The sequence below is a fragment of the Erinaceus europaeus genome, chromosome 14 (assembly GCF_950295315.1).
Source record: "Erinaceus europaeus chromosome 14, mEriEur2.1, whole genome shotgun sequence".
Classification (NCBI taxonomy): Eukaryota; Metazoa; Chordata; class Mammalia; order Eulipotyphla; family Erinaceidae; genus Erinaceus; species Erinaceus europaeus.
In genome coordinates this window covers 85,153,586-85,297,764 of record NC_080175.1, presented here as the reverse complement: position 1 = coordinate 85,297,764, position 144,179 = coordinate 85,153,586, and the positions used below count along the sequence as shown (strand labels likewise).

The 144,179-nt window shown below is 37.0% G+C and overlaps 1 protein-coding gene across 3 annotated transcripts; it reads left to right on the top strand.

The window, feature by feature from the left end:
- The first annotated feature begins 38,320 nt into the window (after window positions 1–38,320).
- CSNKA2IP (casein kinase 2 subunit alpha' interacting protein) lies at window positions 38,321–135,093 on the top strand. Of its 3 annotated transcripts, XM_060170994.1 has the most exons (5): window positions 38,321–38,518; window positions 94,232–94,384; window positions 95,941–96,090; window positions 108,469–108,608; window positions 132,629–135,093. In XM_060170994.1, exon 5 carries the CDS (start codon window positions 132,900–132,902, stop codon window positions 135,069–135,071), a length of 2,172 nt encoding a protein of 723 aa, XP_060026977.1. In that variant the 5' UTR covers window positions 38,321–38,518; window positions 94,232–94,384; window positions 95,941–96,090; window positions 108,469–108,608; window positions 132,629–132,899; the 3' UTR covers window positions 135,072–135,093. The 3 variants fall into 3 exon arrangements, with proteins under 3 accessions (XP_060026977.1, XP_060026976.1, XP_060026978.1); XM_060170993.1 differs by lacking the exons at window positions 94,232–94,384; window positions 95,941–96,090; XM_060170995.1 differs by lacking the exons at window positions 94,232–94,384; window positions 95,941–96,090; window positions 108,469–108,608.
- Window positions 135,094–144,179: the final 9,086 nt, after the last annotated feature.

Genomic DNA, 144,179 nt, shown 5'->3' with positions numbered 1-144,179 from the left:
GCCCACTCCAAATAGGAGTTCCCTGGCGCATAGGGAAGCTCTGGGCTATGTTCTCTCTCCCTCTCTTGGTCTCTCTATCTGAATGGGAAATTCATTTTGGGAGTAATAGAATTATAAACGTGTGATGCCCTAGCTCCATACTTAATAAATAAATAAATAAATAAATAAATAAATAAATAAATAAGTAAATAATAAATGAATGACTAGGGAGGTCTGGCGGTGGCGCGGTGGGTTAAGCACATGTGGCACAGAGCGCAAGGACCAGCACAAGGATCCCGGTTGGAGCCCCCGGCTCCCCATTTGCAGGGGAGTCACTTCACAGGAGGTGAAGCAGGTCTGCAGGTGTCTATCTTTCTTTCCCCCTCTCTGTCTTCCCCTCTTCTCTCCATTTCTCTCTGTCCTATCCATCAACGAACAACATCAACAATGGCAATAAAAATAACCACAACGAGGCTACAACAACAAGGGCAACAAAAGGGAAAAATGGCCTCCAAGAGCGGTGGATTCATGGTGCAGGCACCGAGCCCAGCAATAACCCTGGAAGAAAAAAAAAATAAATGAATGATTAAATTATTGAATATATATGCAATCACTTTTGTCAGAATAAAAATGAGAACTTCTAACTAGGTCAAGATTTTTATTTTTGACTTAGGAAAGCATTGTTAGAATATAGTCTAGGGGCCAGATGGTGGCCCACCTGGTTGAGCACACTTGTTACATTGTACAAGGACCCAGGTTCAAGACCTGGTCCCCATCTGCAGGGGGAAAGCTTTACAAGTGGTGAAGCAGTGCTGCAGGTGTCTTTCAGTCTCTCTCCCTCTTTGTTATCCCTCCCCTCTTTATTTCTGGCTGTCTATTCAATAAATAAAGATAATTAAAAAATTAAAAATAAAGAAAAATTTGTACAAGAAAGAATATAGTCTAATATTTTATTGTTAACTATAAATTTTTACTAGGTTCACAAAAAATTGCTAAAATGATTATAGGCTACAATTATTTATTTGTAAATAGAATTTTTATATCTGATATATTCTAGACTTAGGACCTATTTACTATGGAGAGGGAAATGTTGTTATATCCCTATTCCTTCCATAAATATAGGCATTCCTATAAATAAATACCAGTCTCATTCTAACTGATTTACTTTCTCTCTTAGTTTGTAAGCAAATAGTACTTCTATAAATGGGTATATTTGGAATATGTATTATGTTTAAGACATTGTAAAGTAAGGATATCCTACAAGACAAAGTTCAGTTCCTCATGATGTAATAAAACACTGTTTTTGGGAGTCGGGCGGTAGCCTAGCGAGCTAAGCGCATGTGGCGCAAAGCACAAGGACAGGCGTAAGAATTCCGGTTCGAGTCCCCAGCTCCCCACCTGCAGGGGAGTCGCTTCACAGGTGGTGAAGCAGGTCTGCAGGTGTCTGTCTTTCTCTCCCCTCCTCTCTCCATTTCTCTCTGTCCTATCCAACAATGACAACAACAATGACATCAATAACAACAATAATTAACTACAACAATAAAACAACAAGGGCAACAAAAGGAAATAAATAAATATTAAAAAAATACTGTTTTTACTTACTTATTTACCATTAAATTTTTATAAAATTTTGTATCTCTGTTACTGTAAGTGTTAAACTTTATATTTATAGAAGCTAGTGCAGGTGGTTATGCAAACCTACATAGATTTTTGTATTTTACTTGTTGGTAGGACAAAAATATTCTTTCTAGGAATAATTCTGTCTTAATACTGCTGAGTATAAAGATCATCCTCTTAGGTCCATAAAACATTTAATTTTCTCCCCCTCCCCCCAGGGCTTCACTACTTTAAGTTGACTAAAATGTTCTTTCTAAGAATGATTCTGTCTTAATATTGATGGATATAAAGACCATCCTTTCAGGTCCATAAAGCACTTAATACTCTCTCTCTTTCTCTCTCTGTCTCTTGATTTTTTTTTCCTCAGGGCTTCACTAATCCAACCTGACTAAAATATTCTTTCTAGGAATAATTCTGTCTTAATATGCACAGATATAAAGACTATCCTTTCAGGTCTATAAAGTACTTATACTCACACCCATCCACCCACCCACTGCCACCATCGCCAGCACCACTGAAAGATAAAGACAGAGATAGACAGAGATCATGTCACTGAAGACTTCCCCTCCACCCTTCCTATATGATGGGACCTGGGGGCTCAAATCAGGAGCATGTGCACGGTTAATGAGGTACCATCCTTGGTAAGCTATGTCATCAGTCCTACGTGGAGTTTTTAATCCTGAGACTATTCCAAAAGTTTACGATCACTGAAGAAGAAAGATTAATGAAAACCAATCAAAGGATTGTTTTTGGTGAATTCATTTACAGTGTGCTCTGATATTTAGTGAGGAACTGGCATACCATAAAAAATTACTTTAAAACACAAACAAAAGAAAATGAACATTTTTGCTTCCGTGATATTTTACTAAGTGTATTTTCTGCATTCCCACAATCAGTTTTGCTAACCTACTGATTCCTTTGACTGTAAGAATCCTTTCTTTGAACTTGTCCTTCCAAATATGATAAATACGGTCATGGTTATGGTTTGTAGAGGGTAGAGGACAGCCAACATGGGGATACTCAGTCGATACTAAGTGTAATATTTGGTGAAGAAGAGGAAACAAGTCAAGAATTTCCTGTACTTTTCAAAGCTCTCAGAACTATTAAGTTTGCTTCTAATGTACAAAAAGTATGCAAAGTAGAAAAAATTTTTTTGAAAAAATTTACTCTCAACGTGAGAATCATGAAAACAATATGTATGTTATGATATATAAGGCGAAAATTGATATTGCATATCTCTCATATTTTCCCTACATGAGGGCATTTCTAGAGTCTTGGTAATTAAAACTACCCCCAAATACTGGCAAAATGGGTATAGGTTGAAATATTCTACTACATAAATATTGTCTAAGTTTTATTGCCTGAGAAAAAAGCGTGCTTTTTCATTAGTCAGGTTTTCTATATTGCTGTGTGCCAGTTCTAACATTTATTTTTGTTTTATACGAGTTTTGATTTTTCCTCATATAATTAAATTCATATTGTTGTTGGCTAGAGTTAGTTTCTTGGAAATTTTTGTCTTCAATTTGATTTCTGCAAATAACTTCTGAGTAGTCATGTTTTTGCATAAAAGTGACAGGATTTAAATGGAGAAGAAAGATGAGAAATGATTAATGAATATCACCTTCATCTTGCTGTTACTATAATTAAAACTAACTCGAACTCAAAAGATAGAGAATCATTTACACAGCTCTGGGGTTCTTTCATCACCAGAGACTTTATGAGACTACTTCTAGTCACGTCCTAGTATCAGTAATATCTTCTTATAAATACTTACTGAGATTTATCTGTTTTTTCTTTCCTTTTTCTATTTTTTACCAGAGCACTTCTCAGTTCTGACTTAAGTGCTGCAGGAGACTGAACCTGAGACCTTGGAGCCTCAGGCATGAAAGCTATTTGCATAACCATTATATTACCTCAGCCTCCTTTATCTACTTTTTCCCCTCTGGTAATTTTTATATGATATTCTGCCCATTTAAAAAGGCTTTTCTTTTTTTTGCCTTCCTTCCTTCCTCCCTTCCTTTCTTCCATTCTTCTCTTCTTCTTCTTCTTCTTCTTTTTCTTTTCTTCTCCTTCTTCATCTTCCTCCTCCTCCTTTCATCTTCATCTTCTTCCTCCTCCTTCTATATCCCTCTTCCTCCTTCTTCTTCATCTTCTTCTACCACCTCTCCCTCCTCCTTCTCCTTCTTCTCTTTTCTTTTGAAACCATTGTGTTCTTCAACACCTTTTCCAAACAGAAATCTTGGATGAAATTTGTTATAAATAAACCTTGAGCGAGACTTGTTATGTAGCTCCTCATGGGGCGCGAGCGCTTCCACACTGCGATCATCCTCTCTGGCATTATGCTATTCCACTGCAGAATACTGTGCCCCAGGATGGTTCCGTAGCCCCCATGTCCACTTGGTCGATTCCAAATTATATTCCTCCATGAAGATCATTTCTGGAACCATCCGTTCCACCCCGGTTCCATGGCTGCCAGTTCTTAGCAACATCGCCCCGCCAGATATTCGTCGGGATGCGGCATCATCTAAGTTCATTTCCCACGTCTACGCTCGACCGGACCTGCCAATATACGCGAATATCTTCGCCCACCCCGTCCAACGCTTGACGTCTCGTCACCCAATCTGGTCCCCTACGCCTACACTGAACTTCTCTGTTCCAGTCTCTTGGAAACAGAGTTGGCAGTCAGCCGAGGTAAAGAACAAACACCTCATCACAGACCCCTGCAAGCGTCAACCCGGCTTTGACCTAGCACGTTATGATTGGGCCCTCCTCAATCGCTATCGAACAGGCCATGGCCGGTGCGCCGCTATGTTCCATCGCTGGGGAGCCAGAGACGACCCGAACTGCCCCTGTGGCTCCAGACAGACTATGACCCACATAGTCAATGACTGCCACCTCTCCAGATTCAAAGGAGGTCTCGAAACTTTACATCAGGCTCAACCTGATGCTGTTGACTGGCTACAGAAGAAGGGCAAACGCTAGAAGAAGAAGAATTAAATTAAATGCCTTTAACCACATGCTTGTAACATGTACCTGTCTATATTTCCTCTGTCAACATATCGTCAATTCAGCCATATCTATCTTGGTGGAAAATAGCTAGGTTTTAGAGTTTAATTGCCTAGATTAATTAGTATTTGAGAGCTTTGTGACCCTTCAAGATATATATGCCTGGATACCAACACTAACTAATATTATAGGAGAAATTTATGTATAAATTTAGAGGGGTCGGGTTAGTCAATTTATTATATTAGCCTCAAACTTTAATTTGATATTTTTCTTGAGGAAATCTTTGACTGTGGAGTGAAACTTGAACTACCTAGAGCCTTGATGTCTGGTTGTATATGTGAAGAAGGGAGTATTCTAAGTGGAGAGTAACACAAGGAGTTGTGGAAACAAGAAAGAACAAGTAGCATCTTATTAAAACAAGAACAAGTAAGGAATCCTTATTGAATATATCAGTCATATCAAGTTCATTTGGTGCTATTAATATTTTTTATTGATTTAATGATGATCAACAAGACCATAGGATAAAAGGTGCTATTAATAATTAAGAAAGATAATCAATCTATGAATCTAGATATGATAGTTAACCTGTGTCTGCAGCTTTGGAGAACTCTAGTGGTTTCCAGTGGAGGGACTGGGGATTCAGAATTCTGGTGGAATTTTTCCCCCGTTGACATGTAATTTTGTAAATCAACATTAAATCACTAATAATATATATAAAAAAATCACTCTATGAATCAGTAGAAATGGAAGGTAGCTCCTTGCCAATAATAATTTTTACTCTCCAGTGCCTTAACTGCTCTCTGAGTAGGAGCGTCGAATATGTTATTGTCACATATGCAGAGTATTACTGAGTAAGTTACTAGTTTAATATACCAAGTGGTATATTTTTGGTCTGAAAAGCTTCCAGTATTCGTATGTGTATTTACAGGCCTTTTGCTAATTATTCCCCAAACCATCACATGCTCTTTTTACTGTATTTAATTTGTCTTCATATTAGTTGGTTCATAAAGGATAACACTGACCTAAAACACTGTTCATCTGAAATGATGACAGTTAATAAATGGTTCATTTATTCATTCATTTAAAAAAAATTAATCACTTACTCATTCATTAGATCTTTTTATGTTACTATATTAAACATCATCAAGGAAGTAGAAGATTGACTTCTGGCCAAGATAGTAGTAGACCAATAGCTTCTGTCCTGCTGCCACCACCATAGCAAAAATTACAATATACATGGTAGACCTAGCAGAAAAGAAAATGGAATTCAGTATAAAATAACAAGAAATGAAAATATCCGAGAATCCAGAATATGAGGACAGATTTTTGTAAAAGCAATCAGATTTCCTAGGAGATAGAGCATGATCCATCTTTTGCAATGTTAACTTTTATTTTATTCATTTAAAAAAAAGGTTTAAAAAAACTATTTATTTAGTGTAGGCAATTGTGAGGATACGGTAGAGCTTGGTAGGACCCCCCATTGAAAGATGGGTGCCTGAGGAGCACAGCAAATCCTATCAGTCTCTCTCTACTAAGAGGTCAAGCAAGGAAGGACATAGCCTCCAGGATCTGCCTCTCCTATCAGTCTCCCTGCCTCACAATAGCCCACTCCCTTATTATCTACATAATCATTGTTTTGCCTGAAAGCCCCCTCCCTATTCCCTCACCCATTCCATTCCTTTGATCATATATGATCTATCTTCTCTCTGCCCTCAGGAACCCCCTCTGGCTGCTGGTTACTGATAACCTTGCTTCCTTGTTCCTTTAAGATTAAACTTCTTGCTCAACAATTACTGGAAAAATCCTGACCCTCCCCAGACCCTTTGCCTCCCTACTATATATGGTATACACATGTCACTTCTTCCTGTGACCCCTTATAAACCCTGCTTTGCTGTTCAGTAAACGGATTGTTCATGAAGCATTCTCCTGGTGATCTCTGATTGCATCTCTAGCTACAAACACAGGGAAAGATCCAGTCGGCTCACTCCTACTGCCCCGGAACATTCCTTCTGGACCCCTGCATCTGGTGCACAACGGAGGGGTTAAGCCAGGAGTTTGTGCCCGGGAAGAGGCCTCCCCACAAAGAGACTGACAATTTAGGGTAGAGACAGAAATTGAGGGGAATGGGGAATACAGAGAGGGAGAGGGACAGAGAGACACCTGCAGCACTGCTTCACCTCTACTGAAGCTTCCCCCCTGCAAGTGGAGGTGGGGGGCTTGAACCCACCTTGTACACTGTAATGTGTGCACTCAACCACATGGCCCCTAATGTAATATTTTATAGTTAGACTATTCTATGCCATTTTTGAACAACACATGCTTCAGTTAGGAAATGAGATGCAAAGTGAAAAATTCATCATATATTTAAAAAAACTTAATCTTTGAGCAGTATCTCTCAACTTTTGAAGCTGATGGAAATTTTTCTCTTTTTTTTTTTGTACACAAATAAGCAGTAATTGAACTGTTAATTTTCTTTCTTTTCTTTTTTCTACTTTTTAAAATTTAATTTTGCTGATTGGAGAAGAAAAAAAAACATCATGAGTAAAACATACACAGTGAAAACCACTTTATCAGGATACACAGTCCATGTGGCCTTAGAAATGAGTATGGAAAGGAAGAAACTGGTCTATATAAAAGTGTCTCTGAATCTTGGGTGGCTTATGGTTAGAATTATTGTTTTAAAAAACCACTTTTGGCTTCTGTGGTACATTGACCTGTGTATGGAACCCCAAAGTAAATGTTTTCCACCCCATGGAAAACAGGGTCAAAGAAAAAAGGTTTTGTTCCTTTTCCAGTAACAGTCTTTCCCCCTCTGTAGTCACATGATGATTCAAGGCCTCTCTCTTTATTTGAGGCAAACCCTCTTTCATAGGACAAGCATTTCATAATTTGGGAAGCCAGCTTTCAAACCTGAAGTTTATTGTAACACAGAGTGAAGCAATCATCAATTTTGTCTAAATTCCTTCATAGTGTAGAGAGTTTGCTTTCCATTGCAAGAGACTGCTTTTTACAGTATTAACCCTTAACATTCACACGCCGATTAGCCAAAGTCTCTCCACAGTGCAGCTAGTTACTATCACTCTAATTTGAACCAGTATTAACTTGAATACAGGATGTATCAGCTGTCTTCTGCTACCATTGATTAGCTTTATCATCAAGGAACTGAATTCAATAAAATTTGGGGCTTCCCTAAACCAAATCCCTCTCTGTGAAGGACTTTTGGTGTCTCTCACTGGGACTGAGATTACTTTCTGCCAAGTGGCAATATGATTTACTCCCCTAGTTGCTCATGATGCTTATGTGACACTTCCCACACTCACCTCTCTTTCCAGTGTAATCATATTATAAGAATCTTCTACGACTTTGCGTTCTCTTTCCCTCTTGTCAAAACTGAGCTGGACTTTCTAAGACTAAGGGAAAAAAAACCAACAAATAAACAGACACAGAAAGAGACACTGATAAGAAGCGTTTTGTTTGGATAATGGCAAAAACCCCGTGACGAAGACAACTACATTATTACATTCTTTAGATTTTTTTTTTTTTTAATACTAGAGAACTGCTTAGTTTTGGTAATCTGTAGAGTTAAGATCGGAAGCTGGAATTTCTTAAATGAAAATCTTGTGTGCTGTGCTATCTCCACTGTCATCCAACAACATTGTTACATTTTTAAATGACTACTGGACCTGGACAGAATCTTACAAAGATCTTGGTATTGCTAAGGACCCCACCAGATCGAACTGGTCAATGGAGGCTGCACACCGGGAATCTCTACTGAGTTATTCATTAACATACTAGAAACTTGCCTCATGACATTTCTCCACTGAGCATGCTCACCCTGCCCCCTTATAAATATGCATAATCTTTCTTGGGAAACTCCTAAATATGTATGAAATGCTACATCACTCTAATTTTATTTGGCATAAAGCCAGGTTGATTCCCTTTTCTGTTCTGGAAGCCTGTTACACAGTTTATGCTGGTCAGATTTGCTTCCCAAGTTACAGATTGTTTTCATGTCACTACTGCCCTTCCTTTTCTATTTGCTTTTGTGGCTTTTGGATTATAGAACGTTAGCTGACCTCTCTTGTACTTTTTCCGTAATTAGATTTCAAGCACTGACTGAACTACTCAGTCTTTTCATCTATACACTTATCACAGCGTTGAATTAATTTATTCTTCTGTTTACATTTGGTCTATTACCTGTATCTCCGCATTCTTCTTGAGTTGACAGACTCAACAATATTTTTCATTTTTATGTATTGAAATTATGGTATCACCCCTGACACAGTAACTACTTAAGTAGTTGAAATACAAATGACCAAGGACAAAGTTTCTTGACGATTGCCACGGGTTCTGATAAAGTCTACATCACTGCTAACTAAGGACAGTTCATCAAAACATGCTTCTCACTACACGAGCATCCAGCAAAGATTAAATATGCATCTGAATGAATTGGACTGAGAATTCAGTAGTTTTTGGACTCTAGTCATTTCCCTCTAAATAAACTTTTCAATAAGATTTTTTTTTTTTGCCTTAAGTCTAAGGAATTATCATCACCAGAATTGTAGGTTTTAAAATGAACTGGTTAAAGTTATGCATGCACTGCATTTATAGTTTCCCTAGGCAAATCACGCATGCCAGAAACCTTCTGAGATTTTACTTAAAAGACTGCTTTCCTAACCAGGTACCTCTTTTCTGTTTTCCTACCTCTTCTCATAGCTTATCTGTCTAATCGCAAAAAGCTCACAGATGGAATAGCATTGAAACATCAGAATAAACTATTCTTTTGAAGTCAAACTGATTTTATAACTATAGTTATTAGCACCAAAGTATATCTGACCCAGTGGCATTCAGGGGCACATATCTTATTACTACGCTGAACAAAAGATTTGACTCCCATTTCAGAGCTTAAACTTTGTTCACTGTACATTCATTTTTCAGTAATGTTAATTAGCTAATTTGTGAGACACAAATAAGGTATAATTAGCATGGTGCTTTGATATTTTATTTCTAACAACAGGAAGATGATTACCTTCTAAAATAATAAAAGATTTAAATCTAAGTAAGGATCTAAATTACAGTCGTTGAGTTGTGAAGAAAAGTGAATTTAGTTAATCCCCATTTGCATGTGCCAATTAGTTAAGTATTAATCAATTTTCTATATAAATGGAAATGAGGATACCAGGATTCTTTGGTAAGATAATGTTTCTCATTAACACAAACATAACCTCCTGACATTTTCAGAAAAAAAAACCACAACTTTCTCTTTTATATATATTTTTTTCAAAATATCTATAGATTTATTTTTCAACAGTTATGGGACATGTATGTCATAACAGACTTATAGCAAAAATTTCAGAATATCACTTAAATACAATAGTAAAATGTAGCTATTGAGTTAATTTTATCCAGTTGAATTCTTTAAGATGTAGGAAAGCAAAGTAAGAAGTTGAAAAATTTCAGATGATCTATGTTTCGATAAATTTATTTTCTCTTTCTCCTTCTAGATTTGTAGAATGCACAGTCATACATGTTTAAGGTACTTACATTTAAACTAGATATTGGAGCTTGAAAAATTATTCAGGAAGCCAAAATGTTTGGTGTTTTAAAAGACACTTTGCACTTGGAAAAACAAAGGGACAGGAATTTCAATGTGGTTATTAAATGATTTAAAAATTCATATATTTAACTTGGACTTCTTTATGTGCAATTTAGAACTGATATAGGAAATTTACTGAAGCAAGAATATGTCAAAAATCTCTGCCTTGTAAGCTTAGTTCTCTGGGGACTGTTTGCTCCATGGCAACCTGGCACTATATCATCATATAATAAAATGACCCTAAAATTCAATTAAAAATTATTGTTGCAGGAGTTGAGAAATTAAAACCAAGCTGGACCTTTGCAAGATGAATAGATTAGTGTGCTTTCCATTGTAGTACAAATTTTAAGTATCAGCATGAATTCCCACATTACACTTTTTTTTTTTTTTGATTAACTGTCAAATTCTTCCCCTATGACTATAAAAGACAGCTGTCTCCACCTCCATAACATCACACTGCTTAGGTCTGGTTTATGGTAGTACAGGCCATTGGACCTGGTGCCTCAGAACCTCAGGTGTAAAAACCGTTTGCATAACCACTATGCTATCTCCTGGTCCCAGTGCAAAAGGCAGTTTTAATCAGTGTGGTATTTAGTAACTTTTGACCCATTTACAAATTTGTAAAGATAATTACGCAGACTATAGGAATATCTGCTTTTCCTAGGCAGTTTCCCCCTTTTAAAATTTATTTACCAGGAGTCGGGCTGTAGTGCAGCAAGTTAAATGCAGGTGGCGCAAAGCTCAAGGACCGGCATAAGGTTTGAGCCCTGGCTCTCCACTTGCAGGGGAGTCGCTTCACAAGCGGTGAAGCAGGTCTGCAGGTGTCTATCTTTCTCTCCTCCTTTCTGTCTTCCCCCATCTCTCTCCATTTCTCTCTGTCCTATCCAACAACGACGACAACAATAATAACTACAAAAACAAGGGCAACAAAAGGGAATAAATAAAAAAATTATTTACCAAAATAAACCAGAAATTATTCACAATCCTAAGATTTAATACTCAATGGAGTAATAAGAGAGTAGTCTCTTCCATTCATGCTAGGTTTTAAATTACAAATTCCTAGAAGTAACTATAGTTAGCATTTTAGTGTCTATCTTTTAATTTTCACTCAAAGATATTCATGTATATATATAGTTAAACATATGCTTTTCACAAATGAAGTGATGTCAATAAGTATAGATGAAACATATTTAAGGATTTCATTACTGATAGATAGATAATTTTTTTGTATTTTTTGTTTGTTTGTTTTGTCTGTTTGTTTTTCTATTTTTTCATTATAAATAGTGCTCTATAAGGGCCGGGTGGTGGCGCACCTGGCTGAGCACACACATTACAGTGCAAAAGGATCTGGGTTGGAGCCCCCAGCCCCCACCTACAGGGGGAAATCTTCACTAGTGGTGAAGCAGTGCTGCAGGTGTCTCTCTGTTTCTCTCCCTCTCTATCTTCCTCTTCCCTCCTGATTTCTGGCTGTCTCTATCCAGTAAATAAAGATAATTAAAATAAATATTTTTTGTGGCCCAGGAGGTGGCACAGTAGATAAAGCATTAGACTTTCAAGCATGAGGTCCTGAGTTCAATCCCTGGCAGCACATGTACCAGAGTAATGTCTGATTCTTTCTCTCTCTCCTCCTATCTTTCTCATAAATAAAAAATATTAAAAATAATAAACAATAAATAAATAAATAGTGCTTTAGTGGGGATCCTAAAACACACACACACACACACACACACACACACACACACACACACACACTTATATGATGTTGGCTTCCTTCCTTTCGCTCTTTTTTCTTTTTCCCTTCTTCTTTCCCTTCGGAATTATGAGAATATATATTTTGTAGTGGCATTAATGGTCTCTCTTCAGGTCCATCCAGATGAGATCCTGAGACAACAGTTCCCTTAATGCCTACAAGTTAGAACTGTTTAAAGACTGAACAAGAAGACTCAAATAAGTTGCACCTAAAAAAAAAATACATATTTTTTCCTAATTCTTCTTTTACTGCTTTATTAGGGAAACAATGATTTAAAAATTTTTTTATTATCTTTATTTTATTTGTTGCATAGAGACAGCCAGAAATCTAGACACAAGGGGGTGATAGAGAGGGAGAGACAGAGAGACACTTGCAATACTGCTTCACCACTTGCAAAGCTTTCCCCCTGCAGGTGTAGACCGGGGACTCGAACCTGGGTCCTTGTGTATTGGAACATGTGCACTCAATCAGGTGCGCCACCACCTAGCCCCTGGAAACAGTGATTTGCAAGACAGTCATTGTTGAGTGGGGAGAAGGTCAGTTTATTTATTTTTGAGTAAAATGAGGAAGAGAGAGAACCAGAGTAACATTGGCACATGTGGTGCTGGGGTTTGAGATCTAAACCTCATGCTTGAGTGTCCAACAGTCTGGTTTTTAATCATTTTATTGAGAAGTTAATGGTTCATAGTACAGTACAGTTGTGGACACATGGGTACATTCCTCATCTTGCCATGATAAGTTATATGCAGAACACTTTCACCCCCATCTCCTTTTCTACCATCATGAGCCAGGACCTCAATTCCCCTTCTACCCCTTATTCCACACCAAACCCTTTGCTTTGGGACAAATACACCAAACCCAGTCCAAGTTTTTTTTAATACTTTTTCTTTTCCTTTTCTGTTCTTGTTCTTACTTCTTAAGTTCTATCTATGAGTGAGATCATTCCATGTTCATCTTTCTCTTTTTGACTCAACTTAATGAATATGATTTCTTCAAGCTTTATCCAAGATTAGGTGAAGAGGGTGACTTCATTATTTTTAACATCTGTATAATTTTCATATATATATATATATATATATATATATATATATATATATATGTCACAACTTTCTCAGCCACTCTTCTAGTGTAACATGTACTTAACTAGGTGCACCACCACCCAGCCCTGGAAATATAACCTCTGGTCTGTTGTTGAGTATCCATGTTGCTTCCTAGTTTGAGCAATTAAAAATTGAGCTGCTGTTAACACAGGTGTACACAGATCTCTTTGGATGGGTGTGTTTTATTCCTTATGATATATTCCTAAGTGAGTAATTGCTGGATCATATGGTAGGGCCATTTCTAGCCTTGTGAGAGTTCTCCAAACTGCTCTCCACAGGGTTGGGAGAGTCGAACACTTTATCCACTGTATCACTTCCCAGATCACGGGTCAAGATTTGAAGATCCATTTGTCAGTCTGTCTTTTCAAATTGTTTTCTTGAGAAATAATGGTTTAAAGGCAGTTGGTAATACACAAGTACAGTTTCTCTTCCTGTGATAAGCACATTATTCCCACCACTACTCCGAATCTCTCTTCATCTCTGAAAACATTTTAATTATGACTGTAGTACTAAAATGGGCAACAACAATTATCCTGTAAGCCAACATTTCTTCAATAAAGAGACTCAAGAGTTGGAAAAGAAATTCCATTAAATAAATGCTGATGCACTGAACTTAACTAAAGGACTTAATAGTTTCCACCTATCTTAAGACCTCTATTCTCATCTGCTTTTTGGTTCCTGTTCCTACTTTTTGGTTCCTGTTCATGAATTGTTTTGTCCTGCTTTATATCTTGCTGCCTATAGCTTGTGAAACTAAAGCAGTTAGAGAATAAATAAAAAGGTAAGCTCAACTATAGAAATTGAACTGTTTTTTTTTGTGTATTGTGGAAAATGTCTAACTCTTGAAGAGGCATTTCACAAAAGAGATGATCCAAATGTTTAGTCAAGATAATAAATGATGTTTTAATGTGGGAATTGATGAATTGCTGTTGTGAAGAGCCAGGCAGTAAACATTTGTGAATTATGGTAGGCTGAACCCCAACCCTCCCAAACAAAAAATAAACAAACAAACCCCACCAAACCAAATAAATATCCATGTCAAATTTCTGGGACCTGTAAATATTATCTTATGTGGAAAAGAGGTCTTTTCAGCTGTGACCATGAACTGCATGCACAGACCTACTGGAACTCAGAGATGACATAGGCTCCTGTGCTGAATATATATAATATAGGCCATGGGTCAGGTGGATGGGGTAAACAGTTAATTTTATTCATAGATTTTTTTTCAAGAATGGGAGATACACTTGGCCCTAACCCCATTTTCTAGACCCTTTCTCTACTCTGACACTATCTTCTCAGACAATAGTTTTATCCAACTCAGTGTTAGCTATCAACCCAAGCAAATGCTATGATAGTTGTGGGCCTCTAGGAACATGCCTAAAATGGATTTTCTAGTTTCCACCTATCTTAAGACCTCTATTCTCATCTGCTTTTTGGTTCCTGTTCCTACTTTTTTGGTTCCTGTTCCTACTTTTTGGTTCCTGTTCATGAATCGTTTTGTCTTGCTTTGTATCTTGCTGCCTATAGCCACCAAGTTGCAGATGTTATCATGACTCCAACCTGACTTCCCTGGGCAGATGACCTCACCATTGTGTCCTGGAACCACACCTCTCCAGAGCTCTACCCTACTAGGGAAAGATAGAAACAGGCTGGGGGTATGGATCAATCTGAAAACAACCATGTCCATCAGAGAAGCAATTACATAAGCTAGAACTCCCACCTTCTGTATTCCAAGAAGAATCTTGATCCATACTCCCAGTAAGGAAAAAGTGACCAGGGGAAGATAACCAGAGGACTCAGAACTGCAACTCCACCAGAGAGAGAAGAGAAAAAAATGGAGGGGCATTTGGATGTAGTAATAGGTTTATATGTGACTTGGAGGGGAAGAGAAGATGGGATCTTAAAAAAATGGGCTAATATATACAAATATAGAGAGTTGTAGAAATAATAGTTAACCCATATCTGCAACCTTAGGAGAACTGCTATAGTATTCAGTAGAGGGAATGGAGATTTAGAACTCTGGTGGTAGGAATGGTATGGACTTGTGTCGTTTTTGCCGGGTTGGCTTCACGGGCAGGTAACAGGTGACCAGAGACACACGGCTGAGCTGAGAACGCAGTTTTATCTTTATTCAAGAGCAGGCAAACAGTCCAACACCTAATCACCACACAGATCTCTCCTGAATCTTTCTCCTCTGGCGGCAGAAAGGAACTCAGGAAGTACGTAGGATAGGGAGCGGGGAGAAGGGAGAAGGCCAAAACTAGCAAAGGCTAAACCAAATCTCCCAGAGGCGGCAGGGGAGTGAGACCAAACCAATGTAACAGAAAAGACCATGTAAATAGATCACAATGTCAAGCAATGTAATAGAAGCAGAACTAGATCCCAGAAGCAGAACTAGAACCATACCAACAGACTTGTACTCATTATCTTGTGATTTTGTAAATCAATATTAAATCACTAATAAAAAGTAAAAACACTGAAGAGAAAAGAAAGGAAAGAGGTCTTTTCAGATGTGATTAACTTAAGGCTCTCAAAATGAGATCATACTAAATCACCCAGGTGGACTTAAATACACAAAGGGTCCTTATAAGAAACACAAGAAAAAACAAAAACACAGAGAAGAACATATGAAGTAGCAGTAGAGACTGGAGTGTTGTAATCACAAACTAAAGAAGCCCAAGAATACCAAAGTTACAGCTGCAAGGGTCAAGGAAGTTCACCCCTGGAACCTTGAGAGTGAATGTTGCCCTGTCAGCACATAGATGTCAGACTTCCGTTTTCCAGAACTACAGAAGAACACATTTCTGTTCTTTTAAGTCATTCTGTCTGTGGAAGTTTGTCATGAAAGCCCAAGGATAATAATAACGCTTAGGCCATAAGATCTTTGCTAATTGTTCCTCTCCATGGTTGTGGCATGAAACCAATAGGAGACAATAGTAAACTAATGAGAGACAGGGTAGCAATGGAATGCTCAGGCATATGGATCTGAAGAGAACGGTGCAAAACTGACATCCCCTTTGATCTAAAAAGTCTACTCCTCGAAATAGAAATTTTGACATTTGTTCATCAAAATACATTCACAAAAATGTTCATCGTCGCATTTTAATTTTCAATAGTTTGAAAGTGGATTGCGTCAAATAGCTATCAGTAGTGGAACCAGTCAATAAGTTATGGTAAGTTTCCAGAGACACAGGTACATATACTTATATAGTTATGCAATGCTGTAATATGATGATAATCAATAAATAACGCTCCCCATAGTTATATTCCACAACTATATGTGCCTACAAGTTCAAAAGCAAGCAAAGTACAAATGGTTATAGGAGTCAGGGTAGAGATACCTTTGGAAATCAATGATGAGTGGGGGAAATAGGAAACATGCTTTGAGTTTTATTTATTGACTAATCTGGTGTTTAATAGTTGTACTTTGTAAAACTTTGTTGAGCTGTATGATTTGTGTTACTTCCTATATCTACTACACTTCAACCAAGCTTTTATATATGTTTGTGAAATAATCCATTATTCAATATAGCTTCTATCATGTCTCATTCAATACAGTTTCCTTATAAATTTGATGAGGAAAATAAAAAACATCTTAGTTAAATGTTGAACAAAACAGTATTAGTCTAAGATCTGCTTGTACTATAAGTGATTTTGCTTAAAGTTACAGTTTTTAAAAAATATTTATTTATTTATTCCCTTTTGTTGCCCTTGTTGTTTTATTGTTGTAGTTATTATTGATGTCGTCATTATTGGACAGGACAGAGAGAAATGGAGAGAGAAGGGGAAGACAGAGAGAAGGAGAGAAAGACAGACACCTGTAGACCTGCTTCACTCTCCTGCAGATGGGGAGACAGGGCCTTGAACTGGGATCCTTGTGCCGGTCCTTGCACTTTGTGCCACCTGCGCCTAACCTGCTGCACTACAGCCCGACTCCCTAACGTTACAGTTTTGATGGACTTGTCAAGGGTGTCAGGTGAAGATTTATTCTTATTTTGAATCAGTATAGTATGATGTTTTTAAAAAATTACTTTCTATTTAATTTGATAGGACAGAGAGAAGTTGAGAGGGGAGGGGGAAGACAGACACAAGCAGAACGGCTTTACTGCTTGTGAAGTGTCCTACCTGCAGGTGGGAAATGTATAGTAAGTCAGATCAGTAGTACTGTACCAGATGACAGAAATTTTCAGTAATGTTTAATAGTGTGACTGTTTGAATAGTGTTTCTTTAGGAATCTGTAAAACTGTGAAGTTGTCTTTACAATCAATATTTAGAAATAGCCACTCTAGATGATAATTTTGGCTCCATAGACTTGACTGTCTGCCCATCTTACTTGGATCACTTCCCCTTCAGCAGGAGGACCCAACTGGAGACAGTCCTTACTCACTGTATCTTTAGGACAGATTGACATTGAAGGACTCATCATCAAGGTTGACTTCATAGAGGGTCTCTGTGGTGAGTGTGGCCACATCACAGTGATACAAGTGTCGGTTCTTATGCTTGCCAATCACCTTCTGGCCCATGTTGATGCTCTGTAAGACTCCTTGGCAGGCTCCAAATCCTGTGTCTGAAGCAGTAATTAAGGTGACAGAAGGCCAATCATCTGGTTGCATCCTTACTCCTTAGGCAGTGAGATCACTGCTCAGAGCGGCCAGCATTACTTTTCTTCCATTTCTTGGGGATGGCTCACAGCTTATTGTTATGAGACATTGTGTACACAACTGAATGAAGAGCTTCGCAAGAGTGTCAAGTCAAGGCTGTCCGTACCTTCAGACTTGTACTTGAAAGAGATTTTCACAGAGAAAGAGGCTAGGCAGAAAAAGAAATGGCAGCAAGTGATCAACTCAAGATACTGGGAAGTTTACATGGAGTGTGCATTGTATCAAGCCATCAAATAGGTACTTTCAAGGGTTGTTGATTCCTTGACAAAAAGGCTAGTTTCCTCAGGTTCCACAGCATAGCAAGCACTTGGGATGCTGACATCTCTAATAGCGATGCTGTAAAAAAAGAAAAAGAATGAAATAACTGGTGCTATCATCTTCTAATCCGCACCTCATTACATTCCACTTCTTCTTCTTCTAGCGTTTGCCCTTCTTCCGTAGCCAGTCAACAGCGTCAGATTGAAAGCTGTCAGGAGCTGCTTGTTGCTGGCTTTGAAAGTGACTGGGATCCATGTGGATTCAGTCGGCTAGGAAGGATCGTCAGTTTCCCCAATGAATGGGTACTCACGGGATGCACCACGAGAAGGTCGATCCAATGCATCCCATTATATTCCACTGACATGAAAAGACAAGCATGTGGGCATGTGACTTTACCCACTGAACTCCCAGCTGAGAATTTGAGCACTGGAATTTTGCGGCAGCACTGATGACAGTTTACAATAGGTTTGACTGTCAGCAGGACTGGTTGCCTTATTTCTGGCCTAGGGCTTAACTTCCTAACAACTGCCTGCACCAGCTAGGCAGAGGTACTGGTGCCTTGCATCTCTCTCTCTCTCTCTCTCTCTCTCTCTCTCTCTCTGTTTGGTCTAGACCAGCTTCTATCTGCTCCTGGACTGTATTTTTCACCCTTTCCTATCCAGAGCAAACAAAAAAGTGAAATTTACCCTCAGGGCCCCTGAAGTTTGGCACTGCTCTTGTCCTTTACTTGAGCCTTTTCTGAGGTATTGATATCTAGACATTCTCCAAATCCTTCATTGTCATAAGCCACTTTATTTAATTCTTTCATCTCAGAAATGGGAATTCTACCACCTCCTTGACATCATAGTGGCATGATGATTTATTAGTTAATGTTAGTGAAGTGCATCTAGGATGTAAAGTACTAAATAAGTGTTAAGCACTGTTAAGTATCATAATCAATCAACATAATGTCTTACTGTACAGAATCTAATGTGTTACTTCAGACACAGTGTACTAATTTAGCTAATGTGAGAGCTTTTATGAATTTAGAACTGCATCACAAAATTAGCAGAACTTTTATAAATTATGAAGATGCAGCAGGAATAAGATAATTATATGTAGTTTTTAGTTGTTTGCTATTAATTTTCATTTTTTAATAAAAACCAAGTAGAATATATCATTTTGGCTTTCCAGTTTAATTTTATATATTGTGATGCTTATAAAACAAGCTATGCTGGAGTTTTCTTAGCCATCCTTAGTTCTAAGTACATTATTTCATTTCCAAAAGTACTATTGGTCTTTTAAAAACAGCATCTGTGGCGGAAGCTACCATTAATTTATCCTTGTATCTTTACAAAATTGAATAAAGTACTAGTATTAATAAAAATTAAATGGTAAGAATTTTTGTAGCACTGATTTTAGTTAATATAAGGCAACTTTCTATCTTTCTGCTTAGTAGGGTTAGTCTAATAATAGTGGTTGAAAGCACTTGATTTAGTTCAGCTATATTGATTCTAAGCTCAGATGGATAGAACAATGAAGTAAGCTATAAATCATTTGCTTCATTTTTGAAAATTCCAGTGAATACTCATATTTTTGTGTAGGGGTAAAGATAAATCAAATACATTTATAAATATGTAATATAGAAATGAATGGATGAGTGATTTGGGAGGTGGCGCAGTGGATAGGGCACTGGACTCTCAAGCACGAGGTCCTGAGTTTGATCCCCGGCTGCACATGTACCAGAGTGATGTCTTGTTCTTTCTCTCTCTCCGCCGATTTTTCTCATTAATAAATATATAAAATATTAAAAAAAGAAATGAACAGATTTTAGCTGAAATTTTTTTCTTTTGTATAATTTTATTTATTTATTATTGGGTAGAGACAGAAAAATTGAGAGGGGCGGCATAGACAGAGAAAGAGAAAGAAAAAGAGAGAGAGAGAGAGAGAGAGAGACCTGCAGACCTGCTTCACCACTTGTGAAGCCACCCTCCCTGCAGTTGGGGACCAGGGGTTTGAATCTGTTTGATTGTGCATTGTGTGTGTGTGTTTAATTAGGTGAGCCACAGCTTGGCCCCCTGAGTTCTTTCTTTCAACTAAGGATAGTTAATAAACCATTATTTAGAAATACCCTCACTATACAATGTAAGTACTTGAAAATATAGTGCATTCTTTTTTTTTAAATTAGAGCTTATGATGATACAGGGAATTGAACCTGGGGCTTTGGAGCATCAGGCCTGAAAGTCCTTTTTGCATAATCATTATGCTATCTCCACTACATACTTCACAAATTGCACACTTTTTTGCACCATTAAACTTCATTTCTTCAGAAAAAAGTTTAAAGCATACAACAGAATGAGAGCAGACACAGTTGATGTCTGCTAGGCAGCTTGCTCCTACCTTTATAGACCTAAGGGACATTAGTATTTTTCTGTTTATGTTAGTACTTATGAGAGATTAATATGAGAATATCAAACGTTTTAATTAGGTAACTGAATTTGAAGAAAACAAACCACACTTTAAAAAATCACACAGATCCTAGAATCTTCACGTCTGAAAAATTTCTGGGAAATTGCTTTCCTAGTTTCCCAAAAATCATCCTTGTATAATCTTATGGATGAGAAAAAAGGACCTTGAACACATTCCATGGACATGACTGGGGAAGAGGCCTTTTGGCTGTTGGCTTCGAAGGCAGGGATTTTTGCTCAGTTCTCTGTCTTGATGCATAAAGGGCTGGGCAAGGTCTTGAACTGAGCAGCCTAGGCGGGGGTCCAGTGTCAGGCTTTGTAACTTTCTGTGTCCAACTTTGAGCACATCTCTTCTGTGAAGGTGAGCTTCAAGACTTTGTAAAATAAAGAAATGCTGTGGCAGGATTTGTAGGATTGTTGGAGGTTTACATATATCAGTGTAACCACTGAGGTGCCTGACACAATCAGAAGCGCAATCACTGAGGACCAAATATTATCACTCACCTATTCTCTGTTGTGGGGGGAGGGTTCAGGTCCTGGGACATGATGTCAGAGGAAGACCTAGAGGGTTATAGCGTTATGTGGAAAACTTGGAAATGTTATGCAGGCATAAACTATTGTATTTTACTGCCAATTGTAAACTATTAATCACCCAATAAAGAAAAACAATAAAAGTCACTAATCTATAGACCTTTTATAAATATTATTTTTTAAAAATTTTATTTATAAAATTGAAATATTGACAAGACCATATGATAAGAGGGATACAATTCCACACAATTCCCACCACCAGAACTCAGTATCCAATCCCCTCCCTTGATAGCTTTCCTATTTTTTCTCTTTCATACTTTTAAAACAATTTTATTTATAAAAAGAAAACACTGACAAAACCATAGGACAAGAGGGGTACAACTCCACACAATTCCCACCACTGAAACTCCATATCCCATCCCCTCCCTTGATAGCTTTCCTATTCTTTAACCTTCTGTCTTAGGGCTTAAGAAGGCAATAGATAGTTATTGCTGTAACCAAATTATTTGGCAATTGGGTTAATTTTGAAAATCCCATTGTTAGGATTTGATGTATCATACAAGACCTCACCATAATTTATGTCCTATATGTTATTTACATATAGCTGTATCTTATAAAGTAACACCACCAGTTGCTTCTGTTTTCCCTGGTCTAAGCTTTTAGGAGATTTAATATTTCAAATAACAAGTCATTATTAGATATGTATTAAACAATTTGAGCCCACCGTTAAAATTCAATCTGATTACCAATTTGAAGACTTAAGTGCATAGATTGAAGGAACATATACTCAGAGCTGTGGTCTATGCATCAAAAAGTTTGAGACATTCGACCCATTTCCCCCCTCTCATATTAATTAGTGATTTGTGAGACTATAAGTTAATAGGAGTGTATATTAACACCATTCCCACCACCAAATGACTGTTCTACCCACCCCAGTGAAGCTAAACATCTACCCTATGGATATTATCTTAACTAGAAAGTGATCATTATTATAATACTAAATTACATTAATATAGTATCATACACTCAACAATTCTCTACAATTATTCATTCTATTTCACAACAACCATTAGGTAGTGTTTTATTTCCATTTCACAAGTGAGAAAGCTGAAACTTGGAGAGTAGTGTGGCATGTTTAACACAGTCAAGACTCATGGAAATTAAGTAACCAACCCTAGGAAGGCCACCCAGCTTGTGCCCAGAGAGCTAGATCTCTGTCAAATGGACCCATCTTCCATTCTTTATACTATAACTGCCTGCCCTAATGACTCATTAGTGTAGCCCTGTAACAGTGATTCTGAATATAAACAGGAGAAATTTCTTTAAGAATGGGGGGGGGGGGTGAGGGCAGAAAAGTAAGACATAGATAAGAGTTGAAAAATGCAAAAAATGGTCTGCATGTTTCTTCCTTGACCACTGCCACTACTATGTTCTTTTACATTAATTAGGGCCTTAAAAATCCTCCCTATTTTGTTTCTCTGGTATAAAGTTAATTCCATAAGAATTTGCACTTTTTTCCTCAGTTCTCTTGTGCTCTCAATTAGACAAGATCAGTTTATATAGTATCCTCTTTTTGCCACCAATTTTACTGACTAAAATAAACTCAGCGTAGTATCTGTTACTGACAGAAGACTCATTTGTCACTGGTGAATTCACATTATGGCCTCTATCGTGGCAGTGACTTTATCCATGGTTCCTTGGGGAACCAGAGTATATCACTTACAGTGCTCGGTGAGCTCATAAAGCTATTTATAATGTGTAACACAGCCATTAATAGTTTAAATATTTATAACCATATTTAATAGCTATAGATCACTGATTCAACAACACAAAATATACATGAAAAGAAAATGGATTTTTTCCCCCCTCAGGCAAACTGGTATCTTGCCTCTAGATGCAGTTATGAAGAAAGCTAGAGAAGCATTAACTCAGAACTGGAAATGACCCCTAGGGAGAATATTGTCCTGGACTGGGCAAACCCGAATGGCTTCATTGCAGAGAATCTGTCGCATCCTCTTATAAGCACTGTCATTTTCCCAAATGCCAAATTTTCGTTTTGTTTTCCAATCTCTCTTTCTCTCTCTCTTTTTTTTCCACTTCTCACCCTAGACCCATGGTATTTTGTGGGATGCAAAGATTCCCTGGCAAGGCTGGGTCCATGCCATCCCCTTGGTGGTGCCTGTGCTCAAACCTGGCCAGGTGAGTGCAGAGCCCACACCTGATGAGCTAACCCTCCAGCTTTGCCCCAGTTTCACGTTATGTTCATATAAACCTCTACCGAGTCAGTTCAACTTGACTGAGTTTATCTGAAAGAGATCACTAATATACCGTCATCCAAAAGTGAATATGTGACCCCATCCTCCCACTTCTACTTAAACTCCCAGCTCCTTGTTCAAGTTTCCCTTTCCAGACAATGGTATATAGCACATTTTTTTCTTTTGTTCATCCACAGACATTTGAGTTTATCCTCTCCCCTCCCCTCCCTTCCCCTCCCCTCCCCTTCCCTCCCCTCCTCTCCTCTCCTCTCCCCTCCCTTCCCCTCCCCTCCCTTCCCCTCTCCTCTCCTCCTTTTCCCTCCCCTCTAATATTTCTAACACTTTTTAGGAAGCCTAATAAGTTACCATGAATATAAAATTCCAAGTAGTCTACTTCTGGAAAAACCACTGAATAATATTATTTAAGAATATTTAAAGATTAGGGTACAAGTAGATATCTCTTTATTGTTCAATGTACCAGTCTGCCCATGATAAATGAAGATATACTTTTCTACATTATTACTGATGTAATTTTAAAGTTCTCTCCAAAAGATCAATATTATGTTAAAGAGAATTCAAGAATAAATAGCATGCATATCTTCATTGTAATATGCTTTGCTTTTCTTGACTTGTGGCATAAAAGACTTTCAGAAACTCATGTTAAACTCTTAAAACAGACCACATTATCTTCAGCCACAGTATCTATTCCCACATGTCATAAAATGAAGAAGAAGTTTCTACCAGAATACCAGGAAATATACAGAGTCTGTGAGTGGTAGTGTATTTCTAATGCCTTCTTAGAAGGATATCAAATTTTATACTGTTATTTTAATGCAATTTACTAAAATAGAAGAGGAAGCATAGTTTAACTGTTAATATCATCATAAGGTAGGGTGTATGACACATTGTCTCTGTGTTTAAACATATAAATATATCTATAAATATAAATATCTATACATAGCCATACATTGACATTTTTTTTTTTTTTTGTTTTGTTTAGTAGGTACTCAAAAACTTTGCTTGACAGGGGCCAAGGAGAGGACACCTGATTTTCAGTGCATGCGAACCATGCTCAAGCCCCTCACACACCACATGGAAATACTACAGAATGAGGACATTCTAATGCTGCAGTATGTCTCTCCCTTTCCATGTCTCTTTCTCTCTTTCGATATGAAAAAGACCACACAGAGCAGTGATGTTCTAGCAATGACAAAAAAAAGTTGTTCAATGTATGGAGATGTAAGATATTTATATTTATATGTTGGAACACAAAGAAAATGTGTAAAATATCCTACCTTATGATGATACTAACAGTTAAGCTATGTTTCCTTTTCTATTTTAGTTAAGCAGCTAATGGCCAGTCTCTCAAAAAGTTATTTAGTACACTACAATATTTCATTTTTTTTTCCTTAGAGAACTTAATCTAAAACACAAGATTGATTATTTGGGGGTGCTAGGCTTTTGTATTGCCACAACAGTAAAGAAAATGCGGGAGTCGGGCTGTAGCGCAGCGGGTTAAGCGCAGGTGGCGCAAAGCATAAGGACCGGCAGAAGGATCCCGGTTCGAGCCCCGGCTCCCCACCTGCAGGGGAGTCGCTTCACAGGCGGTGAAGCAGGTCTGCAGGTGTCTGTCTTTCTCTCCTCCTCTCTGTCTTCCCCTCCTCTCTCCATTTCTCTCTGTCCTATCCAACAACAACGACAACAACAATAATAATAACTACAACAATAAAACAACAAGGGCAACAAAAGGGAATAAATAAAATAAAATAAATAAAAATTAAAAAAGAAAATGCATTCTTTAATTTTAAATTCTACTTTACTCATAGATATCATGTGTGCCAGTGTCTGTATTTTCAGTTATTTTGAAAAAATATAAAGTTAATGGTGCTGTGGTGAAAGTTTTATTTATTTTTTTTACTAATGTGAATGTAATACTTTATAACTGGAAAAACAGTTTTCCTTTCTTAGGTTACTTTTTGAAGTAGACAAGCAAAATTAGTTTTATTAATTGTATACTACCTACTTATTGCAAAACTAATACATTCTTTTAAATCTTTATTCCCTTTTGTTGCCCTTGTTTTATTGTTGTAGTTATTATTGTTGTTATTGATGTCATCATTGTTGGATAGGACAGAGAGAAATAGAGAGAGGAGGGGAAGACAAAGAGGGGGAAAGAAAGACACCTGCAGACCTGCTTCACCTCTTGTGAAGCGACTCCCCCTGCAGGTGGGGAGCTGGGGCTCGAACTGGGATCCTCACGCAGATCCTTGCGCTTTGTGCCACGTGTGCTTAACCCACTATGCTACCCCCCGACTCCCAACTAATACAATTTTATGCTGCAATATAAATTATATTTAATGGACACTGGGAAAAAGAAAGTTTTGTCTTTTTAGATTACTTCCTTTTTTGTACTTATTTATTCCCTTTTGTTGCCTTTTTTGCTGTTGTAGTTATTATTGATGTTGTTATTGATGTCGTCATTAGATAAGACAGAGAGAAATGGAGAGAGGAGGGGAAGACAGAGAGGGGAGAGAAAGATAGACACCTGCAGACCTGCTTCACCGCCTGTGAAGAGACTCCCCTACAGGTAGGGAGCCGGGGCCTCCAACCGGGATCCTTATGCTGGTCCTTGTGCTTTGTGCCACTTGGCTTAACCTGTTGTGCTACCGCCCAACTCGCGATTACTTCCCTCTTAATTGTTTTTTATTATTTTTATTTATTGGATAGAGACAGTCAGAAATCGAGAGGGAAGGAAAGATAGGAAAAGAGACAGAGAGACACCTGCAGCACTGTTTCACCACTCATGAAGCCTTCTCCCTGCAGGTGGGGACCAGGGGCTCTAACCTGCGTCCTTGTGCTTTGTAACATGTGTGCTCAACCAGGTGCGCCACAACCTCTACCCTTGGGTTATTTTCTTACATATATCTTTAGACAAACTAGCTTGGTTCTATTAACTGTATACTAGCTGCTGAATTATTACAAAACTGAGATACTTATATTACAAAGTGGAGCATAAGGGCATAATTATTCCATCATGAGAGGTCTGCATTTTACGTGTATATGTAATAGAATCAACAAAGTAAGAATAGCTTGAAATCTTATTATATGAGAATTTGTTTCATGGAGAGTTTGAAGAAGATTAGTTGCTGTTAAATATTTTAAATTACTTGATACAAGTTTCTCTTATGGCTTTGGAATTGATTTTTAAGAATAATATGAGTGGGAGTCAGGTGGTGGCACACCTGTTTGAATGCACATGTTACAGTGTGCAAGGACCTGGGTTCAAGCCCCTGGTCCCTACTTGCAGGGAGGAAAAGCTTTGTGAGTGGTGGAGCAGTGCTGCAGGTGTCTGTCTTCCTGTATATCACCTCCTGCCCCCTCAATTTCTGGCTCTCTCCATTCCAATAAATAAATTAAGATAATAATAAATTATCTAGTGGGGCAGGGCTCTGGGGAGGCGGAGCTCCAAGGCACATTGGTGGGGTCCTCTGCCCAGGGAAGTCCTGTTGGCATCGTGGTAGCATCTGGAACCTGGTGGCTAATAAAGAATTAACATATAAAGCCAAACAAATTGTTGACTAATGATGAACTTAAAGGCTGGAATAGTTCAGATGAAGATTTAGGGGTCTCTGTTTTGTAGATATTAGGCTTATTTTAGTTATATTCCAAAGAGCACATGATTATACTAGTTTTTTTTTTTTCCCTGAGCCTGAGATCTGATATGTAGGTGGATCCAAGTTATTGTCTGGGGAGATGATGTCATGGCTGCAAAAAGGACCAGAAAGCCCGGTCAGGGAAGAGAGTAACTCGCAGATATGGGAAAGGTGTGCAAATATTCTTTTTTTAAAAAAAATATTTATTTATTCCCTTTTGTTGCTTTTGTTGTTTTATTGTTATAGTTATTATTGTTGCTGTCGTTGCTGGATAGGACTGAGAGAAATGGAGAGAGGAGGGGAAAGCAGAGAGGGAGGAGAGAAAGACGCCTGTAGACCTGCTTCACTACCTGTGAAGTGACTCCCCTGCAGGTAGGGATCCAGGGACTGGAACCTGGATCCTTAACACTGGTCCTTGCTTTTTGTGCCACCTGTGCTTAACCCACTGTGCTACCATCCAACTCCTAATATTCTTGACTGTAAACCTCATCGATTTGATGTGATCTGGGGCCATATTCAGCTTAGGGGTCTGTGTGACCTCTGCATCCCTGTAGGTTTGAGCTTACATTCTATGGTTATGAGTAGGAACATTCCAAGCTGCCCCAATTTCAGGACCCATCTCCTCAGGTGGAACATAAAATATATTGTCCAGCCTCCCTTCGGAGGATGGAACATTCTCTGCTGTTGTTGATCCATGTTGAGGACAAGGTCCTATGGGGGCCCACAAAGGTGTCTATTGTGTTGTTCCTGGTAGAGATGACTGGTAGCATTGGGGAGAGGGATTTATTTGAGGTCTAGGCCCATCATGTCTGTTTGGGAATCTCAGGACTCCCAACTAGGGCCCCAGCTGATAGGGTGGCCTGATAGTGACTAAAGAGTCATCTTTAAAGTCTGCCAGTCTCTTGCCCTTATTCAGCTTTCACAGTCTTTACTTTGATAAGATTAGCTTTGGAGTGAGTGAGGGAAGTGTAATAGGAAGTAGGTGAGGATACCTAAGTCTAAGTAGACACTATTCTTTTTTTTTAATTTATTTTTTGGGGAATTAATGTTTTACATTTGACAGTAAATATAGTAGATTGTACATGCATAACATTTCTCAGTTTTCCATATAACAATACAACCCCCACTAGGTCCTCTGTCATCCTTCTTGGATCTGTATTCTCCCCCCCCCCCCAAATCTTTTACTTTGGTGCAATATGCCAATTCCAGTTCAGGTTCTTCTTCTTCTTCTTCTTCTTCTTCTTCTTCTTCTTTTTCTTCTTCTTCTTCTTCTTCTTCTTCTTCTTCTTCTTCTTCTTCTTCTTCTTCTTCTTCTTCTTCTTCTTTTTTTTTTTTAACTTTTTTACGTTTATCTATTTTCCCTTTTGTTGCCCCTGTTGTATTTCATTATTGTAGTTACTGATGTTGTTGTTGTTTGGATAGGACATAGAGAAATGGAGAGAGGAGGGGAAGACAGAGAAGGGGAGAGAAAGATAGACACCTGAAGACCTGCTTCACTGCTTGTGAAGCAACTACCCTGCAGGTGGGGAGCCGGAGGCTCAAACTGGGATCCTTACGCTGGTCCTTGCGCTTTGAGCCCTGTGCACCTAACTCGCTGCGCTACTTCCCGACCCCCCCAGTTCAGGTTCTCAAGTAGACACTATTTCATTATGAACTTCATGGTGTCTTTTTAGGTCTTTCTACTTGCTTAATGCATGTTCTGACTCACTGCAGACTATTGTGTACTTTTGCTTTCAGGTATATATTTTGCCCTAATTTATGGATACATGTGAACATATGCCCTAACTCATGGGACCTGGTCTATATCTAGGTTTTGGGACTTTATTAGAAAGTGAAGCACCTGGAATGGAATTAGAGAATCCTATGAAAGGAAAGGTCTCACCTGAGTAATGAGGCTGGTTATAAGTAATTTTATGAAGATAACTAACTGTAGGGGCCCACAAAGGGGTCCATTATGTTGTTCCTGATGGAGATGACCAGTGACATTGGCGAGAGGGATCTATTAGAGGTCTAGGCCCATCATGTCTGTGTGGGAGTCCTAGGACTCCCTGACTAGAGCCCCAGCTGATGGGGTGGACTGCTAGTGACCAAAGAGCCATCATTAAAGTCTGCTAGTCTCTTGCCTTTATCCAGAAAAGCTAATATTTAAGGCTTAATCTAACAATGAGAACTAACAATTTCATAACATTCAGATGGACAAAGAATATCTATCTTATGAACTTAATTAATATTTATGCCTTTAATTAAATTTCACTAAATATATAATTGATTTTAATGCTATAAATTTTGATAATTATTCATTACTATAATTTTTATGATTCAGAAATTGTATACATAGTATGCTTCTGATAGAAAAGCTAAATACTTGTGTATTTGTATAATAGCAATTACTCATAGTATTTTGAGAATTGTTCATGAGGATATTAATTTTTTTAAATTTAAGTTTAAAAAATGTTTAAGTTATATATATATATATTTATTGGATAGAGACAGAGAGAAATTGAGAGGGGAGGAGGAGGTAGAAAGGGAGAGAGACAGAGAGACACCTGCAGCTCTGCTTCAGCACTTGTGAAATTTCCCCCTTCCCCCTCAGGTGGGTTCTAGGGGCTTGAACCTGGGTCCTTGCACATTGTAATGTGTACTTAACCAGGTGTGCCACCGAGGATATTATTATTTTTTTAAGAGACAGCTTACTGAATTTACATAGGGAAAAAATTCAGTACTACGCAGTCCTATTTTATTAATGGGAAAGCCCATAGCATGTATTTTAATTTAGAGATGCCAGTTAAGTAATGTCTTTAGTGTTTGTCACAAGATTTTTTTTATATGCTTTGCTTTCTATGTAAGAATAATTGATTAATAGATTAAATTTAGTCTCAAATCACTATTAATTTTTAAACATGCTCAATTTCCTTTTCTGGAGCATATGATTATTAAAACTAAACATTCCTCCTCCTTTTTTTTTTTGCTTCATGCAAAAATATAGAGCTGAGAACCATTGTATTTAATTGCTTGGCAGCTATATGTCATTACCAAAATTTGTCCTCCAAACCCTTAAAAAATATCAGTGTATTTCTAATAAAAGTGTAGGTGAAGTTATTTAATTTCAGTATATAAGTATTTAACTTGAGCCTAGAGGATTTTCTTTTTTATGTTATATATTTATTAACAATCTGAAATTAAACAAAAAAAATCTTATGCAGTCGGGTATTTGTATGCACCTGCACACATTCTCCCTTTAGTGGTCTCAAGGTTACTTCTAATCTCTAATACAAGTGCACATAGCCACTCAAATGTATTGTTTAGAAAATTACAAGAACAATTTGTGTGTGTACAGAGACACCCATCATAGGCCTAACTATGTAGTTCATATTTTCAGGCTATAGTTGTTTTAATTTCTGGCTATAAAACATGTAAGTATGAAGGGTCTACTACACTTTTTATTCAGAAGTTAGCTTGTTAAATATTTGACAAGGCATTGAGCAGGACTTTCAGAAGCAATAGAATCTTGGAAAATGATGAAAACAGAATAAAAATTATATCTAATATGTTTCAGTGTACCTGTCATAAAAATATAGTTCAAAAAATTTCATAGCAATTAACTGCATACTTTCTTTCATTTTGTCTTTTAAAACAAAAATTTAATTTCAACCTGCCTTGTAATAAGTTTTATAAATGATGGTTATACATTTAATAACTAAATGATTATAAAGCTTGCATTGTGGGATGTAGATTATAAGAAATAAATACACATATCCACATGTAATTACAGAATTATGTAAGCAAAGTATACAGCTAGTGAATAATAGAAATGAAATGGGGTTGATCTACTTGAACAGGACATCGAGGAAGGTCTTTGCTATTTCAGCTGAGGCAGCTTGGGGCTGGTGCAACTGGGTCTGGCAAAGAGAAAGGCCCTGTACAAATATCCTGAGGTGTTGTTATACTTTCTTTTCTTTCTTTCTTTTTTTTTAAAGAGTGCTCCCATGTATTAAAAAGGTAATCAGGTTCAACTGCTTTAATTGTAAAAGAAACTGATTTTAAAAACTATTATATTACATGGGGTAGAGGTAGTTATTTGCTTCTAAAAACCTCAAAGTTAATCATGTGGAAGTTAATTTCCCATGTTTCCTTTTAAAACAAGTGTGGAATTCTCTGAGTGTTTACATATGACCTTCATTAAGACTAAGAATTTCTTCATTTAGGTTTTGGCTTTGACGCTAATATGATACGTCAGGTTATTTCCCAGCACTTTCTGTCAAAGAAGGAAGATTATTTTTTTTTGTGTGTTCCTGAATCCATATACCATATTGAGATGGAGGCAAGGAGGCATTCATACTTTTACCAGCTTGTATTTTTGATTCTCTAGAACTTTGGAAGTGTCATTTGACTTGCCCTTTGGCTTCATAAAGTCACCGAATAAGTTCAGCATTACTGTAAAGATGTACCTTGTGAGAAAAGATTTATTAGGGCTTATCTTTCGATACTGGATTTTTCTTTAACAAATTTTTTCTTCATTGTACTTTAAGTCAAGTATAATAAGTTTCTCAAGGGATAAAAATTTGAGGTAATCATTGTGAATATTTTGAAGTGCTGACTAAAATATCCCTGCTAAACTTATTCTCTCATGTTTAAACTTCTTTCATTTTCTTGAGTTTTAATGTACTTCTCCTCAGTATAAATACTCAGATATTAGTCATTGAATACTAACTGTAGAGTTATGGGGGGGGAAGGGAAGAAGACCTCCTCCTCCTTGTCCTCCTATTCCTTCTTCTTCCTCATCTCCTCCTCCTCCTACTTCTTGTTCTTCTTCTACTTCTCTTTTTTATTAGTGATTTAATATTGATGTATAAAATTACATGTAAAAAGGGGTATGATTGCACACCATTCCCACCAACAGAGTTCTAAATCCCCAATTCCACCATTGCAAACCACTGCCATTCTCCCAAGGTTTCAGACATGGGTTAACTATCATCTCTACAACTATCTGTCTACATATGTACATAGTTGCCCCCTTGTTCTTCCAGGTCCAGTCCTCTGTTCCCCTCCAAGCCACACATAACCCCTTTACTACATCTAACTGTCCTTACCTTTCTCCTCTTCTCTCTGTGGGTCCTGAGGGAGCTGGAGTTCAGAGCCCTCTTATCTTCTTCCTCCTGTCATTTCTCCCCCACTGGGAATATGGATCAAAGTGGTTTTTTGGGGTGTAGGAGGTAGAAGTTCTGAGAAGCCCTTTCTTTTTAAGCTCAAAAGCTTTCCTAATTATACAATAAGGAACTATTTAGGAAGAATAAATTTGTTTTACTCATTTTTTTTTTTAATATCACATGGGTTAACACCAACCAGACTTCCCTGGGCAGATGACTTCACCAGTGTGTCCTGGGACCCCCACCTCTCCAGAGCCCTACCCCACAAGGGAAAGATAGAAACACGCTGGGAGTATGGATCAACCTGTCAGTGCCCAGGTCCAGCAGAGAAACAGTTATAGAAGCCTGACCTTCCACCTTCTGCACCCCATGAAGATCTTTGGTCCATACTCCTAGAAGGATAAAGAGTAGGGAAGCTTCCAATGGAAGGAGTGGAATATGGAATTCTGGTGGTGGGAACTATGTGAATTGTACCCCTCTTATCACTATCTTGTTGGTCATTACTAAATCACCAGTAATAAAAAAGAAGATTTAAAAAAAATAAGAAAACATAAAGCAGAACTTGGACTGGGTTTGGTGTATTGCACCAAAGTAAAGGACTCTGGGGGTGGGGGTGGGGGTTTAGATCCTAGAACATGATGTCAGAGGACCTAGAGGGGGTTGAATTACTAAATGGCAAATTGAGAAATGTTATACATGTACAAACTACTGTGTTTTATTTATTGATACTGTATTTTATTGTTGACTGTAAACCACTAATCCCCCTAAAAAACTAAACAAACAATCAAACACACACACACACACACACACACACACACACACACACACACACACACACACACACACCCCGGACTATCTCCTGGTAGAGTGCCTTGGGTCTGGAAGCACATAAAGCTGATCTGCGACACTTGGGGAACACAACTTGGTCTGAAGCAGAACTCTTGGTTCCCAGGCAGTGTAGAACAAGGCTTAGTGATTGCAGGAGGGTGGACAGTGTCTTCTGGTGTCTCTGCATTGGAGGGACAGGGGCCAACTGTCTCTGACAATGAAGCTCAAGCACAGGGTGAGATCCCACCACCAGGGGGTTTGTGGCAGTGTGGACAGGGCGGTGGATCCCTTCCCTAGGAGTCACTTGCACTTGGGCCTCCAGAACCAAGGCGCTCAGATGACCAGTTCTCACCCTCTATCTATGGAGCCCCCCCCGCCCACTTCTGGGTGTCTTTCCTTTTTTCCTCTTCTCTCTCAGGTAAGAGTAATAGTGCCTGGCTCCCTTGGCTGTTCACCAGATTCACTTCCCTTTTGTTGCTGGTGTGAAAACAAGATTCTTGGTAATAAATACTTAGGGTCTTTGTAGAACAGGGGTACAAGCTCTCTGGTTTATTTAAAATTCTACTTTCTATCATTAATTAGAATGGGTTTACTCATTAATTAAGTATGTGTTTTAAATGTATTATTAAGTAATTTTTATATATTTATTTGATGAAAGAGAACCATTGTTGCATAGGCCACTCTGGGACTTGATTGAACCCAGGGCAGCATCTATTCAAACACTGTATTTTTATCTTTTGCACTAACTACCTCACCGCCTGTCAACATATATTTATTGTACAGTTGTTAGGTCATTGCCAGTGTTCTAAATATTTAATATGTACTGGGGACAGATAATGAATCTTACATTTATTTTATTAAGGTGACAGAAAAAATGTGATTGAGAGGAGGTGGAATGAGGAAGTTGCATATTAAGTAGGATGGTCCAAACTAAAGCTCATTTTGAAGGCAAGATTCAAGCAAAGACTTAATAGAGGTGGGGAGATTAGCTAAATAGGGAAGAGTATTCCAAGAGGCAATAGCTAGAAAAAGTCCCAGTGAAGATCAGAAGTCAAGGAGCATTAGGAGAAAAGTTTGGGAAGATAGTGAGAGACAGATGGTTGGAACTTTCAGCTCACTTTATAGAATTTGACTTTTACTTTGAGGAAAAAGGTCTCCTACAATGTTGAAGAATGAACTAAAGTAGTCTCTTTGTTTTTCCAAGCTGATTCCTTTCCCTGCAGTGGTTAATACACCTGAATGGTGTATGTGGGAGTGTGGTGTGTGCACTTACAAAGCAGTTCAGAAGTATTGCTGTCATCCTGATGAGTGGTGATGGTGTTATCACGAGCTGAACCCAAGTGATCATATTCTGGATGTAATTTAAAGGTAAAATAATCAGCATTTGCTATTATATTAGATGTTATAAGTTAAAAAGGAGAAGTCCACAGAAAAAAAAAAGTATATATACTTTTTGCCTGAGTTACTGGAAAGTTGTAACCTAATGAGATAGGTAAGGCTGTCTGGTAAACAGGTTGGAAAAAAGATTAGGGGATTTATCTTGGGTCTATTAAGTTTGAATTGTCTATTTGGCAGCTACTTGGAATGTTGAGTATGTAGTTAGGTGCATGAACTTCACGGTATCTTCTTTAGTTAAGATTTTAGTGTAAAGACAATATTTAGACATATGACTGATTACTAATATAATTTGGTTGAATAATAATATAACGGTCTTTCATTCTGCAAACAACAGCAGAAAATTCTAATCAAGATACTAAAATGAACTACTGAGAGGTGTGAGGTGGGAACACCTTAAGGGAATAGTAGAGGAAAAGTGACATTTGTATGAAAAATTGGCATTGAGTCTCTCTAACTTGTAGCTTGCGTATCATCTTCAATTATATTTGTAGGGTATGTTTTAATATTTATTTATTTACTTATATTTCTATAAGAGAGAAAATGAGGACTTGAGAGACACCAGAACGCTGCTGAGTGCTGGCATTTGGTAGTGCTATAGAGTGAAGCTGGGGCCTCTGAGACTTCAGGCATTCAAGCCTTATGCTCAGGACTGAGAAATCTCCTTTGCCACCAGAAATGTTTGAAATTGCAATAGGAAATCTTATTTTTTTTCTCAGTTGAAGATTAAGAAGACAATTTATTTCAACTAAATAAAAGAAACAAGTGAACGAAGACTCAGAAAGCTGGAAAGGGTGATCTATACTCTTTGCTAACAGTCTGTCAGATCTCTTGACTGATGCTTATTTGAACTTTAGATGACTGAGAAGCAAGTCAGCTCAGCACAAAAGAAGTGAGCATTTGAACTGTAGCTTGGTGAGACAGTTTGTATTTCTTTTATTTTAAAGATTCTGTTTATTTATTAATGAGAAAGATAGGAGGAGAGAGAGAAAGAACCAGATTATCATGCTGGTACATGTGCTGCTGGGGACTGAACTCAGGACCTCATGCTTGAGAGCCTAGTTCTTTATCCATTGTGCCACCTCCTGGGCCACCATGACAGTTTGTAGTTTGAATTCAGTTAAATTAACTACCTGATGATAGTTAAGGAATAAAGTAAAAATAGAGCTTCCACAACATAGTGTTTACAATAGTCTGAGTATAATCTAAAATTATCCAGCATATGAAGAATAAGGGAATGTGACCATCCGAAGGAGAAATGACAATGGAGACCAGCTTTGAGATGACGCAGATGTTAAGATTAGCAGAGAAGGATTTTTAAAATAAATTTTTAACTGTGCTCAGTGAGACAAATATACTTAAAAAATAGGTGAAAATATAAAGTTCAGCAGAAAGAAAACACACAAAATATCAGAAGAATCCAGTGAAAATTCTAGAATTAAAATGTACAATATCTGAATTCACTGGACGGGCTGAACAGTGTAATAGGATTCTTCTGTAGATGGCAAAGGAAAGCACAGTAGAAATTTTTCCATGTGAAGAATTTAAAGATGTAAGAATTCAGAAATTCAAACAGAAATTTAAGAATATGTGAACAATACAAATGCTCTAACACAACTGTAATTGCGATCTGGGAGAAAGGAAAACAACAACAACAACAACAACAAAACAGTGGACCAGAAAAAAATATGAAGAAAGGCAGAAAGTCTTTCCATTTTGGCCAAAGAAACAATTCTACAGATTCAAGAGCTAAGAAAACACAAATCAACATGAATATCAACCAAACTATGCATGATGACATTATTTTTCAAACTTCTTCAAACAAAATATAAGTTAATTTTTTGAAAGTAATGAGAGATAAATCACTTATTACTTATAAATGAGTAATGATTCATAAAACCCAAGGCTTCTACATAGAAACCAGAGACATAAGATAATGGAACAATGTTTTAACTTTCTAACACAATGTCCTGGAGCTACATAAGGTCATTAAAGGAGTAGATAGCGAAGAGTAAACAAGAAATTAACTGGCACTGTGTGTGTGTGTGGGGGGGGGAGGGAGGGGGCTGGAGGAGAGAAAGCTACAAGAAAGGGAACTATCCTTGCCTCCTGGGAGTGACTCAGCAGTAGAGTGCTGGGATTTCATGTGTGAGGGCCCATCCTTGGTGTTTCATAAGCAAGAGTGGAGCACTGGTGTCTCTCACTCATGACAATAAGTGGGACTGAGGATGACAGAGGACCTAGTGGGGGGTTGTATTGTTACATGGAAAACTGGGAAATGTTATGCATGGACAAACTATTGTATTTACTGTTGAATGTAAATCATTAATTTTCCAATAAAGAAATTTAAAAAAATAAATAAGTGGGACTGGGAAGTATCCCTGAAAAGGTATCATGAAGAGAGAACTGAACAGTTGTGTTAAATACCATTATTATTATTTTTTGTTTTAAACTTTTTATTATTGATTTAATAATAATTAACTAGAGTTTTGTGTTAGAAGCTTCCCTATTTCTTATGCCTCTGGAAGTATGGACCAAAATTCTTCATGGGGTGCAGAAAGTGGAAGGTCTGACTTCTGAAGATGCTTCTCTGCTGGATGTGGATGTTGGCAGGTTGATTCATAACGCCAGCCTGTTTTATCTTTTAAATGACATAAATCATAGTGAGGTCATATATGGTATAGTAAACCCTAATCATGGGTTTTTTTCAAAGTAAATCAAGCTCCCAAATAACTTGGTTATAATAATAATTATTTATTGCCTTCTTAAATCCTAAGTCAGCAGGGAAACTTCCTCATTCTCTGTAAAATCTGTATTCTCTCAGTCCTGGAACCTCTGGGACTGTGCTTGTTTTCCTTCATGCTTCTCCTCTTCATCCACTTACCCTCTGCTACTGCCTCTGCTGACCTCAACTAAATAAACACAACCAGTGCCATCACACCAAGTTTCACTTTGGACTGTATCCAGAGATGCCAAACCTGAGATGTCAACCCTCCAACTCCAATATTCTGGTGAGACATTACCTAACACATGGGACTGGCTACTTAGTTCCAATTCAAAGTCACAGAGCCCAGATGTAGACCAGGGCCTAAGGGAGAAGGTACATGTGAATGTACACATAAGTTAGGGGAAACTATATACCTCAAAGCAAATATCATTCTTATTAAGCCAGTAGCGGAGAACTGACCATGAAGCAGCAAGGAAGTCATTCATCTTGAAATAGACAATTTTATTAGAATGGTGGATTTAAGAAGAAGGGAGTCAGGTCCAGTGCCTGATAGTAGATGAGGACCTCAGTTTGTGGTGGCAGTGGTGTCTAGACACCTATGAAGGAAAGATGAGAAAGTGAATCCATATGACTACAACTTTAAAATATAAATCTTTTTTTTCATAATAAAACGATTTTAGTAGGAAGAAAGGAGCTGGAACTAATAAGTGAAAGCAACTTTTTCAGAGTTTCACTGACCAGTAGCAAAGAAATGGAGTAGCTGTTAATGCAAAGAGTAAAAGAAAAGAGGCTAGGTTTTGTTTTGATAGCAAGATAGAATTACCCAGTAAAAGAAAAATAAGAGATAATATGGATAAAAGGGGAGAGAAGTGTCTGGTCATGTTATCTGTCAAATGAAAAATTGAGGTAGAACAAACATCAAACATACAGATTCTCCTGTTGTCTCAATATTGGGCAAACAAATCTCTTTGCTTTTCAGACTTTGCTAGTTATAGCTTAGCCATTTCTCTAAGTAGACATTTAAAATATATGCTCACTATGATTATATGAAAGTGTATGGCTTTTTAAAGTGTTAACTGACATTTTTCTTTGTGGTTTTATTGAAAAATCCCCAAATCATGGACAGTATATCTTTCAGAAATTGGATTTTAAGTTACTTTAGAACTCAGTTTTTCTAATCATGTTGATGTTTCATGAATTATTTCATTCTGATTAGTTGACAAAATCCTACAAGGTAACGAAACTATCTGGGATGTTTCAGCTACTCAGACTTTTACTTCCTTGGGGAAACGTGTTCTAATTTTCAAGGCAAGATTCTGGAACTCCTCACCCATTGTGAAGTGGACCTGACGGTGGGAGTGGAAACATAGTCTCCTGCTACACTGCCCACCCTCATCTTCCAACAGTGAGGGTAGGACATCAAGGTTCTCATGACACCAAGGATTCAAACAATGGGGTAATGGAAATTCTGGACATTCATTTCCTCACCTGTGAAAATTAAAAGAAGACCCAGTGGTCACTCCCTCTATAGCAATGAGAAGGAAGTTTTAGCACTGAGAGTGTATTGGTGAGTCCTTTGCTACATACATAATAAACAGATAATCTGAAAGGAGATTTAATGCCACATATACTTAAAATATATAAAGGAAAATTTCACTTCGTGTGTGTTCTGTACCCACAAATTTATACAGTGATAGTGTTGTATGGTTTAAAAGATGTTGCTCAAAGGGATTCTGAATCATATAAAAATTATTTCCAGCATACATTCAGCAATTTTGTAAATGTTTGAACACTGATAGACTAATTTCTTGTGTAAAAGGAATGTTAACAAAAGCAGCTTCCATTTATAGGTGTGAGAGCTTATTATTATTTCTTTAAGTGGAGAGTCACTTTATTTAGACCTATTAACGACTTTTCTTTATTCCTCTTCATTTTATGGGTTATCATTATAACAGTTTCTACTCACCATTTTATGTGTCTTTTGAAATGTAAAGGTGATTTTTAGATACACTTTGGAACTTAAGACTTGTGGGTATATCTACCTATTTGTGAGGACACAGACTGGCTTTAAACAAGTTGGATGGAATATTTTTCATTTCAAATACTCTACACTTGAGTTAAAAAAAAAATTCAGAGTCATTGTCATTTCAATTTATTAGGAATAAGAACTACAGCTAAGAAACTGTCTTGTTTCAAAAGAAATGGGTACACAGATGTGTATTCTGAATACTTAAGGGTCTTAAGTCTCTGCCTTATAGTAGTATTTTGGAGCATGGTTGAACAAAGCATGTCTACAGAAAGGAAGTATGTAAGACAGAATGTACTTGTTAGTGCTTCTGAGATTGAATTTAAGATGTATAAATTCACCGTTTTTTGTAGTTGCATGTGATTTATGTAGTGATAGGAACAGATTTGTTTGTGGCTGTTCTGATCTATGATGATTCATTGGCATTGTTCTCAAAGAATAGTTGCCATTTTGCATTTTACTTTTCAAAAGCTACACAAACAGTGTGAAGCACCAAAGTCTCTGCTCTATAAGCTTGTTCTTCTGAGATATCACTGGGGCTGTGATTAAAAGCTATTTGTTGAATCATAACCTGTCGGGCTTTCTTAACCTCTTACAAAGTTAAGTGCCAATCATCAGGCTGGATATAATTACGTTTTGGTGGTTTCTTTAAGCTTTAAAAGCTAATGGATAGCCTCAAGTATTGAAATAACTGCTTGAACTTTCTTAATTGACACAAACTGTAATAATTCCATTTTGTTTAATATGCCACCTGAAGAGCTTTATCTTAGGTTTATGTACCTAACTGATAGTATCCAGTGGCACATGATAGTAATGTGAGCCTTTATCTGACTAAGCTGTGTATTAGAGGATCATTCTAAGTTAATTTAAATCACTATATACTAACTTCATATGCTGATCCACCAGAGTCAATATTTACATACTACATCATCAAAATTAAAACTTTATGTCCAATTTTATTAGCATTTTGTAGGCATACTCAAATTTATACAATCACATGATTTTTTTTCTTTGCAATGTAAATTTTTTACTTTTCAGTTAAAATTAAGGACTACATGTTAAATTTATAAAACTTCACTAAAAGATTTAATATCTTGTTATAAGAACCAGTTATTGGAGACTTTTAAATTTCTATTGAAGGGATTATTGACTTTCCACATTAAAGATGATCATGAAAAAATATTCAAGACTATTTAAATTGATATTTAGGTTCAAAGTTTATTTTACTTTAAAAAAAAATCACATCATAAAATGTACACTAGGTATTAGCCTGAGTCACTATTGATGTGACATAAATTGTTACAACAGGAACTGTGGAAATAAAAGAAATATGCATAAGAACCTTTTTTTTTTAAATTGAGAAACAGGGAGATTCTGAAGCATCACACTGCTGTCTTATATGTCACATCAGGACCTCATGTATACTCTAGGACAGATCATAGCAGTCAGTTCCTTGACCCTTATACACGGAACATTTTTCATGAAAAAGAAAGCAGAATCATTTGCACATGTTTTTCTTTCCTAGAAAAAGGGATAAGCAGCATAGTTAAAAAACAAACAAACAAAAGAAAAACAACCGAACAACTATGTATAAATGACTGTGTCGTATTCATTAGTTCTTGGAAACAGGTTGACCAGTTAAGCACACATGCAAGAGCTAGGGTTCAAGCCTCTACTCTGCACCTGCAGGGGAATGCTTCACACTGCTTCCTAAGCAGTGAAGTAGGTCTCCAGGTGTCTGTCTCTCTTTCTTGCTTCTTCTTTTTAAATTTTTATTTATAAAAAGGAAACAATGACAAAGACGATAGGATAAGAGGGGTATAACTCCACACAATTCCCGCAACCAGAACTCCCTATCCCCTCCCCTCCCCTGACAGCTTCCCTATTCTTTGTCCCTCTGGGAGCATGAATCCAGGGTCATTATGGGGTGCAGAAAGTGGAAGGTCTGGCTTCTGTAATTACTTCCCCGCTGAACATGGGCGTTGGCAGGTCAATCCATACTCCAGCTTCTTATCTCCCTCTCTTCCCTCAATTTCTATCTGTCCTACTGAATCAAATTAAAAAAAGAAAAAAGAAAAAAGAAAAAGAAAAAATGGCCATCAGGAGCGATGGATTCGGAGTCAGGGACTGAGTCACAGGAATAGCCCTGGAGGTAAAACAGCGACGACAAAAACCAGGTTGATAATTTTTCAGGTTCATAAATTTTGTGTGTATTATCTCCAGTTCCAGGAATTTATGGGGAAATCATAGTCATTTATGTGGTATTTTCTTCTTTGTACTGTAGTCACTCATCACATGGGTATATGAGATCTTGAAATTTGGCTTGTATGAATGAGAAATGGATATTTGATTTTTTTTATTTGCTACTTATACTTACATCTAATCACATGTGGCTGGGGCATGCTCTGTCACACAGCACAGTAGGGAATTTGTGGACATGTTTTACATTTATTTACAGCTATGTCTTGCCCTACTGCTGAGGTGTGGAAATGGCTTGGCTTGAATATTCCCAACCCCATCCGTTGTCTTACAGATTTGTCTCAGGCTTATTTGTAGAAAGAGGAATAAATTCGGATCCCTGGCATTTCAATATGAACCATTTAATCAGTGTTTTTGAAGAATAAAACTTTTAAGACTCAAGACTTCTAATTTCAAGTGCTGAAGACTTTGTTGGTTGAATTTTAGTAGACACAAGTAATATTTCTGCTAGAAATTGTAACCAGACATACATTCCATTTAAAAGTAATTGGAATTAAGAGTAGTAAACTGTTGACTATCTGTAGATTTTTTTTATGCTAAAAACCGTTTATAATATTCGGATGGTATATATGAAAATTCCTGTCACCAACAAAACTTTGTTTGTGGAAAGGGCAAAAGCTCTAAGCTTTGAATGTTTATGTATTTTGAACTTGGCAAAAAGGCATGTGCTTTTTATTTCCTTGAGACATTGTTTTAAAATCTTCTGCTTAAATCGTTCTTCTCTGAGCTTTAGTAATAATTATAGGCTCGTATTGAGCAGCTCGTCAAATCTTGGGGGAGGAAAAACAACAGAAATAATAGCATGGGAGCTTCTGAGTCTAGATTAGCTGAGACTAAAAGTTTGAAGTTAATCACATTTATTTTGGGGGTCATATACAGTCATATTAAATATTTACTTAGATTTGATACACTACTTCTTTTCTTGATATGTAACTTTTTAATTTTTGTAGATAAGATATTCATGTGAAAATATCACTCATTTGAAGTTACAACCTCCTATTCTGGAATGAATGATGTTTGTTTAGGACTGCAAGCACATATATTTCTTAGAATAAATGAATAATGAAGAAGAGAGAACTAGCATCACCACTTTGTAAATTATACAGTAAGTCTTAGGTGATTTATTTAGAGCCTTAAACACCTAAGACATTTCACTAGTTGGCAGCAATTGCAAATGCATATTAATTGCACGTTCTATCCCACATCTGAAATAAAAGGAGAATGTCAGGAGTAGACTAATTCTGGTTTCCTTTTGAATATCATATTGTAATTTCTTTTATGTTTCTTTAATCTCTTTAGCAGTGCTGGAGGATTTGGAAGATGTTGATTAAAGCATTTCCTCTGATTAATTATATTTTGGCTTTCAGCTGTTTTATTTTATTTTAAAATGAAGTGCACACACATTGTCTGGATTATGTGAGCATCTGCTCTTCCCAGTTTCTGCAAATATTTATATAAATTTTACTGCCACCCCGTTGCCTCCAAGTTCTCACTGCTTTAGCTAATCCTGATTGCATCTTCTCATTAAGTCATCTTCAGGATATGGAAACATAAATAAAACAGACTAACAGCCTACATTTCAGGGATACTTGTGTGTATGGCTTACCCATGTTATTACATTCTCAGAATTTGTTCTGAAATGATAGGGTTTCTTTTACTTCTACTTTATTTGTGCATCTGATGATCATTAACAACAACAATAAAAAAGCTACTTGTGGGATAACGAATAGGCCCTTAAAAACAGGATATACTATTTTTTTTAACAAGGTCTATAATACTAATATGATTTAAAATTAAAAATTTAATAGGGGTTTAAAGATAACTGGTTGAAGATTTCCTAATCTGTTTCACCTTTAACTGTTTTTGGTATTTCCTCTTTTCGTTGATCTCTTGACTAAATGAATATATGAAGACAATTTCTGTCTACTGGCATGGAATGCTAGTGTTTTCTGTAGATCATCCTTCACCTGGCTTTTCTTAACTAATCATGTGTTTCATGTAAAGACAGTGGTACCTTAATTTGGTGTTTTAGCTTTATCTCATGCTTTGATAAAGAGTGAGAGACATCTATCTGACTTTATTTTACAAATTGTTCTTTGACCATATTTCTGTAGACAATGATTTTTTTGATAGTAAATTTCTAAGACCAAGATTTTCTGTTCTTGCAGCTTTATGTAATTATGTTCAAAGGGGTTTGAATTAAAATGGAACAGATGTGTCCATCTTTAATTATGGTGTAACAAATTGTGTTACTCTAAGGCTTTATTAAGTGAAACGCTCATCTTTATGTAATAATGGGTCAGACAGTTTTAAAATGATATTGGTGAACACAGTGTATTTCTTGTTTCACTCAGACTTCAAAGGAACTGTTAAAACTCAGAGACAAGGCAAATGACACCAGAAGACACTGTGGAAAAACCACACACACACACACACACACACACACACACACACACACACACACACTCACACACACACATACTCAACACACACACACTCACACACACATACTCAACACATACACACTCACACACACATACTCAACACACACACACACACTCACACATAGACACACACACACACACACACACACTTGACTTTTGTCAACTGAATCGAAAACAACTGTTAGAAACACATGATGACTTTTTAGCCAATTAAGACAACAAATGTGGCATTGGACTTACCAGGTGTATGTGAGGGGAAGTGAGAATGTTGTGTGTTAGAAAATACTGTTTTTGGCTTTCCTGAATTTTTAAAATTATTTGGTGTAGATGTTTTCTTATAAGCAAGTTCTCATGAAAGCTTTCTTTTTTTGGTACTACTACTAAGTCAGTACAACAAAATCATCTTAAGGATCAGCTACCTCACATTCATTACTATTGCAACCAGTTTCTAGATATTTCTCTTTCTCTAGTCTTTTTTAAAATTAATAGTTAATTAAATATAAAAACAATAGATTTACTGTGACAAAAAGATCATTTCTTTTAAAAATATACTATTTTGTTTGAAAGATTTATTAATTTTTATTTTTATGAGAGGAGGAAGAAAGAGACAGACAGAGAGAGAGAGAGAGAGAGACATAGGAAAAGAGCTCTGTTCAACTCTGGTATGAGGTGATAGGGATTGAACCTGCAGCCTCAGGGGTCTGAGACCAATGTTGAATAACAGTGAAGATAGTAGACATCCTTGTCTGATTCCTAATTTTAGAGGGAAAGCTTTCAGCTTTTCCCCATTGAGAATGATGTTATCTGTGGGTTTGTCATAAATGGTCTTTATCATATTGAGGAATGGTCCTCCTTTTGCTAGTTTCTGAAGGGTCTTTTAAAAAAATTTTTTTATTTATAAAAAGGAAACATTGACAAAACCATAGGATAAGAGATGTACAACTCCACACAGTTCCCACCACCAGAACTCCATATCCCCTCCCCTCCCCTGATTGCTTTCCTATTCTTTATCCCTCTGGGAGTATGGACCCAAGGTCCTTGTGGGATGCAGAAGGTGGAAGGTTTGGCTTCTGTATTTGCTTCCGTGCTGAACATGGGCATTGACAGGTCGATCCATACTCCCAGCCTGTCTCGCTCTTTCCCTAGTGGGGTGGGGCTCTGGGGAATCAGGAGCTCCAGTACACATTGGTGGGGTTGTCTGTCCAGGGAAGCCTGGCCGGCATCCTAATGATATCTGGAACCTGGTGACTGAAAAGAGAGTTAACATACGAAGCCAAACAAGTTGTTGAGCAAGACTGATTCAATTTCGAAACTAGTGACAAGCTTGTTTAAGCTGTTTACTTCCTCTTGGGTTAGGCTTGGCAGGTGGTATAGAAATGCATCCATTTCATCTAGGTTGTCCAATTTATTCCATAGAGATGTTCATAATATTCGTGTATGATTCTTTGTATCTCCCCATCTTCAGTTGTAATTTCATCTTTCTCACTCACGACTGTTTTTATTATAGCTCTCTCTTTTGCTTTTTTGTCAGCCTAGTCAGTGGTTTATCTAGTCTTTGAGTTGTCTTTCTGACAATTTGTCTGGCTGAATTTTATTTAATTAAGTTCTGCTCTGATTTTGACTATTTCTCCTGCTGACTTTTGGGTTTCTTTGTTACTCTTTTTCTAGTTAGCTTAGAGTGATGGTAGATAGCTTTCTTGAGATCTTCTTGCTAGATGAGCACATCTTTCTACAACACAGAATATACATTAAATAAAAGTGAGGTATAAAAACTGAATCAGGACAGAGAGATGGTCCCAAATATGGGAAAAGTATGTAAATACATTAACTGAAAACCCCACCTATCTGACCTCAAGCCTATGTCTATTCATATTTAGCACAGGAACCTGTGTAACCTCTGCATCCCTGTAGGTCTGAGCTCGCAATTCGTGGTCATAGCTAGGAACATTCTAGACTGCACTCATTTCAGGAACAGTCTTCCTTGAGTGGCAGAGTCCATTGACCCAGCCTCCTCCTGGAGAATGGCGCATTTTCTACCACGGTTGTTCTATGTTGAGGGCAATTTCCTATAGAGGCCCACAAGAGATTTTATGGTGTTATTCCTGGTGGAGTGATGGTGGAGAGAGGGATCTGTTAGAGGTCTAGGACTATCATATCTATATGAGGAGTTATTTTTTAAAATTGTTAAGGGTTCAGTTTTTTCCCAAAAGTTGTTCTAGTACTGTTGAAATGACATTTTAAAATGTGGTGAATTACAGTGTTTGGAAGTCCATGTAGCCCAAGACTGGAGCTGAAGTCCTTGGAGGGCGGCAGGGAGAAGGTGTCCCAGGCTGTCCCCAGGACTGTCCCTCTAGTGCAGGGCAGGGTCCCTCCCGGTCTCCCCTTCCCAGTGGTGTCCTGTCTTCCCATTGGAGCAGGGTCCTGGGTCTGGAGAGGGGCAGGAAGGGGGTGAATATATTTGGTTTTGACATATTCTCTATATTTGGACGATATAAAATTTGTTCAAGGCTGTTTATCTTTGTTCATGACAATTATTGATCTTTATTCTTCTGCACTGAGGTTTATTTTTGGTTTGGAAGCAGGTTAATATGATTTCTTTTAATGTATTTAATAATAAATTAGTACTATGAATTTCTCCATTAGAACTGATTTCTGATTTTTAAAAAATTTCAATCAGTTTAAAGTATTTCCAATTTCTACTTTTCAGTATTTTTATTGGGGCAATTAATGATTTTTAGTAAAGACAGTTATTGATACATGTGTAAAATTTCTCAAATTTTTGCAAAAATTGTTCACCTCCCAGTCTAGGTCCTTCTTTATGTTCATACACATGGGCCTGAAAGACCCTCAACCCCCCCCCCCAGAGTCTTTTACTTTGCTGCAATACACCAAACCCAGTCCAAGTTCTGCTTTGTATTTCCCTTTCTGTTCTTATTTCTCAACGTCTGTCCATGAGTGAGATCATCTCATCTTCATTCTTCTTTCTCGTATACCTCACTTAAAAAGTTTCTTTTTTTTAAGTCTCCTGTTCCTGAATTCTAATTTAATTACAATTCTATACAGAGAAAATGTTTTATGAAATAAGATGTCTTTGAATTTATTACTTTAATGTTTTATGACCTGGACAATGGACTATTTTGGCAAATGATCTCTTTGCTCTTGAAAGGAACGTTGTATTCTGACGCTGAGTGAAGTGTTTCATAACACTCTTGTTAAATTTGTATATTAGATTGCTTGAAGTTGTTCCATACTTGCTGCTGCTCTTCAATTTTTAATTTATTTTCCTTTGGGCTTCATTTTTGCTAGTTTTCTTTACATTTTCAAGCTTACTAATTTTTTGTATATGTAATCAACCCTTGATCTTAATCACTGTTTTTCATTTTAGTAATTATATTATTTGTCTCTAGAAGCTAGATATAGTTCTTGTTATATCTCTCATGTAATTTATCTCTGTGTAATTTGGTAATATTTTGAGCATATTTATTTTAACCATTTTATTATTTTATTTTATTTATTTATTTTTACAAATACCTAAATGTGTCATAGGGAGTTTTTATTTAATTATTTTCTTCACTGTAGATTGTGCTTTCCTATGTATTTGCAAATTTTCTAGTCATTGAGCTTAACTTTTTTATTTTTATAAAATATCATCAAACCTCTTTTTTAGGATAGAGTTAGGTGGAAATGATTTAATCCTTTCTGGTTTTGCTGTTATAAGGTGTTTACTGGGGCCAAGTTCTTGCTCAACCTAGGGCTAATTTTCTCTTTTTTACAGGGAAGCAAGATTTTACTGAGATCTTTTTTTGCTTAGTTACCTGAGAATATGTCATAGGCCAGCTGGTAGGAAAAGGTGTACTTCCTGACTGTGTGTCGGGATCAGACATTGCTTATGATGTGACAACCATGTTCACCTGCTTCGGTCATTTTCCTCAAGTACCTGCTATGATAATTTTTTTCCACTGAACTCTTTTTTTTTTTAAGTTTTTATTTATGAAATGGGAACACTGACTAGACCATAGGATAAGAGGTGTCCAATTCCATACAATTCCCACCACTCTACCTCCATATCCCATTCCCTCTCCTGATAGCCTTCCTATTCTTTATCCCTCTGGGAGCATGGACCCAGGGTCATTATGGAGTGTAGAAGGTGGAAGGACTGGCTTCTGTATCCACTGGACTCTTAAGGGAATATTCTAGAAACATCTAGTGTTTTGTTTCTATGTAATTTCCTTTGATCTGACTCTGTGTGAATGCTAGTAAATTTATTCTACTTATACTCTTCTCAGTTTAGGAAGTCCTCCGGACTCCTGTGTTCTCCTTTCCCATTTTGTGGCATAGACCTATTTGAGGTGCTAAATTAAAGAAATGTTAGGATTTACCTTACTTGTTCCTATCATTCAGGTGTAAGTTACTGCCCTTTCTTGATATATCCAAAGTGTTAGAAAAAAATTGATTTATGTTTTATCTGTTTTCTTCAGTGTGTTGTGTGAAAGTTTCAAATGTGCTAATAAATCCCATTGTTATTCCATCTTGCATAGATTCAGAAGATTGTATCAATTTGTAAATTGTGAATGTTTAAAAACATTGCATGTGGGTCTTCATTCATACTATTTCTCTAGGCTCATAATGGATTTAGCAAAAAGAAAATGTTATTAAAATCAGTGGGTGAGGAGAGGGAAATTGATGTGAAAACAAAAAGATGAGAAAATATTCTTATTACTGAAAGGAGATGGTATATCTTTGACAACTATTGTCTGTAAGACAGGCTGTTGCTATTTAAACATTGTTGTTCATTGACATGTGAAAGGCTTAATGAACCACAGCAACAACACAATTACTTTTGAAGATCGTACACATTTGATAGTTAACATACGGTGATTTATATTTTCCCATTGGTTTTTAGAAGTTTCGATGTGGAATAGAACAGATGGTTAGTAAAATTAATCTATGTCTTAAATGAAAATAAAACAATGAAACACATTTTTTATGCTGGATACGGAAGAGATTAGAGAAAATAAGTAAAACAATCAGGAATAAATAAATAAGGAATATATTCACTTAGCATCAATTATGTACCATACCTACCCTGTGCTAAATATTTCAGATGAACTCATTTCATCTTTATAAATCACTTTTAGTTGTGCATGAGTGTTAGCTAGATTAAATATAATCCCATTTTCTCTGGATGAGGAAATTGAGGCCTAGTGTCAGTTTATATAGCTACGAAGCAACGGATTCAGGATATGGATCCAAACAATATAAAGCCACACACTTAACCACTGACTGTACTGCCAATGAGGTCAAAATGGAAATGTATTAAAAATATACAAGAGAGCGAGAAGAGTTGAGAACTGTGGTCAGAATGCAGGATATTAATGTTAAACACATAAGACACAGAGCTGCTTTGGATGATGCTGCATCTAAGGTGGGTGGCTGAAGTAGAGTTGAAGCTAATATACTTAAAACTAAGGTAATTTGAGAACCTCGAGGCAGAAATTTGAATGATTCATGCTCATGAGCATTAAAATCACCTATGAGGCTGGCTGAATTTGAGGTGGGAAGTATAACTAATAAAATGATAAATATTTTCAATCTTTTATTGTGTTGACTTTTTTTTAGACCTTTAGAAAAAATTTAAAAAGTTGAAGAAGCTAACATTTAGCACTTTATTTTGTAGTCAGAAGAGGTTTTGAGGTTTTTCAGCCTACCAGCAGTCAATCTTATAAATAGATATAATTACTTTTCTGCTGTCACTACTCCTGAAGCTATCTGGGTCTCAGGCATGAATTCTTTTTCTAGAAAAAAAATCTTTTTTTTTTTTTTTTTTAACCAGAAAACTTCTCAACTCTGGCTTATGGCAGTGCGAGGAATTGAACCTGGGACTTTAGAGCCTCAGGCATGAGAGTCTCTTTGTATAACTATTATACTATACCCCAGCCCAGAGAAATTTTAACATTATTGGAACATCATCTCTATCCCCTAATGTCAGGTATATTTAGTGCCAGAACTAATACTGACAAGGAGAAAAATCATTTGAAGTTTCCTTTTTTAATTTTTTATATTTATTTATTTTCCCTTTTGCTGCCCTTATTGCTTTTATGGTTGTAGTTATTGTTTTCACTGATGTCATTGTTGTTGGAGAGGACAGAGAGAAATGGAGAGAGGAAGGGAAGACAAAGAGGAGGAGAGAAAGACAGACACCTGCAGACCTGCTTCACTGCCTGTGAAGCGACTCCCCTGCAGGTGGGGAGCCTGGGGCTCAAACCCTGATTTTTAAGCAGGTCCTTGTGCCTCGCACCACATGCGCTTAACTGGCTGCGCTACCACCCGGCTACCACCCGACTCCCTGAAGTTTCTTTTTATACTGAGGGAATTCAACAGGATGAGTATATATTGAAGGACCAAATCCTCAAGTTTCTTAGCTGTTGATTTAATATTTATCAGTAGTTTCAGGAAGTATCATTCTTCCTTTGCCACTTAAACTCAGTATAAAATTGTTATTTGAGGTACTATTTTAACAGTAAGATCTCTCTCTCTTTGAAGTTTTTATTTATAAAATGGAAACACTGACAAGACCATAGGATAAGAAGGGTACAACTCCATACAATTCCCACCACCAGAGTTCCGTAACCCATCGCCTACCCTGATAGCTTTCTTATTCTTTTTTTTTTCTATTTTAAATATCTTATTTATTTTAGTGAATAAGACACAAAGAAAGAAGGAGGAGAGGAAGGGTGAGACCAGAGAATGGCTCTGGCTTATGGTGGTGCTGGGGACTACATGTGGGATCTCAGAGCTGCAGGTGTATGAGACTCCCTGGCCCTGTATAACTTGTTTTAAATTTATTTATTTAAATTTTATTTTCTTTTTAAATTTTTTATTTATAAAAAGGAAACATTAGAAAAACCATAGGATAAGAGGGGTACAACTCCACACAATTCCCACCACCAGAACTCCATATCCCCTCCCATCCCCTAATAGTTCTCCTATTCTTTATCCCTCTGGGAATACGGACCCAAGCTCCCTGTGGGATGCAGAAGGTGGAAGATCTGGCTTCTGTAATTGCTTCCCGCTGAACATGGATGTTGACAGGTCGATCCATACTCCCAGCCTGTCTTTCTCTTTCCCAAGTGGGGAAGGGCTCTAGGGAAGCAGAGCTCCAGGACACATTGGTGGTGGTGTCTGTCCAGGGAAGTTTTGTTGGCATCATGCTAGCATCTGGAACCTGGTGGTTGAAAAGAGAGTTAACATACAAAGCCAAACAAATTGTTGACCAGTCATGGACCTAAAGGCTGGAATAGTGCAGGTAAAGAGTTGGTGTGTGTGTGTGTGTGTGTGTGTGTGTGTGTGTGTGTGTTCTCCATTTTGTAGATAGCTAATAGGCATATTTTAGTTATATTCCAAAGGGCCTGTTGTGGCTAGACTAGTGTTTTTTTTTCCCCTGAGCTTGAAATCTGATATGCAGGTGGATCCTAATTATTGTCTGGGGAGGTGATGTCATGGCTGGCAGAAGGACCAGAAAGCTGAATCAAGGAAGAGAGTAACTCCTTAATAAGGGGTATAAATATTGTTGATTATAAACCCCATCGATTTGATGTGATCTGGGGCTCATATTCAGTTTAGGTGCCTATGTGACCTCTGTATTCCTGTAGATCTGAGCTCACATTCTGTGGTCATAAGTAGGAATATTCCAAGCAGCCCCAATATCAGGACCCATCTTCCTCAGGTGTATCACAGAGAATATTGTCTAGCCTCCCTTCAGAGGATGGAACATTCTCTACTGTGTTGATCCAAGTTTAGGGCAAGGTCCTATGGGGGCCACAAAGGGGTCTGTTATGTTGTTCTTGATATAGATGACCAGTAACAATGGAGAGAGGGATTTATTTGAGGTCTAGTTCCATCATGTCTGTTTGGGAATCTCAGGACTCCCCAATTAGGGCCCCAGCTGATGGGGTGGCCTGATAGTGACTAAAGAATCATGGTTAAAGTATGCCAGTCTCTTGCCCTTATTCAGCTTTTGCAGTCCTTGTTTTGATGAGGTTAGCTTTGGAGTGAGTGAGAGAACTGTAATAGGAAATAGGTGAGGAGGGTATCTAAGTGTAAGTAAACACTATTTCATTATGAACTTGATACTGACTCACTACAGACTATTGTGTACTTTTGCTTTCAGGTATATATATTTTGCCCTAATTTATGGATACATGTGAACAAATGCTCTATCTTATGGGACCTGGTCTATATCTAGGTTTTGGGACTTTGTTAGGAAGTGAACCTCCTGGATGGAATTAGAGAATCCTATGAAGGGAAAGGTCTCACTGGAGTAATGAGGGTGAAGGGTTGACATTCCATGCCTGACGTCTCTGGACACAGTCTGCAGTGAAGCATGCTGAGGTGGTACTCATTGCGTTGATTAGGTTGGGATCGGCAGATGCAATATTATTTGGTATGAATTGAGAGAAGCATGCAGGAAAGTGAACCCCACCCTAGAGGTTCCAGGACTGGGGGAAATACAGGCTCTATAGAAGAAGCCAGAGGTTTCTGCTGTCTTAGGATTTAAGAAGACAATAGATAGTTATTGCTATAATCACATTATTGGGCAATTGGGTTAACTTTGAAATATCCCTTTGTTAGGATTTGCTATATCATACACAACATCACAATAATTTATGTCCTTTGACATTATTTGCATATAGCTGTGCCACTGATTGCTTCTGTTCTCCCTGGTCTAGGCTTTTAAGAGAGTCATCATATCAAAGACACAGCCTATGTATTAAAAAGACTCAGAAAAAAAAAGACTTAGTGTGTGATTTAAAAAGGTTTGAGACATGCAATCAATTTTACCCTCTCATATTAATTAAATAGTGATTTATCTGACTACAAATTGATAGGAGTGTACATAAACACCATTCACACCACCAAAAGACTTGGTTCAGTTTTGGAAGGGTATATGTTTCCAGGATTTCTTCTAGATTATCTTGCTTGGTCCCTTTTTTTTTTTTAGTTAGTCTGGCTAGGGATTTGTCAATCTTGTTTAATTTTTCAAAGAACCAACATTTGCCTTCATTGATCTTTTGTATGGTTCTCTTATTTTTTATGTTGTTTATTTCTGCTCTAATTTTAGTGATTTCCTTCATTCTGGTTGCTTTAGGATTCCTTTGTTCCTCTTCCTCTAAGTCCTTAAGTTGTGCAGTAAGATCGTTTATTTGAGTTTCTTCTTGTTCTTTAATATGTGATTGTATGGCTATGAATTTCCCTCTCAATATTATCTTAGCTGTGTCCCAAGTATTTTGATAGCTTATGTCTTCATTTTCATTTGTTTCCGGGAACATTTGAATTTCTTGCTTGAGTGTCTCTTACCCAGCGGTTCATAAACAGCATGTTGTTGAGTTTCCAAATCCTGTGACTTTTAGTAATTTTCTGTTTATTGTTAAATGCTAGATTTACTCCACTGTGGTCTGAGAAGATACTTGGGTTGATTTAAATGCTCTTAAATTTGTTGATACTGTCTTTGTGGCCTAACATATGGTCTATCCGTTCTGTGTGGATTTGAAAAGAATGTGTATTCCAGTTTTTTGGAGTGAAGAACTCTGAAAATGTCTAGGAGGTCTAGTCTGTCCATCCCTTCATTTAATTCTCTTGGTTTTTTTTTTTTTTTTTTTGGTGATTCCCTGCTTTGATCTAAGTGTGAGATTGGGGTGTTAAAATGTCCCATTATTATTCTATTACTATTGATGTATTTTTGTAATTCTTTCAGTAGGTGTTTGATGTATTAGATGGTCCCTCATTGGGTACATAGATGTTAATAATTGTTAAAACTTCTTGGTTGATTGTTTCTCTAATCATTATTAAGTGGCCTTGCCTACCTTTTATAAATTTTTTAAATTTAAAGTCTATTGTGTCAGAGATGAGAATGGCTATTCCTGCCCTTTTTTGTGGTCCATTAGCCTGTAGGATAGTTTTCCATCCTTTCACTTTAAGCCTGTGTTTGTCTTGTTGGGTCAGATGGGATTCTTGCAAGCAGCATATGGTTGTGTTGTGTTTTCTGATCCATCCTCCCAGTCTGTGCCTTTTAATGGGTGAGTTTAATCCATTGACATTTATTGATATTTTGGATTTAAGGTATTGCAGTGCCATTATTCAACATTTTTTTATTTTCTCTGATATATGGCAAGTATTATGGTGATGTTTTTGTTTATAAGAATTCTTTTAGAACCTCTTTCAGGGCAGGCTTGGTGATGGTTGCCTCTTTTAATTGTTGTCTGAGAAGATTTTGATCCTTCCATCTAGTTTGAATGAAAGTCTAGCAGGATATATTATCCTTGGTTGAAACCCTTTTTCATTCGGGGATCAATAGATATCCTGTCATTCTCTTCTGGCTTTTAGAGTTTGAGTGGAGAAGTCTAATGATAATTTTATGGTTTTCCCCTGTATGTGACTTTTTGTTTTTCTCTTGCAGCCTTTAGGGTCCTTTCTTTATCGTTACTTCTAATCATTGTAACTATGATGTATCTTGGTGACTTCAGGTCTGGGTTGATTCTGTTTGGGACTCTCTGAGCCTCTTGAATCTTAATGTCCTTTTTGTTGTTTAGGTCTGGGAAGTTTTCTTCTATAATTTCCTCTAGAATGTTTACTTCCCCTTCCTCTCTTTCTTCTCTGGCAGGCCAATTATATGAATGTTACTTCTTTTGAGATCATCCCATATGTCTCTGTTGTTTTCAGTGTCTCTAAATCTCTTTTTGAACTCTTTTACCTCTTTCTTTGTTTTCTCTAACTCATCCTCTGTCTGGCTAATTCTGTTTTCTGCTTCTGTTAGCCCACTTTCCCTTCCCTCAGCATCTTTCTTCAGTTCAGTTATAGTATTAGCTCACTCTGCTAATTGACCTTTTAGTTCAGCTATTTCAGCTTTCAGTTCTCTAATTACCTTGAGGTAGCTTGTATTTTCCTTGAGGGTCTCATCTGTTGTTTCCCTAATTCTGATAGCCCTTTTCCTCCATAGTTGTCTTCATTTCTGTGATTATTAGGTTTATTATCTCTTGCATACTTTTCTTATCTATGGTTACTTATACCTGATTTGGAGTTTCTTCTGGGCTCCTGTCTTGATTTGTTGTGGTAACAGTTTTATTTGCTCTTGATTTAACCATTTTTTTTATTGATGTCTTTTTTTTATAATTTTTTAAAATTTATTTATTTATTTATTTATTCCTTTTGTTGCCCTTGTTGTTTTATTGTTGTAGTTATTATTAATGTGATTGTTGTTGGGTAGGACAGAGAGAAATGGAGAGAGGAGGGGAAGACAGAGAGAGGGAGAGAAAGACAGACACCTGCAGACCTGCTTCACCGCCTGTGAAGTGACTCCCCTGCAGGTGGGGAGCCGGGGGCTCGAACCGGGATCCTTCCATTGGTCCTTGTGCTTAGCGCCACCTGCGCTTAACCCACTGCGCTACTGCCCGACTCCCTTGATGTCTTTTTAAAAATTTTTTTGTTCTGTTGTACTTCAGTCATTGTGTTTTGCATACAAGCCACCCTATTATTAAATACCTTTATGACAAATGTAGTCACTCAACCTCAGAAATTACAATAGTAACTGAAGCAAGGATTGATACAGTTCAGCCAATACTAGTTAGTCAAACAACACCTTCAGTCCAAGAAAAAATAGCGACCAAATCCAAAGGAAAAAGAAAGAGGAAGGAAAAAAGGGAAAGCAAGAATAGACAATTATGCAAATCTACTGTCCACTGTAAATTCTAGGGATAGCAAGAGGAGAAAGGGAATAGAGAAGAGAGAGACACACACACACAAAGAGTTCACTCTGAGTCAGATTTCTTCCCCCAAATAATTCACTAACAAGTATCAATGAATTCAGAAAGCAAAAGAAGGAGACAAGAACAAGAAGACAAGAACAAGAAAAAAAAGAAGTGCAGTGAAAGGAAAGGATTTTTTTTTTTTTGGCTAGAAGGTGGGGTAAAGGCACATGGAGGGAAGAGGCAGAAACAAGTTTCTCTGTCAGTGGATAGGACACCCAGTCACCTAGCAATGGAAAAAACAACAACAGTTAATTTTGGTCAGCCTGAAGAAGGAATGTGCAAAAGGGACACACGTATATAATAATAGTAATAATAAAATAGAATATAGTAAAAAACCTTAACAGTCAGTCTGTAGCTTGGACTGCTCCAGATGGATTGGCTGCAGGCAGCCTGAGCCAAGACAGCCTATTGTAAGAAGTGTCCAAAACAAACAAAGAAATAAAAACCCCTCCAGGTAGTCTTTCCCAGGCAGGGGTGAGGCTCTGATTGGTTAGATATTTTGTCATTAAATAGAGCTCCAGGCACTTAAAAAAAAGAGAAGGTAAGGAAAAGGCTTAGAATGACACCCCTTGTGATCCAGGAATCTTCATAAAGAAAATAGCTCAGCAGGGAGCCTGCTAGGAGCAGCTATCCAGTCCCTGGGGGTTGGTTCTAGGGTGGAGTGAGGGAGGGGTGAGCTTCAGAAATAATCAAAAGATTTCCATTCTTTTTCCTCCTGGCCTCTGTTTTCTAACCCAAGAGTGGTATCACCCTTAGGACCCCTTATTCACCCTCCTGCTGATGGTCCAGTATCCTACTCTATCCAGAGAATCCCCAGTCACAGGCTGCTGCTTGTTGGAGCTCACGCCAGCCACTGTGTCCAAGTCTCCATCTTGACTCTGCCCCCCAAGCTTTCCTATTCTTTATCGTTCTGGGAGTATATGGACCCAGGATCATTATGGGGTGCAGAAGGTGGAAGTTCTGGCTGTTGTAGTTGCTTCCCTGCTGAACATGGACATTGAGAGGTCGATCTATACTCCCAGCCTGTCTCTCTCTTTCCCTAGTGGGGTTGGGATCTGGGGATGTGGGCTTTCAGGACACATGGTGGGGTCATCTGCCCTGGTAAGTTGGTTGGTATTATGGTAGCATCTAGAACCTGGTGGCTGAAAAAGTTAAGAGAAAGCAGAGCAAATTGTTGCCTAATCATGAACCTAAAGGCAAGAATATTGCATATGGGTATTTGGGGGGGTCTCCATTTTGGAAAAAGTTAGTAGGTCTGTTTTAAGTATATTCCAAGGGGCCCATGACCCAACTAGTTTTTGCCTGTGCCTGACATCTAATATGCAGGTGACCTATGAGGCCTGTTGTTTAGATCAATTCTCCATTGGAGACTGGCTTTCTTGTCAATTTTAGCCTACGAAGGAGACCACTGAGGATATTGTACTGTAGAGAATGTGATGGTATTATGAAATTCTGTCTGAAAGTTACCACATTTTGGCATGATTCTCTGTCCTCTCATTTTGTTTAGTGTGGGTTTCTTGCACTGTAGCATTTGGTACTCAGTGGGGGATTTTTTTACTCTAGTGCTTTGCTGTCCTTTAGACCAACAAACCTGTGCCAGGTTGTGGATTTCCATTTGTGGTCTGTTCTATGATTAAAATGCTTCAGAGAATATCGGTGAAAAGGCAGTGCTGGTGTTCCAGTACAGTCAGTTTGTGTAATGGGCTAGCCACACTTGTATGTGGATATTATGCTGTCATCATGCTCTAGAAGGAGTTGACCAAAAACCAAATGAGGCAGAGAAGCCATAAAGTCAACCTAAAAGACAAATTAGGGAAGAAAAATTTATTCTTCTGAAAGAGAATTGAAGTTTTCAAGTCAGCAAATATTAACATTTGATTTGTAAATGAATATTGAAGCTCAAGACAAAATACTCAATTTATTTAAGCAGCAATTGTGTTCTTTACCACGTTTATGTGTTACTAGAGAATGATTACAAATGGTAGAGGATACTTAGGAGTGGAGTGGTAAAATGATCACTGTTTTCTAGGGCTAGAGAAAACTAGTGGAAGTTAGATAAAAGGCAAAGAAGGGAGGGATAAAATAAGCATGGAATATGCAAGGGAAGCCAATGAAAGGAACCAAGGGAGTCTCCTCTGGATAGGGACATCATTATACTGTAACTTACTGTTTTTTTTTTTTTCTTTTTTCCACAAACTTTGCTTGTACCTCCCTTTTATCTTCAGGAAAGTTTTCTAATAAGAAGCAGGAGGGAATAGAAAAGAAACAGTGGTGGAAAAGAAGAGTCAAATAATGGCAAACTGAGGCTTCATTTATAAGATGGAGTTTTTTTTAAAATTTTTATTTATAAAAAAGAAACATTGACAAAATCATAGGATAAGAGGGGTATAGCTCCACACAATTCCCACCACCAGATCTCTGTATCCCATTCCCTCCCCTGATAGCTTTCCTATTCTTTATCCCTCTGGGAGTATGGAACCAAACTTCTTGTGGGATGCAGAAGGTGGAAGATCTGGCTTCTGTAATTGCTTCCGCACTGAACATGAGCGTTGACAGGTCGATCCATACTCCCAGCCTGTCTTTCTCTTTCCCAAGTGGGGAAGGGCTTTAGGGAAGCAGAGCTCCAGGACACATTGGTGGTGGTGTCTGTCCAGGGAAGTTTTGTTGGCATCATGCTAGCATCTGGAACCTGGTGGTTGAAAAGAAAGTTAACATACAAACCCAAACAAATTGTTGTCCAGTCATAGACCTACAGGCTGGAATAGTGCAGGTGAAGAGTTGGTGTGTGTGTGTGTGTGTGTTCTCCATTTTGTAGATAGCTAATAGGCATATTTTAGTTATATTCCAAAGGGCCTATGGCTATACTAGTGTTTCTTTTCTTTCTTCTTCTTTTTTTTTTGCCTGAGCCTGAAATCTGATATGCAGGTGGATCCTAATTATTGTCTGGGGATATGATATCATGGCTGGTAGAAGGACCAGAAAACTGGATCAGGGAAGAGAGTAGCTCCCAAATACGGGAAAAGTGTATAAATATTGTTGATTGTAAACCTCATCGATTTGATGTGATCTGGGGCCCATATTCAGCTTAGGAGCCTATGTGATCTCTGCATCCCTGTAGATCTGAGCTCACATTCTTTTTTTAATTTTTTATTTAAGAAAGGATTAATGAACAAAAACATAAGGTAGGAGGGGTACAACTCCACACAATTCCCACCACCCAATCCCCATAACCCACCCCCTCCCATGATAGCTTTCCCATTCTCTAGCCCTCTGGGAGCATGGACCCAGGGTCGTTGAGGGTTGCAGAAGGTAGAAGGTCTGGCTTTGTAATTGCTTCCCCGCTGAACATGGGCGTTGACTGGTCGGTCCATACTCCCAGTCTGCCTCTCTCTTTCCCTAGTAAGGTGTGTCTCTGGGGAAGCTGAGCTCCAGGACACATTGGTGGGGTCTTCAATCCAGGGAAGCCTAGCCAGCATCCTGGTGGCATCTGGAACCTGGTGATTGAAAAGAGAGTTAACATATGAAGCCAAACAAGTTGTTGAGCAATCATGGATCCCAAGCTTGGAATAGTGGAGAGGAAGTGTTAGGGAGGTACTCACTGCAAACTCTAGTGTACTTCTGCTTTCAGGTATATATTTTGCAGTAGTTTCTGGATATGTGTGCACATAAGCTCTCTCTCACAGAAACTGGTGTATATCTAGGTTATGGGACTTTGTTAGAAAGTGAACTACCTGAGATGAAATTAGAGTGTACTATAAAAGGAAAGGTCTCACCCGAGTATTGAAGCTGAAGGGTTGTCATTCCACACATGAAGTCTCTGGATATAGCCTGAGGTGAAGCATGTTGAGGTGGCAATCGTTGCTTTGGTTAGGTTGTGATCGGCGGATGCAATATTATTTGGTTTGGATTGGGAGATGCATATGGGAAAGTGGGCCCTATCCAAGGGTTCCAGGACTGGGGGAAGTAGGGGCTCTATAGTGAAGATGTGAGGTTCCTGCTGTCTTAGGGTTCAAAAAGACAATCGATAGTTAATATTATCATCACATTATTTGTTAATTGGGTTAACTTTGAAAAGTCCTTTTGTTATCTGAGCTCACATTCTGTGGTGATAAGTAGGGATGTTCCAAGCTGCCCCAATATCAGGACCCATCTATAAGATGGAGTTTTAATTGCAGATAGGACACTAGAAATTTAAGACTGATCCAGAGAAAATGTCATATAAGTTTTAAGAGCAGCGAGTGGAGATAGGAGGCAGGCAATGCTGTTCGTTAAGAATAAAAGACTACTTCGACTACAGAGAAAATAATGGCCAAAATCTAGAACACAGAAGACACCAAATACGAATAAGATGCCAAATAACAGAACTGACCTAGACAACTTGGAAAAATTTGACATTTTCTTACAAAACTGACCATACTATTAACATGTGATCCAGTAATTTGCTTATTACCAAAATTTGCTACTTACAAAAATTCTCATGCTGACACTATGTCAACGTAAGTTCATTCTTGGTAGGAAATAAAGACCATTCTGTGGAATGGGGGAAGCTACGCATGTGTAGGCGCACAGGGCTATTAAAAAAAATCTCTGTACTTTCTCTCAACTTTATTTTGAATCTTAAACCACTTAAATAATGTTTTAAAACAAAGTGGCACACCTGGTTAAGCACACATATTACAAAGCCCAAGTATCCCAGTTTAAGCCACTGGCTTCCCACCTGCAGGGATGTCACTTCACAAGCAGGGAAGAAAGTCCTCAAATGTCTCTCTCTCTCCTGCTCTATTTTCCCCTTCTCTCTCAGTTTCTTTCTGTCCTAGCTAATAAAAAAGTGGAAAAAAATGGCCTCCTGGAGCATGGGATTCGTAGTGCTGGCACAGAGCCCCAGCAAAAATCCTGGAAACTAAAACAAGGTTTTAGTTGGGCAACTAAGAACTTGTGCAGCCTTGTGTCCTTTGCTTTGCACAATCCTGATCTTGCACAAAAGTTTCTCTCCTTGGTTTCACTTGGTGCATTTGGATAAAATATTAATTAACAGCTTCTTTACAGATGAATCTTCCTTATTCATTTTTATTTTTTTCCCACTTTTGGAAATAATTTTTCTGACAACATTTTAATAATAGTTATAAAATTGATAATAAAATTAAATTGCATACAATTTTAAAAATGGAGGTGATGACGTATGCGCCTAACCCAGGTGATGACGTATGCGCCTTTCTCTGCATGATACCCAGCTTTGAGCCCTGGACATCACAGCCCACACTGGGGAAGCTCCAAAGCTGATTTAGATGGTGCTGTGGTATTTCTCTTCTTTGCTGCTTCTTCCCTTTTCTCTACACTCCTTCTTTAAAACAGATCTGGGAGACCCCTAGGAAGTTGTGTTATGCATACTTGCAGATCTGGGTTCTATTCCCAGATGTAACACAAAAAACAAACAAACACAAATCTACAGCTATTAGAGTGCTAAGATAAACTAAATGTTAAGGGAACTCCAAATTTCTTATCACTATCTCCAGTTAGAAATCTGTGTTTTCCAATGGCCAAAGGCCTATTGGGGGACTGTATTGTTATGTATTGGGGGTTGTATTGTTATGTGGAAAACTGGGAAATGTTATGCATGTACAAACAATTGTATTTACTGTTGACTGTTAAAACATTAATCTCCCAATCAAGAAATAAATTTAAAAAAGGAAAGAAAATTGTGTTTTCAAACTGGCCTTTAACTTTGTTGCAAACAATGCTTTAGGAAACAGATTCATAAGTCAGAAAAAGTCAGTATAAACCCTTTACACCAAGAAAATACACATTTTATTACTTGGAAAATCTTCTCCTGGTGCTGTTAAACAATAAAGAAACAAGGATTTCTGTTATCTGATTTATTTACTTGTTTGTTTTCTGGGCATATGAGCTAGTGATACTTTGCAAAGAATGCTTGAATAAACCTCCTTCAGATAGCACTTAGTAAAAATGAAAGTCTTTTGGTTAGTAGTAAGATAATACCTTTGGTTTTCTCCCAAGTAAACAGGTTTCCAGGAATTTGAGTGAAAGAAAAAAATGACATTTAAATCTCTCTCTCTCTTTTTTTTAAAGATTTTATTTATTTATTCATGAGAAATATAGGAGGAGACAGAGAGAGAGAGAAAGAACCAGACATCACTCTGGTACATCTGCTGCGGAGATTGAACTGAGGACCTCATGCTTGAGAGTCCAATGCTTTATCCACTGTGCCACCTCCCAGACCACTTAAATCTATTTTTCAAGTGGAAGAAACTGTTCTGTTATGAATTTGCATATACAAATAACTTGGAGGTTAAAACCTTTCAAGTAATTGTGAGGAGCAAAAATATTTATTTGTCCATCTTTTTATGGTCCTACCTTCTCTTCCTTTCTGTGTCACACATATACCTATTACTACATCCAAATGTCCCTCCCTGTTTCTTTCTTTTTTTTTTTATTTATTTCCTTTTGTTGCCCTTGTTGTTTTATTGTTGTAGTTATTATTGTTGTTGTCGTTGTTGGATAGGACAGAGAGAAATGGAGAGAGGAGGGGAAGACAGAGAGGAGGAGAGAAAGATAGACACCTGCAGACCTGCTTCACCGCCTGTGAAGCGACTCCCCTGCAGGTGGGGAGCCGGGGTTCGAACCGGGATCCTTATTCCGGTCCTTGTGCTTTGCACCACCTGCGCTTAACCCGCTGCGCTACAGCCCAACTCCCGTCCCTCCCTGTTTCCTCTTCTCTCTCCAGGTCCTGGTGAAGTTGGAGTTCAGAGCCCCCTGGTCATCTCCCCCCTATCACTTCTCCCCCACTGGGAATATGGACCAAAATTCTTTTTGGGGTGCAGAAGATGAGAGTTGTGGTAATTACTTCTCCACTGGACACAGATGTTGGCAGGTTGATCCATAATTGCATTTCTAAGCAGGGCAGACACAACCGAGTGAGACTTTGTCTTCAAGTAGTTGACATAAAAAGAAAGATACAGTATCAAAGAATGATAAGACAAAAGCAGACAATAAGTTGGGCAAGATAGTTAAGATAAATGGTGAGAGGCTATTTTAACTTGGTTGTTTGGATAAAGACTTTCTGAATAGGTTATTCTTAAATTCGTATTGAATGATGAAGAGGAGGCTGACAAGTTAAGATTTTCAGAAAGAGACTATAAAAGAGTAATATTAATTGAAAAAGCCTGAAGGCAAGAACAAGCTTGACATTTTCATGGAAAGGAAAAAAAGTTCAGTGTGCTTTCTTTCAGAAGGAACAAAAAATTTTTTCAATAATGTAAAATGATTAGGACACATTTTGGCCTATATAACTAGAAGTGTGCAAAGGTCAGGTAGTTTTCAGGTTTGTTTGATCTTACTCAGCAAGTGGCATCTGTTGCCTATTTTATCAAGAGTAGGACTTCAGATAATTCTTCAAGTTCTTTATCTCTTTGATGGAAATATTTCAGGTTCAAAGTTCTGTCTTGGGGGCTGGGTGGTGGCACACCTGGTCGAGCATATGTGTTACAATGTGCAAGGACCTGGGTTCTAGCCTCTAGTCCCCACCTGCAGGGGCAAAGCTTTGCAAGTGGGGAAGTAGGGCTGTCTCTCTCCCTTTCTATCACCCCTTTCCCTCTTGATTTATGGCTGTCTATACCCAATAAGTAAGGACTAAAAAAAAAAAGTTCTGTCTTAAGCAGCTAAGAGATACAAAGATTGCAAGCATATGATTGTCTCCCTGTATAGTCCATTATCAATAACCTAGAGTTTTTCCTTCCATTTTTTTCTCAAATGCATTTTTAATAACCTCTGAACTATATCTTTTGAGTGTCAATTCACTTTATGGCTTAGGATAGATACCAGTAACTGTGAGAGATTTTTCGTTCAAGTTCAGAGGGCAAAAACATTAATTCCTGAATGTTTCTTAGAAGAGTAGGAATGAAATTTCCTAGCAGCTCTTCTCCCATGCTACCAAGATTTTCCAAGTAGTCAATCCTGAATTAATCATTGGTGAGGGAGACAGAATCACCCTAACTTAAATCATGCCCTTCTCTGGATATGTTTAAGACTACTAAAAATATCTACTTTCCATATTGCTGATGTGTATAGTCTGATGACATGAAGGACATAAATCATGATTCTCTATAGAAGATATTATGGGAATAAACTGTGGATTATATGAGGCATCTATTATGGCTATAGTATATTCAATAAGAAGGAGAATGGAAAGAACTTTCGCAAGCTAATGATATTTAGGCAAAGAGTAGGTTATACAGAAACTTGTCAGATAATGAGCTTGTATTCTACTTTAGTTCACTAGAAATACAACTTTTATATTTTTAAGCATCTCGTTCCCTGCATGTTATCTGATTTATGTGTTAAATTGATCACCAATAGGTGGTGTGACAAGTTCAGACAGCTTTTCCTATGGTAAGCAATTACAGAAACTGGAAAAAAATCAAAAACAATAATTTGAAGATATTGGAAAATGACCAAAGGCAGGTGGAGGCTTGAAAAGACTTTGCTACTGAAAGATTGCTACTCTGTCAGGAAGAAAGTATAGTTTTGTGGTGTTTTTTGAAAAACCTTAAGTGAATGAGCCAGTTTCAAGGAAGCAGAATGATTGATATTCAAAGGAAACTTCTAGGAATAAGAATACCCTCAAATGGCTAAAATCCAAAATTCTGAGTATAAACATTGTTCAAACATTGTTCAAGTAAAGTTCATATGCAAGCAGGTGACCCTAAGGAATCTGATGAGAAATCAAGGGGAAATGTAGATATACTGAATAGCTCTTCTTTTGAGAAAGAGGATTGTTTCAATCAATCATGAAATATTGTAGTTTGCTTTGCTTTTGAGTTAGTTCTCTTGTCTCTGGAGAAATTGGGTAGCTGAAAACACAAGCCTTATTAGATTGATTTATCAAAGAGTAGCATTATAAGACAGAAAAATAACTGAAAATTTAATAGAGGCAAGAAACCATCAAAAAATGAGCCCTCAAATCTGGATATCATCTCAGCAAAATTCCTTGGCAAACATCTGAATTCTATAGGCACAGAGGAGACTAATACAGGGACGAGGCTAAAAATAGAAGCCACTAGAAGCCAAGGAAACTGAAAAGAGATAGTTTCTTTGTACCATGAGAGAAGGAAATTTTGTCTTGAATATAGGCAAGTCAGTGATTTGCAGGAATCAAAGTCCAGTAAGCTTAAGTTTGTAAAAGATTTCAGCAAACATTTTGTGTGCTGGAAACTGAATATATCTCCCTTGCTCAAATTCATATTTTGAAGGCTTACTATATTGGGGATGTCTGTGGTAATGGGGCCTCTGAGGAAGTAATTTAGATTAAATGAAAACATAGTATGGACCATTTTCTTTCTTTTTTATATTTTATTAAATGACAATATTGCATTACAAAATTATAAGATAATGGTATAATTTTGCACCATTTTCACCACCAGAGTTCTGTATTCCCATACCCTCTAATTGGAAGCTATATTAGTTCTTCCAAGATTGCAGATAGGGGATGACTATTATTTTACTTTTTTTTAAGCTGGATTTTCTTTTTTAAAATTATTTTTTAGTTGATTTATTTATTATTGGATAGAGATAGAGAAAAACTGAGAGGGAAGGAGGAGGTAGAGAAGGAAAGAGATAGACACATCTGTAGCCCTGCTTCACTATTCATGAAGCCTCTCCCCTGCAGGTGGGGACCAGGGACTTGAACCTGGGCCCTTGTGCACTGTAGTGTGTGCACTCATCCAGGTGTGCCACCCCCTAGTTCCCTCTATTATTTATTTATATGTTTATATTTGTATCATTTGCCCATTTAAAAATTTATTTATAAAATGGAAATATTGACAAGACCATAGGACAAGAGGAGTACAATTACACACAGTTCCAACCACCAGAACTTGGTATCCCATTCCCTTCCTTAATAGCTTTCCTATTCTTTACCCTCTAAGAATATGGACCCAGGGTCACTATGGGGTGCAGGAGGTAGAAGGTCTGGCTTCTGTAATTGCTTCCCTGATGAACATGGGCGTTGACAGGTCGATCCATAATCCCAGCCTGTCTTGCTCTTTCCCAAGTAGGATAGGCATCTGTGGAGGTGAGGCTCCAGGACATATTGGTGGGGTCGTGTGCCCAGGGAAATCTGGTTGGCATCACGGTAGCATCTAGAACCTGGTGGCTGAAAAAGAGTTAAGATATAAAGCAGAGCAAATTTTTGACTAGTTATGAACCTAAAAGGAACAATATTGCAGATGAAGATTTAGGGTCTCTATTCTGGAAAAAGCTAGTAGGTATATTCCAAGGGGCCCATGACTTTACTAGTTTTTGCCTGAGTCTGACAGCTAACATGTAGGTGGACCCAAGTTATTGTCTGGGGAGATGGTGTCATATTTCCCTATTTTTTCATATGATTCTACACTCTCTTCCCTTCCAAGTGACAACCAAACTTATCACTACTACTATCTTTCCTTTTTTCTTCTTTTCTCTCCAGGTCCTAATGGAGTTAGAGTTCAGAGCCTTCAGTTCATCTTCTCCCTAGGACTTCTCCCTCTTTGGGCTTATGGACTAAAATCCTTTTTGGGGAACAAAAGATGGAAGTTTTGGTTTCTATAATTGCTTCACTGCTTGACATGGACATTGGCAGGTTGTTCCATACCCCAGCCTGTTTCTGTCTTTTCCTAGTAGGGTAGGGCTCTGGAGAGGTGAGATGCGGGGACACACTGGTGAGGTCATCTGCCCAGGGAAGTCTGAGTGGAATCTTGATAGCATCTGTAACTTGGTGGCTGAAAAGCTGTAAGATATAAAGCAGGACATAATGATTAATTCAGAGGATCCAAAAAGCAGGAGTAAAGCAGATGAGACTAAAGGATCTTAGGGCAGAAAGAATTGAGGAAGTCTATTTTAGGGATGATCCTAGGGATGATCCTAGGGACCCATAACGTTTGTAGTTCTTGCTTGAGTTTGATAACTAATAGAGAGGTGGACAAAAATAGTATCTGGGAAGATGACGTCATAATTGATAGTAAAGCTAGAGAATTGGGTAAAAGAGCTAGAAAAAAAGGGAGTAGCTCCCAATCTTGAAGAAAATCTATGAATAAAATTAACTGTTTACCCCATCCAACTGACCCAGGGCCCGTATATGTTTATATTTAGCACAGGAGACTGTGTAACCTCTGAATCTCTGTCAGTCTTAGTGTACAACTCATGGTCACAGCTGGGCACTTTCTAGGCTGCACTAATTTTAGGACCAGTCTGTCTTGAGTGGGGCAGTCTCTACCATTGTTGTTTTATAGGGAGGATAATTTCCTGGATTGGCCCATGGAGGCCTTATGATGATGTTCCTGATGGAAGTGACCACTGGTGGTGGAGAGAGTTCTTAGCCCATCACATCTGTGTGGGAATCCAAGCATTCCCTAAGTAGTGCCCCAGATAATGGGGTTGTCTGGTATTGACCAAAAAGACCATCATTAAGTGAGCCAGTATCTTAGTGGGCCATTCTCCAAAAGGATTAATGTCCCTTTAAGAAGAGGCTATAGGGCAGAGGATAGATACCATAATGGTTATGCAAAAAGGCTCTCATGCCTGAGGCTTCAACATTCCAGCTTTAATCCCTGGCACCACCATAAGCCAGAACTGAACAGTGTTCTGGTAAAAAAAAAAAAAAAAAAAGAAGAGGCTATATAGTCTTTTATGTTATTTCACCTCAACACACATACATAATGAGTAAGAGCCACATGACAGCATAATATAAAGCTGTCTGTCAGCCAAGAAGAGAATATTCATTAAAAACAAAATGGCCAGAACTTTAATCTTAAACTTCTATTTTTAGGGTTTTGAGGAAGTGGAAACTGGATTACTGTTGTTAAGAACATATAGTCTACAGTAGCCTGAGATAACTAATATACTGTCTAACTTAACATTACAACAATAAATTACTAGTCGTGGAAAGTGTGATTCATGGGAAAAAATTCATTTATAAAAACTGAATGTGAATCATATGTTTTATTTGTTCAAACTTCAAAGCAATGATATTCAGTGAATTAAAGGCACTTATACTGAAAAATTGAAGATGTTATTACTAAGAGCAAGTTTTAACAGATAAATGGAGAAAATACCCACATAGAAATTTTAAGGTTAAGAATAACAGTAACTGAAAATAAGATTTCACTAGTTAGGTTCAAAAGTGGACTGAAGATAGAAGTAATAGTTAAATTGAAGTTAATTCAACAGGGATTATACATTCAAATGGAGTAAATAAAATATCACTAAAGAAAAAGGGGCAATGCTTCTTATGACCAGAAGAAAGTATTCTGTGGTCCAATATACGTGTAATTGGAGCCACAAGAATAGAGAAAGATGAAAAGCAAGAAAAAACAAGGACAATAAATTTTTAAAATAAAGTATAATGGAATGACTCTGAAATTTGAGAGCAAGAAACACAAATAGAGGGACTCAGTGACATCAAATTTAAAAACAAAATTATATTTATCAGAATTCAGCTATTGAAAATCAAAAGATAAATCCTTAAAAGCAACAAGAAAACAATTTACAGGCCTACAATACAAATTACAAACTGACTTACCAGAAATAGCATAAGCTAAGAGACAGTAGAATGACACACAGTTTCAAATGAAAAAGAAAAAAAGTCGACCAACGTGTGAATGCATGTCTATATTTTCTGAAATTGTTCCTCAAAAATGAGTTATCTAATAGGCAAACATTTAATTTTTTGGGGCTGGGTGGTGGCACACCTGGTTGAGCTTACATGTTACAGTGCACATAGACCAGGGTCTGAGCCCCTGGTCTCTACCTGTAGGAGAAAAGCTTTTTGAGTGGTAAGGCAGTGTTGTAGGTATCTCTCTGTTTCTCTCACTCTATCACCCCCTTCCCTCTTGATTTCTGACTTCATTCAATAAATAAATAAGGATAAAAATTAAAAAAAAATATATGAATTTGTTGCACCACTAAAAGACCTATGTCACTAGTAAGATATTCAGTTGAAGTGTAGTCACTTAGAAAGAATAGTGATGACTGGAAATTATAAAATATATTTTAGTTTCTTAATTTCTCTAAAATTGTTCTATATTTATAATTTTCTATAAAATATATAACAAATGGGAGTTGGGCAGTAGTGCAACGGGTTAAGCACATGTGTCACAAAGCGCAAGGACCAGTATGAGGATCCAGGTTTGAGGCCTGGCTCCCCACCTGCAGGGGAATCGCTTCACAGGCGGTGAAGCAGGTCTGCAGGTGTCTGTCTTTCTCTCCCCCTTTGTTCCCCCTTCTCTTTTTATTTCTCTCTGTCCTATCCAACAATGACAACAGCAATAACAACAACAATAATAACTACTACAACAATAAAAACAAGGGCAACAAAAAGGAAATAAATAAATAAAAATTAAAAAAATCTTTAAAGAATATAACAAATATGACATATTTTAATTTATTATATATAACAGTAATACAAAGGATAGAGTACTAAGTGAAACTTTTCTGTTGGAGGTTTGTCATATATCAACAAAAAAGTCAATATTTAAGCGGATTGAAAGTTTCAAGTCATTTTTTAAATTCTTACAGCAACCATTTTAAAACTATGGTGATAAAATATTTCATATTAAGCATATGAAAGCTTAATCGCCTATATTTGGTTTCATGGTAGCATCAGTAACTTGGTGGCGAAAAGCACTAAGATATAAAGTAGAACGAATTGTTTAATCATCAGGAAACTAAAGATATGAATATAGCAGATGAGATTTGGGGTCTCTATTTTGGATAAGCTAGGAAATCTATTTTAGGTATATATATATATTTTATTACTGGGGAATTAATGTTTTACACTCAACAGTAAGTACAATAGTTTGTACATGCATAACCCAAAGTCCCGGGTTCAATCCCCCGCAACACCATAAGCCAGAGCTGAACAATGCTCTGGTTAAGAAAAAAAAATTCTTTTTAGGTCTGTTTCAAGGGACCCACCCATGACTTTATAATTTTTGCCTGAGTCTGACAGCTAGCATGCAGGTGGGCTAAAGGTATTGTCTGAGGAGACGGTGTTAGAGTTGGAAATAAGACTAGAAAACTGGATCAGGGAAAAGAGTAGCTCCCAAATATGAAAAAAGTATATAAATGCCATAAATGGTAAAACTCTATTGATCTGATCTGGGGCTCATATTCAGTACAGGAACCTGTGTACTCTCTGCATCCCTGTAGGTCTGAGTTCACATTTCATGGTCATAGCTAGGAACACTCTAGGCTGCACTCATTTCAGGACCAGTCTTCCTTGAGTGACAGAGTATGTTGACCCAGCCTCCCTTCGGAGACTGGGACAATTTCTACCACTGTTGTTCTACATCGAGGGCAAGGTCCTGTAGAGGCCCACAAGAGGGTTTGTGATGTTCCTGATGGAGTTGACCAGTGATGGTGGAGAGAGGTCTAGTGTCTAGACCCACTGTATCTATATGGGAATGCAAGGATTCCCTGACTAGGGCCCTGGATGATGGGGTGGCCTGGTAGTGACCAAAAGGGCCATAGTTAAAGTGTGTTGATTTCTTGCCTTTATCCAGCTTTTGTAGTCCTTACTTTATCTGACAAAGTTAATCTTAGAGTGACTGAGGGAAGTGAAATCGGAGGGAGGTGAGAGGATATCTAGGTCTAAGTACAATATATTTGACTAAGTATCTTATGGCATCTTTTTTTTAGGTCTTTCTACCTGTTGCACGTACTGAGTCACTGAAAACTCTTGTGTACTTTTACCCTAAGGTATATATTTTCTCCCAACTTATGGGTACATGTGCACATGTGCCCTATCTCATGAGCCCTGGGCTATATCTAGGTTCTTTGACTTTGTTTGAAAGTGTGCCACCCAAAATAAAACTAAGGAGTCCTGTGAGCTAGGAAAGGTTTCATCTTGAGTATTGGAGCTGAAGGGTTGACATACCATGCCTGGTGTCTCTGGACACAGTCCGAGGTGAAACATGTCGACGTGAACTTTCCTTTCTTTTTTTTCTACCATTTTTTAAAATGTAACATTAATTTACAGTATTAGAAGATGCTAGGAGTATACCTTCACACATACACCTACACCTCACCTCACTGTACCTACCACCAAATTTCCTGTGTGACTGCATCAAATAGAATCCTCAACTGAACTTCTTTCTTTTGAATATATTAAAAAAGTCCATCCTTTCTTTACACTCAAGAAAATTCAACTAATGAGTTCTAGTAGATCTTTAGAGCTTGACAGTATTTCTGTGTTCCAAACCAGCTGCCTTCCAATAAGGAGTTTCAGACCCAATACAATAACCACTAATGCCCACTGTGACTTGTCTGTACAAGGTTAGTAAGACTGAACAATTATGACTTTAGATTTAATTTTAATAAAAGTTAGCCTTATAGGGCCGATGGCTTCTGTACTGGACAGTACATCTTTAATCTGTCTGTTCAATGCATTGTTGCTTTAATCTGTCTGTTCAATGCATTGTTGCAACCTATTTTAATAAATATGAGTATAGCATATAATGACGTTACATTATTATTTATAGTTTCCTGGAAGGAAGCATCTGCATTTTATAAAGTTTTTTTTTTTTTGTGTGTGTGTGTGTGTGTGTGTTCTAATGCATCTAGCTCATTTCTTTCTGTTTGAAAGTACACAATAAATATTTGTAATAGGACTAGATGAATAGATGACCATCTGCTAACTTTATTTATGTTAGTGTTAATAATATCAAAAGCTGTTTCATTATTTAGTTTTTTTTCAAGACAACAACAGTAATATAAATGTTTGTAATAAACAATTTGCCTTCTTACTTGCAATTCCTATATAATTCTTTAAGGTGGAGTGCTTTCATTTCATTAGTTCATCTTCATTTCGTCTTTATTGCTAGAAATGAAAACCATCTTTTTTTTTTTCTTTTGCTAATGCTCTCATTTCCAAGGTCAGTCAAACTGCAAAGCCCTAGTTTTACTATAGCTCAGTCAACAAACTCTGAGTGCGGTCCTCTAGATTCACCGCGTTCTAATCAGCATTTTGCACATGGAAAGCTCCCCGTGTGGCTCGGACCCTTGTGACACTCAGCTCTTTCTAATGCAACTGCCTGTTTCTCCCTCTGCTGGTTTCAGAATAAACGCCTTGTCAAAAAAAGAATTAGATTTTTGACAGTTTTTTTTCCTATGGTTAATTGGGGTTTTAGATATTCTTGACAGTTATCTTAAGTGCAGAGTAGAAGATTAAGGCATTCTCTACATACATTCTTTCTTTTAAAGGAGGTCAGTTTCTGGGGTCCTTTTAATATGTCTCTGCAATTAATAGTAGTGATAATTCTGCTTAGTACCGCAATGTCTTTAAAGTTATTCAAATTGACAGATAGACAGTTTTTTTGTAAGAATTGAATTATTCAACTCTTCTTTACTATATCATCTCAGTCTGTCCTCCTTCAGGCCTATAAATTGATAGTAGTTGAAAACCATGAAAGGTACTATGCAACCTCCATCAGTTAAAAGACTATTGGGAAGGAGGGCTGTATTAGAAATTACTTTCATTCTTGTCTTTACATTAGAAAGGGCAGTTCTAGTGACAAAATCTGAAAGGTCTTTTGTGTATATAATAAAACAACAGTGTCTTTGCAGAATAGGCTCTTGTGTATGTGCATACACACACACACACACATTTTTAGCAAGTCAGGGTTATCTCATCATATCATAATTATGGATATCTAAGAACATCTTTAATCATTATTTTTATTATACAATGTACCATAAAGTGTTCATTTATTATAGCTACTTTATTAAACAGTGTTTATAGACCTTCATTTCAATCTGTAAACTATTAATATTTTAATAAAAATGTGGTGATATGCTTTTTAGAATATTCATTTGTGAAAGAGACTATGAAAATGTATGCTTTCAAAAATCTGATGAACTTCACTGTTCTGGGATGATTTTTTTTTCAGATAAGAAAAGTAAGGCAGAGAGCTAGTGGTGATGGGGAAGGAAAGAGACATAAAACAACACTGAACCTTCCTTCAGTGCAGTGTGTGTGTGGGGGGGCAGGCTCAAATCTGGGTGGTTACACACATACCTAAACAAGTGAGCTATTTTGCTGGCTCAGAATATTTTCAAAATTCAAATATAATGGGTAATGCTAATATTTAGAGAATGATATTAACTACATGGCAGATAAAAATATTTTAAAAGAAAAGTAAAATAATGATAAACTTTTAAAAATAGCTTTGTTGGAGAATTAATGGTTTACAGTACCATTGTTGAAACATGGGTACAAATTCTCATCCTCCTGTGAGGGGTGTCCTTAAAATACTCTCACCGTCAATTTAGATTCTTTTGCATGGTTTTTTTAGCTTTTAAGTTCAGACATTCTGTTTAGGGTAAACTCTGAGAACACAGACTAGAGAAAATAAAGAAGTAATAATGGGAAAAATTAAATTACTTTTATTGAAAGAGAAAATAATTAACAAAAAGAAATCTCATTGTATAAATTCACTTAAGGAAAATACTACTTATAAATGACTTTCATAGTATTATTATAAACTGTAAAACTCATTTAGAAAAATAATATATTTTTTAAAGCATACTTACCATAAAAACAAAGGTATCAAATTATATAGGTTTGTTGGCTGGTGAGTTTTTAAGAGGCAGAATATTCACAATTTTATTTTTATTCATTTTCACATTTAATTCAATGTTGAATTATTAAGAATTAATGTCTTCCTGCTTGCATTTAATTTATTTTTGCCAAGGAGCTTAGATATTAGAAAGTTTGGGCCTAGAGTATTTCCATTATTGATGTGTAAACTAGGTGTCAAAGTAGAGATGAGATAGTTTTTCTGTTGAATAGTTTATTTAAGATGTTAGGCACTTTTTTCTTTCAGATAGAGAAAAGAAACAAAACAAAACAAAACAAAACAAAACAAAACCCTAAATCAGGTAAAAGACTGCCGCTCCACCAGGCTTGCATTTGTGCCAAGCTAGGGCAGAGGTCCAATATCTTCCCATATGAAATTTGGGTGTGATAATAACTTCATTCATCAAGCCTGCTACCTTGCCTTTGTGGAGATGGTGCAGTTGTAGAACTCATGCCTTGCTTGCATGCATGAAACTCCAGGTCAGATGGTGGTGCTGGGGATTGAGTCTGGGATGTTTGGTGCTTCAGGCATGAAAGCCTTTTTGCATAGCCAGTAAGTGAGATAAGCCAGGGAGAGGATGAATATAGGATGATCTCACTTATGGATACAAGTTAAGAAATTAGAACAGAAGGGGAAACACAAAGTCGAACTTGGAGTGAGTTTAGCGTATTTCACCAAAGTAAAAGACCATGGGGGGTGGGTGGAAGTGGGGGTTTTCAGGTCCTGGTGCATGATAGTGGCAGAGGATCTAGGCTAGGGGTGAGAGTGATTTGCATAAAACTGAGAAATTTTATACATATATCAATAACTATATTTATTGTAAATCATTAATTCCTCCCAATAAGATATAACAACAACAAAAAGGTATTTTAAATATGTCTTGTCAGTACTTCTAGTACAGAAGACCTGGGTCAAGATATAGTGTATAGAGAAAGACAATTTCTTCTTCTTCTTCTAGCGTTTGCCCTTCTTCCATAGCCAGTCAACAGCGTCAGGTTGAACCTGATGTAAAGTTTCGAGACCTCCTTTGAATCTGGAGAGGTGGCAGTCATTGACTATGTGGGTCATAGTCTGTCTGGAGCCGCAGGGGCAGTTCGGGTCATCTCTGGCTCCCCAGTGATGGAACATAGCAGCGCACTGGCCATGGCCTGTTCGATAGCGATTGAGGAGGGCCCAATCATAACGTGCTAGGTCAAAGCCGGGTTGACGCTTGCAGGGGTCTGTGATGAGGTGTTTGTTCTTTACCTCAGCTGACTGCCAGTTCTGTTTCCAAGAGTCTGGAACAGAGAAGTTCAGTGTAGGCGTAGGGGACCAGATTGGGTGACAAGACGTCAAGCGTTGAACAGGGTGGGCGAAGATATCCGTGTATATTGGCAGGTCCGGTCCAGCGTAGACTTGGGAAATGAACTTAGATGATGCCGTATCCCGATGAATATCTGGCGGGGCGATGTTGCTAAGAACTGGCAGCCATGGAACCGGGGTGGAATGGATGGTTCCAGAAATGATTCTCATGGAGGAATATAATTTGGAATCGACCAAGTGGACATGGGTGCTACGGAACCATCCTGGGGCACAGTATTCTGCAGTGGAATAGCATAATGCCAGAGATGATGATCGTAGTGTGGAAGCGCTCGCGCCCCATGAGGAGCTGGCCAGTCTTGCAATGATGTGATTCCTCACGCCCACCTTTGCTGCAGTTTTTATGAGATGTTCGTGAAATGACAGGGTGCGATCGAGAGTAACGCCAAGATAGACTGGCTGGGCTTCATGCCGGATTCTCGTATCGCCAAGCTGCACATTAAGCTCACGCGAGGCCGAGGCATGGTGTAGATGGAAAACAGATGATACCGTTTTTGCAGTGCTAGGGATTAGTCGCCATTTTTTACAGTAATCAGATATCAGAGACATGTCTTTTGTGAGTGTTTCCTCGAGGATGTCGAACTTGGATGCCTGAGTTGCACAGCAGATGTCATTGGCGTAGATGAACTTCCTTGAAGAAGTTTCTGGGAGGTCATTGATGTAAATATTAAATAGCGTAGGAGCCAGAACAGAGCCCTGGGGGAGACCACTTGAGACAAGTTTCCATCTGCTAGACTTGTCACCCAGATGCACCCGGAATCTTCTGTTTTGGAGAAGAAACGATATGGTGTTGGCCACCCATGGAGGCAGGCATCTTGAGATCTTGACTAGGAGACCACGGTGCCAGACCGTGTCATAGGCTGCTGTGAGATCAACAAAGACAGCACCCGTCTTTAAATTCTTCAGGAATCCATTTTCAATGTAAGTTGAGAGGGCCAGGGCTTGTTCACAGGTAGATCTTCCTGGGCGGAAACCAGCTTGGGCGGGTGATAGGAATTTCTCTGTAAGAGGAGAAATGCGTGACAGAAGCAGCCTCTCAAGGAATTTGTAACACACGGAGAGGAGAGAAATTGGTCTATAGCTGGCAGCCAGTGTTGGGTCTTTCTTTGGTTTCAAAACTGCTATTATCTTTGCACGACACCAAATTTTGGGCATAGATTTGGATTCCAAGATGTGGGACAGGAATGTAGTGAGCCACTTCTTTGCCGTGGGACCCAAGTTAAGAATGAGTTCTGGGGTCCCGGTTTAACCCTATTCAAAGTGTCTTCCATTTCAGACAGTGTAAAGGGAGAGAGTTTTGGAGATAGACAAGATAAACAGAAGTGGGATGACCACTCATGGGAAATTTCTCTTTTCCAGACTGGGTCGATCTTAGCAAGTCCAACTTGAGTTAGGTGACTGGCCACTGAGTTTGGAGATACGGGAGGATGGGAGACGGGAGAGGGTTGGCTACCGGCACCCAGACTATGAAGAAGCTTCCAGGCCTTCCAGAAAGACAATGATTTGGGATATAAAATTTCCTAATGAAGACAGTAGCAAGGACTGGTTATTTAAATAGCATACAAAGGACCAATTTTGTTTTGCTTTGTTGTTTGTTGTTGTAACAGTGTTGAGCTGGTGCTTCTGTGGTGCTTATGCTGCTTTATTGAGCTAAGAGGAAGGCCTTTGCAAACCTAGACATAGTACTTCTATGTGGGAATGGTTGCTCTTAAATGCTACTAGTTTCTGAGAAGTATGCATCTTCACACCATAGTATGCAGTATGCTCTACAGCTATTTTGGCAACTAGAATACACAGATTTAAGACTGGGTAAAGTAAGCTTCAGCAGTAGCATGATTAAAAAAAAAAAAAAAAGAAAAAGGAAAACAGGGTTGGTAAATGCCATGAATCAACATGTGTTTTAAGAGTGAATAACATTTTTAACTATGGAAAATGGCTTACAAGTGAGGTAAAATTGGAAACAGGAAAACTCAAGGGAGCCTTGTAGATATTCTATTTGGAGGTATTGCTGCAGCAATAATAAACAATAAAACTGGAGTGAACAAATCAAGATGTATTTAGGAAGTAGAATTGAAATAGCATGGTGAGAAATTGGATGAAGGTAGCAAGAAAACTAAAAAAAAAAAAAAATGGATTAAAAGCAAATGAGATGTGGAAATTTCCTAAAGGGAAAAAACTAGAGAGAAGAATCCTGGTGGAAGAGGAATTAACTTATTTTTGAGAGAAGATATGTTGGAGGAACCTGGCTAAAAGTATATGTATGGAAGATTTATAATGAGTAGCTAAGCTTTTAGAATTTAGTTGGTTAAGAGTAGGAATTTGAAACTGAAAAGAGATGCACATTTGGAAATACCATTTCTATTTCTTTCATTTTTAGTGATACGCTAAGACAAAGAGAAAAAAATTATCCGAGAAAACAACCTCATGGAAGCTAAAAGTTAAGATATGGGTCACCAGTAGAGAAGGGGGGTCAGTGAGAGAGGAAGGAAAGTAGGACGTGTAGTGATGATGAAGCCTGGAGAGGCATCCGGGAAAAGGGGTGAGCTGCCTTCACTTCCGCAGTGTTTCATATATGGGTAATGTGGGGAGAGTTATTTGAATTTTGCAACTGTACAGATGTTTGGTGACTTATAAAGGGAGAGTATAAATCATGTTAAGCAGCTGAAACCATATGGAAGGAAGTTGGAACATAAGATAGTAGTGGAGATGCTAGCAGTAAATACTACATTAAAGAAGTTTTTAAAAAGCCCTTATTATTTTTAGTTTTTAAACTAAATCAGTTAAAAATGAAATGGTGCTTGGGAGAGAATGATGCAAGTCAATAGGAGACATTGGCTACAGGAGGAACAGCTAGCAGAGACCTTTGTTAAATATTGGTGTTATTAGACCATATAGGTAGGATGATTTGGAATCCTTAAAAAGGAGAAACTGGTGAAGCAGAAAAAAGAAATTCAGCTAAAAAAAAATAAAATTTTTGAGGAGATGAGAACAGCTGGTATCTTTAGCTCTAGCTGACTTGATCATAATCAGTTTTAGTAAGTACTGACAGTCATGTCACCTACTCAGTTCTAATAGGAAGAATAAATAGTATAGAAGTTAGTTTACAAGGAAGTGAATTTGTAGATTTGGTGGTGCAGAGAATGAAAGTTTTATTTATAGCTTCTATTTTCTCAATATATATGGAGTCATTTACTAAACACAGTGAATATCTGAGATAGAGGACTTTGAAGAAGGTGTGTGCGATTTGAGTGAAAGTAAGAATGTGAGGTTTCTTATGAACTCTAGTAAGGCTAAGAGTAATGGTTAAGTGAATATGAACTGAATTTTTGAATGACAAATGAAATATGGAAGTTCATGTGTCAAATACTTCTTTTTAATTTTTTATTATCTTTGTTTATTATTATTAAAATTTTATTTATAAAAAGGAAACACTGACGAAAACCATAGGATAAGAGGGGTACAACTTCACACAATTCCCACCAACAGAACTCCATATCCCATCCCCTCCCTGATAGCTTTCCTATTCTTTATCCCTCTGGGAGTATGGATCCAAGGTCATTGTGGGATGCAGAAGGTGGAAGGTCTGGCTTCTGTAATTGCTTCCCTACTGAACATGGGTGTTGACAGGTCTATCCATACTCTCAGCCTGTCTCTCTCTTTCCCTAGTCAGGTGGGGGTCTGGGGAATCAGAGCTCCAGGACACAATGGTCATCTGTCCAAGGAAGTCCGGTTGGTATCATGTTAGCATCTGGAACTAGGTGGCTGAAAAAGAGTTAACATATAAAGCCAAACAAATTGTTGACTACTGATGAACCTAAAGGCTGGAATAGTTCAGATAAGGAATTGGGGGGGGGTCCTCCTTTCCTCCTTTTTGTAGATAGGTAGTAAGCCTATTTTAGTTTTATTCCAAAGGGCCCATGACTATACTTTTTTTTTTCTGAGCCTGACATCTGATAACACAGGTGGATCCAAGTTAAAAACATTATTAAATTTCACATATAGAAAGTATAAAGAAAGCAGATGATTTTGTTAAGCAAACTTTTAAGTTTGAGCAGTTAAGTTGACAGAGAGAAGGTAAAATGATTGAAGCCATTTTCAGGGCGTGAGTATAATGACCAAACATATACTCCAAGCTGGAGTAAGATGGGTGTGAATAAGGGGAGTCTTGGAAAATGAACTAATGCAAAATGTGAGGTTAATTATATAGAGGTTAAATGTTGCATTGGAGTATACTGTAAGAGAAATGGAAGCAAAACATGTGGTGGTCAGTGAACAGAATGCTGAACTGGAGATAGTTAATATCTGGTATGTATTGGTGGTGATAAAGTCCAGGGTCTGACAATATGAGTAGATGGTGGCTAAGGTGAAGGGTAGAAAAAAACTGGTCAAAGACGTAGAAGTTAGGGAACTGAGACATCATTGCTAGTTGGACCATCCACTTGGATGATGATGTCATCAACAATAAAGTCAGCCATCAAGAAGAATGGAAGTTCTGGGATGGAAATGCAGTGAATCAAAGCCAAAAATCTTCAACCAATAAATCATGGGTGAGAAGTCACATGGAGATGAAAGGGTATAAGCAAGCTGGAAACTCTACTCTTAATCTAGTCATTTTGTAATTCTGTTTTTGATTTCAGCATTGCAACAAGCATTGCCCTTTAAGTACAGTAACTGCAAACATATGTTTTTGATAAACAGTCCCACCTTCTCATACATTTATGTCCCTGTGTATTTATATTCCTCTGTAGAGACTAAATGCAGCTTCCACGAATCCCATTATCTCTTAAAATGATTTTCACTTTTATTGGTGATTTATATGATTAAAAAACAATAGGGGTGCAATTCTATACCACTAACATGAGCACAGTTCTGTGCCCCCAAACCCAAGCAAATGTAACAACCTCCTAAGTTATAGATATGGAATGGTTATATATGTATTTATTTTTCTTCTTTCACGCTCGTGTGTTTCAGTTCTCTATTTCACATATGAGGGAAGCCATCATGTACTTGCCCTTCACTTTCTTATTTCACTAAGCATGGCCATTGCCAATTCCATTCATTTTGTCCCACTGGACACAATAGAATCTTATGTAACTGCTGAGTAATACTCCTTTGAGTAGGTGTTCCATGGTTATTTTTTTAAATTAATCTATAAGACTCAAATTAGTAATTTTAATCATTGTTAAACACTTTCTTCCCTCTTAACTCTAAGTATTACTCATATTTTCCCCCCTGATATCTGAAACGTGGTGGCTGAATAAGAGTTAACATAAAGCCAAACGATTTGTTGACTAATGATGAACCTTAAGGCTGGAATAGTTAAGCAGATGAAGAGTTTTTGGGGGGGGTTCCTCCTTTTTGTAGATAGTAGGCATATTTTAGTTGTATTCCAAAAGGCCTGTGGCTATACTAGTTTTTTTTTCCCCCTGAGCCTGAAATCTGATATGCAGGTGGATCCAAGTTATTGTCTGGGGAGATGATGTCATGGCTGGAAAAAGGACCAGAAAGCTGGATCAGGGAAGAGAGTAGTTCCCAAATATGGGCAAGGTGTATAAATATTGTTGTCTGTAAAGCCCATTGATTTGATGTGATCTGGGGCCCATATTCAGCTTAGGAGCCTGTGTGACCTCTGAATCCCTGTCACCCTGAGCTCACAGTCTATGTTCACAGCTGGGAATATTCTAGGCTGTATGTATTATATGTATTATATGATCAGTCCTTCTTGAGTCACAGAGTAGGATGATCCAACCTCCTTTCAGAGAGTGGGGCAGTCCCTGCTACGACTAGTTCATAGTGAGGATAAGGTCCTGAAAAGGCCCACAGAAGAGCTAATGGTGACATTCCTTATGGAAGTGACTGATGATGATAAGGAGAGGAATCCATCAGAGGGTTAGGTAGTATTTTTTTCTTGAAAGAGAGTCACTGTTTTCTTTTAGTATTTTATTTATTTATTAATGAGAAAGATAGGAGGAGAAAAGAAAGAACCAGACATCACTCTGGCACATGTGCTGCCAGGGATAGAACTCAGGACCTCATGGTTGTGAGTCCAATGCCGTATCCACTGCGCCACCTCCCAGATCACTACAGTAGTATTTGCATTGTGAATTTTCCTTTCAGTTCCTCTCACCAGTGATTCAGCCTTTACTTTTATTTATTTTTAATTGCCACAGGGTTATCACTAGGGCTTGGTGCTAGCACTACAAATTCATGGCTCCTGGTGGCAAGTTTTTTTTCCTTTTGTTTATTTTTCTCTATTTTATTTGATAGGACAGAGAGAAATTGAGAAAGGAGGTGGAAATAAAGAGACTGATAAAATTATAGATACCTGTTAACCTTTCCCAACTTTTTTGAAGTGTCCTCTTTGCAAGTGGGGAGCAGTACTTAGAACCTAGGACCTTGTGCAAGGCAATGTGTGCACTTAACCACTGCTCAGCCTCCAACTCTGCCTTCAGATTACCTATAAATATTTTCATAATCATCCTTTCCACTATTGGCACTCAAAGTGTGACTTCCTAATTAACTTTTTCTTATCTTAGAATAGTATTTAACCTTTATTTTCCTGAAGGTATTTGCATTACTTTCTCTTTTCATACTTTGACTCTTTCCATTACTTTGCTGCATTTTCATTCCTATATTTATATATTAAGCACATACACAGAAGCATGCAAGCATATCATTAGTGTTTTACATGGAAGAGTGGTTTGTATAACATCTATGTTTTCAAAATGTAACTCTTCTAGTCATTTTGGTGCTAGGCCAATTATGGTAATTAGAGTATATTGAGTAAAGTACATATTTCCAGTCTCTACCCATATATTACTCAATTTGTTCAAGCCTTGATATATAAAAGCTTTTTGCAAAATGTAGTGTCAAAATGTTATAGTATTTGGTCAGAATCTTGGCAGATTAAGTCAATTAAAAAGGTTAAAATAGTGGTCCTTTATTTTACAGGAAGTGCAAATGTACAGAATTTATTATCTAATTAAATGCAAGTCTGTAATTCAGTATTAAGCTAGAGAATATAAATGCATGTAAATCAGGATGTGGAGAAATTTGGCTTATCAATCATAACCAGACATATGACTAGTTATTCAATTCACTGCAATCTTATCTATGTTTGTTGTTATAAAATCTATTATGATGCCAGGTGGTGGTACACCTGGTAGAACACACTTGTTACAATGCACAGGGACGCAAGTTCAAGCTCCCAGCCCCCACCTGCAGTAGGGAAACTTGATGAGAGCTGAAGCAATATGTCTCTCTTTTTCTCTTTCCCTCACTGTTTTCCCCCACCCTCTTGATTTCTCTGTCCTATAGGGACATAATGAAAAAAATTATTAGGTTTCTATACAGAAATAAAAAAATTAAGGTAGTCTGGTTGTATTCATTAATCATTTTTAGGTAGTTTGCCTTGTTTAGCTAAAAAGGAGTGTTTTTTTTTTTTTAATGGAGAGTAACTGCCTTTAAAAAATTTTTTTAAATATTTATTTCTTTTGTTGCCCTTGTTTTTGTTGTTGTAGTTATTATTGTAGTTATTATTGTTGTTGTCTGTCTTCTGTGTTTGATAGGACAGAGAGAAATGGAGAGAGGAGGGGAAGACAGAGAGGGGGAGAGAAAGATAGACACCTGCAGACCTGCTTCACCACTTGTGAAGTGACTCCCTGCAGGTGGGGAGCCGGGGGCTCGAACCTGGATCCTCACGCTGGTCCTTGCGCTTTGCGCCACGTGCGTTTAACCCGCTGAGCTACCGCCCGACTCCTGGTAACTGCCTTTTTTATGAGACTACCTTCTGCTCAGTTTTATATCAAATAATCTGTTGACAGACTGATCAAGTTAACAAGCGTTCAGTGATTATATGTAACTCTCTTGTAATGTTCTAGGAACTGAAGACATCATAGTGTTTAGTGATAAAAGCAGAGAAAGTTGAAAATTGTTTTTTTAGAAACCGAGGAAACTCTTTATTTTGAAAATGTCATTTTAAAACATTTATTTATTTATTTAAATTTTTTATTTATAAAAAGGAAACTAAAACATTTATCTTTAAGCCAGCAGGGATATTGTTTAGGCTTGGTGCCCGCATGATGACATCACCTCTGTTGGTGCTCATTTTAATTGTAATTTATTTATTTTCTTTCTTTTGTTCTTTTTTTAAATTAGTGATTTAATAATGATTAACAAGATTGCAGGATAAGAGTGGTACATTTCATACAATTTTCCCCACTAGAGTTCCATATCCCAAAATAGATGTTTAATTTAAAATACAACTTTCCTGTTGTTCAGTACCACTTGACAACAATTTTTTTCCTCATTACTTTAGCTTTTTGGTGAACATTAAGCACATACGTCTTTAAATTTATTTTTATTGAAGAAATGGTCTTTTAATAGACTGTTAATGTCACAGGGGTACAAATTAGTCCCTCTCAATAGGGTTCAGCACACCGTAGCCATCACCAGAGTTTTACCTCTCGCTTCTACAGGCCATCAGAACCTCATCCCCCTCTTAGCCTCCTTGACCTTTTGAATCCTTAGAGTTGCTGAGCTAGACCATGATTTATTAACATTTTAGAGTCTATTTCCCTTGCGATGTTTCTTAAATTGTTTATCTAGTGACTAAATAATGGTATTGAATCCTCGTTTATGTTTATTCTGAATTGCATAACATTTTGTGATTACATGCAGATCAGCTTGATTGCCATGTGGATATTGGATTAGAAAAGCATCATAGTAGAATACAGGAGGAAAGTTAAGTGTTATTGCAATAATCTAAAACAGTGGCTTAGAATTTAGTGGTGAATTGGTAATGGAGAAACGTTGATATGTTCAGGAGATAATTTAGAGGAAAAATAACTAATAAAAATGACTGGTGATGGATTGGATATGACAGGAAAGGGTGAAGGAAGGTTCAAGGAAAGTATCAATCTACCAAATAAATGCCAATAACATTTTTAAGACAAGCAAGAGGAGATAGGGAATGGATAGTTGATAAGTGTGTTTGAAAATACTTGACAGCAAAGGAGTATAGCAGCCAAAAGTCTTGGGTGAGGATGAAATTATCTAGGAAGGAATTATAGAATGAAGAGGAAAGAATCAATCTTAATTCCTGCTCTCCCTTTTTCTAATGCAAATACATTTAACTATAAGTGTGTCTCTTCCCCTCTTCAGTGCTCCTCCTTCCCAATTTCCAATGCTTCAAATTCCTCCCCTTTGATTTCTAGTATTTAGTTATAAATTTATAGTTTGCTTATGATATTATACTTGGAACATTATTAATCTCATCATTTACCAAATGCTGTAGGATAATAACAAAAATAATGATAGGGGATAATTTATCAAAATACTGTTATTTCTTCATATGATACTATCATATTGAAAAGGAGGTTTGTCCAATAAACATTTTTATTTTGTGATCGCTAAAAAGATAAAAATTTAAAGAATTTAATAGACTAGGGAAGCAAAAATGAGAATGACTATGTGTTATAAAAACTGTATTCATAAAATATTTAATTATCAGTGGATGAGTATTGTGAAAAAAATTATTACTGAATATTTAGTTATCATTTCTTTCCCCTTTTGGTAAAATATCATCATAGTTTGAGTCATCTTTTTTCCTGCACTTTCTTTTCCTTTTACTTCAGATTTGAGATACATTTTTACAATTTTGATACTTCACTCTTTTTAGTAACAGAACTTCAAAAAACTAAATGGGTACAATATTTGATTCTTGTATATTTTTGAGACATGGGTTAAGCCTATGGCTTACTGTCTGCTTGAAAATTACTGTCAGAACCCTTAATGACCCAAAGCGTTAGCCATCAACAAGAACTGAGGAGAGACTATAATCTATAAATTATATAATATAAAGATTGAGAATATTAAGGTCCAAATCAGATGGTTTTATTTGCAAATTTTGGTTCTCTCTCTTAATATTTCTGTGTCATTGGACAAATTAGCTTAGCCATTCTGAGTTCATTTTCCTTAGCTATGAATTGTGTATAATAATAGTTATTATTATTAAATATGCTAATAAATAACACTATAACATAATAAATACTCAAATATTAGTTATTAATTATTTTTCTTTATTTAAAGAAGTTTGAAGCCTATAAATTCAAAATAGTAATTAATTATTAAATATGAAAAATATAAAGTAGGTTGATCAAAAAGTAGACTGTTAATATATAAATGACTTGTTCCTCTGTTAGATGCCATCAATTATTTTATTTATTCATAAAGCAATCCTTAATCTGGGAGGTGAGCCAGTAAATTGATTTCATTTTCATGACTTATAACAGCTATTTGGATAAGAACCATTGTTATAACTTAGTAAAATTGGGCAACTATTTCCTGACAACCTACAGAAAAAAAATACAATTTCCTATAATAAAACACTGAACTACATCCAATTCAGAGAAATATGCTGAATTCATGAACAGAAAATTAAATCCTCTAATGTAGAATGAATATAGATATTATAGCTGCTGGAATTGTTTTAAACTGGAGCTGCTATTACTTATGCAAAATGTTCAAGGAAGATGAATGGCCCATTGTTGAATCCAATGAACAAAAAGCTTTGATTTCTAACAGTGATTTTAATCAGGATTCATTATATGACTTAGAATAAGATACTAAAAATTTCTTTGCTTTTGTTTCATCATCACAGAAAAGTATACTTTCTATCTTTGAACTATTAAAGTTACAAAGAATAACGATGTCAGAATTCCCTACTGATATACATGGAAAAACTTTATAATATAAAATTTACCAAAGTCTAAGTACCAGTTATGTAAATTAATCCAGAATATAATGTGCATGCAGCACTTAATTAAAAAATGCTCTATAGATAAAAATATATGGCCCATCTTTATCAGTGTCACTCTTTCCACTCAAGTAAGCTTACCGTTGAGAACAAAAAGACAGTATCTTGAGTATGTAGACCAACTGTAGACATCAGAGGCTTCATTTAATTTTTATAAGCTGAAAGCTAGTCTTGCTATAAAGTCTTAATACTAGAAAGGATATTGAATTTTACCTATGACTATCAGCTTAGTAGATTGAAACAAATACTTACTTGGAATGTTTTTTTATTCATAATCCATGATGTCAAGGAACATGCACATTTCTCACTTATTACTAAATATCCTCAGAAAGAATGACACTAAGTGCAACATATTCATTTGGTTATTATTTTTTAAGAATTAGAAACTCCCCTAAGTTCTAAAAAAATGCAATATGAGATGTTTTAGACATGTCAGAGAAGAAATACATTAAAAAGTATAAAGATAATGAAGTTCTAAACTGTTAATGTTGGTGTATGTGGTGTATTAAAGTGGTTATTTTAGAGGCATTTTTATGAATTGCTTTTGGAATTATTCTATTATTGTAAACCTTGTTAGAGATTTTACTGTCTCATTCTCTGACCAGAATAGGTTGGTTATCATGGATTTACTTATACATTGACATTTAGTAGAAAGCAATTTACTGATTTTTCTAATTTTTTTTTAATTGCTGTTGTTGATGTCATCCTTGTTAGATAGGACAGAGAGAAATGGAAAGAGGAGGGGAAGACAGAGAGGGGGAGAGAAAGACAGATACCTGTAGACCTGCTTCGCTGCCTGTGAAGCCACTCCCCTGCAGGTGGGGAGCCTGGTGCTAGAACCGGGATCCTTACGCCCCTTGCACTTCTCGCCACGTGCATTTAACCCGCTTTGCTACTGCCTGACTCCCAATTTACTTATTTTTTAGAAAAAATTCTTTATTGAAGGATTAATGGTTGATAGTCAACAGTAAAATACAGTAGTTTTTACACGTGTAACATTTCTCAGTTTTCCACATAACAATTCAACTGCCACTGGGTCCTTCTCTGCCATCATATTCCAGGATCTGAACCCTCCCCCCTACCCCAGAATCTTTTCCTTTGGTGCAATACATCAACTCCAGTACTGACTTTCAATATCTGAGTAACTACGCACTAAAATATATACTATCACTAATGAAAGGGATCTTGGGGAATTAATATTTTGGTTGGGTAGAGAGATGTTGAATAGCTGATTCTGTATCCACTCTGCTCCTGTTTTTGACAGGATACAAAAGCACAAACCATATTAGACCAAAATGAGAGTCTAATTTCTGTGACATCTTTCATTTATTATTTTTGTTTACTCATTTGATATGTATTTACTCATTGGGTAGTGCATTAAAATAATGTGCTTGATACTTAACAGGGATGAAGAAAAAAATCACTGAAGTGGGGCTTCCAATGACATTTCTTTCTTTCTTTCTTTTTTTGACATTTCTTTTTTAAAATTATTTATTTATTCCCTTTTCTTGCCCTTGTTGTTTTATTGTTGTAGTTATTATTGTTGTCATCGTTGTTGGATAGGACAGAGAGAAATGGAGAGAGGAGGGGGAGATAGAGAGGGGAGAGAAAGACAGACACCTGCAGACCTGTTTCACCGCCTGTGAAGCGACTCCCCTGCAGGTGGGGAGCCAGGGGCTCGAACTGGGATCCTTAGGCCGGTCTTTGCGCTTTGAGCCAACTGCGCTTACCCTGATGCGCTACAGCCCAACTCCCCCAACATTTCTTTTTTTCTTTTTTATTTAAGAAAGGATAAATTGACAAAACCATAGGGTAGGAGGGGTACAACTCCACACAATTCCCACCACCCAATCTCCATATCCCACCCCCTCCCCTGATAGCTTTCCCATTTTCTGTCCCTCTGGGAGCATGGACCCAGGGTCATTGTGGGTTGCAGAAGGTCTGGCTTCTGTAATTGCTTCCCCGCTGAACATGGGCGTTGACTGGTTGGTCCATACTCCCAGTCTGCCTCTCTCTTTCCCTAGTAGGGTGGGTCTCTGGGGAAGCGGAGCTCCAGGACACATTGGTGGGGTCTTCAGTCCAGGGAAGCCTGGCCGGCATCCTGATGACATCTGGAACCTGGTGACTAAAAAGAGAGTTAACATACAAAGCCAAACAGATTGTTGAGCAATCATGGACCCAAATCTTGGAATAGTGGAGAGGAAATGTTAGGGAGGTACTCACTGCAAACTCTAGTGTACTTCTGCTTTCAGGTATATATTTTGTAGTAGTTTATGGATACGTGTGAACATATGCTCTCTCTCACAGAAACTGGTGTATATCTAGGTTTTGGGACTTTGTTAGAAAGTGAATAACCTGAGATGGAATTAGAGTATACTATGAAAGGAAAGGTCTCACCTGAGTAATGAAGCTGAAGGGTTGTCATTCCACAAGTGAAGTCTCTAGACACAGTCTGAAGTGAAGCATGTTGAGGTGGCCATCGTTGCGTTGATTAGGTTGTGATCAGCAGATGCAACATTATTTGATATGGATTGGGAGAGGCATACGGTAATATGGGCCCTATCCAAAGGTTCCAGGACTGGAGGAAGTAGAGGCTCTATAGTGGAGATGTGAGGTTCCTGCTTAGGGTTAAAAAAGACAATGGATAGTTAATATTATCATCACATTATTTGGTAACTGGGTTAACTCTGAAAAGTCCTTTTGTTAGGGTTTGCTGTATGGTACCCAGTATCTTGTATATAGCTGTGCTATTGGTTGCTTCTGATCTACTTGGTCTAGGCTTTTGAGAGAGTCCTCATATCAGATACACAGCCTATATATTAAAAAGATTCAGTCTGTGTTTTAAAAGACTTCAAGACATACAATTAATTTTCCCCCTCTCATATTAATTAACTAGTGATTTATATGACTACATTTTACTAGGAGTGTACATAAACACCATTCCCACCACCAAAAGACTGTGACCCATCCCTCCCACCCACTCCCACCCCCCACTGGCCCAGGAAGCTGCATGTCCACCCCTCACCACAGGGCTTTTACTTTGGTGCCCTACCGACATTTCTTTTTTTAACCACTGTGGTGAAGGGGGCTGGAACTTGGGTTCCTGTACATGGCAAAGTGCACTCTGCTGGGCGAGTTATTTTTTGGACATTGGAGCTTCCTATTTCTTCATAACTTCAAGAAGTCTTGGCGCAATATGAGTTGCTAATTATGATTAGAAATGCTAGAGGGGGCCAGGCAGTGATGCACCTATTAGAACATACATGTGTCAGTGGACAAGGACCTGGGTTCAAGCCCCTGTCCCCACCACTAGTGAAACTGTATTATAGGTCTCTCTTTTTCTTTCCCTCCCCACTCCATTTTGCCTTCCGTATCTCAATATCTGTCTATCCAAAAATAAAACATTTAGAAAGAAAGAAACCTTTATTTAAAAAAAAAATCTAGAAAGGGGAGAAGGAAAAGAAAATCCACTTTTGGTGAAGGAAGTTAGCAAGGTGAACCCAGAAAGCACAATCAACAGAAAAACCATTTCATGTTATTAGGTACAAACCATCACTTGGTGGTGGCTGAGATGTGATAACACATATAGGTGAAATTGTACCCTCAAAACACATGTAAACTACAACATCAATAAAAATAAATGACAATACCTAACTATTTTGCCATATGCACTAATTATTTCATGGATAATCTGAGAGTGATTTTAATTTACGTTACTTTGTATGGTTTTATTCATCCTAATTTGGGCTCTGATTATCTATTTCTTTTCAGCTAGCTATTTCTGTCTAGTTTGGGTACATACAGCACAGAGGTTTCTGCACAGCCATTATACAACTGATAATTTATTTACAAATTTACTGCTCAAGGATTCATAAAAAAATCAATGGAACTACACTATGATACACACACACACACACACACATATATATGTATATATATATATTTGTAAAGGTTAGATCACTCCATATATGATTAATTACCTTGAAACTCTGGAAAATTGTCACCATTAAAATTAACTTTATTCTGGTAACTGATGGAGGTCAATATGTGCCATTTCTGAGAAAAAGCCTAGCATGTCATTAGAAATGATCTTGTTCATTGATACCAAGGGATTCTCGTGAGGTGACCTTATTCTTTCATCTTCATCCTTGGGAAAGTAGCCATGACTTCTTAGCTTGCTTCATTAGCATGATTCACAATAAATCATCAGCCTATCATGGAAAGCCATTTAGAGGGTAATACTAATAATAGTTAACATTTAAAAAGTTTGTCCTATTTGCAGCTCTGTGTCTAGTACTTCACATAGATTATTTTACATGATTTTTAATGGTCTCTAGGAAGAAGCTGTTACTAGTTACTCTTTATAAATGGAAGAATTAGATGGAGGCAGGCCAATGAAATTGCAAAGCAAACACCCCCTAAACCAAAAACCAAAACAACAACAAAAACCAAACAAGCAAAAAACTGTAATAAAGGAGAGCATAATCCTATAATAAGTTGTAAGCAAAATTACTTGGTTCTGAAATATATCCAGTGGGAAGAGAAGTCTAAGTTTTGATTAGCAAAGAAAACTGGAAAACAGTTTTGATTCTTGCTGGTAGAAGAACAAATGTGAGTTACAGCTTTGTGGTAGGGGCAGAGAAAGACAATGACTTCTAGTGTAAGGGTAAAGATTCTTTTCTGATATTAATATTTGGGGGCAAGTCCCTCATGCTTGGCCTATTTCTCTTGTTTTCTACATAGCTTAAAGCTTTCTATTGAAGTGAAGTCTGAAATAGCTAGAAGCTACAGAGAGCAACAACAGAAGGAAAATGGTAGATTGGGATAGATCAGGGCTACCCTTGAGGAAAGCATTTAGGGATGGTTCTTCAGAAAGCCTGAAATGGTAGATTGGGATAGATCAGGGCTACCCTTGAGAAAAGCATTTAGGGATGGTTCTTCAGAAAGCATTTAGGGATGGTTCTTCAGAAAGCCTGAAAAGTTTCTAAGCAAGTCAGTTATATAACGAAACATCTGGGAGTCGGGCTGTAGCGCAGCCGGTTAAGCGCAGGTGGCGCAAAGCACAGGGACTGGAATAAGGATCCCGGTTCGAACCCCGGCTCCCCACCTGCAGGGGAGTCCCTTCACAGGCGGTGAAGCAGGTCTGCAGGTGTCTATCTTTCTCTCCTCTTCTCTGTCTTCCCCTCCTCTCTCCATTTCTCTCTGTCCTATCCAACAACAACTACAACAATAAAACAACAAGGGCAACAAAAGGGAATAAATAAATAAAATAAATATTAAAAAACAAAACAAAACAAATATAACGAAACATCCATGTTGTAAAGGTCTCCTGTGCCAAGTCAAGAAAGGAAAAGTATTTCAGATGAAGTGAATACATGTTATAGACTCAACTGATTTGGAGGTTCTCACTATCTACCTGAAGCCTATATGTTTAATATCACATTTTAAGAGCACCTGTGTCCAATAAAACTTGCTAGCACAGAATCAACTGGAATAGGTTTCCTTGAAGGGGTGATTTATTTATTTATTTATTTACTTTTATCACCACTGGAACTTTACCTCTCTGGTTCAAGTTTTTCGGATAGTGAGAGGAGACACTACAGTACTGAAGTTTCCTTTAGTACTGCAGTACTTCTATGTGGTGTACTGCGGCCTCAAACCTGTATTGTGTGTGTCTAGCAAAATAGATACTTTTCCAGGTAAGTTATCTTGGCAGCTCTATAAAGGTGATTTCTTTGCCCCAGTTTTTCCTTTTCTGCCTCAACTCTTATCACCACTCCGTTTAATCTTCTTTTTTAAAATGTTATTTATTTATTTATTATTGGATAGAGAGAGAAATTTAAAGGAGAGAGGGAGGTAGGGAGAGAGACAGAGAGAGACCTGTAGCCCTGCTCCACTTCTTGTGAAGCTTTCCCCATGCAGGTGAGGACCAGGGACTTGAACTTGGGTCCTTGGTCACTGTGATGTGTGCACTGAACCAGGTGCACCACCGCCTGCCCTCCCATTTATTCTTCTTTATCTTTGCAGAAGCTAGACTTTACAATCTAGTAATTATACAAGATAACTTTTTCATTCTATATGGTGCCTACCCCTGTACTGAGCTAATTCTGTTTTGCTCCTAATTCTACCTTTAGTTTGTTTTTTTTTCTCTGTCCTTCCTTCCTTTGTGCATGCTTCATGCAGATGCTTTCATTTCCTTTTTTAGATTCACACTTTGCTCTTAACACTTTGTCCCCTGTCTAGGGATGCTGAACTATATTGACAATATAGTAAAAAGCTGTCTTACCTTCTTGTCAGCTTATTGTGAGAGTTCACTGCAGGGGATCAGAGGAAGGAAAGACATGTTGAGATCATTCTTTTGCTTCCTTCTCTGCAGGACCAGTTCACGATACCTCTACCTTTTGACTACAGGTCAGGATTCTCTCTTTAGCTGAAATCATATTCTGGAATCACATTCCCTTCCCCGGTTAAGCCTATGAATAGTAAAAAAAAGTTCAGCTTGGTATAACTCTGAAGTTGTCGATCTCTCCTGTGACTTCTTTAATCCTGTTCAAATCTTGTGTTTTTATTTATTTATTTATTGGTGGATTAATTATTTATTATCAACAGTAAAATACAATAGTTTGTACATGTATAACATTTCCACATAACAATACAACAACTAGGTCCTCCTCTGCCATCACGTTCCGGGACCTAAACTCTCTACCCTACCCCAGAATCTTTTACTTTGGTGCAGTATACCAATTCCAGTCCGAGTTCTGCTTAGTGTTTTCCCTTCTGATCTTGTTCTTCAACTTCTATGAACAAGATCATCTCATATTCATCCTTCTATTTCTGTCTTATCTCACTTAACATGATTTCTTCAAGCTCCATCCAAAATGGAGTAAAGAAGGTTAATTCACCACTTTTAATAGCTGAGTAGTATTCCATTGTGTATATATATCACAACTTACTCAGCCATTCATCTGCTGTTGGACACCTGCATTGCTTCCAGGTTTTGGCTATTACAAATTGTGCTGCTATGAACATAGGTGTACACAAATCTTTCGGATGGTTTTATTTGGTTCCTTAGGATATATAATACTATCCAAATCTTGGTAAATAGTTCATTTGATGAATCTTCTAATTATTGGACCTTGAATATATTACCCATTTTCTACCGGGACTCTAATGAAACCAATTGTTTCATGGTACTTTTTCTTTTATTCTATACTTCCTGACATAATTAGTCCCAGATATCCATTTATCATGCATTATTGAAATTGTTTTTGTTATTATTTTCTTTTTATCTTACTTTACAATAGTTTGCTGACATCAGAATCACAAACACATTTGGCAGTGGGCAATGAATCCTCTCATATAGTCACTCAGGGACCCAGACTGTATCTGCTGCGGGACTCTCTGTCCCTCTGTAGCATCCAAAGTCACAAGGGTGTCCAAACAGCAACTCTAGTGATTCACAGAACCAAGTTGAGGGTGCACTTGGACCAGGGAACTCTGCTGGGTCTCCAGACTTGCTTCCTCAGTCTAGAAATTTTGCCAATCCCAGAACTCAGCCTGCCTACCCAGACAAGGTCTTAAGCCACAGCTGTATCTATTGTGGAGAGTATCTTCCAGTCTCATTGGACTGAAAAGGCCATGGACAAGCCCAGAATCTTAACAGTCCAACTGATATCTGAACAAAGAGGCAAGTAACTAGGTAGAGTGATGGTTCCTAGAGTAAAATTATCTCCATATTATTCTATTAGGAAGATTAAAGAATAATATTTCAAAATTGAAAGTCTAATGTTCTGTTACCAATGTTGTCATCTTTTAGGCATGTAAGTATGTCACTCACTTCTTTCTGTACTTCATTTTTATCATTCAGAAAATAAGGAAGGTTGTTTTAGATGATCATTAAGATTATATTCTGGCTTTAAGATTCGATAATTCCACGAGATAAGGAATACATAATTTCCAGCCTCATTAACCATTCAAACTGTAGTTTATGGTGATTCTGTCTTAATAAGAAAAATATTTTTTACATGTAAAATACAAAGGAAAGAAAATAACCCAAAAGACTTCAGTGTAGAGGTGCCAATAAAATACAATCTAAATGTATGATTACATACTTTTGAATTTAAAATATAAGAAGCAATATTCTATCCCAAGTGAAAAGCAAAAGAAGTCAAATGAAGACAGTTACTGATCTAATGCATATTAAATGTACTATGAACCTCTAGATTCCATGAATACAATTTCCCTATTTTTTCAGCATGAGATGTGGGTAGCACAGTTATTTTAAATTTTATCTTTAAAAGGTTTAGCTGGCACTTGAATTTTTCCATTTCATTTTTCTCTTATCTCTATAGACGTGAATAAATGATTAAAAAAAATATATATATATATATAACATCCTCACATGGGAAAGAGAGACACTTTACATTGAATAGTTGATCTCAGGGGATATTTTGTCTGTATTTTCACTGAAGGATATAAGACTGGATTATTTTAACATTATATCTTTGGCCATTGTTTCTAGACTTGATAATAAAATGTTAAGCCATACTGTGACAGTAGTACTTTCAAATAACATTTGCATCTTTCTCTAATTGGAAGGCACTTTTTCCCATGCGAATACACCTGTGTTATTAAAATTCTTTACATCCGATAGCCCTTGAAAAAGAAAAAAAATGTACTTAGTGCTCAATATTAAAATTCCATACTTGAGGCAGACCCATGCCGCCATGCAATTGGCCACAGAATTCAGTTTCTGTCACGGAATTTGCCCTGTGGAGATCATCGAGCAGCTCTACTCTCATGTGGCTGACAGAGAGGCAAGGGGGGCTGCTGCATTTGCTTTGCTTTGGCTCTGGCTTAGGAAAATTGCTCAGGCAATTGCTCTTTGTAGCATGTAATACCGTTAGTTCCTATCCCACTGCTAACAGCCTCCCATCCCCAAGTAGACCACAAAGCAGATTGAAGAAAGAAAAACCCAACTTCTACTAAGCATATTGGCTCACATATCAACAGAGAGTGGTAGCTTTCCAATCCTACCTCCTCAGACTGTGTGGATACGTGGAAGCCAGCATGGAACCATTTCATCAGTGCTGAGCCAGGTATTCCCCAGTATTGTGCCAATATTCTCTTTCTATTCAAATATAGTCTATGTTTCAGCAAGAAATTAAGTGAAAATTTCAGAAAAAAACAAAAAAAAAGAGTGGAGATGCAGAATACATATGTATGTATTTCTTGTAGCACTTATTATGCAAAATGTATGAATATGTATATTTCATGTTTCTATAGATTTATACAAAACCTGATTATGCAGCTAAATAAGGAACTGACATTGAAATTCAATCAACTTCTTGGTGGCATCTGTAGTGTTGACAATAATCTCTTTCCACTTTTGGTGCCATAGTCACTTTATCTGATGGAGGTCAAAGTGTCATGTCCACCCACAGTGCAGTTGGTGACACAGGTGGCCATGAAGGCTGAGAACATACTTATATTTTTATGGCTGAGAACTTCTTTCACAAGCAAAGCCTTATTTGCTGTGAATGTTAATACTCTCTGGAAGAGATTCAGGGAAATACCATAGAATGAATTTATTTTTCTATGCAATGGACTAATTTTTAAATATACATTAAAGCAGTATAGTTAATACAACAGGAGGAGAAAACAATTCATTCTCAAGTACTCAATTCACTTCTTAATGAGTAAAATTGCTTTGAGATATGAAATAGAAAAAAGAAACAATCTTCACATGTCATATCTGCTCAGTAGTGTTCACATAGGAAATGAAATAAGAGGGATGTAAGTTTTTCCTCAAGAAAATATATGTCAGGAATGGAAGTTTGCTTATTTTTGTTGGTCACCACAAGTCTGAGGACACTCATTAAACTTTGAATGGTTTATTTTTCTCAAATCAGTAATGAAGTAAAATTCCCTCAGCTATTAGACCAGCACATTGGATTTTTGCTTTTAATAGACATTCTTATAAAAATATTAATCCCTCTAGATTTGTGGAGATGGGATAAAATGGACAAAGAAGGCATGAGTAAATATTTTTCCATTAAAGCAACTGAATAATCAGAGATAGAACTTACTTTGGCAATCTGAGGCCAAAATAGTGATCTCAAAAACTATTATTAACACAGTCATTTCACTTTTTAAATTTTAGATGAAGTAAAGCACTTCATTCATTTTTTTAAATTCTATTTATTTGATAGAGACAGCCAGAAACTGAGAGGGAAGGGGGTAATAGAGAGGAAAAGAGACAGACACATATTACACTGCTTTACCACTCACAAGGCTTTCCCCCTGCAGGTGGGGACTGGGGGCTCAAACCCGGGTCCTTGAGCATTGTAACATGTGCGCTCAACCAGGTGCACCACCACCCTGTCCCCTAAAGTACCTTATTAATTGGACATATAGAGAAGACAGTTCAAATTCTCATCCTCTTCAATTTACGTGTTTACAGTTGCCCATTTTAAGACAAAATGTGACCTGAGCAGTCTCTACCCCATGACAGACAACTCTGTCACATTATTTAGCAATGCCAAGCTATTTGACTTCAGGACTTGAATTCTTAAAACATTTATTCTCTATTTTGTTGGACTCACGATTAGAATTAGTCTTCTTTAGCAAATGTATAAATGTATTCTAACTTCAGATCCCTGATGATGATTCAAAATAAATCATCCATGACCACTATTGCTCATTGAGACCATTGGAAAGGACCCTGGAATAGTGTAATTAGCTGCTATTACATGGCTGCAAGCCTGCAATTTTCCTACTGAGTTTGACCCTCTGCATTGCTTAAGTAAGTATTTGCACGCAAACTCATGATAATTGATCCCCTTCTGTGTCAAGTGTCTTCATAACTTTAAAAATTAAAGATGTAGACTGTCAAGTGGTTTGGGTAGGCAATTTGATCCTGTTTTTATTATCGCAATGGGCCCATAATATCCATGGAGTGTCCTTTCTGATTAGCTATGCCTCAGCAGCTATCTACTCTATTTCCGTACTTGCCTGTCATTGCTCCCCCTGCACCTCCTCCTCTTCCATTCCAGGTGTCCCCTCATCTTCTGAGAAAATGGAAGAGGCCGCTTGTTGAAATTAACCAGCTATTCAAATTAGTTGTCCAGAGTCAGGATTGACTAAGGCCAGATGGTGTTCTTTGCTAAATCAGCTCTCTATTATATATGAAAAACGATTTCTTTCTGTCAGTTTAGGTTGGGGAAAAAAATATCTGGGTGGTCAAGTGCAAATGAAACAAAATTCTCTGAAATTTAGAATGTGTTTTTTTTCCCACTGTTAGTACCAAATTATAGAAAATGAGGCAAATATTAAGCATAATATGCTTAGCAAAATGTGAGGTGATAAGACATAGCTTTGCTTCAAATTATAGCACACATGTGCAGTACTCATGAAAAATAAGAAGCAAATATTTTTAAGTCATGACCATCTTGTTTTATTTTGATCAGTTTTTTCCAGTTTTGTTACATATCCCAGTGAAGTCATCAGATTTTACCCTGTACATTATGATGTAAATTATTCATTTTATTGGTTACTTGTAAAACGAAACAATAGCAACTCAAATTATCTTTTACTACAGGAACAGCTGTAAAAGCAGTGATAGTTTTCAGCTTCCGTAACAAATGCCCTTAAGTGGTGTATTTTTAGCTGCCCCAGCCAGTCCTTTCTTTGTGCCTGAATTAGGGCCCTTGCATGTCATAACAGACCTTTCCCTCTAGCAACAGTAGTTGAGAAATTCTATCGGAACTAAGTTGGAACACTCCAAAATCTGCAATAGAAATAATTCAAATTTTGTTATAAAATGACTGAAAACATATGAAGGTTCATTTTTTTCCTCCCAGCAACTCACTGATACCAAAAGGAAGACTCAGATCATGAAACGTGCAATTGGTAGTAATCTTAATAAAATTCTGATGTTTAGAATATTCTGAAGATGACCCACCCTCCACATATTTCCAAAATTAGGAAGATTTTTTATATAGTAGTTTATTCCTATGATGATTATCTTTGGGAGGTGAGAGGGTGGGCACGGAGAACTCTGGTGGTAGGTATGGTGTGGAACTATACTTCGCAATCTGACAATTGTGTAACCTGATATTCATCACAAATGAAAAATTTAGAAATAAAATTAAAAAAATTAGTTTTAAAGTTATTTGTGATATAGCCTAATACCAAAAATAACCTTTGTTATCATAAAAATGTCTATATACAATTTAATCGTAATATTTATTAGTCATTTTGAATGAGAAATATGACTTTGTTGTCATTAGGATGAAAGTTCTCTTTGTTATCATTAAAGAAGAAATAAAAAAAAATTGTTAAGTGAAAACTCTGGCAACCCCCAAAAATTAAAAAAGAAGGAGGGAGAATTAAAGATAAAGTATTCTGTGGGACCAAGAATGTATTTTTTCTTATTTTTTTGTTTGTTTTTTAGTTTTGCCATCAGAGTTATTGCTGGGACCAAGTACCTATAGGAGTCCATCATTCTTGTTGGCTATTTTGAAGAGAAAGGGTGAGTGTTAGGGAGAGAGGTAGAGAGGAGTGGTATCTTTAGCACTGCTCCACTACTGTGAAGCTTTCCCCACTGTAGGTGAAGACCTAAGGCTTAAACCTGGATCCCTAAACATGGTACTATGTGTCCTCCACTGTCGGAGCCACCACCTTGACCCTGTTTTCTGCTAGTTTTGTATCAAGCTGAGCACTCTTGTTCTTTCTAGTTCAAGTTATTTTATAAAGTCTACAATTGACATGAAATTTACCACACTTTTTAGCAAAGCCCATCTCTGTCTAACATCTAATTGTTTTTGTCTTTTTCCCCTAGATGATTCTGTACTTGTTAGCTTAATACAGTTATACTCATAGTCCAGACTATGAGTTTTATTAAGCTAACTGTAGATTAAGTACTCAGTGAAATCTCTGCTTTATCACAAAGCAGACAAAGATTCTCTAGACTGTTCAATCTGACGATATAGCAACTAGTCTCTTGTGCCTATAAAGAAGTTGAAATATGTATGTTTGAAAAATTGATGGTATTTTTTAAATATTTATTTTATTTATTTATTCCCTTTTGTTGCCCTTGTTGTTTTATTGTTGTAGTTATTATTGTTGTTGTAGTTGTTGGATAGGACAGAGAGAAATGGAGAGAGGAGGGGAAGACAGAAAGGAGGAGAGAAAGATAGACACCTGCAGACCTGCTTCACCACCTGTGAAGCAACTTCCCTCCAGGTGGGGAGCCGGGGTTCGAACCGGGATCCTTATGCCCGTCCTTGTGCTTTGCGCCATCTGCGCTTAACCCAGTGCGCTACAGCCCGACTCCCAATTGATGGTATTTTTAAAATATTTAAATATTTTGGAGAGAGAATGAGAGAGGAGGAAGAATCAAGAGTACTGTTCAAATATGGCATATGGTGGCCCTAGAAATTGAGGCCTTCTGAGGCCTCAAGCATACAAATTCGTGTTCCAACAGCCTGAGTTATCTCTGTCCCCCTTAACATTTTATTTTAGTTAGTTTAATCTCAAAACTGATACTTGATTTAGTTATTGGAAATCATTAAATACTGTCTGGATAACGTGGGCATGTGAACTATTTGTCCAACAGTAAGTTTTTATATCTAAATACATGCTAAATATTGTTGAATATTTAATATTTGAGATGTTTTATAACTGTAAAGTACAATAACTAGAAGAAACTGTAACACACACATATATATGTATATATATATATATATTCAATTTTGGTTGACTTTATTCCATGATTCATGAATCAGGAAGCATTTAGTCTAGCATTTAATAAAATAGGAGGCAATGTCTAAGTCTGTGAAATGTTTCTATATACCAGAGTAGGCAGAAGGAATTAGACTATATTGCTTTTCTGATTGATTAGATCAGGATGAGTTTTCACTGGAGCAAAGGGTAGTTTTGGCAGTAGGTTTGATAATATGCTGGCCAGAAAGTGCTTACTGGTTGACCAAGTCTTTCTTTTCTGGGTTTGGTAAACATAGAGGTTTAGCTTTTTTTAAAAAAACTTTGGTTTGCATTTATTTTTATGTTGAATTTATTCTTGGACCATTTTGTTAAGCTTTGAATTGCTGACTGGGGCATAGCATCTGAACTCCATCTTGTGCTTAGTTGGGACATTAACAATACGCAAAGAGATTATAAGTCTCTCATTTATGCTTTATTCCACATTGGCTAAATTTGGGTTAAAATTGGCTCAAACTTTGGAAGAATTGGGCCGAAGAACAATATTAAAATTAAAGTCATTTTTTTAAAACATTTATTTTCTTATGATTTGAATGTTTGAACATAAATAGGAGACCTGCATGTATTTATAGTGGACACCATTAGAACATTCCCAAAGAAAGGGTAATATGGGGGCCAGGTAATATGTGGCACACCTAGTTAAGTGCTCACATCTCAGTGCACAAGGACCCAGGTTCATGGTCCTGGTCCCACCTGTAGGAGGAAAGCTTCATGAGTGATGAAGCAGGAATACAGGTGTCTGTCTCTCTGTCTCTTCCCATCTCTGTCTCTCCCTCCTCTCTCAATTTCTCTGTCTCTATCCAATAATAAAATATTAAAAAAGAAAAGGTAGGGGTCAGGCGGTGGCGCAGTGGGTTAAGCGCACGTGGCACAAAGCGCAAGGACCGCACAAGGATCCCGGTTGAGCCCCCCAGCTCCCCACCTGCAGGGGAGTCACTTCACAGGCGGTGAAGCAGGTCTGCAGGTGTCTATCTTTCTCTCCCCCTCTCTGTCTTCCCCTCCTCTCTCCATTTCTCTCTGTCCTATCCAACAACGAACAACATCAACAATGGCAATAATAATAACCACAACGAGGCTACAACAACAAGGGCAACAAAAGGGGGGGAAAAATGGCCTCCAGGAGTGGTGGATTCATGGTATAGGCACCGAGCCCAGCAATAGCCCTGGAGGGAAAACAAAAGGTAATATGATATATCTTGTACATAAAAATAAAACCTGAAAATAGTTTGTTGTGATAAGGTAAATTAAAGAAATATTAAGCATTTGGATAAGTGATTATTTTATAAGAGTTAAGAGAAAGAAAGAAAAAAATAACATTGATCACTTTGACTATATAAGATTATGACCCAGGGGGCTGGGCAGTGGCATACTGGGTTAAGGGCACATAGTTGGAAGTACAAGGACCTGTGTAAGGATCCCAGTTTGAGCCCCCAGCTCATGAGCTGCAGGGAGTTGCTTCATAGGGGCAAAACAAGTCTGCAGGTGTCTTTTCCCCTCTCTGTCTCGCCATCCTCTCTCAATTTCTCTCTGTCCTATTCAATAAAATGGAAAAAAGGGCCATGAAGAGCAGTGAATTCGTAGTGCAGGCATGGAACCCTAGTGATAATCTCATATAAATCATCATGAAGCTTCTCCCCTGCATGTGCTTCCAGGTGTTGGTGTCAGGCTTGAACCAGGGTTCTTGCCCATGGTAATGTGCTGTTTCTGGTGATCCACCTACCACTACCCTCCCCAAATTTGTAAAATACAATTTGTGTGTGTGTAACCTGGCTTTTGCACATGTGTTATTTCACTACTCCAGGTGGGGTTTTTCATTCAGAAAGACATAGAGACAAAGAGGGCAAAAGAGAGAGGGAGAGATGCCACAGCACCAATATTTCCCATTTTCATAACACCACTCAGGTGATGCAAGGCTTGAAGCTAGACTCTGCACTGTGTTCTTCCTTGCGAATGGAATTTGATTTTGATTTCCCAGACCAAACTATGAAGAAAAAAATATAAAAAGTAGAAAAGATGAGCTTAAGACACCAATTTTTTTCTTTTTTATTTAAGAAAGGATTAATTAACAAAACCATAGGGTAGGAGGGGTACAATTCCACACACTTCCCACCACCCAATCTCCATATCCCACCCCCTCCCCTGATAGCTTTCCCATTCTCTATCTCTCTGGGAGCATGGACCCAGGGTCATTGAGGGTTGCAGAAGGTAGAAGGTCTGGCTTCTGTAATTGCTTCCCCGCTGAACATGGGCATTGACTGCTTGGTCCATACTCCCAGTCTGCCTCTCTCTTTCCCTAGTAGGATGGGTCTCTGGGGAAGCGGAGCTCCAGGACACATTGGTGGGGTCTTCAGTCTAGGGAAGCCTGGCTGGCATCCTGATGACATCTGGAACCTGGTGACTGAAAAGAGAGTTAACATACAAAGCCAAACAAATTGTTGAGCAATCATGGACCCAAAGGTTGGAATAGTGGAGAGGAAGAGTTAGGGGGGTACTCACTGCAAACTCTAGTGTACTTCTGCTTTCAGGTATATATTTTGCAGTAGTTTATGCATACGTGTGAACATATGCTCTCTCTCACAGAAACTGGTGTATATCTAGGTTTTGGGATTTTGTTTAGAAAGTGAACCACCTGAGATGGAAAGGTTAAGACACCAATTTAGGGAGAGTTCAACATTATGGTGGTATGTCTGCCAGTTTTTATTTATTTATTTTTTAACCAGAGCTGAGCTCTGGTTTATGGTGGTACAGGGGATTAAGCCTGGGACCTTAGAGCCTCAGGCATGAGAGTCTGTTTGCGTAACCACTATGCTATCTCCCCACCTTGCCAGTTTGTCTGAAGGATTATGCAGCGTGAACACAATGTGAATAAAGTCATATTTTTTTCCTACAAATTTTGTGATATTGTGGAGTAAGATGGGTTGTGTAAAATTTTACACCCGTTCGTCTGGGTATAAGATCTAAAATGTCCGGGAGTCGGGCTGTAGAGCAGCAGGTTAAGCGCAGGTGGCGCAAAGCGCAAGGACAGGCGTAAGGTTCCCGGTTCGAGCCCACCAGCTCCCTACCTGCAGGGGAGTCGCTTCACAGGCGGTGAAGCAGATCTGCAGGTGTCTGTCTTTCTCTCTCCTTCTCTGTCTTCCCCTCCTCTCTCCATTTCTCTCTGTCCTATCCAACAACGATGACATCAATAACTACAACAATGAAACAACAAGGGCAACAAAAGGGAATCAATAAAATAAATAAAAATTAAAAAAGAAAAAGATATAAAATGTCCTTTAGTCACTTTAACTTCCTATTTCCACATTTCTAAAGTGAGAATAATACTGCTTAAATAAACATACTGGTCATTACGTGAGCTGAGGAAGAGAGTAGAAAGAGCCATGAGAAGCCAACATTTGTTCAACTGTACTATTATTTTTCAATTCTTTAAACTGTTCAACTCACATATATAATCTCACTTAATCCTCACAGATTGGTGAGCTGCACTGGATATTAATTCCTTGCCAAGTTAACACAATTTCAAGAAAGGTATTTACGTATGGATTCTACTTTACAAATTCTAAAGTTATTTGTTAACAGGCATGATGGTTTTTTCATTTGAGAATCTAAAGTAAATCCCCTGGGCAGGTATGAGATACACAGTATAGCATTTTCCCATTAGACCTTCTAAATTCCATTGAGGTGAGATGTCCTAAAGAAATTCTGTGCTAAAATTTAGAGGCCTAAAAGCCAACACTAGTTTTGTTAGTCACTACAAGATGTGGGTGACATAGGATGGCAGAGGCTTCAGTTGGTCACAGAGGAATGGATATCAGAGATTCAAGAAAATACCATTTTCTTTTGCTCTTTGTTTATAGGTACTGCATCTTCCTAGCTAACCAGATTGCTTTGTGCAGATTAACAGGTCTGAGTTCAGCACAGCTGAGATAGGGAGACCCAGTAGCATTTTTAAACCTCAGATAAACCGATCAAGTTAACATGAAAATTAAGAGAGAGACATTGTTATAGCTTTGAAGCTACTGAATGGAAATTATTATACTTTTATAATGTCTTTGTTCCCAGGACACTTGCTATACCATTATAGCAAGTGAATTATAGACATTTATCACCCTTAATACTTTTTGTCAGCAGCTTCTGGGCATAGGAGGAAGAATACTCAGTTTAAGACAACATAACTATAAATTCTAACCCATTCATTTTCCTTTTTCAGGAAAAGTGCCTGAACATTCAAATGACTTGATTAAAAAGCTGTTATTTTACCATGGAAATAAAAACTCATTTTTATTTGCTCAATCTCAAAATTGGATAGCATTTCTCTGTTTTGAATGTTCATGTTAATATTATAGTTTTTAGTGTGTAGGCTTATATGGAATAAGCAGCATGAAAATAATTTGGAGAATCAAGTGTGTCCTTTTTGAAGTCTCCTCAGTTTGCTGCTTTATTAAATGATTATTTAATATAATGAATGGCATTATTTATGATTACTAGAACAGAGATTATATATGTATGCACACACATATATATGTATATATATTTATTTATTTAAATATATATATATATATTTAACTTTCAAAGACCAGACTAATTTATACACTTCACTGATTAAAGCATAGGGCACACAAAAAAAGAAGTCATCTGGTATATTTACACAATAAATAGGCACATTTGCTGATATTTAACTTTCTTTTTTCACTGCCTCTGTGCTCTGAGATAAAGATTTGTGAATGTGCTTTATTTTAGGTTATCTGGCCCCAGCAGCAGTTTGCGTGGTAACTAGAAGGCTAGCCATTAAAATCCAAATAGTTAATTACCTCTCCTGGAGACAGTCTGTCATTAGGAGAATCAGGAAGGCTTCTGCTGGTGCTTGGTTGTGCCTGAGAATGAATGCTTGATACTCCCACAATGGGATGGAGAGCAGGTTGAGAGCTTATCAGCTTTATATCACTTCCTACTTGCTGGACTGTTATTTTCAAAGTATGAATTTCCAGACTGGATATATTAACAACCAACTACAAGTATAATAGCTAAGCAAGGTGGCCAATTTTTTTTAAGTTAGGTTTTTTTATTCATTCTATTTTATATTGATTTCAAATTTGCTTTCACATAATTTCCTTCCACAGCTCCTGATTCTACCTGAAGCTATATAAAAGGGGCTTCCCCCCCCTAAACTTCAGTTCTTATTTCCTTGACACTTTAATGATCCCTAGGAGTCCATATTAGACAATGTGATACTTCAATTTGTATTGTGTGAAACTATTACATGTTTATACATCCACTTTGAAATAGAGGTTGTGATATTGTTCTTAAAATTTTTGGGCTAACTATACTAAGACCTGGTTTTCAGACTTACTGAATTGATGGCAATATCTCTGTGATTGTGAAGAATTTGGGAACTAGTCGATTTTGAAGTTGTCACTGTAAGGAAGTCACTTGGTCAAACTGAATAATAAAAATATCCTTAGGGCATTATAAATTTTTATGAACTTAGAATTTATTTATAATTATTATTCTATTTTATTAATGTTTTATTAATAAAAAGGAAACTTTAACAAAACCATAGATAAGAGGGGTACAACTCCACACAGTTCCCATCACCAGAACTCTGTATCCCACCTGCTCCCCCGATAGCTTCCCTATTCTTTAACCCTCTGGGAGTATGGACCCAAGATCATTGTGAGATGCAGAAGGTGGAAGGTCTGGCTTCTGTAATTGCTTCTCTGCTGAACATGGGCGTTGATTGGCTAATCCATACTCCCAGCCTGCCTCTCTCTTTCCCTAGTGGGGAAGGGCTCTGGGGAAGCTGAGCTCTAGGACACGTTGGTGGGGTTATCTGTCCAGGGAAGTTTTGTCAGCATCCTGCTAGCATCTGGAACCTGGTGGTCGAAAAGAGAGGTAACATACAAAGCCAAATAAATTGTTGACCAATCATGGACCTAAAGGCTGGAATAGTGCAGATGAAGAGTTGCAGGGGGGGGGGGGGGGCTATCCTCCATTTTGTAGATAGCTTTAGGAAGCGTAAGAGTGTTCATGTTACTGGGTTGGTAAGAGGTATTTGGATGAAAGCTAGTAGAATTCCTGAGAATTTCATTTTAAAAGAAAAAAATTCCGGTGCAGTTGACATATTGCATGCCTGTCGGCATCTTATTCTGGAACACTCTTCACACAAGAGTGATTTTAATAATTAGGACTGTCATTATGCTACTGCTGACAACTTCCAAATGTCTACAGGGAACCCAAGGTCAGTGTGTGTATGTGTGTATTTGTGTGTGTGCGTGTGCACACATACACATACTCTTCAGCAGAATTTAGTCTGGCATAAAAATCAGATTCAACTAGTCACACTTAGCTGAAGCCAATGATGGTAGGTGAGGGGAAAGGGAAGTAAAATTCTAAGATTAATGTCACTTGATGTTAAGTATTGGCTTCATTATTTCATTGTTTTTAACCTTTTTTTCCCCTCTTGAACATAGAGAAAATATATGGAAAAATAACTTTTATAAATCTCAGTATGATACCAAATGAATTATTTTTTTTCGACATTAGATTCAGTTTCTTGAGCAAATATTGGTTTATAGGATTGTTGTCAGGAGTAGATTTCCACATTTCCCCAAAGCAGGTGTCAGTACCTATGACTTTCCATCATACTATCATCCTGTTCTATTCCAGTCTTAGATCCCCAAGCTTCTCTCAAGATCTCTTGTTTTCTTTCTGAGTCCCCAGGTCTGCTTTGACAGACCACACTCTGTTGATATTCCATCCTGTATAGACTGTTGCTTTGCTTCTTAGAACTTATATGTGAAAGGAGAGCAAAATAATTTTGGATTTGTTCCTTTCCCTCCTGGCTTATTTTGTTCCTTTTCTTTTTTTTTTTTTCTGTGTCAAATCACTTGCTTTAAAGTATTCTTTGATATTCTTTTAGAAAAGCTGAAACAATATTCTGAGGTCTAGAAGACTCTACAGGGTTTATTCAGAATCAAACAAGAGGGAAAAAGGTCTTTTACATTTCCACTGCACCAAAATTGTCAGGAAAAACACTTTTAAATAGTATTGGTAATTCCCAGGCTACACTAAGAGAGATTTTTATTAGTCTGAGATGGGGCACAGAATTGGGATATTTTAAGATGCCCCTAGCTGATGGCTTGGTGTAATCCACTACTGGGAAAACAAATCTAGTTTAGAATATTATAAACATCTAATATTTGTATTTGGTGGGTCTTGTGTTTGGAATGTGCACTCTCATGGAAATCCATCTTGCTGTCTTTAACTTGTCTTTAAACTTTATCCAATTCTCAAAAATGTGTCTCTTCATTAAAAACTGGTTATTTTAATAAAGCTATACCTGTTTAACTTTTCTTGACTATCACTAATACCGCTGAATGGATAATATATTTTTCCTGTATCCAATACTACTGTATCCATCCTCCACCCCAAACAGGTGTTTCTAGTTGTCCTTTATCTACAGCTAGCCATAATAAAGCATCGTGATTTTTAATACAACACTTTAGACATCCATGACTAATGAGTCAGTGTCCCTATGTGATATGAAATCTATATGCCACCTGTATATAGGTCAAAGCACACTGTGCATGTCCTTAGAAAAACTTTTGAGAACTTTTATAAAAGTTATGTGTTCATTGTAGTATATACAAAAATAAGCTTCACCATTATAACTTATCATGGGACTAAAGGGACAAACTTTCATAAAATTCTATAGCAAAATTTATTTGGTAAGTAGATTCTTTCATGAGGGTGAGATAAGATTCTTTAGAAAGACAGTAAAGTGAATGAAATTTCATAGTAAACCAGTACTTGTTATACTAGTTCTGATATTCTTGGGAATGTGTGTTACTTGGATTAACACATAAGAGTACATAAAAGCTGGACAATGGTGTACCCAGTAGAGCACATGCATTACAGGATGCAAAGATGCCAGCTCAGTTCCCTAGACCCCACCTGCAGTGGGAAAGCTTCATGAGTAGTGAGGCAATGCTGTAAGTCTCTCTCTTTCTCTCTCTCTACCCCTCCCTCCCTTTCTCTTTATTTCTGTCTCTATCTAAGAGAAAAAGAAAAGAGAAGAAAAGAAATGACTACTAAGAGTACTGTATTTGTTATGCAGGCACTGAGCCTCAGTAATAACCCTACTGGCAATAGTGAATGAATGAATGAATGAATGACATTAGATTACATGACAGGATGATGAATTAAGAATGCAGCATGAACTGGATCAGAAAGAAAAAGGGGGGCAATTATGTGTAAATATAGAGAGTTGTAGAGATGATGGTTGACCCATGTCTACAACCTTAGGGGAACTGTGGTGGCTCGCAGTAAAGTGACTGAAGAGTCAGAACTCTGATGATGGGAATGGTGTAGATTTATACATGTATTTAAAAATAAATAAATACATAAATAAAAAGAAAGAATGCAGCCTTACTTGGTTAGAAGCTAGGGGTACCAGTGTTTGGTTCAATTTGAAACGATTGCTTGTTGATAAATCCCACTCACATACTTGAATTTGAGGGAAGCACAAAAGTCAATGTGGAACATATGATATAAAGATTGAAATATTTTAAATAAAAAGATTATTAAAATTAGATTTTAAGTTTAAACATTTGGAAAATATTTGCATAGAACACGAGAGGTGATTTATGCAGGGTACGTATAGAATCTAGTTTATTTATTATGTCATTTTTTTCCTCATGCCTCCAAGGACAGAGATTTCAAATCCTTATTTTCACCTTTCCACCTCCACAGAATGCATACTGTTTATTATTTATTCATAAAAATACATAAATAGAGATGTATTTGTTGGGCAAGTGGGTGGTGCACCTGGTTGATCACACATATTACAGTGTTCAAAGACCCAAGTTTAAGCCCCTGGTCCCCATTTGCAGGGGTGAAGCTTTGCAAATGGTGAAGCAGGGCTGCAGGTGTCTCTCTGTCTTTATCTCTTTCTATCTCCCCATCCTCTCACTTTCTGACTGTCTCTATCCTATAAAGATAATAAAAATATTTTAAAAAGATATATTTTCCATCATCAAAGCTTTAACACTACAAACCTTTTATTTCATATATAGAAACAGAGACACAGGGAAAGATACCACAGCACCAAGCTTTCCCTGGCTCTTTGGTGGATAGGCTTAAACCTGGGTGCACCATCAAACAACTTCCCAGGCGTGCTACCCTGTTGGCTCCACAACTTACCTTCTTAATCAGTGAGAAAAAGAATGGTTTGATTAGACAAAAAGTTACTGCACCATGTCCTTATTATTAATTTCTTCTAGCATCACCCTAATTCTCCAGGGTAGCACAGCTTCCTTATACAGCAATAGTTGTCTTGCTCCAATGCCATTCTTCAGATTGTCTGACTTTATTTCATTTCTTTAAAATGATCTTTATTTTACAGAAAGACAGCACTTTCATCTTATCAAGAAGTTGAACTTAACTGTCATCTCCATCTTCCTACAACTATATAACACTTTCGTAGGCTTATTTATAAGGACAACTTTGAAAAAGAATTATCATAGAAACGATTTTATGCAAAAGGTCTGTATATTTTTCTTGAAAAAATGTAAACATTAAGTGTTTAAAGCCTAAATCTCACAATATAGCAATACTAAGAAGTTATGTGCTCTTTAATCTCTCAATTAGAAAAGTTTTTTCTGAATTTATCTCTGTGTCAGTTTTTAGAACATTTTTTCTTAATATTTACTTTGTATGTTTGAATAGATAATTTTGAGTGCTTATGTTTTCTTGATTACACTGTATGAGATACTTCTGGAAATGTATGACTTGACGTCTGTATCTGTATCTTTGACCTGCTGTGATCTCTGTGGGCTAAGCATGCATTTTTCTTTTTATCTTTCTTAAATATTTATCTATTGGATTTTTTTTATTCCATTTTCTCATTTCATTCTTATTTTGTTTATCCTTATTTGTTTCCAACTCTTAATTTCTTGATGTTTTTAAATCTAAATGTAGATGTTTTGGTTAGTGTATATTTGTCTTGATGTAAAAAATCTAGTTAATCTGTTCATGTTGTACAAAATAGTGTCAATTTAGTTATCCTATTCTGTTATGATTTCAATAATATTTCCTAACTAAAGGTAAAATAGTCTTTTCAACTTTCATGATCTAAAGATAGTCTTATGAAAAACATGAATATAGTCTTAGAAGTAATCATTTCAAAATTTCACTGTTCTCTCAAAAAGATTATAAAGCCCTTCCAGAAAAACATATGTTAATGATTTAGATTAAAATTTTCTGTAGATGTCTAAGAAATAACACAAAATTTGGTCCACATTAGGTCCCCTGACTTGAGTTATTGACTAAATGGAGGCACGAAAAGCATCCCATCAGGCTAACAGTTTCTGGAGAGTCTTGCATGTCATCATTTGAAAAACTAGCACTTCTGACCTATATTTCTTTCAAATTATATTTTTTGGAAATTTGATATTTTTTGATAAGTAAAATTTATAGTGACATACTGATTTCATAATTAAATTTGAAAATAGTCAACAAAGACAAAACAAACAAACAAAAAAACAATACAACTGAGGTTCCATTTGTTTTAGAACCAAGTGAATATGTATGCAATTTATTGCATTTAGTTTTAAATATTAGGGATAGGTAATCAGTTTAGACACAAAAGTCCATGAGTGCTAAGGATCCTATCTGTCAGTTTTACTCTTAATTATCTGGTGTACAAAACTAATCTTCTAGCACTCAATTAAGTAGGTGTTCAATAATTGTTTCTTGAATAAATTCAAACATTTGAACAAATTAGTTTTCTTTTTGACTTCTAAGTTTTGTTTTTAATTAACTGTTTCATTTTTGCTTTTGTTTATTTTGGATAGAGATAGATATTGAGAGGGAAAGGAAAGACAGAGACAAAGAGACTAACAGCATCGCCTGCAGCACTACTTCACCACTCATGATGCTTAGCACATGCAGGTGGAAACTGGGGGGGAGGGTTTGAACCAGGGTACTGGAGCATTGTAGCATGTGCACTTTACCCAAGTGTGTGGCCCCGTGAAGTTTTGTTTACTTACTAAAGAAGTTTTGCATCTATTTAGCCCCTACACACGTCACATGAGAACATTTTCTTTAAAACAATTCATTTTTGAAGTGTAAGGGAGCTAAGTCAGCTACAGCTCTTAAGGGTGATGCTGAGACTTCACTGAACAGTGAGTGAGATGTCGACTTTAATCTTCTAGTAGAGAATAAGGGGAATAGGTTTTGGGAATTTACAGATGAGTTGAAGGGGATTACCATCCTGGAAAAAAAAAAAAACAACACCCAGTTGCTAAATTCAGGAAAATGAATTGCATCTTGATTTAATTGGGTTTTCAATTTTTCCCACTCATATTTTATATTTCTCAGTGAACAATTCTTACCCATTTCCTGTTGACTTAATTTGCACATTCTATTCTTTTTAATGTGATTACAAATCAGACCATCTCTTTTATTGGAATTTTTGGAAGATCTATTTGCAGAATTATGTCTTCGGTGTTTATTTTAATTTCCTTCTTGCAATTTTGGGGTGACTTACTTCTCTAGAGCACTGATCTGAGGATTCACATACTGTTGGAGAAGTTTTTTTTTTTTTGTAATGTGTTGCTGGAATTGAACCCAGGACATGCACAGTATCATCACTGAGTGTCTTCCTGGGCTCAACTTTCATTCCTTAACCTGACACAGAGTAGTAGACAGAGTCTTTGAACATGGATGGTGAAGCGTTCACTCTACAGATCAAGCCATCTCCCAACTCCTGAGACAACTTTTAAGTGAACACAGCCTCCCCTCATAAATAAAAAGGACAAAGGTTTTCTAAAATATTTTTCTTAGTGTTTATGCAAAAACTATGAAAATGGTAAATATTTAAAAACTTGAATGTGCTTTTTGGAATTAATGTCATTGCATATTTGTTATGTGGCTGAAATGCAGTAAAAATGCCCTGGTAGGTACACTGAAATGACTCCCTACCTGTTTGTTGTAAGAATCAGGGAGAATGAATACACCATGTTCTTGTTACTTACCAACAGCATTAGTTGAATCTGAGAGCTAGATAAATATGCAAGTTCCCAGGTTCTACTCCGGACTTAGTGAATCATGCTTTATTACCATTCTTAGATTTCAAGTGACCATTAGCTTACTTAAGTAGCTGACTCAGAAAAGACTATGTTCTGTATTCATTCTGGTTTTAGATGGGACAGATAGGTTAAAGATTATTATCTTCCTTTTTTATAATTTTATTAGTGGTTTAATAGTTTTTGACAAGATTATAAAGTAATAGGGGGTATAATTTTATACCACTCCTACCACCAAAGATTGGTTTCCCCAAACCCCTCCAATGGTAACTACCATGGTGCCTCTGAGTCATAGATATGGGTTGATTATAATTATTCTTCCTTCCTTCCTTTCTACCTCCAGGGTTATTGCTGGGGCTTGGCACATGTACTATGAATGTACTGCTCCTGTGGCTATTTTATTTTTTTTTTAGATTTGTTGGATAGGACAGAGAAATTCAGGGGGGGATATAGAAAAGGAGAGAGACACCTGCAGACCTGCTTTACCTCTTGTGAAGTGACAGCCTGTGCAGATAGGGAGCTGGGTGCTGGAACCAAGATCCTTGCACTGTACTATGTGCGCTTAACCCGTGCGCCAGCTCCTGGCACCCCTGTTTCAATCTTCTATATTCCATATATGAGTGGAATCATCCCATAGTTGTCCTTCAATTCCTTCACTAAGGATAGTCACCTCCAATTATATTGGTTTTATCCCAAAGGACACAATATAGTTTTTTTTTAACTGCTGAATAATATTTCATTGGTTATATGTCCCATGACTATTTACTACCACTATTTTTTTGCATTTATAAGACTCAAATGAGTGATTTTATTCACTTGTTATAGGCTCCCCCAACTCTAAATAAACTTTTAATGAAGAAAATGAAGAGGAGTTCATTGCTGATTTGTAGTGAGGCTCAGGTCCTAGAGAGGCCCACAAAAACACGGATGGGGGCATTCTCAGTGGGAGTGACCAGTGAGGACCAAGAGAGGGATGGAACCCTTAGACGTCTGTGCTCACAGTAAGGTTATTATCTTCTAGCAGACTTTTATCAAGGTTTTCAAGACATTTGTCAGTTATTTATGATTTTATGCTCTACATACACCTCTCAACTTTTGTCTTTTTACGTGCATTTTCTAACAACCTTTCTATAATGGGTTTGGCATCTACACACTACATATAACCCATGTTAACTATTCCTATAAAGACAATAAGAGAAAAATACTGTTTGTAAAGAATAAGATGGTCTCATAAATCATATATAATTAAACTAACTTTACAATGCATACTCATCAAAAAAAAACCCCAAAACAATGCATACTCGTCATGTATAATAATACTACATTTATTTAACAGCTTCTCAAAAACTCTCTATTTTTCTTAGACATAATTTCTGGGTTGGAAAATTACCTCACTTGAATATATATACATATATGGGTGTGTATGTATATTTCATATTCATTTATATTTGTATATTTCCAGTGTAGTAACACTGTCTTCCTAAAAACAAAAAGGCAGATGCTTAGGATTATATTCAGTAAGAGAACTGAAAAATAAATTTATAATTTTTAAGATCTGTTAATAAAATAGAGAAAATTTGCCAGAATATAGGAGATAAAGAAAATTATAATAGGTTAGGAGTCCAGTAAACCAAATAAAGGCTACAATATGAGGATGGTAAACATTTCAGCAAAAAATAAAAGACAGTAGAGTAAAAATAAGAACACTTTTTCTGTTTTTAGAGAACTAACCTAATTAAAATGAGCAACTCGGAAACAAAAACCATGGCATTGATCCAAAACGATATAGGGAAAGAAAAACACAGAAATATTGCCCTCCCTTCCCTGCTCCTGACTGCATCTTAGTCACATAATTGTGACATTTCTGATCTCTAAGAATTTACAGAAGTTGCAAATGCTCCAGAAGAAAAAAAAATCAATACTAGTAGTACTGACAGGTAGGGCACAAATAAAATGAATACATTTTCAAAATTTGAAAAAAATACATTTGAAGGTTTATTCTTCCAAAATTATTACAGGAAAATAAGTTATTTGACTTCAAGGACTAATGGAAGCTATCTATAGGTATATATCAAATTCCATGAGAACAGATTTAGCAAACTTATAAACATGATTCTTCTTGAAATACTAAGTTTGAGGTTTCAGAAGAATTAGTACTCTTCCTACAAGTTGTATGAATAAATATTAGAACTTCTTGAGAAGTAGCAGGCATGCTTATTTTGCTAACAAGGAAAACACAAACCATTGAAAATGCTAAGATAGACAAATACATGACATGCTTTTTATAAAAATAAAAAATATATATTGATTAGATGATTTAGGAAGGAGAAGCACATCTCATTAAATTTAAAAATAAAATACATTTGGATTTATAATAAAGGCTCTAATCATTCTCGCCTGATGTTCTGTCTTTTATTTCAAAAGTATGCTATTTTGTATTGTTATGTGGAAAACTGGGAAATGTTATGCAGATACAAACTATTGTAGTTACTGTCAACTGTAAAACATGAATCCCCAAATAAATAAATAGATAAACAAGCTACAAAAGTGTGCTGTTTTATAAGACATATGATTTTGTTTCCTTTGGATAGACCCCCCAGGAGAAAAATATTGCTGGGTCACAGGGTAGGTTCATATCTAGTATTCTGAGAAATGCCTAGACTCATTTCCACAGGATTTGTATCAATTAATATTACCACATGCAGTGCAGAAGGGTTCCCTTTCCTCCACATACTCTCCAAACCCGTTATTGCTAATGTATGACACTCTCACAGATGTAAAGGGGTATTGGTTGCTTCCCCGCACGATCAAGTGGTTGACTGTAAACTGCAGCTCACTGCGCCACTAACCGGGAAAAATATCAAAATTCAAAGTTTAATGTATGACTGCATTCTGAATCATATCAATTTCCATCACTGTTATCTTACAAAAAAATCACAACTTGAGAACTAGTAAAATAGCTCATTTGGACCATGCACTTCTTTGTCATGTGTACAACCCAAGTTTGAGCTTAGCCCCATTGAAGGAGGCATTTCTGTGGTCTCTCTCTGTCTCTCTCTTCTGTCTGCTTTCTTTCTCTCTCTCCCTATATCTGAAAAAAGAAAACCATAACTCTAAACATCCTAAGTCAGGGACCATCTTGTGTATTTTAGTCTGTATTCTTGGTTGCAAACAAAAGAAACGAATTGATTTGAGCAAGAATGAAATTTATTGATTGCTGGATAGACAGAAGAAGTAGAATTGGAGAACGATCAGGAATGCAATAGCCTCAGCAGTGAAACAGAGCATGAATTTGTCTGCTGGGAACCTGTGTGTGATAAATTTCTCTACATGCACAGTATATGTGAGGCAAAAGATTTATTTTATACTAATGTATAATATGAGAATGGAAACTTTTGGTCCTCAAAATCATTCTGCCTTTGCCCTCCTCATGACTATTTTTAAAAGCTTGGGGAGATGGGGAGTGGCTAGAATGCTCAGTCCTAGATATCTTACCTCCTGTGTGGTTTCATCTCCCTTATTCCTACCAGGCTTTTTGTCCTCTCATGTTATTTCTCCTACCTTCTTCCCAGATGAACCTTAGTTCTTCCTGAAGATATTCAATACTGTATTGCTGTGTCAGCAGTGTATAATACCATGCAATGACTGCATAATTTATCATTTAACAACTCAATTTAATAAGCTCCCCTATTGCTAAAGAGAAACTAGTTATAGCTAGTAACAGAGCTTCTATTATATTTAGATACTATGTTGACTACTATATAGTTGTCATCTCTGCCCTTGGGAATTGTTATCTCTGCTGCTGTTATCTCTATGAGAATAGGATGCTCACCAGTTCCGTTTCTACAGTCCTCTTTAATTCAGTGTCCTGACTTATGACTATGAGTAATCATGGCTTTTGTCTAGAGCTTCCATGCCATGTTGTATAGATAACATATGTTATTATTTCTGAACAATTTTGAGTCCAGATTTTTCACTATTTCTAGCAAAAGATTATCAACAGGAATAAAATTTTAGGTGAAGAAATGGTGTATTACAGATACTGGATTTAGCATCACCACCTCTATTTCTATCCATTTTTAAAAAGATTTTATTTATTTTATTAATGAGAAAGATAGGAGGAGGAGAGAGAAAGAGCCAGACATCACTTTGGTACATGTGCTGCTGGGGACTGAACTCAGGACCTCATGCTTGAGAGTCTAGTTCCTTAGCCACTGCACCACCTCTCAGACCACTCCATCTTGTTTCAAATGATACAATATTTGTTTTAATTGAATGTAATCCATCGAATATATATATATCTCATATAATTTCTTTGTCCAGTGGATGGAGGTGTTGATGCTAAGAGAAATAAACAAAGAGGTGAAGGATAGTCACCAACTAGTTTTATTTATATGTGGAATATAGATGAGTAAAACAAGTGAACTTGCCCAAAGAATGATAGCCATATAATCTCTTGGACTTTGTGGATTGACCAATGGACTAGCCGGCAAGGCACAGAACTTTGATAAAGGATGTGGTTAGTCACGTTGGCCTCATCTGGCTGTGAAATACCCTTGAAATCTTATATTTGTGAAAGTCTAGTAAATGTGGACCTGCTACAGAGGTTGGTTAAGCGCACATATCACCATGCGCAAGGATGGGGATTGGAGCCCACACTCCTCACCTGCAGGGAGGATGCTTCATGAGCGGTGAAGCAGGTCTGCAGGTGCCTTTCTCTCTCCCTTTTTCTAACCCCTCCTTTCTCAATTTTTTTCCCGTCCTGTCAAATAAAAATAAAGTAGAAAGAAAAAAAAAAGTCGCCAGAAGCCAAGGATTTGTAGTGCCGGCCTGAGCCCAAGTGATAATCCTGGTGGAGGAAAAGAAAAGAAAAATTTTATTAAATCACTACTAAAAAAAAAAAAAGAATTTTTTTTCAGATAAAAAACTCCGAATGTGTGGTTGACTACCATGTAATCTGATAGATGCTAGATGATCATGAATAAACGTTATTCAGGGGGTCAGGCAGTAGCTCAGTGGATTAAGTATATATGACGCTAAGTGCAAGGAACGGCGTAAAGATACTGGTTGGAGCCCCCGACTCCCCACCCACAGGGGAGTCAACTCCCTTCACAAGCAGTGAAGCAGGTCTGCAGGTGTCTTTCTCTCTCTCCCTCTCTGTCTCCCTCTCCTCTCTCCATTTCTCTGTCCTATCCAACAACAACAACAATAATAATAACAACGATAAGACAACAAGGGCAACAAAAGGGAAAAATTAGCTTCCAAGAGCAGTGGATCCATAGTGCAGGTAAAACCCTGGAGGCAAAAAAAAAATAATGAAATAAAATAAAATAAAATAAAATAAAAATTTAAAGATGGCTATTCAGTTATTCTGTATTGAAATGTTTGGACTAATTTGCTTTCCCAGCAGCAGAGCAGAAAGGTTCCTTTCCCTCCATCCTCACCAACATTTATTGCTTCCTTCCTTTCTATTGTATGGCATTCCGATAGGTGTAAAGTGTTATTTCTTTGTTAGCTTTGTTACATTTCTCTGATCATCAGTGACTTTGAGCATTTTCTCATGTCAGTTTGCCCTTTGAATCTTTTCTTTGGTAAATATTCTGTCCACGTCCTCGCCTCTGATTTAATTTTATTTTTTCTGAGTTAGTCAGGTCTTTATATATTTTGGGTATTTGCCCTTTACCTACCATTTATCTTATAAAGAGTTTCTCCCATTCTATAAGTGTCTTTCTTTTTTCTGACGGGTCTCTTTGCTGTGCAGACAGCTTTCTATTTCTTAAAAGTACCTTTCAGCCCTGAAAGGCACTTCTGGACACATTCCATAGTCAAACTGATGGTTGAGTTATATCGTGCTAGCAGAATGATTTCTTTTTTTTTTTTACTTTAAACATAATCCTTTCACAAAAATGTAAGCAAAATCTGAATTTAATTACAAAATACAACAGTAGATAAGCTCTTAAAGAAAAAGCATTGGAGAAGTTTATGAATAAATAGCTAAAACAACATTGGGGTCTCTGAAACTGATGAGCTATATCTCCTGCAAATACTATCTGATTATTTTGGGAAAAGGAAATTTCTCATGTGGTCCTTATAGTGAAGGATTTGGATCAATTAGTTTCCTGAATAGTCATTACCTACTGGATTGCAGAATAAACAAACAAACTTGAAGTTCTGATTTCTATGTGATACTGAAATTTTTATCCAGCTTTATAAAGCAGTACTCAAGAATGGGGGTCAAATTTGTTTGTAATTGAATGTTGTTTACAGGTTGTTAAATAGGAAAGCATAGTACTATTCTCCAGTCAAAATCTTTAGTGTTTATGATTAGAAAAATATTTATTCTGGATTGGAATCAAGTCTATATATAGTTGAAGATAAAACTTGAATTATCATCCATTTAAATTCACTGCTTAATTAAAAAAGGTACTATTAATTAGATCCAAAAACTGATTGATGGTCTTTTATTATCAGGCCATAGCTACTTCATTTCACAATTTTAATCAACTGCCAATTTTAGATTCTTTTCATTCATTTAATATTCCATTACTGGAAAAGTCCATCTTTTTTTTCTTTCTAATAAGAGACAGAGGAATAAAGAAGAGTTGTACCCCTCCTACCCTATGGTTTTGTTAATTAACCCTTTCTTAAATAAAAAAAAGAAAATATCTACTATAAAAGAGAATTAAAAAAAAAAAGAGGAAGCAAAAGAGAAGAAAAATTTATTCCCACTTGGTTTCTAAGTAATGTAATGATATCAGAGCCCCTGTCTACTATTCTGTCTCTTCTGATATCACTGAGGGGACCTCAAAATTTGTCTTACTAGAGTGTAATTAATAGAACAAATTTAAATCCCATTAATAATCTTGTTCCTAGGGGACAGGTGGCGGCGCATCTGGTTGAGCGCACATGTTGCTGTGCTCAAGAACCCAGGTTTGAGCCCCCCAGCCCCCCCACCTGCAGGGGGAAAGCTTTGTGAGTGGTGAAGCAGGGTTGCAGGTGTCTTTCTGTTTCTTTCTCTCTCTGTCTCCCCCTTCCTCTTGATTTCTGACTGTCCCTATCCAATAAATAAATAAAGATAATAAAAAATAATAACATACCACCTTCAAGTCAAGTTGAAGTTAGTACATTTTAAGTGTGATGGAAGTTTAGCAGGAACTAGAAACTTGCATGATATCTTTATGATTAAGGACCATAAAAGGACTCTTTGATCATATATTATTAGAGAACTGTTTCAAAGTGACTTTATTTAATTTTTTACTTGAAGGTGTTAATGCTTTACAGTGTAGTCAGTGACATATGTGTACAATTTCATTATGTACCAGGCCCCCAAAGTTTTCTTCTTTCCTTCCCTCAGCTTCCCCCTCCTCCCCCTCCCAGAGTCCTTTGCTTTGGTGCAATACATCACATCAAGTCCATGTTTCCCTTTGTGCTCTTCCTCCCTGCTTCCTACTTATCTTTCTCTTTTTTCCTTATCTCACTCAACATCATGTCCTCAAATTTCATCCACGAAGATGCCAAGGAGACAAGTTCATCATTTTTAATAGCTGAGTAGTATTTCATTATGTGTGTATATATATGCCACATTTTTTTTTTTTTTTAAATCCATTAATCCCATGTCGGATATCTGGATTGCTTCCAGGTTCTGGTGATTACAAATTGTGCTGCTATGGACATAAGTGTACACAGATCTCTTCTGATAGGTATTTTCTATTTCCTTCGGGGAAATCCCCAGGAGAGGAATTGCTGGGTCATAGGGTAGGTCCTTTCCTAGTGTTCCAGTAAGTCTCCAAATTGCTTTCCACAGTGGTTGGACCACTTTGCTCTCCTGCCAGCAGTGCTGAAGTGCCCCTTTTTCTCCACATCCTCTCCAATATTTGCCATTTCTGTTCTTTCTGATGCCACCCTGGTGGCATTAAAATAAATAAATAAATAAATAAAAACTTGCCTAGGAGTCAAGATTTAGTGTTTATTTTTTTAAAGTTTATTTTGAGGATGATGGGAATGTACACTTGAGCAATTGCATTAATATAGTCATCATGTTAGTTAAATAAGTAAATTTATGATACATTTTATAAACTGGGACAGTTTTGAGAGAGAACAGAGTCACAATACTTCAGCCCGAACAGTCTTGAAAAATACTTTCTTCATTAATTACCTAAATGACCTTACCCATGTCACTTAATTTCCTTTTTTTTACCTTCTTTTTTTATCATTAGTTTTTCTTTTTCTTTTTATTTATAAAATGGAAACATTGACAAGACCATAGGATAAGAGGGGTACATTTCCACACATTGCCCACCCCCAGAGCTCCGTATCCAACCCCCTCCCTTGAGTCACTTAATTTCTTTAGCGCTCAGTTTCCTCAAGTATAGATGACAATACTGAACTAAGCACTTGAAATTTCTTCTGAGTCTAAAACTTGTGAAAGGTGTTAAATATTTGGTGGACGCTGATTTTATATAGAAACCAAGGTCTCTCACCTTCTTCATTCGCTTTAAGTGTTTACAGAAATCTGTGGTCTGTTTCAGTCTGTATTACACTGCTATCTAGAAATTTGTCTCTTGAATCACCTGGAGATTATCTCATCACCTTTATGTAGTTTTTTTTTTTTTTTTTAAAGTCATCCTGTTACCTCATCCCAAGTGCCAGGAAATAGCCTGACCAGATGCAGATAAAAATATTACACTCTCTTTTAATGTCATTATTTGAATTTCAAAAAAGAGGAAACGGTCCTTAATTAGGGAGCTTCAATTGTTATTTGCAGGTGCAAAAGGGAACTTTGGTTGCCTCATTTAATACCTTGTTCCAAGGGTTTAGAAGTGACTTAAAAGGATAGAACAATTTAATAAATGCCTGGTTTAACTAGGTGTTGTCTAGAGAAGTTTATGTGTCCTTCAGGGAAGAAAAAATACTTTATAATAGCAAAGGGAATTTCTATTAGCAAATCACATGGCATTAGAAAGATATAAACCTGTTTTTTTTTTCTTTTTAAGATAACCCTAATTATATATATATATATTAATTGCTGCCATGAAAGTGATTAAAATTTGTCTTATTGCTGGTTTTGATTTTGAAGACTTAATGTATGTTTGAAAATTTCCTACTTAACTTTTTAATCAGGTTATTGAGCTTCTGCAGAGAGGTATATTTTATTACTGTGAGAATAAAAGTAAAGAAACATAGGGATTGAACAGAATATGCTTCTTGATTTCCCACATTAACTGATTTCAAGGTTATTTCTTCCTTCAGCTGTTATATCAGGGGAAGAGGTAATAAAATGTAATTCTATGATTAATAATATGTATTAGACACAATAGAGTTGTTTTGATTTAAGATTCTCTAGTTTCAAAACTTCTATTATGTGTGATATGTTTAATATTCTTATACAGTAAATCTTTACATGAATTGGAGTCTAATATTTTAAAATAAGAACTATTTCCTCCTTAGTTAAATATATTTATCTTGCTCTTACTGCAAAATTATCACATTGCATGTAGATATAATAGTTTTGATGTAAGGCCTTGCTTTTTAATTCGTGCTGTTCCATAAAGAAGGATGTTTGGTTGAACCAAAATGCGGAGATTTATTTGAATACTTTATTAGGAATGCACCCAGGGATAATGCTTCAAAACAAGAATCCACTGAATTGTATTACGATTTCCCTGGATGAAGTTTGGATTACAGGAACATTGAAAAGGCAAGATAATACTCACTCTGATCAACCATGTAAATGAGGTCTACAAGTTCATCATGTTCTCCTAGGAGGCATATATATGTATATATTTATATATGTGTGTATATAATTATACATATATAATTGTGTCATAATAACATGGACATATGCATATTTATAATAATAAGTGCATAGTTAAGAGAATTAATCTAAACTTTTTGAGCACAGATAGGAACACTCAAACAGAAATTAACCAGAGAACTACAGGAGAGTCATCAAAGTAATTTAGAGCTTTGAATTCCTACTAACCAGGCAGTTGTAATTATATAGCAATAAGAAGAATGACAATGGATTGAGCATGTATGCTTCACTGGACATTATACCAAGCATTTTACATTTTTGTATCATATGAAAAATATGAGATGTACTTTTCTATTGTTGATATTACAGGTGAGAAAAATTGAGATGTGTAGAATTTAAATAACTTATCACAAATCATATACAAGGAAAGAAAGATAATTTGAGTTATAATTTTGTTTTACCTAACTCATCATCAAAAAACACATTGTTTATACCTAAAACATCAAAAGTATAAAAGTTCTAATAATTATGTTGGATAACTTTGTTCCTGATGACAGTGATTTTTACTGTTTCTTAATATATAGAAATATATATGTATGTATATATATATACTTGTTATCATTAAAAAAATGAGATAGAGCATTTTTACAGTACAAATATTTCTTACAGTCTAGTCTAGAAGCTAAAATTTTATATACTGTTTTAAATAAACACACATTTTACACTTCAGTTAAATTCAAATGGAAGAAGAGATATGACATTTTTTTCCAAATTTAATAACCTTAAATATTTTTTTCTCATGTAAACTTGATATTCTGATGAGTTATATAGGTTAAAATACAAAGCACAAGAAGCTAATGCTCCAGTAAATATTGGACTTTACTTCCAATATTTAAAATTGCTGACAGCAAGTTTTTGATAGTATTATATGGTAGGAAGACGTATAATCAGTAAACCTGATATGAACTAGAAGGACTTAAGAACAGGATTGAAGACCCCACCAATGTGTCCTGGAGCTCAGCTTCCCCAGAGACACACCCTACTAGGGAAAGAGAGAGGCAGACTGGGAGTATGGACTGACCAGTCAATGCCCATGTTCAGAGGGGAAGCAATTACAGAAGCCAGACCTTCTACCTTCTGCAACCCTCAACGACCCTGGGTCCATGCTCCCAGAGGGCTAGAGAATGGGAAAGCTATCAGGGGAGGGGGTGGGTTATGGAGATTGGGTGGTGGGAATTGTGTGGAGTTGTACCCCTCCTACCTTATGTTTTTGTTCATTAATCCTTTCTTAAATAAAAAATTAAAAAAAAAAAGAACAGGAGTTGGGAAAAATGAGTGTAGATTGAGAAAAGAAGTGTAGGTCATAGCAAAAAGGTCAGGAAGATGAAGAGAAATGTCTCAGAAGGTATGTGGAGAATACTGAAAACAGATGCTGTTGGCAGGCAGGAGTGAGCAGAGAGAGGAAATGATAATTCTGAAGGTTATTTTTCCTTTAATGACAGAAACAGAAATATAATGACATTTTAGAGTCAGAGGAGAAGACCAAAAAGGGCACTTTCAAAATGTTATCTATTTATTTTGATAGGACAGAGAGAAATTGAGAGGGAGAGAGACACCTAGAGCATTATTTCACTGGTCCTGATGCTTCCCTCCTGTAGGTGGGGACCTGGGGGTTTATACTTGGTTCCTCACCCCCAGACCCTACAAAAAGGGATTTCTTTCTTTCTTTAAAATGTTTATTTATTTATTCTTTTTTGTTACTGTTGTTATTTCATTGTTGTAATTATTACTGTTGTCATTGTTGTTGGATAGGACAGAGAGAAATGGAGAGAGGAGGGGAAGACAGAGAGGGGGAGAGAAAGATAGACACCTGCAGACCTGCTGCTTCACCAGCTGTGAAGCGACTTCCCTGCAGCTGGGGAGCTGGGGGCTCGAACCAGGATCCTTACGCTGGTCCTTGCTCTTTGCACCACTTACGCTTAACCCGCTGTGCTACTCCCCCAAAAGGGATTTCAGTTTGGAAGTGATAATAGCATGAGGTCAGATCTAGTAGGTATGGATCCTAGGGTCAAATACCCCCGCCCCCCAAATGGATATCATGTTTATTTCTACTGAAAAGAGAACAAAAGAATGGATTCATGTAACAAAGCTCACATAAATCTTGTCTGTTGCTGTTGTCATCATAATTATTCGAGTAACCCATTATTTGTCAATCTTCAGTCTTCTACAAACAAAAAATATTTGAAAGAAACATAAAAATGGCAGAGAAAAATACCTCTATTTTGAGGTATTTGTGATATCTAAGACTTAAATAAAGTTTTTACATTTTTTATATTTTTAAAAAATATTTATTTTATTTATTTATTCCCTTTTGTTGCCCTTGTTGTTTTATTGTTGTAGTTATTATTGTTGTTGTCGTCATCGTTGGCAGGACAGAGAGAAATGGAGAGAGGAGGGGAAGACAGAGAGGAGGAGAGAAAGATAGACACCTGCAGACCTGCTTCACCGCCTGTGAAGCTACTCCCCTGCAGATGGGGAGCCGGAGTTCAAACTGGGATCTTTATGCCGGTCCCTGTGCTTTGCGCCACCTGCGCTTAACCCGCTGTGCTACAGCCCGACTCCCAAGTTTTTACATTTTTATTTATATATATATATTTATTTTATTTTATTTTATTTAAGAAAGGATTAATTACCAAAACCATAGGGTAGGAGGGGTACAACTCTACACAATTCCCACCACCCAATCTCCATGACACACCCCCTCCCCTGATAGCTTTCCCATTCTCTATCTCTCTGGGAGCATGGACCCAGGGTCATTGAGGGTTGCAGAAGGTAGAAGGTCTGGCTTCTGTAATTGCTTTCCTGCTGAACATGGGCGTTGACTGGTCGGTCCATACTCCCAGTCTGCCTCTCTCTTTCCCTAGTAGGGTGTGTCTCTGAGGAAGCTGAGCTCCAGGACACATTGGTGGGGTCTTCAATCCAAGGAAGCCTGGCCAGCATCCTGGTGGCATCTGGAACCTGGTGATTGAAAAGAGAGTTAACATACGAAGCCAAACAAATTGTTGAGCAATCATGGACCCAAAGCTTGGAATAGTGGAGAGGAAGTGTTAGGGAGGTACTCACTGCAAACTGTAGTGAACTTCTGCTTTCAGGTATATATTTTGCAGTAGTTTATAGATACGTGTGAACATAAGCTCTCTCTCACAGAAACTGGTGTATATCTAGGTTATGGGACTTTGTTAGAAAGTGAACCACCTGAGATGAAATTAGAGTGTACTATAAAAGGAAAGGTCTCACCCGAGTAATGAAGCTGAAGGGTTGTCATTCCACATGTGAAGTCTCTGGACACAGTCTGAGCTGAAGCATGTTGAGGTGGCAATCGTTCTGCTGATGAGGTTGCGATCGGCAGATGCAATATTATTTGATAAGGATTGGGAGAGGCATACGGGAAAGTGGGCCCTATCCAAAGGTTCCAGGACTGGGGGAAGTAGAGGCTCTATAGTGGAGATGTGAGGTTCCTGCTGTCTTAGGGTTCAAAAAGACAATCGATAGTTAATGTTATCATCACATTATTTGGTAATTGGGTTAACTTTGAAAAGTCCTTTTGTTAGGGTTTGCTGTATAGTAATCAGTATCTTGTATAAAGCTGTGCTGTTGGTTGCTTCTGGTCTACTTGGTCTAGGCTTGTGAGAGAGTCTGAATATCAATTACACAGCCTATATATTGAAAAGATTCAGTTTGTGTTTTGAAAAACTTAGAGACATACAATTAATTTTCCCCCGCTCGTATTAATTAACTAGTGATTTATATGACTACATTTTACTAGGAGTGTACATAAACACCATTCCCACCACCAAAAGACTGTGGCCCATCCCTCCCACCCACTCCCTCCCCCCACTGGCCCAGGAAGCTGCATGTCTACCCATTACCACAGGGTTTTTACTTTGGTACCTTACTTACAATTTAGTCAGGTCCTGCTTTTAGTTTCCCTTTCAGATCTTCTTACTCAACTTCTGTTGATGAGTGGGATCATCCCATACTCATCTTTATCTTTCTGACACAGCTCACTTAACATAATTCCTTCTAGCTCTGTCCAAGATGGGTCAGAGAAGGTGGGTTCATTGTTCTTGATAGCTGCATAGTATTCCGTTGTGTATATATACCACAGCTTTCTCAGCCACTCATCTGTTGTTGGACATGGGTTGCTTCCAGCTTTTAGCTGTTATGAATTGTGCTGCTATGAACATAGGAGTACACATCTCTTTTTGGTTGGGTGTTATGGAGTCCTTGGGGTATAATCCCAGGAGAGGAATTACTGGATCATATGGAAGGTCCATGTCTAGCCTTCTGAGAGTTTTCCAAACTGCTCTCCACAAAGGCTGGACCAATTTACATCCCCACCAGCAGTGCAAAAGGGTTCCTCTGTCCCCATATCCTCTCCAGCATTTGTTGCTGCTGTTCTTTTTGATGTATGCCATTCTTACAGGAGTGAGGTGGTATCTCAATGTTGTCTTAATTTGCATTTCTCTGACAATCAGTGACCTAGAGCAGTTTTTCATATGTTTGTTAGCCTTTTGGATCTCCTCTGTAGTGAATGTTTTATTCATATCCTTTGCCCATTTTTGGATGGGGTCATTTGCTTTTTTGGTGCTAAGTTTGCTGAGCTCTTTATATATTTTGGTGATTAGTTTCTTGTCTGATGTCTGGCATGTGAAGATCTTCTCCCATTCTGTGAGGGGTCTCTTTGTTCAATAGTTTCTTTGGATGTGCAGAAGCTTTTCAATTTGATGTAGTCCCAATGTTTTTTTTCTGCTTTAGTCTTTCTTGCAATTGGGTTTGATTCATCAAAGTTGTCCTTGAGGTGTAGGTGGGAAACTGTTTTACCAATGTTTTCCTCTAAGTATTTGATTGTTTCTGGTCTAACATCCAGGTCTTTGATCCATTTTGGAGTTGATTTTTGTTTCTGGTGAGATAAAGTGGTTAAATTTCATTCTTCTGCATGTTACAACCCAGTTTTCCCAGCACCATTTATTGAAGAGAGTCTCCGTCTTCCATTTAATCCTTTGGGCCCCCTTATCAAAGATTAGATGTCCAGAGGTGTGGGAACTTATTTCTGGGCTTTCAGTCCTGTTCCACTGGTCTGTGTGCCTATTTTTGTTCCAGTGACATGCTGTTTTGATGATGATGGCTTTATAATATAGTTTAAGGTCTGGGATTGTGATGCCTCCATTTATGTTTCTTTTAAAAACGCATCTTCAGGTAAAATTTGTCTTCATTAGAAGGGAAGGGATGTTTTGCAAATTTTAGCTTAGAATATAGGATAGAATATCCCAACATATAGTTTCATTCAATCTTTTAAAAAAGCACTTTATTTATCATTGGTTAGAGACAGAGAGAAATTTAAAGGATGGGGGAGATAGAGAGGGAGAGAGACAGAGAGACACCTGCAGCCAGGCTTGGACACTTGCAAAGCTTTCCCCCTGCAGGTGGCGACCAGCAGCTCAAACCTGGGTCCTTGTGTAAAGTAACGTGCGTGCAGACAGGTTTGCCACTATGCCATCCCTGAAGTGTATCTCTTGAGAGAGGGATTTCCAGATCAGAGTAGACCATTTCTCGTGTTCTGAGGAATTCCAGTCTGCTTTTTATAGGGATCGAACCAATCAACATTCCCACCAGCAGTGTAGAAAAGTTTCTTTTGCCCACATCATTGCCATCACTTGTTTTGTTTTTTTTCTGCCCTGATGTATGGTATTCTCACAGATGTAAAGAGGTATCTCACTGTTGTCTCTGTTTACATTTCTCTGATAGTGACTGTGAATAATACTTTCTTATGTGTCTCTTGGCCATCTGAATATATTCTTAATAGTAATAATAATAATAATAATCAAAAGCCTATACTTTATTTGTTTTTTTGCCTCCAAGGTTATCACTGGGGCTCTGTGCCTGTACTGTGAAGCCACAACTCCTGTGGCCATTTTAAATTTTTTTTTTTGAAAGAAATTGAGAGAGGAGGGAAAGACAGAGATCGAGAAAGATAACTGCAGACCTGCTTGTGAAGAACCGTCCTGCAAGTGGGGAGCTGAGGGCTCAAACTGAAATCCTTACTCAGGTCCTTGCACTCTGTACTATGCGTACTTAACCCAATGTGCCACCATCAGGCCCCCTAGGTCATAACTTTATATAGTCAAAGTTAGACAGGAAGAATACTGAGTGGCTAGAACAGAACCTGTCTTCTTGAGCATCGTAGCTTTTGGATATTTTTCCATTTTTATGATTTTGAGATTCTGCTCATGAACCTCAAAAAACCTGAAATTTTATTTGGGAGAAAAGATAGTTATATGTCTTTTTATTTTTAAAATCTAAATGAATAGCTAAGTCTAAGCCAACTAACACATATTGAAGGTAATCTTTAGATTCCAGTTGATTTATTGAGAGACACACCTGAAAGACTTAAATTCTATATTCTTGGGAGTTGGGCGGTGGTGCAGTGGTCATGCGCACATGGTGCAAAGCTCAAGGACCGGGGAAGGATCCCAGTTCGAGTCCCCGGCTCCCCACCTGCAGGGGAGTTGCTTCATTGGCAGTGAAGTAGGTCTGCAGGTGTCTGTCTTTCTCTCCTCCTCTCTGTCTTCCCCTCCTCTCTCCATTTCTCTCTGTCCTATCCAACAACAACAACAGCTATGACAACAATAACAACTACAACAAGGACAACAAAATGGGAAAAATGGCCTCCAGGAGCAGTGGATTCATGGTGCAGGCACTGAGCCACAGCAATAACACTGGAGGCAAATAAATATAAAGAAAGAAAGAAAGAAAGAAAGAAAGAAAGAAAGAAAGAAAGAAAGAAAGAAAGAAAGGCCTCCAGGCCGCAGTGGATTTGTAGTGCAGGCACCGAGCGCCAGCAATAAACCTATAGGCCAAAAAAAAAAAAATTCTATATTCTCTCTCAGAGTAGGTGGAGATTCCTTTTGCCTACGTTTAACAACACGCGCACACACACACACACACACACACACACACACACACACACACCTCTCCAGCTTTCTTTACTTTGAGAAATTATCCTTCAAATAAAGAACCTGATGTCTTTACATAGTTGAGAATCTTGAGGATCTTTGCAGAAGCATTGAGGTTTTGCTTGGCAAACCAAATGACATGACATACACTCTGATGTAGAAAACAGTACTCATGCCCTTACTGATCAGGGGGAATTGAGTTAGATGAATGATTTATTTGCTTGTGGTTTTGACAGAGGCTTATATTTTTGTGTATATACATTTCTGCAACCGTGGTTTCTGTTTCTATGGCTGGTGTTTATTGTTTATATATTCTGAATGTGCCCCTTTTCTCTTTTGGTTTTCCTTCCATCCATGTTTCCTTCCTTTATTCCCATTCTTCTTATCTATCTTCTTCTTCTTTTTTTAATCCTTTGTAATACACTTGATAGGCCAGAAAAAGAAATATTTTGCTTTTATTTGGAAAGACTTCTTTAGTTCCAATTTGGTAAATTAGTCACCTTTTAATTATTCTTCAAAACATGCACAACATTAAAACCTTCCCATTTCCTAATTAATCTTGTGGTTTCTGTCATCTTTTTCTCCCTCATATACACCTTTTTCCTGACCTAATTATTGCACACAGAATTCTCCCTCCACCCCCCTTCCCATCCAGAGAAAGCCTCTGACAAAGTTGAACATCCTTTCATGATCAAAACAGTACAAAAAGGGATGAGTTGCAAAATTCCTTAACCTAGCGAAGTTCATATACAACAAAGCTATATCCAACATCATACTCAATGGTAAGAAACTGAAAACATTCTCAGAGCAGGTACCAGACAGGGATGCCCACTATCACCATTGCTATTCAAAATAGTGTTAGAGGTTCTTGCCTTAGCAATCAGGCAAGGCAAGGCAAAAAAAAAAATTAAAGGGATATAGATTGGGAGAAAATAAGTTAAACTGTTGCTATTTGCAGGTGATATGATAGTACACATAGAAAAACTTAAAGAATCCAGCAGGAAATTCCTGGAAATTAGGCAGTGTACTAATGTGTACAAAATTAACAAAAGTCAGTGGCAATTCTTTATATAAACACTAAATCAGAAGAAGAAATCCAGCAATGAGTCTGATTCACTATAGCAGCAAAACCAAAAAAAAAAAAGAAAAGAAAAAAATACCTATGAATAAACCCAACAAAAGAAGTGAAAGACCTGTATATTGAAAATTGTATGTCACTTCACAAGGAAATAGAAGATTCAAAAAAGTGGGAAGTATTCTATATTTATGGTTTGGAAGAATTACCATCATCAAAATAAATATTCTACCCTGAGCATATGAAAATTTAATGCAATCCCTTCCTAAGTCCCATCAATTTTTTTTAAGAGAATAGAATGAAAGGTATGAAAGTTCATGTGGAACAACATAATATCTAGCATTGTCAAAGCAATCTTGAGAACAAAGAACAGAAGTGGAAGCAACGCACTCCCAGATCTCAAACTATTTCGTAAGGTCATCGTAATCAGTACTGCTTGGTACTGGAACAAAACTGACACAGTTGCCAGTGGAACAGAATTGAGAGCCCAGGAATAAGTTCCCAACACCAATGGACATCTCATTTTTGGCAAGGGGACCCAAGCTATTAAATGGAAAAAGGAGTGTCTTCAACAAATGGTATTGGTAAAACTGGGTTGAAACATGCAGAAGAGTGAAACTGAATCACTACACTTTACCACACACATAAGTAAACTCTACATAGATAAAGGAATTGGATGTTAGATAAGAAACTATCAAATACTTTAGAGGAAAATATGGACAACACTCTTTTCTATCTAAGTTTTATAGGTATCATCAGTAACACAAGTCTAATTGTGAGGAAGACACAAAATTAAACAAACGAAATTACCTCACTTTGGAAAGCTTCTGCACAGCAAAAGAAATCACCACGGAAGCAAAGAAATTCCTTACAGGATGGTCAAACATCTTGACATGCCATACATAAGACAAAAATGTAATAACCAAAATACATAAAGAGCTCATCAAACTCAGCAACAAAAAAAGAAATGCCCCATCCAAAACTGAGGAATGGATATGAACAGGATATTCACTCAAGAAAAGACCCAGAAAGGCAGCCAACATATGAAAAAGTGTTCCAAATCACTGATTGTCAGAGAAATTCAAATAAAGACAACAAGGAGATACCACTTCAATATCATGAGAATGTCATATGTCATCAGAAAAGACAGTAACAACAAATGATGGAGAGGCATGTGGGGAACAAAGTAGCCCTCCTGCACTGCTAGTGTGAATGTAAATTCATTTTACTCCTGTGGAGAGCAATCTGGAGATCTTTCAGAAGGCTGGAAATGAACCTACCCCATGACCCTGCAATTCTTCTCCTGGGGATATACCCTATGAAAACAAACATACCCATCTAAAAAGATCTGTGTATATATATGCTCATAGCAGCACAATTTGTAATAGTCAAAACTTGGAAGCAACTCAGATATCCAACAACAGATGAGTTGCTAAGAAAGCTGGGTATATGTACGCAATGATGAATTAAGAATGAAGTAAGAATCAGTTACTAAGAACGATGAATTCACCTTCTTTTAAAATTTTTTAAAGTTTATGATTGGGTAGTGACAGAGAAATTGAGTGGGGAGGGGGAGATGGAGAGGGAGAGAGAGACAGAGAGACACTTGCACCTAGCTCTACTTCACCACTTGTGAAGCTTTCCACTTGCAAAGGTGGATCAGGGGCTTGAATCCAGGCCATTGCACACTGTAGAGTGTGCTTAGCCAGGTGTGCCACTACCTGGCCCCATGAATTCACCTTCTCACCTTGTCTTGGATTGATCTTGAAGGAATTACGTTAAGTGAGGTAAGCCAGAAACAGAATGATGAATATCAGATGATCTTACTCATGATAGAAGTTGAGAAATAAGAACAGAAAGGGAAAACACAAAGTTGAATCTGGACTGTGTTTGTTGTATTGCACCAAAGTCAAGGACTCCTGGGTGGTGGTAGCTTTCAGGTCCTGGTGCATTATGACAGATGAGAACCTAGGTTTGAGATTTTTTTTTCAGGTATTTCTTTTTTATTTATTTAAGAAAGGAGACATTAACAAAACTGTAGGATAGGAGGGGTACAACTCCACACAATTCCCACACCGATCTCCATATCCCATCCCCTCCTCTGATAACTTTTCCATTCTCTATCCCTCTGGGAGTATGGACCCAGGGTCATTGTGGGTTGCGGGGTTTGAGAATGTTTTACAGAAAACTGAGAAACTTTACAAATGTACTAACAACTGTATTTACTGCAAACCACTAACCCTTCAATATAAATATTAGAGAATACATAATCAATAAAATAAAAATCTAGAAGAGACCATAGAATGTATTAAAATAAAATGTGTTAGCTTTTATGAAGCAGAGTATTTACCTTCCTTCAATATAAATTCTTGCCTAACTTTTGGTTAGGTGTCAGGTCCTGTCTACTGTGAAGTTTCTATCGTTCATTTGAAAATCTTAAACTTGTGAATGTTATTCATAAGGATAAAATAAATAAATGAGGGAATTTGTGATATAACTCTGAAAATTATATTGAGATGATAGTAAGAGAAGAAAGTTCAGTGAAACCTAAAAAAATGAAAGTTATAAAAATGAGAGTATTGAGAATAATGTACATGAATGAAGACAGTAGTTTTATAAGATACAAGTCAAAAGTTTGAAGAACTACACTGATGACAAAGAAAGGGACAAGCCAAAGTATACAACAGAATTCTAACTAGTATGGCTGATTTGGGGAAGTTAGCTAAACTGTAATAGGTAATTAAGTCTGAGCTGAAACCCTGACAATTTTGGGGAGCAAAACACATAGCAGTACTGCAGCTCCACAACTAGCAGAGCTGTTTCATGGAGTGTCTCCTCTTTACAAGTCTCGTCTCTCTGTGTCTGTATCTCACTCACCTTCTCTGCTCTCTTTTTAAAATAATCAGTGTGAAAAATGACTAAGTGGAGGCATTATACATAGGTGAATCCCTGGATTTGTCCCCTTATACCATATAGAGCAAAACACTTATTATGGGGTTTACTTATACTATAGCAGACATTGACAGAATATTAGAAACAATGATTATTTTTATTGAGTATTTATATCTTGGAATCTGGTATATTATATATGCATAATGTGTATCTATAATATATACATATATACTATGTAGAATAAGTATATATAGTATCATATGTAAGATATATATATCAATTAGTCTTTAACATAATTGAATATTTTATTTATTTGCTATATAGATGGACAGCTGAGATTTATTTATTTATTTATTTATTTATATAAATGTATTTATTAACACTTAGTTTATTGCTGTGCAAAACTCCCAGCAGTCTTTTGTTTTCTTTCTACTTTCTCTTCCTTTGCCTTCTCTTCTTCCTCCTTCTCCTTTTCTTACTTCTTTTTTGATAGAGACAGAGAGATATAAAGAAGGAAGGAGACTAGAAATGGAGAGAGAGATACAGAGTGCTGCTTCACTGCTCATTAAGCTTTCCCCTACATGTAGGAACCAGGGACCACCTGGCCCTTGATAACTGATTTAAAAAGTTTAATACAGAGTTTATACACCAGGTGATTGAATTGTATTTAATATAAATTACAATACATTGAAAAAAATTATATCAGGATCTATTCTAAACTTTTGCTATCTTGTTGACAGGCATTGTTTCCTCAAGAGGAAAAAAAAATCTCTAGGAAACTAAAGAGAAGACAAAGGAGAATACCAAATAATGACAATCTTTTTCATCCTCATCTACACATAAGTTTTGAGACATCTGTAATATATGGGATTAACAGAGGGGTTATAAGGTAGAAGTTAAGAACTATCAGACTATAGAAAACTATCTACCATCGATAAGATCCAGCTAAAGATCAATTACCAAAAAATCCCAGAAGCCTACAGCATAAAACAACAAAATCACTAGATCAATATGGTGCCATTAACACACTATGATCCATATTTTGTGCCATTAGAACACTCTTATCAACTAGCCACAGAGGACTCATTAGCCCATAGGTACACAGGTGAAAAACTCTGTCAACCCAATAACCAACCTGAGTCTGGAGAACAATCCCTTGGTAATCACCTTGCAGAACCTCCATTAAATTCTAACCAGAAGGAGCAAGGATGCTCAGTAATACCCTCTGCCAAGTTTCCGTATACTGTTTCACAAGATTTCTATAACAGCTTTCCAAAGTCACCATTATCCCACTCCAAATGTCCAGTCACACCTTCGCTAGACATTAGCCACCAAACTTCACATAGGCCTAGTCAGAGAACCCTGAACTCACCTGTAACCTACACCAAACCTCAGGAAACACCATTGCTTGAGTTCAACAAGACAGCATCATTACTGGAACCCAATCAAACAACCATGAGTTTACAATTACCCCTCCCCAAACCTCAGACAACATCATTCTTGGACTTTTCTCAGACATCACCATCACTGAAGTCTAATCAAAGAGTCTCAAGTTTATCACTATCCATCTTTAAACATCAAGAAATACCTTCCGTCAATGTCCTCTGGACAGCATCATCCTTGGGAGCTAATAAAAAGGCCCTTAATACAACAGTACCTCAGTCCAAGTCACAGAAATCATCTTCATTAGATAGCCTTTGGACATCTCTAACAGAGTGCAACCGGAGATCTGTGAGCTCACCATCACTTACCTCTACACAGGAAACAAATGCCTTGCTTCAGACATCACCTACATTGGAGTCAAATCAAATGACTTCGAGCTTACCACTACACAACTCTAGACCTCAAACCATACCTGTATTAAATTCTAATTCCAGGGTTTCAAACTTACCATTGTCCCACTCAAAGTCAAGGCAATCCCCTTTACTACATTCCGTCCACCAGCCTCAGAGTTTGTCATTGTTCCAACCCAAATCTCAGAATGGGTGTACTATTGCTCATGACTTAAGGACCCAGAGTTCACAAGATTGTTACTTCAAGTTTCAAAATACCACATCAACAAATGACAAGCCTAAACCCTTATATCCCAAATCAACAGTCTCAGGTCAATCATTATCAAGCTCTAAATATTGCATCAGGAACATAGCTGCTTCAGCATTGGGTTCCAGACTCCTGAGTAAAAGCAGCATTGACCCTTCCGCCAAGACAGAATCAAATAAGGAAATTCCGTGGGCTTTAGATTATATTTATCCCTGCATCGTTAAAGGTGGAACTCTCCCTGATAATGTTGTAAATGAAGTTGTCAATTCTATCTCTAAGACCAGAATCCAGAAGGATCTCTCTAAGCAGATTCTCTATCGAAGGATGAGGGGACGGCCAAATCCTCGTCCTGGCCCCCGCCTTTCAGCAAGTTATATGGTTTGTTTAACATGTGCTTCCTGCATAAAAACTCAGTGTAGCCATATTACAGGAAAAAAAGATCCTCGTAGTGCAACACTATTTGTCATCCCCTCACCTGAGCTCAGTTCTGAAGGTGAAATACGGGTGAAATTATTTCTTATCCTTTCTCTACCAGAGACTGGCTTCTTACCTTGTTTCCCATTTTCTATCAAAGAAAATCAGCCTGATGACATCACTGGTGACAGCCTTGAAGGAATGGAAAATATATCACAACTTTTCCCTACACCTGAACCTGATATCACCCAGGGACTTAATATGAAGAACAACAAATGGCTGATAGAAGCCCCAGAAAGCAAAGTTGTAAGCCAACAGCCCCAGGCCATTGACTGGCTGCTTTATGTTAAGAAAAGTAATAGTTTTCAGTCACAGTTCCCACACTCCTCTTCCTCCTCCTCTTCCTCTTCTTCATCATCTTCTTCCTCTTCTACCTCTTCTCATCCACCTTCTTCTCCTCCTCCCAAACTTTCAAACACATCTCCCTTCTCGGGTTGTGTGTTCTCTAAGCTACTGAGTTACCACCGGCTGCCTCCAGGGGTCTCCTGGCTTGAGTTTATATGTAGTAAAAATTACCAGCCACTTCCTGGAAAACCACATCTAAGTCAATCACCACCTCCCAAAACAATACCTATGAGGAATAAAACTACAGTAAAGGGGACAAAGGGGCCAAATAAATTGTTCAAACTCTTTCAGACAAAGTTTCAAAGTGAGAGAAATCTTGATTAAATTAACTTTTGATTTCCTTGAAGTAATTGACCTCTTGGTTCTTTAAGACTAGTTTGATTTCCTATGATGTTTATTACAATTTTTAGTAATCAGTGTGACTATGCTTTAGCCAAAGACACACACAGTTAAGGGGAAACTCTTCAATCTTTTTCTAGTAGAAGAATAGACAATGATTTCCTAGACTTCAGATCTGAAACCATATTTTTAACTGAATACCTGTCTTAAAGTTGCCACTAAATGATCATTGTTAAATAAATTAATCGTAATTGTCCATACACCAGAAATGCTGTCTTACCCGAGTAGTATCTAGTACAATGTTATTTTTCTTCCTTATAAGATAATGACTTTATCCTTAGGTCTATTTGTGCTAACCTGTTTCCTTATCTTGAATGAAAATTTGAATTTTGTCTAAGAAGAAAAATTTTACATACAAAGGAATACTTTCAGTTATGCATTCCTAAGGATAATTCTTCTATGCTAAGATTTTATAATCTATGATACAATGATTTGTTTAGCCCCAGTTAACAAATTTGAGGAGCGAATAACTTAACCTCATGCTGACTGTGCCAATATTTAAATTGTGAATTCTAATATTACCTTTCTAACCACTCCTATCTACACAAAGTGGGTGAATGAAAATTTTAAAACAATACTTTTTATTCCACTGGCTCTACTGGTAGCACAGAGAGACAGGAATCTTCTTACCTACCTTAAGGGCTAGAGTTTATCAGTTACCTTCACTGATAATATAAAAACAATCTTTGTGTTTGAAAATTTCTTGTTAAAAAGTTTCCCTTTTTAAATCAAATATTTAGAATTGAATAAATGTCACTAAATATGCTTTGACATTGAGTGAATGGAACTAAGTATCTCAATCTTTTCAATATTATTTGAAGTAAGCAGTACTTCATAATCCTGCTTCTTTACAGTGATTTTGATATCGAATTGTTCTTTATACCTCTTTCCTAGATGAGAGCATACATAAAAATGCTATCACGGACAGCAGCCATCCTTACTTTATTTCTGTGTTGAATAATTATAGTTATAATTGAGTAATAGTGTTAATGAAATGTTTAGGAAATGAGTAAATTTCATTTATTTTCTTTTTATTCATTTTCTAAATTTTCAATGAATATTCATTACTGCTCTAATCAAAAATTTTAAAGCAAATTCTTTAATACTGAAATTTCTTTGCTCTCCCTTTTAGATGAGATATTTTAATCACATAGTTTGTGACTTCTTTTTCCATGGTTTTGTTCATGGGACTCCAAACACCTTTAATAACTATAGTTACCAGTATGTCACACTAATTGATTTTGTGTACATTTAATAAGAGCCACTATATATATATTTGGCATTATTTAAACTCATGAAGTATATGAGGTGGTGAAAGAAACAAATGAAAATGGAATCAGTTTCATGTCTCCATTGATTAATTTATTTAACATCAAGAGTGTATTTATACATTTACACTGTAAGCTCTGGAATATAACTTAAGCATTGTGTACCTTAACCTTTATCCAGAAAAAAAAAAAAAAGCAAAGCAAAGGAAGTGGTTAGATTATCTCTCAGACCATAATATTTGTTTTTCTTCTAGGTTGAAAAAAATAAAGATCACTTTTGCATTCAGGGATAATGATCATGGGTTCCTCACTCTTGGTTGGGGCTCACATACTCTGAGACTAAGGCTCTGTTACTAACTGAACAGCTTTGGAAATTTACCTAATCACTGTGAAAATCTGGTCCCTCAGCAAGATCAATGATATGTGGTGAGCATCTGTTACACAGCAGTTATGAAATAAATACAGTTCTTTCTACCTTTATTATTATTTTGTTGAAATTCTTTTTTTTTTTTTTCAGCACTATGTACTTCATGAGTGCAGTTTAGTAACATAAACATTTTGGATATTTTAGGATAATATTGGTCGGAGATCCATATTCAAAACACAGATTTCAATGCCTCTCAGCAGTCTCCCTTCTGACTGCTACGTCTAAATTTCATTTTACTATTCAGATCTAAGCTGCTTCTTACTGGTGACTGAGCTTATGAAGCCCTTGCTTGCACCCTTAAACAGTGATTCTTCTTCCCCTACATCCTTGGACAACTGACCATGGTTCTTTGATTAGCTTTATGCATACATATTTATAACTTATTTATTTAAATTAACATGTCACATATGAGGTCATAATTATCCCAAGGTCTAAAATTTCACAGCATATTTTCATAACTCTTATTGAATCATATTACAATGAAAGCATTGTATGTTAATAAATATGTTGTTCTTGATAGGAAGCACAGGGAGGTAGACTTAAAGAAGTTTTTGTTATTTTTAGAAAATGACTTTCCTAAAGCTTGTGTTAATTTCTATAGTGAGGAAAATGGTGTGTCAGGATCACATTCTGGGATATGTGCCAGGCTTTCACTAAAAGTGAGAACTGTCTGAAAAGGTAATACTGAAGTGTTAGAATCTTTCCCTAAAGAAGTGTTAATTGCAGTAGTTCGGAATATGAAAATGAGCTGAAGTATAACCACACACATCTCAGTCAGTCAAAAGAGTACAAAATACAATAGATGTATAATAAATTAGAAATGATTCTTTTAATGATTGAGATATTATTCACAATAGGGAAAATGCTACTGAAATCTGTAATGTGAAGTAGAATCATAGTATGTGGTGGCTGGTGCTTCATTAATGACTCAAGTTTAAATCAACCTTCATATCTAAGATGTTCCAATTTCCTTGGCTATCCAGTGGAGAAAATATCTCCTTATTTCTTTAAAAATAGCTATACAGCCTCAATGTTGTGGGAATTCTTTTTTCACTGTGGATAATTGTCACTGCTGAGTTTCATGTAATCTATAACTTTGTCATTAATGGCCTTTATTATGTTTAGAAAAGTTTTATTTATTGCAACTTTATCAAGATTTTTTTAGCTTAAATGTATATTTAAGTTTGTCAAGTGTTTTCTCTGCATCTATTGATGTATAACTTTTCAAATTTTTCTTTTTGATGATTTTGTGCATTTCATTTATTGACATGTACATATTAAAATATCCTTGTATTCCTGTGATAAAATATACTTGTTCATATTCTTTCTTTTTTCAAGTGAATGTGTTTATTTTATTTTTTAATTTCTTTATTGGGGAATTAATGTTTTACATTCAACAGTAAATATGATAGTTTGTACATGCATAACATTTCCCAGTTTTCCATATAACAATACAACCCCCACTAGGTCCTCTGTCATCCTTCTTGGATCTGTATTCTCCCCACCCACTCACCCTAGAGTCTTTCACTTTAGTGCAATACTCCAACTTGTTCATATTCTTAACATTCTTCATATATTGTAAATTTGGCTTGCTAAGATTTTATTGAATATTTTTATCTAGGTTCTTCAAGTATATGGATGACTTAAATACAGGAGGTATCAGGACAATGATGGCCTCATAGGATATGTTTGGAAATATTCTTTCTTTTTCTTTGTCTTTTTTCCTTATTGGGGGATTAGGCTTATAGTCAATAGTAAAATACAGTAGTTTGTACATGTCTAACATTTTCTCAGTTTTCCACATAACAATTCAACTTCCACTAGGTCCTCATCTGCCATCATGTTCCAGAACCCAAACCCTCCCCCCTTCCCCAGAGTCTTTTGCTTTGGTTAAATATACCAAACACAGTCCTAGTTCTTTCTTTTTAAAAAATTGCTACCAGGGGCTTGGTGCTAATTCTACAAATACACTACTCCCAGTGGCCTTTTTCCTTTTTTCATTTATCCTTTTGTTTTTAATTAGATATGACCTATAGAAATTGAAAGGGTGAAGGGAGAAAGAGAGAGAAAGAGAGAGAGAGAGAGAGAGAGAGAGAGAGAGAGAGAGGAAGGATAAGAGAAATTTATAAATCTGCTTCACTGCTTGTGATGTTCCCCCTGTAGTTATGGAGCAGAGGCTTGAAACCCAGTCCTTAATAAAATTATTTTTATTTATTTATTGCGTAGAGACAGTTGGAACTCGAGAGGGAAGGGCTAGATAAAGAGTAAGAGAGGCAGAGAGACACTTGCAGCCCTGCTTCACCACCCACAAAGTTTCCCCCCTGCAGGTGTGGTCCAGGAACTCAAACCTGGATCCTTGTGCATGGGAACCTATATGCTCAACTGGCTGTGCAACTATCCAGCCCCTCATTTCAATTTTCTTGAGGAGTTTGAAAAATAAAGGTATTTGGCTATTATTGAAGTTTTGGTGGAACTCTAGTGGAGCCAGCTGGCCCTGGGTTTTATTTTGTATTATATATATTTTTTATTTATTGAAGTTTCATTTTTTTATTGATAATTGATCTGTTATTTTTTTATCTTAATTTAATCTTAAAATGTTGTATGGTTCCAAGACCTGTCCATTTATTCTAGATTTTACAATTCATTAGAGCACAAATGTCTTTTATAGGAGATTAAATTCTTCATATGCTTGTGGTATCTGTGAACCTCACTCAAAATCTGCTAACAGACTAAACCTTTCAAAGATCCACTTTGGTTATTATTGCTCTTGTATTTATAGCTTATTTATGTTCTCAGTTATTATTTCCTTCCTTCTAATGGTTTTGGCTTTGTTCATTCTCAGGTTCATCTATGTGTGAAATTCAACTATTTGTAATATATTATTATTATTATTTTTTTGTTTTATGATGTCGGTTTGTAGTGCTATGAGCTCCCTTGTTCATGCTGCTGTCTCAGCATTTTATACAATCTAATAATTCACATCTTCACTTTTGCTTGTATGAAAGTCCCTTTGAGATTATCCTTTGATTTCCTCACTGACACAGTAGTTATTTAGTACCACATTGTTTAGTCTTCCTTTGTTTGAAGCTTTTCCAGATTTCTTTTGGTTGATAATTTCTACTTTTATACCACTGTGATTAGAAAATATACTTGGTATATCAATTTTTATAAATTAATTTAGATTTGTGTCTAACATATAGTCTAGCTACAAAAATGTTTTATGTCCTCTTGAGAAGAATATATTACTCAACTTTGGGGGTATGGAGGGCCAGATAGATGTCCACTAAGCTTATCTATCTGGTCTAGTTATTCATGTAGGGATCGATAATCTCTCTGGCAGATATGATGAGATTTATGGATTGATGAGAGTTGGGGTGTTGATGTTCCTTGATGCAATTGTGTTGTTATCAATGTCATTCATTGGACCTATAAATAGTTATTTTATTTATGTTGATGTACTTTTGTTTGTTATGTATAAATTAATAAAGGTTAAGTCATCTGGATAGATTCATCTTTTGATCATTATAAAATGATTGACCCTGTCACTTGTTACATTTTTATCTTGAGGTTTATTTATATTTTTGTAATTTTTTGTTAGTGATTTAATATTTATTTACAAACATATGGGATGACAGGGGTATAATTCCACACTGTTCCCACCAGCACAGTTCAGTGTCCCCAATTCCTCCATTGGAAACTGCAGTAGTTCTCCCAAGGTCACAGATGTGGATTGACTATTATTTCTGTGTCTATCTGTCTATATTTACATATATTTTCCCATTCTCTATGCTCTTGTCTTCTCTTCCTTTCTAAGAAACTACATCTATCACTCTTCCTAATGTCTTTTTTTCTTCTTCTCTCTCACTGGGTCCTGATGAAACTGGAATTCAGAGCCCTCTGGTCTTCTTCCCATAACATTCCTCCCCCTGTAGGAGTGTAATTTTGTAAGACCACAATTCTTTTATGGGTGCAAAAGGTGGGAATTCTGGCTTCTATAATTGCTCTTCCTCTGGACATGAGCGTTGGCAGGCCAATCTGCACCCCCAGCTTGTTTCTAGCTTCCCCTGGTGAGGCGGGGCTCTGGAGAGGTGAGGTTCTAGGACATATTAGTGAGGTCATCTGTCCAGGGAGGTCAGGTTGGATTCACAGTAGCATCTGCAACTTGGTGGTTGAAAGGTGGCCTGATGGAAAACAGGACAATGTTTAAGAATTAGGAAGCAAAAGTTAGGAACAGAGAAGATGAGATTAGGGACCCTGAGATGGAAAGAAGCTAGGAAGCCTATTTTAAGTATTTTCTTTGAGGTTCATTTTACTTGAATTAAGAATGGTTTTTCAGGGCCAGGCAGTGATGCACCTAGTTAAGCACACATAATACCAAAAATGATTGTTCCTGCCATTTTTAGTTTACCATTTGCTTAAGCAAAGTTTTCCAGATACTAAAAGTATTAATCTTATTTCCTTTTCCAGGCAATCACTGAAAATTAACTCGTAATAATAATGATCATCCTTGGTCAGCACAATCATCTAGTTATGGGACTTCCATAAACATCCATTCTTTTTGGAGGGGGAATATCAATTTATTTATTGCTTTTTAAAAAATATGTTTTGTCCTGCTTTAAAATTATGTCCACATTTTTAAAGTTTCTTTATTGGGGCATTAATATTTTATAGTTGACAGTAAATACAATACTGTATTTACAAGCATAACATTTCTCAGTTTTCCACATGACAATACAACCCCCATTCGGTCCTTTGCTGTCATGTTCCAGGACCTGAGCTCCCTCCCCCCCCCACTCACCTCAGTGTCTTTTACTTTGGTGTAATACACCAACTCCAGTCCAAGATGATAATTCTAGATAGTTAAACTTATACACAACATGCTAAAATACTGTCTCCATTTTTTAATCTTTTAAAATTGATTTTAATATTGATTTACAAAACCAAAATAACAGGGGTAAAACTCCACGCTGTTCCCACCACCAGAGTTCTGGATCCCCAACTCCTCTACTATAAGCTACAGCAGTTCTCCCAAGGTTGTAGATATCAGTCAACTATTATTTCTACAACCATCTGTCTGTATTTTTATATATTTGGACTCTTTTTTGGTCCCATTTTCTCTTCCTTTCCAAGACATACGTACACCTATTATTACATCCAAATGTACCTCCCTTTTCCCACCTCTCTCTGGTTCCTGATACAGTTGGAGTTCAGAACCCTCTGTTCATTTTGATCCTATCAATCATTACTCTCCAACTTGGAAAATGGGTCAAAATTGTTTTTGGGGTACAGAGGTCTGACTAATATAAAAGCTTTTTCACTGGACATGGATGTTTAGCCATTTATTTTAGAAATCCCTGCCCAAGTATAAAACCCTTATTCTAAACCATACCCTATGTTATATTCCATCTTCAGCATATTTTCTTTTTCTAAAATTAAAAAAATGAATTATCTTTATTTATTGGATAGAGATAGTCAGAAATCGAAAGGAAGGGGGAGAAAAAGGAAAAGAGACAAAGAGACCCCTGCAGCTCTGCTTCACCTCTCACAAAGCTTTCCCCCTGCAGGTGGGGACCAGGGGCTCGAACCTGAGTCCTAGAGCATTGTAACATGTGCGCTCAACCGGGTGCGCCACCACCCGGCCCCTAGCAAATTTTCTTACACCAGTTCTCTCTTGTTCATCCCCATAAGCTAGGTAGTTGAAATCTAGGTCTTAAAATACTTCATCTGTCAAGATTCTTTGCTTGTCTTTTTAACATGTCTTATTCTATATTTTTGAGTAGGAGTAATTGTACTTTTCAATTCTTGCTGAAGTTTATTTTCTCTCTCCCTACCCTTTCTTCCTTCTTTCCTTCCTTCCTTCCTTCCTTCCTTCCTTCCTTCCTTCCTTCCTTCCTTCCTTCCTTCCTTCCTCTACTCAGCTCTGGCATACGGTATCTCTCAGGTGTAAATAATATACTATCTCAAATCTCTAACACCCCATCTTAAGTTTAAAAATCATGTCGTTAGGCTATATCTTCAACTGTCTCACTTATTATTTTAAAGCTATTTCCTGAACCTGGTATCAGCCTTCATCATTCTTACTCTCACTCAATAAATCCATTTTCTGGTTATGCTTTCTATGCCGTAAGATTTTCCACTTTGAGCATTGATCCCATCTTCTCTTTTGCTACAATGTGATAATGACCCTGTAGGCCAACATCTCTCTTTTGCTACATCCTAATTAGCAAAAATCAGTGAATGTTTTATCTCTCCTTTTATTCCAGAAACCTTTTTCTTTAATTCCAATAACTGTCCATTTCTCTAATTTAAACATTGTAGAAAATTGTTATGCTTGAATGCTGTATTATTCATGTATTCAGTCCTAGGGTTTCTTTTATTCAGAGTATATTAATTTTCAGAGTGGCTTTTAATACTGCTTGTTAGCTGATAATTCTAAGCCTGAACTTTTAGTCAAGATATTAGAACCCCAAACTACATATTTAATGTCTCCTATGGTTGTCATCTGAAATTTATCAGACTGAAAACAATCATTTACATCCTGCCTCTACCCCTCAAATGTGCTTCTTCTAATTCTCCACCAAATTAATAAAAGGCAACTCCATTCTTCCAAGTTAATTTGTACAGTTATTGCAACTTAACAATTCAGCACTTGAGTCACAAAGCTTATGTTACTTTAAAGATCTTACCTAGTATTAGTTTTTTTGAAAAATTTCAAAGGTCATCCTTTTATAAACATTTTACGTCAGACTAATTGTGTTTGCTTATAATTTAGTGGTTCTTTACTGATGAACTTAAGTGATTCTTGTCTGGGTTGGGGAGCTAGCCTAAGGGTAATGCAAAAAGACTTTCATGCTTGAGGCTCTGACTTCCCAGATTCAGTCCCCAGCACCTGCACGGACAAGAGCTGATCAGTGCTCTGGTCTCTCCTCTCTACCTTTCTCTCCGTATCTCTGTCATTAAAATAAATTAAAGCAAAATATTTTTAAAAGAAATGCATTCATTTCTTAGAAAAGAATCCCCAACTAAAGTCAATGTCTTATTAATATATCTTTTTGAAAAATCAAAAAAATTATCTTACTGCTTAGTGAATTGTTTCAAAGTATTAAAGAGCTTACTGAGTATTTCCTTTCATTTTTTTTCAGTATCAGATTAAGTAAAGGTCACCAAAAAACACTAAATAATATCTTATAATATACTGCAAATTCAAACAATACAAAAAAATAATTCCAGGTCATTTGGCAAATGCTTGGGGAAATTTAAAAATATATCTCCCAGAATTGTTAAGACAACTGTAAGTTTTGAGAAAAAGAAATCAGGGGGAGTGGGGCTATAGCGCAG

Bases quoted from the DNA above. Each gene is read 5' to 3' on its own strand.
- CSNKA2IP (XM_060170995.1), top strand. From the start codon at position 132,900: ATGGTGCCATTAACACACTATGATCCATATTTTGTGCCATTAGAACAC.